Source organism: Ixodes scapularis, unplaced genomic scaffold (genome assembly GCF_016920785.2).
Source record: "Ixodes scapularis isolate PalLabHiFi unplaced genomic scaffold, ASM1692078v2 PGA_scaffold0__279_contigs__length_252992795, whole genome shotgun sequence".
Lineage (NCBI taxonomy): Eukaryota > Metazoa > Arthropoda > Arachnida > Ixodida > Ixodidae > Ixodes > Ixodes scapularis.
Genome location: NW_024609835.1, coordinates 124178444 through 124322622, shown reverse-complemented (window position 1 = coordinate 124322622; position 144179 = coordinate 124178444). Strand labels below are relative to the sequence as shown.

The 144179-nt window shown below is 45.1% G+C and overlaps 1 protein-coding gene and 1 pseudogene across 1 annotated transcript; one reads left to right on the top strand and one right to left on the bottom strand.

Annotated features, from left to right (window-relative positions):
- Nucleotides 1-30317: 30317 nt before the first annotated feature.
- LOC8039938 (atrial natriuretic peptide receptor 1) lies at nucleotides 30318-132485 on the bottom strand. The gene is made up of 6 exons (XM_029970639.4): nucleotides 132285-132485; nucleotides 55335-55403; nucleotides 52584-52758; nucleotides 49441-49539; nucleotides 45789-45880; nucleotides 30318-30491 (listed from the first exon to the last, which is right to left on the bottom strand). Exons 1-6 carry the CDS (start codon nucleotides 132483-132485, stop codon nucleotides 30318-30320), a joined length of 810 nt encoding a protein of 269 aa, XP_029826499.2.
- Nucleotides 132486-141114: 8629 nt separating this feature from the next.
- Nucleotides 141115-141854, top strand: LOC120846153 (annotated as a pseudogene).
- Nucleotides 141855-144179: the final 2325 nt, after the last annotated feature.

Here is a 144179-nt window from a genome sequence, read left to right as displayed (position 1 = left end):
GGGTGCATGCTACGACTGTAGTTGCACGCGTCGCACGTGCTGGCGTCTGCAGTAGTAACCGTTCTAAAGCAAAAAGTATAAAACAAATTTTGCCTTGCACGTGCGTTCGTTAAAGCCTTATTATGAATTTTTACTTCAAATCTTTTATAAGAGGAAGGCCAGCGCGCGAGGACCGTAGAATAACACTTCCAGCGTTCTCCTCTCGATGCTTGGATAATTTAGAAAAAAGTCTGTCAAGACGCTGTCTGCTTTTGTGTGCTATCAACAATCCGTTTTCCAAAGACGTTGCCATGCCGACAATTATCGCGTTCATTTAGGCTTAGGAATGCCAAGAATCGAAAGACTATCTAAAAAAAATGTGAAAGCCGTTTACAACTCCCTGTAACGCCGAATTGGAGCGCAGCTCTTGAGGAGGAGGAGGGAAGGGTACTGAGGGGAGGGTATATTCCTCCTCCTCCCTCGTGATCATGCCTGCTAGTCCTCCTCCCCTCCTCCATCTCCTCCACCCCCTCCCTCTCCTTCACCGCCTAAAACAACAAATTAAGCATTACGTGACTACCCCCTCCCCTCCCCCCCAGATCACGTGACCCCGGGGGGTGACTCCCCTCCCCCCGCCGAAGTCACGTGACGCCCCGCCCAAGGTCATGTGACCCCCTCCCCCCGAGGCCACGTGACCCCCCGGACCTCTGCCCTCCTTTTCCTCCTCGCCCCCCCCCCCCAAGGTCATGTGACCCCCTCCCCCCGAGGTCACGTGACCCCCCCGCACCATACTAGACAATGAGGGGAGGAGGAGGAGAAGGAGGCGGGAGGAGGAGGAGGGGGAAGAGGAGGAGGGGAGGAAGAGGAGGGGGAAGAGGAGGAGGGGCAGGAGGAGGAGGGGAGGGGCGCGGTTACGCCGACGCCGACGGCGACGCCGACGCCAACGGCGACGCCGACGCCGACGCCGCTCAGGCTGGAAACGGGCCCCTAAGAGCTGCGCTCTAAAATGCGGCAATGTCATTGCCCATGCTTTGCGGTTTAACTGAGGTAAGGCAAGGCGAAAGCCTCCTGCACCGTTCATTGCTGACTAACGCGCCCGATATTGCAGCTACAACGGCATATTAGTTCCAAAGCGAGCGGCGCTCACTCACTGGGGCACCGCCATGTTTCCCCGCATCCCTACCGAGCCCGTCACGTGATCTCAAATCCCCCTCCTAGGTACTGCGGCTAACTTTAGCCGCGGTTAGCGCTTCGAGCAAACGGGCCCAGAGTCACCACCTAAATGTATTTCTTCCACCGTGGTGGAGGGCGAGCTGGAGAGCGATATCTGCGGTCTTGGACATTGGAAGCGCGTGGTGGGAGCACTTTTCCCCGTAAGAGCCCGACGCCTTACAGATGAGAGGCAGCTGGAGCTGGATGCCGACGCACAGGCAAGAATTTCGAGTGACATCGATCAGCAGCTGCAGGTCATTGCCTTCACCATAACTGCTTTCATGACCGACAGCCTGCCCGTGATCAGTCGAGAACGGTGGAGTTTCCAGAGGAACGAACGGTGATTCGAAGACAACTTGCCCCGTTCGGGCGAGTTCCATTTCAAGCAAGCCTTTCGCGTCTCTCCTGCCGGCTTCAAATTCCTGGTGGAGTCTTGAAAATGCCTCTTGGCCGACGCTGGCCGTCGCGAAGGGGCCAAGGCTGGAATCTAGGTCAGCCGCTTGTTTTTCTAAAATGCACTACTTTCTTGCCAACAGAAAACAAGTGCGCAACTAATATTACTCCTATCGGAATAATACTAATTTTACGCAGCGTATAGTTTCTTCTATTGTTTTTACTCCTTGACTACTGCTATCGAGATAACACACTCGGTCTACCGGAGCGAGCGTAGTGTGCTCCCCGAACTCACTTCATCGGAAGTGTGGTCTACGGGCAGGGCTGGGGATTGAGCTCAGGACCACTGGGTTCTGTAGCGCGAGCTTTCTCTCCACGTACTCTGATCTGATATGCGCTAGCCCACTCGGCCACCGATACCCCTTAATAAAGACACATTAAACAAATTAGACGTTTACAATTCTCTGTAATGCCAAATTGGAGCGCAGCTCTTGAGGACGAGGACGGGAGGGTACGACGGGGAGGATATGCAGTTGCTCCCCCTCCGTACCCTCCCATCTTCCTTTCCTGCCCCCATCCCACTTAACGGAAAAAGTTCGCTAAATATCCCGCTGAATTTAGCGGGGAAATTTTCCCGCTGAATTGACGTGGGACGTCACATGACACGTCACGTAAAATTTTAAGTGTGACGTCACCTGACGTCACGCGAATAAAATTTTCCCGCTAAATTAAGCGGAAATATTTCAATCCAACTTAGAGTAACATTTTACCGCCAAATTTGAGTGGGAAAATATTACCCTCGTGACGTCACACGTGACGACAGACGTGACAAAAACGAGTGACGTCATTTTGGTAAGCATCTCATAGTGCAACGCGCGGGTACGTCGACGCCGACGCCGCTCAACCCGGAAACGGGTGCCTAGGAGCTGCGCTAAAAGCAACGTAACATGATTCTGATCGATCAATGCAAGCCAAGATAAAGAATGAAGCATATCCAACTTTGGCGTTCCGCTTCGTCCCATGGAAGTCTACGAGGAGACCCTGAAACTGCATGATTAGATCATAATTATTGTGTTGTCTCAAATAGTTACATGCTGAAACAAAAGTAGGGTCTATCCTTCTCTGCTAACCAAGATGGCCTTGGAATGACTGACTTTGTCGTCGTCTTTTATCAATTCACCGCGGCGCTATTCTTGGTTCAGATCAGCCAAATAAACGTCGATCCAGTATGTTTTTTTTTTTTTTGCGATGTCACTCTTCTACATGTACTCTCTTTCAAGAATTTATTATTTTTATAAAATAAAACTTACGCCACATTTTTGGTTTCTGTGTTATGTTTTACTGTTCAAACACTCCTATCGATGCCACGCACTTGATCGAGTGAAGTGAGTTCGTCAAACTCACTCACTCGATCGAGTGCGTGAGTTTGACGCACTCGATCAGTGCACTTTAAGTGAACTTAAAGTGTACTTTAAGTGCACATTAGTGCTCTTAAAGTGCACTAAATTAGCCCGTCTGACAGTAAAATAAGACGTGTCTCCATCAAAAACACTGAAGAATTCTACCTTGTTTTCGCTTTTCCTTTTGTGGGTTACCAAATATGCCGAAACCGTTGTCGTGTCACGCCAGATCACTCTTGAGGTTTGCCCTTTTGATGTCATAGATCGCGCAATGTCATCAATATGCGACTTATTGTTTTTATCACAAGCACAGCCTGAATACGCCGAAGTTCAGACCTGGGTATATGATGACATCCAACATCAGTATGACTGCTTGAGACCCTGCGTGGAAGGTCACGAATTTGGAGGTCGGAAAAAAATGGATGGGTACAACACATAAAGCGGCGAGTTAAGATGGAAGTTAAAATGGGAGTCGTGCCGCCTCTTTTTCCTTGCATGATGGCGTGACGATTGAATAAATAAGCGATGTGGCTTCGTCAAAGTGGGATTGCCATAGCTTGGTCTATATATAATGTAAGGGTCGACTTCGCACCTGCATCTGTTGCCTGATTGCCAGGATAATGATAGTAACTTGGTATTCGCAAAGAATTCATAGTTTCACCGAAATCTGATAACTTTTTAAAAGTATATAAATTTTAAGAAATGACAGAAACATACCAATCGAACGAAAAAAAGAATGGTGAGACAGTTAGAGTCTTCATAATATAATTTGAAAAAAAAAAAAAAAATAACGAAAATCTACACCATACCTCTTTGAGTATATGCATACATATTACTTTCATCCCAATTGATTCAAAGCATGACATCCACCCTCCCGCATAATGAGAGGGGAACCCGTCAGGTCCCTGAAAGATTACGTCTGTGTGAAGTATTTCCAAGGCAGACAGCCTCGGTGAATTACTCTTCCCGGCGTGGAAGGATACTTATTTTCTTGTTGTTTTGCTCTCGATGCAACTGACAAACGATATCCCTTCTGAGCCAGAGTCACAGGGAAGGCATCGTCTATTTACATCACACCCTTGCAGCGCGTGATCTTGTCAACACTGGCACGAAAACAACACCGTAATAGAAAGATATCTTCATTCTGGAGGTAAGCAGAATGGCTTTCTGTAATTGAATCACAGCGGGCCTGTTTCTGCTTCCTCCTCACCGGATAAGGCGGGCCGTCAATGATTGTTAGGTGCCCCCCTTTTTTCTTCCACACGTAAGAACCAGATTTTTTTTTTTTTTTACCGTTTACCAATTTAGCATGCTTTGGGTGGGGGAATGTTGCAGAAGACTTTCTATAGTATGTAAAACAGTACTTTATTTAGCGATGAGCGGTCCTGCTCTATCATGTCAGTCTCATATATTATATCATAGGCTATAGCCTGTTTCGCATTCGGTTGGTTTACGACCAATCGTGCTTTGTTATACTAGTCTCGTGAATTTTGGTGATCTCTTATCCTCGTCTTATCATAGTTTAGGTAACGAACGATTTTCTACGTCATGTTTGTCTCACTGACAATCCTGGACTGTGGTGCTAGAGATATCTGGATAGTTACAGGCGCTTCGTTTTATATTGCTAGCCATATCATGCTGTTCGGTCTTGATAGTTTCAGTTAGGGTGGCAGTACGGTATTTGGACTGTTTGCTCTCCAGTACACTAAACGTAGCACTAAATGTACGTACTACACCGCTAGGTATTGGCCGTACCAACAAGGTCGTACAAAATCTATGATAGTGTGAGAATTCGAGCGAATCAACAACACCAGTACAATGCAATTCGAGCGAATCATCAATACACCAGTACGATGCTCATCCAGATCTAAACGGGCAGGGGTGTGGATCGAACCCAGGATCACTGAGTTCGAAACAATCGCTCGACAAACGGTGCACGCAACTTCGTTGTCGTCTGCTTCAACCGCCCGAGAAGCGGAGAAAAAAAACGCACTCGGGTGTACCCACGTGACTTCCGGCCATGAGCTTCCGTGCTCGTGTTTCGGTTTCAGTTTCAAGCAGTTGAGTTCCTTTTTTTTTTTTTTTTTTTTACTGCGTTAAAAATATACGTGACACTGCAGCAAATTATGGGTTTTGTAGTCTCTTGACTTCGTATTAGATTGTATGGCAAAATATTAAAAAAACACATTTGTGGGGAGAAAAGGGAGAAAAGGGAGAAAAGAGAAAAAGTCTGTGTTCCTTTAAGTTACAGTCACAACACAGTATAGAAAAAACCGTTTTCGCTGGAAACATGATGCCGAAATTATCTGTCGACCCACCTCAATTATGTTCGAAGAATGTGTGCTTGAATGCGTGTGCTTCGAACATGTTTAAAGCGAGTTTTTTTTTTGCATTACCAATGTTAGAGGGCCGTCATACAAGGAAGGAGTCCACCTCTGTCAAAGTCTGGAGACTGCCTTTGTATACAGCATTAGCAGTCTGACCGCACCTTTAATGCGTTGTCAAGGGGGGAAATAAGCAGGCTTTTTCAGTATCATGGTGGAAGAAATACATTTAGGTGATGACTCTGTCCGATGCGGCGACCCCATTATGTTCGGCGAACCGAGCGCGCTTCACTCGCACGGGGATAGATGGCGCTCAAGAATAAAGGGGCTTGTGAAGGCTTGTATAGAGAGCTTGTGAAGGGAATCATGCATTCTTTACTCGCTCCCTCTGTACTGTGTGATGAAATGGTGGATTTATGTTGGCGCATTGGCACTGATTGCCTTTTCCCCCGTGCGGTTGCTGTTTTTTAAACGAGAACATTCCGATGATGACTCAACGTAACAAAAATACTGGAATACATATCAAGCTTCCCCACACAATCTGATGGGATTTTCAATATTTCAGAGTAATTTAAAATAATTAAGTTTAACAGCGGGGTCGTGCTCGCATGTTTTGTCCGACAGTTCCGTAAATTGTATACACACATTGCGTGGCTTTATCGGGGTAGGGGAATTTTTTTTCATCCTGCTCCTGCCTTCATATTGAAAAAATAAATTCTAATAATGCTACATAGTGGGGCATGAATGATTCTTTACATGCGCAGAAAGGTATTAGCATTACAAATGGTTTATACATACGATGTCAACTGGTACTGTGATATACATACAAACTATGATACTTATATTGATACTTACCCTGTATATACCCCTCATGTAATGTCCTTAATTAGGCCTTTGGGTACCATGAATAAATAAATAAGTAAATGTGCGTAGACACCATTTTTATTTATGATGACATAATGACTGAAATGATGACACAGTGACTGAAAATTAAACAGTAGTAGCGTTTATAGGACATAAATTAGTTTTCATCTATACACTCACAATATGGTGTTACCCCGTCTTACAGGTTAAGGAAATACCTGACAAAGATGTTTGCTTTAAAATGTACACAAAAGCTGAATTCACTGCATACTACCAAAGAACGCCATTTCCTACATGAAGTGTTTCTCACCCACGCTCTTAAACTAAGACGAGCACTGCTTTGCTGATTTCTTCTTTTCTTGAACCTGTTTGTTCCTATTCATGGTAATATTCTTACAGTGTTGTCGAATTCGCATGCTGAAGTAGTAGTGGAGCAACCGGCAAGTGTTTCTTTTTGTTCAGCGCATGGAAACGTTATTAGGCATATGTCAAGAACACTGTCGATTGTGTCCCAGTAGACAGTCTAGTGGCTTTTATTTTCCACGAATAACGGTTCCGCTTTCTTTTTTGTAGCTGGAAAAGCTTCCTGTTGGGGTGTATAAGGCCTTCTCTATTCTCCACGTTTGTCAGTGCTGCTTCAGCAGAAGTGTTCTCGTCGATGCTGAAAGTGAATCGGTGTGCAGGAAAGCGTGTAGCGTTTTTTTTTTTTCATTTTAAAACTCAAAAACCCAGTTGGATATTATAGTATGCAGTCCAGAGCCTTGGTTTCTTCAGCCTTTTCTGTCCAGCCATCTTCGGATGCCCAGTCTTCGACAAAAATTAGACTGTCAAGCTTGGTTCTCATAACGGGCTTTTATCGTCCGTTCTGATCAGGGCTCTGAGATCTGACACGTCAAGGAATGACCTCTCCCCTTCAACTACTCCACAGTTGCCGAACTTCGGAGGCTTGAGGATAGAGTAAATGCACAAGGTGGAAGAAATACCCCGAATTGTAGTTGGGAACGAAGCACATCTTTCCCATTCTTATAGCATAACTTCTTCTCCGGGTTAAGGCTCACCTTCGTGCACAATGGTGGCGCCTGTGATCGACACATCACCAAAGCAAAACACGAGGCCAACCACTGGCCGCGCACCACCACCACATCACCACACTGCGAAAAAGTCGAGCACGCTACGCCGCGGACACCGTGGCCGCCGAAGAGGGACCTCATACCTCAGTACCCTCCGCGGCGGCACGGAACTAACTACTCCTGGTTCGAGGTTAGCTTCGAACACGATCTGGCCGCTCGCTCCCCGCGGCAAGAGCGGCCAGAGTCATCACCTAAATGTATTTCTTCCACCGTGGTCAGTATCTAGGTGGTATTGGTTAAAGGGACACTAATAGGGTATTTTTTCTCGCCGAGAATTTTAGTTGTACATGACATATGAGAGCCCAACTACCCAGAACACAATTTGTGGCTCGAAATTAGGTTTCTTTCTGCTCGAATACCGCCGATAAAAAACTGGCCGGTTTGAGTCGCGCTCACTCTCTTCTCCGTGGTCGAAGGCCGTTTTCTGAGGTTCAGACACAACCAGTAAATTTAATCTAAGTCGTGGGTCGTTGAAGGCACACACTGAAAATTAAAAATTAAAAAAAAATGAAACCCACTTTTGTGGTTTTTAAAAAGCTGTAAATACTTTGACTAAGAAAAAAGTGGCACAGAGGACCGGAAGCGTTATGTACGTTCATTGAGTGATTCCCAACATGGCGTCGTATCGGATATTGTGGGACTCGGGGGCTTGAAGGCGATGGCGGCGTACGACAGGCGTGGGACCTCTACTTCAGAACTTTCGTTCGCGATACCGGAGAATCTCTCTTCCTTCGAAAAAGAAATTTTGGACCGATCAAAAGAATTAGGATTCATTCTGCACGACACGCTCGACCAACAAGCCGATGTGCACGAAGACGTCGCCGTGCCGTCGCCCCTTCTTTTGGCTGAAGAAATTGCTTGTCTTACGAACACAAATTGGTAGAGCTTAAAAAACTTGTAAACGTCAAGCACGAAGTGCGTGACTCGAATTGGATATGCATGCGTACGATTTCTTTACTAGGTGCGAATGTGGCCAATGATGCCCAACTTCGAGCCTAGGGAGTGCCTTTGCTGCAGGGAAATCGGTAGCAAACTTTCCGACTTACAGTCGACCGGCTGCATTACAACGAACGAAAAGTAGCACCTCGTCTGCCTGAACATTACGATGTTAAACCTATGGTACCTCGAGCTCCACGATAGGAAGCGGCCCCAGGGACATTCACAAGTTTATTATTTGGTAGTCAAAACGACTATTTAAAGCTGTAGAGTAGCTAGCACAGTGGAAAGATGTCCGCTTCACATGCAGTGGGCCCAGGTCCGATCCAGAGAATGGGCATACTGTTTTTGTTTTTTCGTCACAAATTTTGCGATATTTACACATTTATATTTTAACATTATACCCGAAGAAAACAAATGTTGTGGACGAAACATCGCTGAACTAAATGGTATGGGACTCCCCTTTTGACACCTGCGAACTCAATATAGTCACTTTTCACAAAATGCAAGCAGCATATAAATCGGGTAGTGTCCGCTTTCCCAGGTGCCCGTAACTGTTCCGCAAAAGTTGCAGCCAGCCATTGGTCCCTATCCCGTGTATCTTTCGGAAACTTCTGCAGACTCTTCTGCACAATGCCACTTTCGGATTCATAACCAGTGAGGCAGGTCTTACGCAACATCTTGGGGTCATTCTTTTCAGAGATGATCAGGGGCATTCGCCACGGGCACTCACTTCACATTTCCAACTCTTCAATGTAAAAAAACAACTCATCTTGAAGTGCAGAACAGCGAGCGGACCAAACATAACTGCATGGCAATCGCACGGCAAACGGTTTCCTTAACGCCTGTCGTCTGCTGCGCGCTGCCAAAAAAAAGAAAAACAAAAAAGAAAAATTAAAAAAAAAAAAAAAAAAACGCACGGTTGGGTGTAGTTACGTGACTTCGGGCACTCACTCCCTCGTCTGTATTTTTCCGACCTCCGTGCGCAGGTCTCGGCTCCGAGCAGTTGCGTTTCTTGGCTTTATTAAAAATACATGTGACTCTGTTGCAAAATATTGATTGGGTAGTTTTCTGACACCATATTAAATCGCCGAGCCAAAACTTAAAACAAAAAAAAATCTTTTGGAGTGTGGTAGTGTTCCTAAGGGATACTTCAACGAAATCTGAAATATACCCGTCGTGTTCAGAAATAGGCTGAATACCGTCAACAACATTCGTAAATGAAAATCGCACATTTGCACTTTGAGCCTGATGGCTGTATTTTTCGTTGTAAACGGCCCACTCGGGCGAGCGCTTGGAGAGCAGCCAGCGGAGAGCACGTCATATCCGGCGCAATCGTGACGTAGTTCCTTTCGGGATGAGCAAAGCTGCGGCGAGGCTGACGTCGTCAGGATGCTCTAGCCTTTCCAGCCACCGAAGCGGTCAAAGCCCGCCAGCTATCGGGCCACCGCAACTAACCGCAAAGCTGCTTCTGTGTGAATTTTAGTGACGGGTTAATGTTCTCTAATTTTTTAGAGAGAGAATTGCGACGACTGGGACACCCAGAAGAGGAATCCCGTTGAGTGGGGAGTTCCTCTCTCCCCTCTTCCATTGTAGAGCTGTCGGGATGACGTCAGGCTCAAAGCATGTATAGTTCTAGGCGAGACAGTATCGTCACTCCCTGTCAAGGTTCCTAGACGGGCATTACAAACGAGGCTTTAGCGACATCCACCAGGTGCTCTTTGCTAATCGTTTGTTTTAAAATTCCTTTCCGTATCTCTTTTAACAATATATCTGCGTATCCTATGTGATACTGCTCTTTTGAACACGTTTAGACCAAAAAATAAGCGCCGAAATTTTGTTGTAGTATTCCTTTAAGGGCGGAAGGGGTATTTCACCCTTGTCTCATCATTCATTTTCAGTTGGCCATGCTATTCACATTTGGTTCGTGACTGATGGGGCTTCTCGCGCTAGTCTGATTGATAATCCTCGTGGTAATGTTATATATATTTATAAAAAAACAAAACGATGAAGTATATTTTCTGAATAAAAAGAGCAGGAAAAAGTGGGTCGCACGTTAAAGGAAAAAGAAAGCAGCTTTAGGGCGCAGAATGTACCAGCGAAAAGGACATGGGACGGTGCCACCACATCTTTCAGGAAGAGACACTCGTGGAGACTGTTTCTAGTTAATTTCTTCTTTCCACGTACCCTGGACGCAACCAATACTCTCTTCAGTTTATTCGTTCATTTAAAGGATGAAAAATGATGTGGCAAATGGCTCGGTGCAAGAAGGGTCACGTGGCAGGAGAGAAAAGAAAAAGGGAAAGTCTCTGGACCGGGTGGGCGCCAGTCTTTTTCGCGTCATACGACTCCAAAGGTGAATTGATCACTAGAATCCTGTTTTCTTACTATAGTAATGCCTGCCATGGTTAGTTGTGAGCGGTACCACTTTGTCGTGAGATTCTAGGTTGGTTACAAACGGTTTTGCTCTTTCTTAATAATCTCACCAATCGTGTTTGTTTGCTATTCTTACCTCAACTGATTCGTTGTCTCTTCCATGCCAGTTTCTTCGATCATTGAACTATGGTTAAAAGCGCTAAAAAAAAATACCCCTGTGACGCATTCGGTGTACGGCCTGGCGTGCCTCGTGCCACATCCTCGCTCGTTCCTGCTTTCTTCAGCAATTCACAGGGGTCGTGTATGAAATCCCCCTAACGTGTGGAAAATCTTACGTTGGACAAACGGGAAGATGCACAAATGACCGTTTAAGAGAGCACGCTCAAATTTTAATGACAACTGACGGTGCACATTTGTCCGCGCACTGTAGGGCCTGCAAATGCGACCACGTTTCGGCGATACCAGGATTCTCGGTAGAAGCAGAATTCAAAGGGCACGCGAACTGCAAGAGGCATATTTTATCAAGAAGAGGGGACCCCAGTGCGTAGCGACACGTCAATAGCATTGCATAATGGTGAGATTCGTTTTTTCGATAAATATATGTAAACGGGTCTATGCTCTTGTATCTCGAGCATGAGTAGCCTGGGTGACGATAAGTGTATCATATATATACTTCCATCTTCCTTTCCCAATACAGTTCTGAGTAGCGACCGTGTTTGTCTTCTATCTTGTGTACGTCTTTTCTTAGAGCTTTTAACCATGGTTCAATACAGTCAACACCAACAAGCCCAACATCAAGTTCTTCGATCATGTTATTCTATCACACCAGTTATATCCAGAGTGATATTCGTTCTGGCTTGGGAGAGCCCCGCCGCCGCAGAAAGGCAAGTCGTCCATATCATGGTGCCTTCGGCGCCGCAACTAATGATGACGCGATGACGAAGTACAGATAAAAGAAAATGGGCGGCCATGGTTCAAACCGAGCTTATGGTCGGAGTCGAGGGGATGGGGATGACTTTTTGTGGGAATACGACCCAGTGTTCATGAGTCAATCTCAGATGGCTGGTAATGACTGCTCGGGCTGTGTTCTTTGTGATTTGTCAATCCCAGCGCGTGGCTTAGGCGACATGGCTGCTTGTTATGGCTGCAAGTAGGAGTAGTGAACGCTGCAAGTTTTTTTTTCTTCTTTTTTCTTCTGCGACTGCCCTTGAGTGGAGGCAAAAACTAACGAGTGTTTCATAGGTTATGAATGCAAAGTAATAATTCTATGCGGTATCTACTAAAAGTACAAGAAATCTTGCTTCGTCCCATTAAGCTTTGTTTTCGTGGAAGAGGGCCTCCCGGCGGCGTAAACTCTTTTGCAGTGTTTACAGCGAACAGTGAAGTCATATATGCGAAAGCTCGCGCTGCCGAACCCAGGAATCCTGGATTTATTCCCCACCCCTGCCCGTTTCAATCTGGATGAACATCGTACCGGCGTGCGGTCGTGTGCCACTACTGCGTGGTGTACGTTAAAGACCCTCTGGCTAGGGGTTGTACTGCACTGGCTAAATTTCTCATCTACAGCAAGTGACTCGTCATAACTTTGAAATGGCTGACCAACTACACGCTGTATAAGTATACATGCAACCCCTATTATTATTATTGAAGTTATCTCCACAATATACAAGGTCAAAGTGTAGTTCATAGCCGGGTCTCGGTTCAAGACTGCCAGAAGGTAGCAAACGGAAATAGTAATTGAACAGGGTGGTTACACGTCACACTTAAATAATGAGTAAGTTTTCCACCAATATTCTTTTCACTTTGGATCTGAACAGGTTGAGCCTCGGTTGAGACGTTGGTGGATAAGATAATAAACGTTTTGTTACAAAAATATAAGTAAGAAAGAAATAAAAACATCAGGACACTCCTAAAACAATACTATTAGAACGGCAGTCAAGCCAGGGCATTGTAGACGCACGTTTGCCGTGCGTACCTTTATTGGAGTAAAATGGTAAGCTGGGGCGAGTTGGTAAACGTTGAATTTGATGAACAATTGCTCACAAAGAGACAAAGACAAAAAAGGAAAGAACACAGAACACCAACAGGGACGTTACGCGCCGGTCTGCATTGTTCCTTCTTTTTTTGTTTTTTGTCTCTTGTGTTGGCGATTTTTCGTCACGTTCAACCTTTCTTGGTGCCGTTCAAAAACGCACAGAGCAAGGGCGAGCAGTGGTGTACCCTAGTGTTCTCCAGATAGACGTCCGCGGAGGCCATGGCCCGCGAAAGGAACATAACTAAGCTCCACTCACAAGTCGCACTCCCTTCTCAAGCCCGGAATCTCTAGCCGACGTCAACTACCATATTTTTTAATGGGCTAGCTTTAGAACTCTGCTTTTGACGAAAACCCGGCAGTGTCTCCCGTCTGTCAGCGCCGAGGAGAGAAGAAGGAGAGGGAAAGGAAGACACCTGGAACGCTCGCATTGGTCTGAAGTTCTGACGTCAGCACGCGTCAACCCTTCCCTCTCTCTCCGGCGCTGACAAACTTACAGACACCGCCGGGTTTTCGTCAAAATGAGCCTTTTCGTTTTCGTCGAAGGAACGTCGCAGAGCTGGCGCAAAGCCAGAGGGAAGGAGGCGCCGCGGCGCGGTGGAATACGGGCTCGCTCAGTTGCCACTCTGCCGTCGCCGGTTGCTCATCGCTCTGGGTTCCCGTAAGAGCGGTGCGTGGGCTGTGATATGTGAGTGTAGTAAAAACGATGAACGCAGTTCCCTCTAAGAGTGATATTGATGACGTTCCTTCCACGAGTGATATGGATCTGGTTCTTCCCACGAGTGGTATGGATGACCGTATCCAAGGGCGTCGACGTACTCTGACAAGCAGAATACAAAAAAGGAGCGAAAAAAAAAAAAGATCCAATGGTGGATTTTTAGGGGTTTCGTTAGCATGGCCCTTCGGAAGTGCCACACACGTACCCCTTTGGGAAACGCTATCGCTGGCCCCGTAACGAGGCCAAAAAGAGGCAGCAAAAGAGAAAGCCCGAGCAGAAAAGTGAAGGGGTCAGCATTAGCATTTCCCAAAAGGGTACATGTGTGGCGTTTACCTAGGAATCCACCAATGGATCTTCCACTAATTCTTTATTAGTAAAAAGGTGTCTGTGTCAAGATGTGTACTGCTGGGGTAAAAACAACAGGAAAAAAGACAATTACCATTTTTGAAGCATTTGCAAAAAGTTGACGGATAAAAAGGTCGACAAAGACGCAGATAACCTGGCTTGAATTCACGATTGAAGTGGACCAGCCCTAGAAGTCGGACTACAAAAAAGTAAGTAACTTTTAAAACTTGTTGAAATAAGGTGAAAAGAAGGAAAAAATACATCCCGGTGTTCTAAGATATACAAAGTGCTCCAATACATTTTGTGCAGCAAAGAACGAGCACACTCCTGGCTATAATAACCCAGTGTAAATAAAACAAGAACTCACAAGGGCGTCGCCATCTTGAAATATTGTCACTTCCAGTATGGGCGAAGCCATTGTTTTGCGTCGCCTCGCCGATAGAATACATTTAGGATATAAGCGTAACCGTAACCCATCCTCATTTTGTCACCCCTTTATTTTTCATTATCTGCAGGTTGAAATGTTTTATTATTTTTTGTCACCCATACAGGATATGCCTACCAGGTGGCTGGGAGCGAGAGTAAGCGAAAAAGGTCTATAACACCTTCACGTATCACATCGCTTTTAGTGGCTTTTAGGGTGGACGGAGCATCCTCTCCATCTGTAGGTAATATCATGAAAATGGTCGTAGTCACTATAACCGAGAGAGACATTGTTAACTCTTGTCTGCGCACTTAGCTGCCTCGAGCTTCTTGAAGGGGTACACAATCACTCGGCATCCTCTCCATGACTTCGACCGCAAAAAAAAAAAAAAGAAAGGGACAAAAAAATAAAGCAAATACAGCTTGCTTGCACTTTTTTTTTAGAAATACCTCTTTGGATTTTTGGCGTCGTTGTTAACGTCTGCATAAGAAAAACGAAAGAATCAAGGGTTTGACGTTGTGGAGAAACATTAAAATGCAATTAAATACAAACGTGCAAGCGAGCTGGACAAGATTGACGAAAATAATTCCTAGAGTAGGGGAAACAAGAGGGACAAGGGACAAACACAAATCTCCAAACATAGCAAGTGACTGGTGCGTGACCGAAAAAATCCGCCTGGTCCGGGTAACGGACCCAGGACCTCTCCATTTCCAGTGGAGCGCTCTACCAAGTGAGCTAACCAGGGGTCAGGTGACAGCAGAGCAAACAGGTTTTATCAGCTGCCAACAGTCTAACACCAACAAGGGCGAAAGGCTTTCATCCTAAGGTTATGATTATAATGCAATTAAATGCAAGAGTGCAAGCGAGCTGGACAAGAATGACGAAAATAATTCCTGGAGGAGGGGAGAGCTCCGCTAGAAATGGAGGCGTCCTGGGTTTGATACCCGCACCAGGCGGATTTTTTTGGTCGCGCAACAGTCACCTAGTTGTTTTTGATTTGTGTTTGTCCTTTGTCCCTCTTGTTTACCCCTCATCAAGGATTATTTTCGTCATTCTTGTCCAGCTCGCTTGCACCTTTCCATTTGATTGCCTTGTAATCATAACCTTAAAACGCAAGCCTTTCACCCTTGTTGGTGTTAGACTGGTGGCAGCTGACAAAACTTGTTTGCTACTGACATCTAAACCTTGGTTAGCTCACCAATAAAGAAAAAAAAAAAAAACCTTGGTTAGCTCACTTGGTAGAGCGCTTCAGTGGAAATGGAGATGTCCCGGGTTCGATACCTGGACAAGGCGTATTTTTGTTGTTTTTTTTTTTTGGTCGCTCACCAGTTACCTAGCTGTGTTTGGAGATTTGTGTTTGTCATTTGTCCCTCTTTTCCTTTTCTCCAGTGAAGGAAGGCTTTGTGTAACTAAAGAGAGGCAAACCTACTTTTGCGCAGGACATTATTCATGACAGATTGACTGCGGTCGAGTTTACTGAACTTCTTTTTTTGTCGAGGTGGAGGGGTTGTGAATAAAATTAAAATGTAAAGATTTACAACAAAGCTGTTACGTAATTATGGCAGGAAATCACACTTACTCTAGCAAATTTGTAAATATAAAGTTACCAAATTACTGATAAATACAAAAAATTACAAGTAACTTCGTTACTTATAACAAATTACGTACAAGTCTGCATAGCATTAACGAAAGTTAGGGACACAATACCGGCCAGCTCAGTCGGGTAAATGCAAGCACCCGCCGTTTTCCTTCTGGTGCCCCTCGGGAAGCCTGCAGCAAGCGCAGAGTGGCCTGGCTGTGCCACTCAACCCTCGCGTGCACGTACATCCTAGAGTGGAGGGTGAAAGAAAGGCGGGAGAGGGGGGGGGGGGGGGGGGGGGGAGAGGGGGGAAAGGGGAGACGCAGCCGAGCCAAGAAAGCGCGAAAAATTCGCGTTACTTCCGAGCCATTGATTTATTTATCAGCTGCCAAGAAACGCGGCGAGATGGTGAATAATGGAGAAAAAAGAAAAAAAGGAGGGCGGGTTGCATGCTTGATGCGGCACCGTTTCCATCGACGCAAGAAGTGAGAAAGAAGAAGCATACCGGGACCCTGATCCTTCCACTAGGTCTCACGCACACATTCAGAAGCACACACACTCGCACAAATAAATATACGCACACACACGCAGGAGCGCGGTCACAGCGCACATTCCGCTATTTTTGCCTAATATAATCACCTTGTCGCCCTCCTTCTTTCAAAGCTCCCTTGGCCTGGGAGACTAGCCTCGTTCGATATACGAGCTAGTTACGCGTGACGTTTTAACAGCCACAGCTCCTTGGTTCTTGCGGGTAAACTTGGCTGGACGAGCTGCCGTGTTTCGTTTGCAGGAAGAACATAAAAAACGAGGGGCGAGAAGACGCACATTTAATATTTGTGCTCTTACGGTATGTGATGTGACGTCGATAGTTAGCTCTTGGAACTAAATATGTGCGGCTGGTCACGCGATGGTTAAGTGCGGGCCGCTTAGTTATGAGGCCATGTCGATGCTCACAGGGTAGCCATGGTATCGTGTTCAGTACCTACGTAATAAGTGTTCTTGATTTACGTTACACAGATCTGCGTCGACCGTTCCTTCGGGACGAAATGAGATGATAGAGGCTCACCGATGTGAGAGCTTGGTTTACAGAGGATATAGAGTCTTACGATAGGGGCCCCGACGCTTTGGTTTCCCCAAAAAGTCTCGGGTCGTAACACTTTGCAGGTAACACGTTACTATAACTTCGTCACATTTTTCGTAGCTTCAAGCCGTAACGCGTTTTTTTTTTAGAGATGTTACTCGTAAGTGCACAGTTCTATCACTTTTTTGAAGTAGCGCGATAGTCACACTATTTTGCTAAAAAAAACACTTTTTCTTATGGTATCCGCGATCTTCCGCTTGCACATAGATCATATCTAGAATATCACTCTCAGTTTGTGGTAATTAATGAGCAAAGATCTACCCTTTCCCATATATCGTCACGAGTCCCACAAGCAGACTTGTACCGTACGCATTACAAGTAATCAAATTACTTATAATCGATTACTTTTAGAGGCGAAGCTTCTTAGGCGCTAGCCATGTCCGTATGTCCGCCCGCCATCGGGTGCATGTGCTCCTGCCTGTCAGCTCACGTGCTCAAGAGCACGTGAGCACGTGCTCCTGTGATCGTGTAGGGCAAAAAAAAACAAAAAAACCGCATCTCCACGTGGTGAATAGACCCTTTCCGAAATTCAGTCTGGCCACTTTGATCACTATCATCATCATCTGAAAATTGGATATGCGCCATACCAATGGCGGCTTTCTATTTACTGATGAAGGAACATGTTGAAGATACTCCTAAGCTGAGGATTTGAGGCCTGTACATTCTAGACGTTAGCACGTTGCGAAACCGGAATTGAATGCAAGCGTTGCGTAAGTGTTCATTTCTCTAATTCGAGCCCAGTGAACCTGTTAGTGGCACGAAATCGACTTCGAATCCCCTTGACTTATAGAACTTGATCAAGGCGTCTGTCTGGGTTGGCGCTTCGTTCTGACTGGTTGCATCGTTGTAAGAATCTACACTGGAAGAGATTATCCAGAAAAACCTGTATAGCGAAAAGTTTATTTTAGCCTGCCGTTGACATGCAAAAGTGACGGTGCCCGATAAAATATTGCAGCTACGGGTTAATTGCCGCCATTCGTATGGCAAAAGTTAAACCGCCATTTCAGCCACCAGATGGCACTGAATTTCGGAAAGGGTCTATTATGTTGATTGGGGCGAAGCTCTGGTGGTGCTTGTCTGCGTAGACGGTGAGCCGCAGCATGCCGAGCCTTTCGTTCGTTTTCATCTATGTCAGAAAGAGAATGTGTGGTATGGAACGTGGTTATATACGCATTTGAGCATTTGACCGCAGCGTGACATGGAGGAAAACGAACGAAAGGCTGGGGATGCTGCGGCTCAGCGTCTACGCAGACAAGCACCACCAGAGCTTCGCCCCAATCAACATCATTCACCACGTGGAGATGCGGTTGTTTTTGGAGTAAGTTTGTAATCAGTTGATACTTTTATTAGGCAGTAATCACAAGAGTAATCTTATTCCTTTGTGAAGTAATAAAAATTACTTCTAACCGTTACTATTTTTCGACGGAACACTCCCCCCCCCCCCCCCCCCCCCCGCACACCTTTCTTTTCTGAAATGACAAAAATAAAATTTGCGTTCTTTTTCCAACGGGAAAAATAATGATTTTTGCGGAGCTGTAGGAAACGAGGTCACCCCTTTTGTATGTACAGTTTCTGTGGAATGTACGTGTTTTTTTTTTTTTTTTTTCGAGTTGGGACTGGGAGTGGGAAGCCCCACGGGAGCCCCACGGAAGCCCCAGTGCGTGACAAAGGCCATTCATTGTGAAGTTTGAGGGAGCACAATGTAGCTTTCTAAATCCTTCGTTCAAAGTACACCCCCCCCCCCCCCCCCCCCACGCACACACACAAACAAAAAAGATCCTGCTTACGGAACCTACTCGCAGCCCGTAGCAGAACCAGAACCGAAGAATGTCTAACGCGGATGTCGAATAATATAAAGCCAGTTCAAATACACGTCAAGATCCCGTATTCCCCCTCCGTGGTCTTTGTGACAAGCAAGGTTTCGAGTTGAGAAGTGGTCGGTGCGATCTCTTCCGCTAATGGATACTACACATGATCCTTTCCAAATCCTGGAGCTGCTGCTCTTTTGTATAACATGCGAGCTCATCGACACGTGAATAATATCTGGAGAAGCGCATGTGTGAGCGAGAGAGAGTAATTGTCTCTTGGTTGCCAGTACAAGACATTATAAAGAGCAAGAAAAAAAAAACCTTTTATTTGAAACCAGAGATCCCAAGAAAACGTGGGAAAATGTGCAACGCAAACTTTGAGCGAGTTAACAAATCTAGAACCCCCCCGCCCCTCCTTGGCGTTCGCCAGTTTGGGGGGGGGGGGGGGGGGGCAACTGGCGAACGCCCAAATCATTAAAATTCTTCAAACGAATTCTATGCTTGTGTCCGCATTTTGAAGCTGCAACGACATCGAGGAGGGAACCCGTTTTTCCTTCAATCCTAGTGAAAATGTGAAATATAGGTTGGAACTTGGAAGTAGTTCATTGTTATGAGCGCTAAAGATGCAGACAATTAATTAATCGGAAAAGTAACGGTTACTTCTTAAAGTAATGTTCAGTTACTTTTGCTGTCGAGTAATCAAGTAATCTAATCAAATACTTTTAGCCAAGAGTAATAGTAATTGTAATCGATTACTTTTTTAGTAACGTGTACAAGACTGATTATGAGTAAACATAGCCACGTTCTTCCCACGAGTGTAAAAAGGGTGCTATGCAATTTGTTATTCTGTACCCATTTGTGCTATTGTAACTTGGTCTGGGGAAATACATTCATATCAAATTAAATTCAATACATTTATTCCAGAAAAATAATAATTTCAAATCTTTTTTACATACATGCAACACAACCATTGTTAAAATTCTACAAAATTCTTAGCATACGCCAAATCCATGATTATCGATTAACAATCACGTATAAGTATGCGGCATATGGACGTACCGATATATTCTTTGAAGTTGCTGATTTAAAAAGAAAAAGTTACTATTACTCATCCAGACATCACCATCCTTGGCAGATTCTGAACTGCAGAACCAATAGACACTTTCCAGAATTCAGTGCCATCTGGTGACTCAAGTGGCAGCTTAACTTTTACCGTACTAATGGCGGCAACGAACCTGTGGTCTGCAGTATTTTATGCGGCACTGGGACTTTTGCAAGTCAACGGTGAACGAGATTGTGCGCTTCAGTGTACAGTTCTTTTTCAATCTCAGCGTCGATGGCCAAACAAATGCATCCAGTAAGAGCGAAGCGCCAACCCTCATAGACGCCTTAATGAAGTTATATACACTATGGGGCCTTGAAGGCGAGTGTGAGCTACTAACATATTGACTGGCCCGAGTTAGAAATGAACGCATACGCAGCTCTTGCATCCAATTCCTGCTTCACGTCGCGCTGACGTCTAGAATATATAGGCCTCGAACCATAAGCTTAGGAGGATCTTTAACTTCTTGCTTCATCAGTAGACAGAGGGCCGCCCTTTGTATAGCCGTAGCTTCTTCCATACTAACAAAGCCTGGCAGATCGCCACGAGACGCAGCCGCCGAAAGTGAAAAGGGAGAGCGGCAGACAACCGATGAGAGGAGAGGAATTTAACGGGCACCTCGCTGCGGCGAGACGCCGAAACACACTTCTCCCGAGCGATGTAATGTCCGCTCGTGCTCCTCGCGTTCCTCGCACTACCGCTTCTTTTCTCGTCGGGTTGTGGTCTAGTGCACACCAGCTCGGAGCACGAAGAGCGAAAGCTCGCGCTGCAGAACCCAGGGATCCTGGGTTCGAGCCCCACCCCTGCCCGTTTCGATCTGGATGAGCATCGTACCGGCGTGCGGTCGTGTATCACTGCTGCGTGATGCACGTTAGACCCCAGGCTAGCGGCTGTACCGCACTGGCTAAATTTCTCATCTACAGCTGGGAGACTCGTCGCCCCTGTGAGGCAGACCAAGTTCTAGGCTGTATAAACACACACACAACCCCCCAATTTTGAAAACCATGTTTCGGGTCCTCGCAGCTTCTAAAGCTGTGCTCTGAATGCCAAAAATGTTCTCTGCTACCAGATCCTCGCGCTCCAAATCTGCGACTGAGCAGCCTATGGCTCCGTCGTCAAACTGCCAGGCACCGCCATAACTGACCTTCAGTTTTTCTTTTCCCTTATTACGTTTACTTCACTTCATTATTACCATAGCAGGCCAGGTTATAGCCACCTTAGATTTTATTCTGTCTTTCTCCCCACCATTGGCTTCTGTGGAGGCTCTTCCACACCAATTTCAGTGGGTGGGTATCTCGGTAAAACAAGAGAAGGTCAGCAATGGCGGCTGTATTCTGGCACGTGTGTAAAACGTCTATAGAAAAGCCTATGGTATAGTATAGTGCCACTGTATAGCACATATGCCATTTTTCAGATGATGATAGTGATTGAAGTGGCCAGACTGAATTCCGGAAAGGGTTTATTATAGTAAGCAGAAATTAAGCTACACGCTACCAGTTTTATTAAAGGATTATTTGATTTGAAATATAGATGTTATGCAGCTTTCGAAGAATATTATCCTCGATTTTTTTTTTTATTTTGGTCTGGCATACGTATTTTTATGCTCCTATACAAATGAAAAAAAAATGAAATGTTCACTGTAAATACATATCATGTGTTGTGTCGTAGCTGCTGAATGGTTGGTCCGGAGCTTCGTCCAGCTGCGTTCCTGCGACTTTTTCTCTGGCCTCCCATTCACCACAGGTATCCGTGGTGAAGAATAACTTTATATTATTATTATTATTATTATTATTATTATTATTATTATTATTATTATTATTATTATTATTATTATTACTATTATTATTATATTTATTATTATTATTACAATGGAACTTGGTAATTCTTCTCTCATGAATAAATATTATTATAATATTTATTCATTGGCAACAGCCAACGAGCAAACTGGCAAAGGTCTCCAGGACGAACTGTCGCAACTAAAGTCAACTGTGCAGATACAAGCAGCCGAAATCCAGGAGATCCGGGGCGCGCTCAACGACAACGAGCAGCACAGTCGTCTCTCCAACCTCGAAGTGCACGGACTTCCTGTCTCGCCTAAAGAAGACCTATTATCCTTTATTGAGTCTCTCGCGGAAAAGCTGAACATCTCTCACTTCCATAAAACCGATATACTCGCTATACATCGCTTGCCTGCCAAACGTGAAAAGGCCCCGCCGATTCTAATTCGATTTGCTTCGGTCAGCATGAAGGAATCGTGGATGGAAGCGCGGGGAAAGCTTCCCTCACTCAGTCAGGTTGGTCCTTTCCCCAAATTGTACTTAAACGACAACCTGACTCGTGCGAACAAGGAGCTGTTTTGGCAGGCTAGACAGAGAGGCAAGGAGCGAGGCTACAAATTCGTGTGGGTGACAAGGGCTAAGATATACGCCAGAAAGATGGAGGGTTCTCTCCCTGTGAGGATCAACCATAAGTTAGACCTTGAAAAGATTATCTAGTTGCATGACAAACTTCGCTCAGGTTTCAGATTTTTCGTCTTTAAGAAAGTTTCTTGGAGTCTCTCATGACCACTCTTTTTCTGTTTTACATGTTAATATAAGGAGCATACGAAAGCATTGGAATGAATTCGAGATAATTTCAAGGGATATTAGTTCGCTGGTAGATGTCTTTGTTTTAACAGAAATAAGCATTTCCTCTGTTGCTACAGATCAATTTTCTTTACCAGGATATATAGGTAAATTCTACACGCGGTGTTCCGGTCATGGAGGTGGCATCGCGGTTTTCGTGAATGAGAAGTGGTCCATTACTAATATTTCTTTGTACTTCAATCACGCAGAGTGTGTCGCCCTTTCTCTAGGAAACGCGGCAACCTCGGTATGTTTTTTGGCAGTCTACAGACCGCCTTCCACGAACGTTGGATCTTTTCTGGAAGAACTTGAATCTTACATAAGTAGTCTCACCATGCATGACCAGTTATGCCTTGTAGGAGATTTTAATATTGACATTTTAAGCACGACCAAATCTACGGTGTGCAAATACTTAACCATCTTGTCAACGCATGGGATAGAGTGCACTATTAATGCTCCAACTCGTGAAGAGTTTCTATTAGACAGACTAGTTTGCTCCTGCATTGACCATATCAACATCAGAACATCTGCGTCCATCGTTAAATCGGCCATTATTACAGAAAAACTCGCTGACCACTACTTTGTGGCCTGTCATTGTTCTTTTGGTAACTTGGCATCGCGCCAACTACCGGGCCGTATTAAAATAACCAGCATAGACAATCGTGCCTTTGATAAGCTAGTCTCGTCATATGACTGGATCGGATTTCTGGAGTCCGTCCACCACAGTGACGTATATAAAAGCTTCGTTCTTTTGTTTGATAAATTCTATAATACCTGTCGGAAAGAGGTGTACATAAAGAAACGTAACCCTGACCTTTTATGGCTAAATACAAATATTTTGACAGCAATTAGCGATAAAAATGCTTTATGGGCTAGATGCCGTCGTTCACCTAACAACGTGCAATTGAAGTCAGACTTTAAATTCCTTCGCAACAAAGTCAACGCAATGATTAGATCTGCCAAACGAAACTACTACCAGAAAAAATTCGCAGAATTTCGTTCAGATGCACGAAAAACTTGGTCCCTGATTAATGAGTTCCGTGGAACTAGCACGCGCCACTCTATCGACGATACGATGAAGCAAAATTTTGGCGGTAATTTATGTCATGTTGTAGAAAATTTCAACGCTTTCTTTGCTACTTTTTCTGGAAAGGCGAGAGATCCACCAACGCCTATTGGTAACACTGTCAGCTCCTCTGCGTTGCTTTTCCCACTCCAAGAGACGGATCTGCACTCGATCTTGTTTAGCTTTAAGCCAAGCAAGTCGCCTGGAATTGACAACATTCGTCTCTCCGATCTTCGCAGGAATTATGTCAGCCTCAAAGCGGTCCTTCTTTTTATGTTAAACGGCTTTATTGAGGCTAAATCGATTCCCGACGACCTTAAAACATCAATAGTGCGTCCTCTATACAAAGGTGGTGCCAAAAATAACATCGAGAATTATCGACCGATTTCTATTCTACCGATAATCGTGCAGATACTCGAAAAACATGTGTTTCAGGTAATGACGTCTTTCTTAGATAAATTTAATATATTGTCACCTACTCAGTTTGGATTCGTGCATGGGAAGGGCACACAGCCCCTTCTGGAAGATTTTTCTGATTATCTTTACTCTGGTTTTGATAACAACGTTGTCACGTCAACACTATTCTTGGACGTATCTAAAGCGTTCGACACCGTTAGTCACTCGTTACTTTTACGTAAACTTCACAGCATTGGCTTCCGTGGCACTTTTTTTTCTTTTTTTGAGAGCTATCTTGACAATCGCTCCCAGCTGGTATCTGCTGGAGGTTTTCAAAGCTCACGAACCAAACTAAAAGCAGGTGTACCACAAGGTTCAATTTTGTCACCACTTTTGTTTAACATCTTTGTCAATGACATCGCCAGCTATGTACCAGGATGCAAGATCTATCAGTATGCAGATGACACGGTAATCATGTCCCAACATATTAATTACGTAGACTCGATTCGCCAGTTACAGCACCATGCGACTGCGGTCATGGACTGGTTTGAGAAAAACCTAATCGCTATCAATGTAAAGAAAACAAAACTAATGTGTTTCTACAATCCACATAAAACAATCAATCTCAGCATTCCTTTTATTTTACACTCATCTGCTTGTAATCAGTGCGCCTGTGTCCCCTTAGAGTACGCTAGTAGTGTTAAGTACCTTGGCATTTTTTTCGATAGTGGCCTAAAATGGCATGCCCATTTCGCATATATTTGCAAAAAATTAAGGAGCGCCAGCTGCATCTTATATAGATCCAAATGTCTCATGCCTCTTTCTGTTCGTAAGGTTATTGCTCATACTCTAGGGTACAGTATCCTTCGGTATGGCATAACAGTTTTTGGTAATTGTTCCGCTTTCTGGAGAGCTAGAATTGACAGCATCCTTAAAGCAATCCTAAAGAGTGTCTCCTATAACATGCAAATACCCGAGGACACCACTCTTTTCGACCTTCTTCAACTGCCTGACTTTCACACCCTCTATGTTCACACAGTTATTTTGAGACATTTCTGGAGCTCTGAATTCAAAACTTTAAGCTCATCATCTCGTGCCCTCCGACACGTGCAGCCTTTCCAAATACCTCTTGTGCATACCCGATATGGTGAAAGTACGCGAGCATATTACGTTCCAAAGCTTTTCTCACAGCTGCCGCCCGAGCTTCTAGGCCTTACTTCGCTCCGTAAACTTAAGAAATCACTTAGAAGTATGAGTTTTTGATGATCTCTGTTTTACTCTGTTTAGTGTTTTCCAGTGTGGGTTTCACTTGTTTAGCCTGGACGTCCTGGACAATCGCTCGTTGGACGCCGTGTACTGCAATTTCGTTTTTCGCCTGACTATTTTTTCTTTTTCTTTTACACATCAGGCGCGACACTTTGGTCTTCGTGATTATCGTTATTTTTTTTTATATTAAGTCTTTTAAACCTTATCTATGTACTTGAATCAGTATTTGGAGGCGTGATTTTGTGTGTTGCATGCACCCAACTGCTGACTTTGACTTTGGGACATTCTAAGGACGTGTGTATGTCAATCTGTCTTATTTCCTTTTGTATACCGGGTAGCAATGTTTAAAGTGTTAACTTTAGGGTAGCATCACACAAGCCTTGTTTTGGCTTTGATGCGCCCGTCATGCAAACAGTGTTGTGCTCCATACAATAAATGTATTATTATTATTATTATTATTATTATTATTATTATTATTATTAAGTATTGACCTTATGTTTGTCATCATATTTCACACTTTCTGGAAGATTATGATTGAGCCCTTCCTCGGACTTTCCAAATCACGTGTTGTGACATTTTGAGTATCATGTTCGCATTGCGCCAACTTGGGCATACCTGAGTCACAACCCGGCGATAGCCAGGTGCGAATGTGACGGGAAATACCTGGTTATCTTTACGCAAATAACAAGGGAAGGTAACTAAGAAAGAACGCCTAGGGTGCCTCAATGTCCTTCTGTTTAGAATGATGCCACACTTTGTAGTACCCGATGTAGACCGCATGCGTTCACGGGTAAAATAGAAAGAAATCTACGAAAACAAAATGTCGCCATAGCACAGTCAGCGCCACAAACGTGTGCAGGGACACGCTCTTTCACGAGCTTTTGAACAAAAAAGATAAATAAAAGTGTGAAACAAAATGACCAGATGTCTCCACCCTCAGCCAAGCACACATGAAGGCACCTTAAGAACTCCCATACCTTTTCCAAAGTAACAGTCTCGAGTTACTTTTTTTTCAATATGGTAGCATTGAAAAAAGTAACTCGTAAAAGATACAGTAACTGTATCTGGTAGCTGTAACGGTAACTTCGCTACTACTTTTTGTTACGAATTACACTTTTTAAGCTAACTTACCGAAGACCGCTCCCAACCAGGTTGGGGAGGCATAGGGCGCATGCGCGGGAGCACTGCGCTTGGGCAGCGACACCCAAGCCGCTCGGAAGACCCAAAGCATTGTGGGCCCCCTATTCTAAAACTCTCTAGCTTCTTACAAGCACTGGCGTTGGATGGCATCGTGTTTTCCGAGAATAAGATATTTGATTCAGATTTCCTTCGTGAACAATGACCTGTTAATAGGAACGAAGCAGTAATGCATCGAAGAGCTTTTGGCGTAAAATCCTTCCATACTTGTTCGCATTTGAATTTATTTCTTTTTTTCAGAATACCAGTTGAGGTTCGTTTAGTGTGCATATTTGAACCTGTTTATTATAATCGTCTGCTTAACACTACACCCACTCAAGAGCTAAATCTATACTTTATAAAATTAAAATGCGATTTCTTGCTCGTAAAAGTAAATAAAGACGATCATATTTTTAACGTTATTGAAACGGCGTCCTTCAAAATGGAACGAGGTGGCAATACCAGCTTCCTTAATGGTTTCTGCTTTCTTTCCCGCTTTTTTCTCTTTTTTTTGGTGAAATTGAAAGCTTGGAATGCGTTCGGGAGTGAACTCGAAACCTTCACTTTCTAAAGTTTTCTATTATTGTCATAGTAATTACACTGTCTTCAGAGGCCCAATAGTTGCATACATGCGGATTGCTGTTTCTGTTCTCGACACCTTGTTGCGGCTCCAGTGACTTTAAACGAATAGCTACTTGACTGAATAATTAACCAATGTTATTGTGCGCTTCAACATCGCATTTTTGTTTTTTGTGGAGCAAGAACTATGAAGCGGCGTTACTTCCTGTCTTATACGGCTCATTTGTGCATAAAAATTGCCATTTCAAATTTTGATATGACGTCAAACGTTCGAGTTATGTGATAAGCTCAATCCACTTGCGCCAGCCCATAAAGGGGAGGGGGGGATTATTTCAAGCCATGTGCCGAGAAGTGATATAAGTTCATTTTGGCTTCGCACATCCAATTCCATTACACACAAAAAAATATTCTTATCTCAACTTATCGAGAGCGTATAACAGCGTAATATCGCAACACCCTAGTAAACTACGTGCTAAAAAAATCACTATATAGGTGTGCTGTTATCAATTTGATGATAACGAGTAGGCCTAAATATATTACGGCGATTTCCGATGCTCGTTTTGGAGCACCCCAGTGCGCTCTCTATACAGTACGCGGGATTATGTGCTTGCTTGCGTTTGGTTAGACCCCCACGAAGACTTTCGTATTGAGTGGGTCGCACACGATCAATCGATCAACGCCGCGACTAGGATCATGGACAGTTTAAGGAACACAGGTGTTTTTTTACGCTTCTTGCTTCGTGGTTCGATCTTCGGCGTTCTTTTCGACGAATTAAGCATTCCCGTCGGCTTCGGAGCAACGATAAGAAACGCTCGGCGCACGCCACGTCCTACGTTTCTGAAGCTGTCAGCCGACCATAGTGACTCTCTTTGGTCTCACAAAAGCCTGCTCACATGGAAATCTTATATCTGGGGCATATCTGGCCATCTAAAAGATTATATGATTATATACGGCCTATATACAGCCTTATCTTGAGTATATTCATCCTAATCTGGCGTATATACAGCTCTATCTGGCGAATATAGAGCCTTATCTGGAATATATACAGCTAATTTGGTGTATGTAACACTTATCTGGCATATGTACAGCCTTATTTAAGGTATATACTTCGTTATCTGGCGTATATGCAGCTTAATCTGGCGGCCGGTTTTCAATATATAAAAAAGTAAAAGAAAAAAGTTTAAAAAAGTGCTTTGTTAGCAAACTGTTAATGAATCATTGTTCGCGAGCTAAATATTAGCATAAATAATCCCAAACTTCAGCTTGGGTAAGCTTAAGTCTAAGATTATTTGTGCTCATTTTCACGAGAATTTTAATGTAGCTTAATTATTTCGAAGTGTTAACATTACGCCGGAATACACAATTTGCTAAATCCCCCAAGCGCCTCGGCCCGTACTCGAGGAATCATGGGGACGGTGTTCCTTCAGCTCCCTGGTGATCGGAAATTTCGACCAGTTCCATGATTACACAGTTCTGAGTGTAATTCGGAGTCACCCTGAACAAGTGTCGTATAGAACCCAAGTACCTGTCATATCACTTTTAAAATTTGTCGCCAATGTCAGCACTGTGCATTCCGTCCAACCTTCAACCTGGATGAGTACGGACATATCTCTTACATTTTTATCCTTCTCATACAGCTTCAAAGATGCTACTATTGAGTTAGAAACGCTAAAAATGCTACGAACAGCTCCGCTGAATCCGAGCTAAATCCCGGTTTTGGTTGTTTTGATTTCTCGGCTTTTAAGTAATTCTTGCTAAAACAACAATCACGAGAATGATAATATTGTAAGAGATTTCTGCGGCTCAGCCAGAATGAAAGGTGGATCGCATGCACAGTATCATAAACGCTGCCATTACGAGAAATTTTAAGAGAGATATGACAGGTCCTTGAGCTCTGTGGAACACTTGTTCAGGGTAACTACGAATTACACTCGAAACTGTGTAACCATGAAATTTGTCGAAATTGCCGTTCACTAGGGAGCAATCGTTCCCATGATTCCTCGAGTGCCTGCCGGGGAACTTGCGAGAATTGTAGACAATCAAAATATATAAAGTGCTGATTTCAGTCTCGTGTCCTTTTGATATGCCTGGCCAGATCTGTGATTTCCATAGCTGGCCAGGAATATCAGACTGTATCTCGCATTATGAGGCTATATCTGGCAGATATTCCATATCAGGTTATGTGTGGCCAATTTTTATATGTGCCATATTTGAAATCTTTACATCTGGCCAGATATAATTACTTTGCTCACAAACCTTTGACGGAGGCTCGGACAGGGGTGGCGGGCTGGGAAAGATGCATACACTTGAGCTTAGCGATCGCTGTTGCATCTCACCTGTAGCGGCACACGAAATGCTACCGGTCATCATGAGACGAGCCCAAATCTAAGTGGAAGAATTTATTTTGAATAAATTCAAGTAGACCTCGAAACGCTACGCCCACTTCGCAAAAGAAAAAAAAAAAAAAAAAACGATTGAATAGGAATCGTTTTGATTTCCACCCAGATGCATGCAACAGGCGACATAACGGGCCCTTTGGTAGCAGCACTTCAAGGTATCCTCAGCTGTACTTCGTTTCAGCTTAACTCCAGACGCAGCCGACGCTACGAGGTAAGGGGACCAATCAAGCAGAGTCAAAAGCGCAAGTCACTGAGCCTTTTCTGCTTAGGATTGCTTCAGCAACGATAGAATATACATACATATAAACATGACGAACACCACGATGGTGCGTTTTTGACGTTCTCTGATTTGTCCAAACAACTCGTAGTGTCGGCTGCGTCTGGACTCAAGCTGAAACGAAGGATATAGCCAGTGACAGGTTAAGAATTCAGTAGATGCTCCGCCTTAAGTGCGAGCTTTCTGCCTTCGATAACACTTCGTCTCAGGCGTAGCCAAGACTCAGTGGAAAGCATCGGGCATGTGCTAAAGGTTGAGCTTATAATCTTGTTTGGTCTGTCACCGACTATAATTCTTTTCTGTTAACCAAGACATACATCAATATATACTTTCTTTTTTCTTCTTACAACAGGGTAAATTTTTTCCTCGAAGCCCGCACACTTCGAGAGTTTTCCAGGTTCCGGGGTACACACCTAAAACGGAACAAACCAGCCTCCCGAGGCACAACCTGAATCTTCTTAGTGGAGGACCTACAAAGCGGCGAGTGTCGGTGGAAGTACCTGCTGCATGCGTCACACATCATCACGAGGTGCTGCTGCTGCTGCTGCCGCTGTTGTTTTCGTCGGGGGAGGAACTTGACCGGACATATTAGATGAAGAAAACGCGGCTGACTATGGCGCACGGCAGACGTGGTTGTCGGGTAAATGCAACAGCTACCGTGCTCGATATACACAACGGGGTGATGGTCGTCGTCATCGCGGACACAGGCGACGATCGAAGACGGCTGCTTTCTCAGTCCAGTGCACGCGTCTCGGCGAGCAGCGAGCTCTACTACAGCTTGACTTCGTGCCTGGTGACGCGATCGACGGCGGTGCCCGGGTCCGCTGGAGGCGGGAGGAACTCGGCGTTCTTGGAAGCAGGCAGCGGCGTGACCGCGGCGGATGGTGGGCAGGGCGCTTCGTCGCCTTCACCCAGGAGGAAGTAGGTGGTCACGCGGCCTTTGCCCTGCGAGTGAAAGCAAAAGATAAAGCTAACCGCAATTAAAAAAAAATCTGAATTAAAGAACTAAAGTAGACTTTCTTGAAAGGTCAATCAAGCAACATTGGTGGTCGTTATTTCTTGGGAACGAAGCGTATGATTGGCTCTTTTTGTCGTCAGCGTACGCTGAAGCAGCGCTCGTTTTCGATGCGAATTGAGCCCAGTTTACGCCGGACGCTGACGGAACCATCGTATCTAATTTATGCTCGGACATTACCTCCTATATACAGACAAAGCCTGGCAGATCGCCACGAGAAGCGGCCGCCGAAATGGAAAAGGTGGAGCGTCAGACAACGGATGAGAGGACAGCCACGTGACTGGCGTCCCGCTGTAGTGAGACGCCGAAACACACTTCTCCCGAGCGAACAAGCGTGTTTCGGGTCCTCGCCGCCTCAAAAGGCGTGCGCTGACGTCCAGGTTCCTCGAGAAATGGCGCTTTGATGCTTCGTGCAATCAGATCCTCGCGCTCCAAATCTGCGACCGGGCACCCTATGGCTCTGTCGTCGAACTGCCAGGTTTTGTCAGTATAGAGGAGGCCATGACTCAGAGTATTCGCGACTTTAGTGACCTTCAGGGGACGCCAACTACCGGGCAGGTGTGGCGGTCGAAATCAGGTCGCGCCCAGCCACGTGCCAGCTCAACGCACAACGCTGGGGCATGACGCAAGCAAGCAATGAACTCAACATGGTTTGCCCCAAATTTTATCTGCCGAGCTTTCGAGCCTGCGGCGATGTGGTGGCGTAAGCGAGCTTCCCGGTGCTTGACTTTCTTCGAGGAAGCAACGAAAGGACTCCCTACCGTCCTTCCACGATGTTGATGAACGTTGATAAACTCTAAATGTCTGGTTCACGCGCGGATAAAAGTAGGTTGCGTTCAGAGCAGTATGGGTAACAAGCTGATACTACAGTTACGATAGAGTCAGAGACACAACTGTCCCATCACGAAAACCACCGACAACATGTAATCACGGACGCCACAAGAGGCGAGCAGAGATCGCGAGAGGACCCTGTTCCGGCAGTTTAGTGTTTTCCCGTTAAGTTTCTTTTTAGCGTACTTTTCCCGTTAAGCCTTTCTTTTAGCGTACTTATGGCCTCTGAAACGTGATATACTCCTGATTCAAATAACTTCGTCTTGCCTAATTACAAGCATTTTTCTATGCGAAGAAATGCTAGAAGAGGGGGAGGTGCTTTAATGCTTGTGGAATCATCTTTGAATTGTTCTGTAGCAGCCGAGGGGCACGAGAGGAGAGCACGAGACACGAGCTTTGCGATTCGGTGACCGAGCGGACCGGCGGCTAGATCGGACGATGTTTTCTACTGTTTCGGTTTTTTGTAAATATTGTATATAAACATATGTTGAGTGCCAACTGACTGGTTACCACAGTTGCGTTATTCCCGATTTTACGGAACTGAATGACTCTTTAGAATATTGTCAGTACTCCCTGATAACTACGTTTTCAGTGTGCTATATCAACCTCCCTCTGCAAATGTTAACATCCCGCTTTCTGTACTTGATAAACTATTCAGCTATGTTAATGACAATAATTATACCCTTTTCTTGGGAGGTGATCTTAACATTGATCTCTTAAAAACATCAGCTATGCATGATGATCTATTTTCTGTAGTCGAATCAAATGGTTTTGAATCTGTTACTACGGATGCAACGAGAGTAACAGAAAATGGCTGTACCTTACTTGATTACTTCATTACAAACTGCAACAAGGAATATATTTATGCATCAGGTTTAATTAGCTGCAGCATTAGTGATCCTTTACCCATATTTCTTCTTGTTAACACGCACTTGGCTGCTCGCCAACACAAATCAGAAGGATTTAGAATTCGAAACATTACGTCGCCAAGACTGCAGTCATTTAGGAACTCGATTGGGACCGCTAATTGGGCCCCGTTTATTCCAATAATTCACCTGATGCAGCATATGAAGCATTCTTGGAAACGTTCGAAGACATTTATAACAAATGCTTTCCTTATAAGTACATAAAGCCTAGCAAGAGAACAAAGAAACCATGGGTTTCCCATGATTTATAAAAAATAGCCTATATTATATAGTTAGAGATTCTAAATACAATGATGATTTAGTGAAATTTAGAAAATATAGAAACAAATTTATTACGTTGATGAAAAAAGCCAAGCAAGAATATTATTGCAATCTATTTGGTGATATTAGAAAAAATGAGCCAGATAAACTTTGGAAAAATATTAACCGGGTATTAAAGCCTCATGATCATAAAGACGCGTTAACAGAAATTGTTCACTGTGGGCAAAAGCTATCTGGCACGTCACTCGCAAACACTTTCAATGATTACTTGGTAAACTTAGCCACCAGCACTCCTAATATAACAAATAGTGAAGACCCATGCGGCTATATTAAGGAACATGCGCATTCTTTTTTTTTTTTAAGTCCAACTGATGAAAATGAGGTAATGTTGGCATTTAGAAGTATACAAAATAGCAACGGAGATGATGTAAATGACTTGAATATTAAACCAATTAAATTTGTTATTGACCTTTTGGCTACACCACTCAGATTTATATTTAATCTTTCAATGTCTTTAGGCGCGCTCCCTAAACTTATTAAAATTGCTAAGGTTGTTTTGTTATTTAAGGGTGGCGATATTAACTTGTTGGAAAATTATAGGCCAATATCAATACTTTCCAATTTTTCTAAGAGATTCGAAAAAATACTGCGTAGTAAACTGTCGGCCTATTTAAAGCGTTTCTCCTTGTTAACGAACAGTCAACATGGCTTCAGAAAGGGAAGGCCTACTGAATCCGGCCTAGTTGCTGAAAAAGAAGTAATAATAAATAGCATAGAAGATAAACTACTGACATTAGCCATATATATCGACTTTTTTAAGGCATTTGACTTAGTTAACCACAGTATACTTCTACAAAAGTTACTATGCTATGGTATTCGGGGTCATGTACTCAATTTATTCAAGTCATATCTGGCTGAACGGAGACAATTCGTTAAAATCAATAACTCAGTTTCAACTATAAAAACAGTACATACAGGAGTACTTCAAGGAAGAGTTTTAGGTCCTCTATTATCTGTTTTATTTTCAAATGACATTGAGCACAGTGTTTCAAACAGCACAGTAATAGCTTACTCCGATGGCACTACATTATTTTTGAAAGGCACTACTTGTGACGGTATCAAAAAAAGGGCGAAACATGCTCTCGCAGCTGCATAGTTGGACAGAAATGAATAGATTACGCATTAACATAAACAAAACTAAGTGCCCCCCCCCCCCCCCCCCCCCCATGCTGTTTCGAGTCAAAAACGTGACTGTTCATTCTAAACCAAATATCACCTTAACCAGGGAGGCAATCGAGATAGTAAAGTCATTCAAGATATTAGGTGTAATCTCTTCAGATAAGTTATTATGGAATGAGCACATAGAATAGATACATAAAAAAGCCACAAAAGCTGTTGGTACTCTACACCGATCCCGTACAGTGTTCACCTCATTTGTTAAATTAATAATTTTTCACGGCCTCGTGCAGTCATATTTTCAATATTGTCACCTGGTATGGGGTTCCACTACCATTCGAAATATAAACAAACTTCTAACTCTGCAAAAAAAAAAATCTAAGAGTGGTTCCAAATGTGTCCTATTTTTACCATGCAGATGTCCTTTTTGCCCGTTTTAATGTTGTAAAAATAACACATCTACATTACTACAGCCTTCTAGTATCTTATAAAACAGCACAGAAAATAGACATAGTTTTTTTACAAATAGCAAATTTAAATAAAAATACGAACGTTTATAACACACGGCGAAGTGAAGAGTGGAGTTTACCCATCCCCCGGACAAACTATCGACTGACATCGGTTTTATACATACTTCCATCTTTCTTGAACAAGCTGAATGTCGAAACAAATTTTAGTCACAGCTTACCATTTGAAGCTCTAATGTTGATACTGTCGAGGTTGTGAACTTGGGGCTTCGTGTTGTATGTGTGCTGTGGCGAAGTGAAGAGTGGAGTTTACCCATCCCCCGGGCAAACTATCGACTGACATCGGTTTTATACATACTTCCATCTTTCTTGAACAAGCTGAATGTCAAAACAAATTTTAGTCACAGCTTACCATTTGAAGCTCTAATGTTGATACTGTCGAGGTTGTGAACTTGGGGCTTCGTGTTGTATGTGTGCTGTGTCAATTGATATCATATGTTACATTGTAATCTTGTTATGTATTTTTCTGTGTGTGTGTTTTTCTGAACTTGAAGAATGTTTTCATTTTAGATTTGATTTTTTGAACAAAGCCCTGTACGCGCGCTGCTGTCTTGGAGCTGGGGCCTTGTCAAGCTGTACGTGTTGCAGCTTTTTGTCCCAGCTACCATCTTTCCTGGTGAAATAAAAATAAATTGATTGATTGATTGATTGATCGATTGATTGATTGATTGAAGTGCCCTCCGTTTTGCAGGAGTCGCGAACATCTTCTAAGACCATTCCGGGCTCGGATAATTGGCACATCAGGTACTAAATGGCGCCTGCCTTTGCAAAAGACTTATTGAGTGCTCCCTCTTTTTCTAAACATTGAAAACAGTGGTGACATTCTGTGGTATAGAAGGTTCGAACGCGACAAAAATAATTTTGAAGAAATGCTCGTTTGCACGAACACTTTCTCGAAGACAAAACTTCGTCTTGCACTACCTCGTACGATACTATGCCAAGCGACAACTTCCTGTGCATAGAGAGGCGTGCGTGCCAACGCGCATGTACAGCACCGAATAAGCTACACCACAGCCTCCTCTATACCCCAATCAACTCTATACTTACGACCACTGCATCTGAGCGCTCTCTATGGAAGAGCCTGCTCCCGGCCGAGGGCCGAGTTTTAGCGCCGCCTAGTGAGAGGCGTTCTCACTAGGCGGCACAAGAGCTCGGTCCTCCTACCTCGTCGGGTTCTTCGTTATGCGTGGGTGCGTGCCAGCTGATCGCGCTTTCTGGTTTGAAGCGCGTTCACGTTGTAAAATGTTTTTCTCTACGTAAAGGATACTGAAGGAATCCAATTGGTTAATTAGTTTGCTTTTTTTTTTTAGTTTGCGCAGCCAACATCAGATGGTATTGGCTGCGACCGCGCGCCGCCAACACCATAGAGGCCAAAACAACATGGTGCACCGCGGAAAAAGACGGAAAAATATTCAGAATTCCAGGCCCCGCCACAAGGCGCTGCTGAAACTCGGCCCTCCGGCAGGTGCGTGTTAGAGTGTTTCCAGAAGGAGGGGTCGTAAGTATAGAGTTGGACGTGCTCTATACTCACAATGCCTGAAAGTTCGACGACGGAGCCATAGGGTGAACGGTCGCAGATTTGGAGCGCGAGGATCTGATAGCACAGAACATTTCTCGGGGAACCTAAAGCCCCTCTATCCTGGGAAAAGTGGCGCCATTCATTGTTGTAGAAATGCTCGAGGCACGTGCCGCGCGCAACTTCTGGGAAATTCATGGCGTCTGAAATCCAGCTCAGTGCTGCGCTGTGCCCACTGATCAGTGGCTGTGCCGCCATGATCTTCCCAAGGGCTGTACGTTGCACGTGCCTCATGCATCGACGAACATTGCGCTAGTTTTGAAACATGAAGGGGCTTGAGGGGAACCTGGTGATCAGCGCACAGGTTTCAGCGGCGAGGACCCGAAACATGGTTTTCATACCCGGCGAGAAAAGAAGCGGTAGCGCGTGGAACGCGAGGAGCACGAGCAAACATTCTATCCCTCAGGAGATGTGTGTTTCGGCGTCTCGCCGCAGCGGGGCGCCCGTCCCCTGGCTCTCCTCTCATCCGTTGTCTGCCGCTCTACCTATTCAATTTCGGTGGCCGCGTCTCGTGGTGATCTTCCAGGTCTGTCAGTACAGGGGAGGCTATGGCTGCACACAAGTGCTTCGCCTTTCTTCATAAATGTCCTCGAATGCGTTTGTATTATATTCCGTTCACACTTAAAAAGCCACTGACACGCCAAAAAAATGTTTACCTTAGAGTTGCGTATTTTCTTTAAAAAAAATAGAAATACGAAGCCCAATACAAAGTGCCCGCCAGTGCCCTGTGACGTAACAATGTACCGCAAGATGTCGGGGCGGTCAGAAAGGAGGCATCCCCGGAAGTCACGTGAGTTGTATCACTCTTCGTGCTTACCGTGACCACGGGTAATATTTTTCTTATATTTTTGTTATTCTTTACACTTTCGCGAACAATCCAAGCCGACAAGGTTTCTTTCATTTGCTTTTCATCGCCTAATGTTGCTGTAAAGGTAGAAGAGGAGGGGTCAGAGAACCTAGTAAACAAGTTCTACACATGTTCTAGACAAAACGTGTACTTTATGCTCGACATTTACTTGTACTTGGTACACTCACCAGTTCGTAATCTCTAGACGGCAAGCATCTTCAGCCTGAAGCGTATCCGATGATTCGGCGATCTCGTTGTCTGAATCTTCAGCAATGCGATCGGGCGTGTCGTATGGTAGCAATCCTAATTTCTGCGAGCGTTCTAAATTTTCTTTTCAGAACTCGATAGCTTGTTGTTTTTTTTTTTTTTTTTGCCAGTATAGTTCTGTACCATCGGAGTGATGGCATGCATTCGTACACTGGCTTGTACTCGCAACACTTTCATCATTGACCTCCATCACGTTACTTCACTGACTCTTCGTCCTCAACTTTTACAGCACGCAAACTAACCAACGGTGCAGCGTTAAAACGCTAATGGAACTCAAACATCTTTTTCTACGATCACTCATGGTGAAGAGCAGAATAACAAATAATAATAAAAATAATATCTTAGGCGCGGTCATGGAGAGCACGAGGAGGGAAACTCATGTGACTTCTGACGAACCCACTTTTAGTGACGTAGGTCGATGCCTTTCTCCTGACCGCCCCGACACCTTGCGGTACATTGTTACGTCACAGGGCATTGGCGGGAACTTTGAATTTTTTTGGCGTGTCACAGGCCCTTTAAATGGGCTGTGCAACGACATTGGGTAGGAATATTTCTTACTTTACACCAGCTTCCTGGCACTAGTAGGACCCAAGAATACTCGAACGCAACACCACTGACCAAGAAGTAGAGTACCTTCATACACACGCGCGCTTTTGCTTGAGTGGTGACATCTCATACATTTTTACGCCCAATCGATTCTTATGCATTTTGAAGTGCGCGCAATCTGGTGTCATTCAGCTCGAGCGCGTAGCTTTGGCTAATGCATAGACGCCATTTTACCGCCCAAGTCACACACCGAGTGGGCGAGAGCGTCACGCGCTGGCACATTCAGGGCAACAATGGATGTCTTCACCCTGATGCAGACAGACATGTAGGCACCCTACCAAGAAGCGTCTTCGTCGCGGCGGAATTCAAAGGATGAAAGCGGAGCTTTTTTTTCAGTCTCTCCTTAGTAGTAGTTAGTGATGAGGGTAGCGGAAAGCCGGAACAATCAGTCTCTCCTTCACAAAGCCGCCTTTTGCTTCCTCGCGAAATTTGATGGCGAAGCTGTGGGGACAGTGGCAACAGTGTTGCAACAGTACGATCCCCGGAAATGCGTCATCGAGCTTTGCGGTGATGATATTCAAATGCTGCTCACACAGTGGACGCGAAGACTGCGTACGCATTCGATCTGGACTCGTGACAATCGATGCCTCGACATGCATTCGGGTAGTGGCCCGTGTCCAATCGCTGCAACAACGACAGTAGCCGAGCCATAACAATGTCTGGGACTCAGCTCGTGTCCTGTGCTTTGCCAACCCCAGCGCGTGGCTATATGATCAACATTGGCGGCATATAATCGGCTCCAGATAACGTGGCCGCTTCTTCTGGCTGCGAGTTGAGGAAGTGAACGGTGCTCGTTTTTCTTTAATTTTTTTTTTGGAACTTCTATTGCGTGGGGTGAAAAACAAACGCGTGTTTCATAGGTCATTAACGTCGGGGATCCGTTTTAAGCGGTATTTGCGCAAAGTACGAAAAATGTTGCATCGCCCCTTTAAGCTGAGAAAGCTCGCGCTGAAGGCGGAACTTCTAGTCTCAGCTTCAGTGGCCGTAGAATAGACCTTTCCAAAAAAAAAAAAAACGTGCGGCCAGTGCCATTTTAAGTGTTGGTACGTATGGCGCGTGCTTTGCTCGCTTTCCGAAGCGAAGAGCAGCCACGTGCTGGGCTGTGAAGATCGCACGCTGGACTGTGATTTTGTAAACTTTGGAAAGGCCTATAGACAATTGCAAGCATGGCGCCACAAGTGGTGCCCCATGCGTGCAAGTGCGTGCAACGCGCGGGTGAACGTAGCTTTGGCAAGCTCGTAATCGCACGGGCGTGCCTGCTCGAGCAGAGACATGGCGGCGGCCAGTCGCCCAGCTTGCAATCGTCTATAGAAAGGGTGAACGGAGTAGAGAAATGAACGTCCCAAAGTCAGGAGCGCGGGCTAGATAGCGCTTGTAGCTTTGGCTGTAGTCTCAGCTTATGATGAAGCAAAGTATATGTGGCGATTTCCAGTCGTCGTTTTGGTGCACTCCGGAATCAACTTTTCTTGAGCGCGCGTCTGCCAATGGGCGATCGGGAACCACGTATCATTTCCGTTCGTCGTATTGGAGCAGCGTCTCACTTTCTCTTTCTTCTGTCCCTCTTCTTTCCCCCAACCCTTTTCCCCTGGACTGGCAGTGACAAGCATGCACACTAAGCTGCTGTAAACTTAATCCATTTTCCCTTTTCTTCACTACAGAATAACTCACTTTTTTGAAGCAGCACCACCCCTACGTCTGTATTGGATCCCGAGAAAACTCGCTCTGCCCAAAATGGGCGGATTCGGCCGCAACCGAGCTTGTAGCGGCCACGTTAGTTCCTGTCTCGACGAGCATGACGGGACGCACACTGCGGGAATAATCCGCCATGTTTATTCCCAATATAAATTCTTCTACCGCCTCTACGAAGTGCTTGTGTGCAGCGCAGTTCAAGGATCACCGCGGGACGGCATTCACCAGTGACATCAACTGTCAGACAACAAAAGAAGTATTTTTCTGCAGGTTCTCGTTTCATCAGGTTGCTCATCGCTCGCTGGTAGAGTGGAGTCTAGTGGTCTCAAACTCTTTTTGAGTGTGAAGGCCAGATAGCCCACACCGGAAAGGTTGAGGGCCAACGTGAGCCGGGGGGGGGGGGGGTAAATATTTTAAAAAGAAGAGACCTCGTGCTCCATGCTCTTTGGGAACCCTCAATGTTGCCAGTGAAATCTTTAGTTTTGGTTTGACAAAAATTAAAATGATACCAACCCGCAAACGTGCTGTCATTTTTAAAAGAACAAGTGTGCAAGTACGCTGCCGTTCCCGTTGCTCAGTTCACTCAGGAATTTACCAAGCTCAATACGTCTCTAGAAAAATAATCAGTTAGTTTGGCAGTTCTTGCTTTCCTGAAGTATTTTATTACAACACTCTGAACAAATACCTCTCGTTTAATGGTGATCCTTTTTTTTAAAGGCTAGAATTTTGAGTCCATAGCTTTATCTTTGGCAGCTGCTCCTGCAGCCCTGCTGATCGAGAGTTCACGCAGCCGATATTAATTTTTCAGCGAACAGCTCGCGCTTGCAAACTAGTAGCGAAATTGTTGTTCTATACAAAAAGCTGGGAAGCAAAATTTATAGCGAAACAAAGGGCGAATTAACAAACGTAAGTATGAACTATATGAATGCGTTAAAAGATCAGAGCTACTTTTCAACTGAAAATGTATCGGCGAGTTGAGATCACTATGACGCATGCCATTCTAGCGCTCGAGACATGGGAACCGGGAGTCGTAGCCGGTTGCCTGCTGGCCGCGTCCTAGCGAGGCTGCGGGCCGCATGCGGCCCGCGTGCAGCGTGTTTTGAGACCCCTGGTCTAGGCCTATCTGTTAAAAAAGAAGTCGCTCATGTTTTCGTTGTTTTCGCGGTTTTCAACAGCGTATGGAGCGCTTCGTATTTTAAGAACACAGAATTGTGTTGTAAAAGTCCTCAAGCGGTTTGTGCAGCATAGTGCATGGCCGAGCCGAGATAGTCTAAAAATACAACCAATCGGTCTGCCTTTTGGTTTGCACGGGGTAATAGTCTAAATATTATGTAACGCTGTCAATTTACCTTCTTTTACCGCCTTTGGGATAGCTTCATTTTCCGAACACTTGTGATGCTTTAATATACGTTTCAATATCTGGCAGCATTAGTTGTATCGCCTCAATTTAAACAAAAAAAAAAAAAAGGAACCGTCAGCATTTGTCTTGACATTCCGATCGCAAAACGACGTCTTAAATCGCTCATTAGGAAAAAAAAATTGACTGCACGTTTGAATTGCAAGAGGTGTGTTCAAGTGTCCTTGACGCGAAAATGTACACCGCCGTGTTTTACATACTTTATTAATGCCGAACCACCTGTCTCTCTTAATCAATCTCAATATCTTGGTACTTTGATCACTTCTAATTTGACCTAAATCGCTCATGCGACCTTCGTCGCCCAGAAAGCTCTGCATAAACTTGGTGTTTGAAACGCAGCCTTTACCACTCACTGTACTACGGAGACAGTGTTATCGGCTTATAGAACTATAATTAGACCTACTTTGGAATATGCATATATTGCATGGGATCCTCACGCAGAATTGTTTTCAAAAGTTGTCGAGGTAGTGAAAAAAAAAAAAAAAAAAGCATTGCGGTCGGCGTACAGTCGCTAAAGTTCTATATCCTCAATTTCTGAACTTTATGTCCTGTCAAGACTGCGTGATTTAGCAACACGACGACAAATAGATCATTTTAAGTTTCTTAGTATATTTAGTGGTAATTTGCGACTGTATTTGAACCATTATTTGACAATTAAGAAAGGTAGGTTCACAAGAAACCTACAGAATCTAACTTCATTGAATCGTGGTGCAGAAATTTGTTTCAAGCATCCCTCATTCCTAACACAATAAGCGCGAATGGAACAAACTGCCTAAAAGTGTTGTCAGTTCAGTATCACTAACTTTTTTTTTTCGACGCGCTATAATTAAGCACTTCCTTGTCGAGTAGTTGCCTGCATTGCATTGCTATGATTTTTTTAAAGCAAGAAATACTTTGTAATGGGACCCCCAATTCCAAATTTTGTCCGTCCGTCCGTCCACTCGTGCGCTAAACTTAGCGGGGAAAATGAATTGGTGTTTAGGTCATCTGACGTCAGTTGATGTCACGTGAACTGGCGTCATGTGGCCTAAACACCAATTCAGTTTTCCCGCAAGATTTAGAGGTAAAATTGACGTAACGTGTCATGACGTCATGAAACCTATATGCCACATCACTTTCCCCGCTAAATTTAGCGGGACATTCGATGTCACGTGAACTGTCACGAAACCTATACACCAATATAGTTTAGCGGAAATATTGAGGTCACGTGACTTGCTTTCACATAACCTATGTACCAACTCAGTTTCCTCGCTAAGTTTTACGGGAAAATCGATGTCACGACACCAACACACTTTCAGTTTGCCCGCTAAATGTAGCACGAAAATAGACCTCACGTGTCCTGAAATCACGTGACGTACACATCGATACACTTTCCCACTACATCCAGAAGGGACATTGATGTAACGTGACTTATACACCAATTAAGCTTTTGCATTCAATTTAACGGGGAAATTGACGTCACGTGACCTAGGCACCGAGCTTCCCTGTTCAATGTAGCGGGTAAACTCCACAGAGAAAGGGGTTCTTCAGTACCCGAAAGCGCAGTTTGATTTCTTTTCAACAATTTTAAACTATCAGACCTTAGACACCGCATTTCACGCTTCATAGGACTTTGGAGATAATGGTCGCGGCCAATATTTGTCGCGTGTGTTTGCCGCCTTGGTTTATATAAGACGCTGGCCCCGCAGACATATCAAGAAATAAATATGCTGACAGCGGTTCACAGGAGCCTTCAGTGGACATACCCCTTTCACGTTTATTCAGCTACACTCTTAGAAATGCCTGCGCGTCTACTTACCCTCAAAAGCTTCGAAGAGCCAATCTCTGCGATCAACGAAATCAGCTCAGCGAATGGTGAGGCAGAACGTCCGTTCATACCTAAAAATAAAGTCTGCGATGCGGCATTACGCAATGCAAGCACGACGTTCTGCATTGCGTAATGACACAGCGCAGACTTCATTTTTAGGTCCAAACGGATGTTCCGCCTCATCATTCGCTGAGCTGATTTCGTAGATCGCAGAGATTGGCTCTTTGAGTGTTTTGCGGGTCTGTAGACGAACAGGCATTTCTTAGAGTATACGTTCTTTAATTTATGTGGAAATTTTAAGTACAATGATTTACCAAACTTTTTCTTCATACAGCTCTGGCGGCCAGTGTGCTTTTAGTTGAAAACCAATAGCGTGTATTTCGCTTTAACGATTCGTACATCAATTTTTGAAAGGTGTACATTATATAAAATACATATGATAATATGAAACAGAAACTAAATATCGATTGCCGTCTTCCTTCAAACGGGCCAACGGCCGCTTCCAGTCAACCTCCTATGTTCGTTTTTTTTTTTTTTTTCACATTCTTTTTTACTTTTACCCTTTTTCTATACAACCACTCGATTTTCCACCCTTCGAACGAGAAAGCTGGCGGGGTCGTGGTCTTCTTCTTATTAGTTTTCGAGAAGAGGTAACTAATTTGATTTTTTCTTTAGTAACCGAAAAGAGATTGTTATAGTTCGCTTGTAAGCTTCTTCAGGAATTGCAGACCACGAGAAAATCTTCTGAACGCCGACGCTGCAAAAAAAAAAAAGGACTTTTCGGGGTTCATTAATATACTTGATCCGAGCCAAAGATTCTTGACTCCTGCAGAAATATATTTCATTTAAAGGAATTCCTACGAAAACAGTGCGTCGCGCAGGCGAGGGATGACAGACGAGATTAAGAAACTTTTTGAATCGTAAGGTTTGTACATATACATTGATGTTAAATGTCCTCATGACCACTAGGCCAGAAACTTATAAGCTAATTAATCAAGAGTGAGATTTTAAAAAAAATAAAATACTACGAAAGCTTTTTTTTTTTTAATGTCTTTATAACGCGTGGGTGGACAGCGCTCGACACATTTGTTTCGCGACCTTTGATGTAGGTGCGGTGCACAACATTGTCGAAAAAAACTTAATAGAGTTATTGTAGGTTTAAAACTATTGACTTAGTGTGGTAAGAGCGGGAAAAGAAAATAGAAATGTTACTTAACCAAGGCGGCCTGCCTCGGTTGGCTATTATGAGTTGGGGAAGGGGGTCGGGGAGATTAAAAATGGAGAAGCGACCGAGCTGTATAAAAGTCAAAAAGAAAACAGGAAACAGCAAAAACACCAAAAGCAACAAAAAAGCCTTTAGGCCAAGCAACGTCGTAAACAACACAAGGTGGCGACGAGCTTATTAGCTGCGCAAACGTGACTCTAATAGCGTTGCAAATATGGTCATCAGATAACGCGCTAAACATCATTGCGAGGAAAACGAAGGCAATCATCTTTTGGGCCTAAAGAATGTTTCTACAACCAAGACACTTGTTTTAAATGCAAAGTATATAGATATTTTAGATAAATTTAAGAGCTTAGGTGTAGTTTTCAATGAGTACTTATCTTGGGATAATCATGTAAATGATTTACGCACTAGATTGTCAAAGGTCATTGGACTAGTCTCTCGTAACCGTTTTATTCTACCAAGAAATGTTAGGTTTCTTTTATACCAAACTATTTTTTTCTCACCTGAACAATTGTTTTCTAGTTTGGGGCACAACCACCCACACAAATTTGCAAAAAATACTCCTATTGCACAAAAAAAAATTGTACGTCTTGTTGAGAATGCTTCTTACGACTCTAGCACCCAGGGACAGTTCATAAAAAAATAGTATACTTCCTGTTTACAAAATGAACAAATACAGACTCGCGATCAGTTTTAAGTTAGAAAATAAAAGAAATGAGGATAGTTTAGTAAACCTTGCGGAGCTAAAAGAACATGCAACTTCCTACCCAACTCGGCCGGCGGAACATTGGACTGTGCAATTGTGTCATAACAACTATTCAATGCAATCACTCAAATACACAATTCCTACTATATTGAACACCCTAATAAAAAATAACATTTTTTTCATAATTTCTATTGCAATTCAGGAATTACGAACTAAACTAATGTGGGGCGAAAAGAAATGAATCAATTTATGAGACCTGTTTGATTTTTGTATTTTACTGTCTACTGTCGGTTTTCCCAGTGTTGTTCGCTGCTGCTTTGTTTTGACTTCTGTATATGCCACTAGAAGGGAGCAAGGGGCTCCGTCAAGCTGTTCTCGCAGCTTTATTTTCTTGTTTTTCTTTATTTATGTATCGAAATGAAAAATAAAGTTCTTTAATAATAATTAATAACAATAAAAAAAGAATATGCCGAAATTGACGCAAAAAAGCAGAAAGCTATAAAATAGGTTGCCATTTTAGGCTACCGACAGTCGGCCAACGGTATTTCTTCGATCATTTTCGATGTGTTTATACCACATTTCTACCTTTTTCATCTTTTTTACAGCTTCCAGGTTTGTTTTTACTGCAAAGTGGTGCTTAGCAGAACGTTTTCTAGACATTTCATACTGTTCCTCGTTTAGCCTTTGCCTCAAAATTTTCTAGTGCTGTGGCCAAGCAGCTAAAGCGGTTTTCAAAGGGATAGCGCATCTCCACCCAACGGTGGAGAGGGTGCGCTAGGTCTTATAAAGCGCCCTATGTATTCCATTAATTTAGCAAGCGCCAACGTGGCATATGGTAAAATGATCTTGAGGAAAAGGTGGCAGAGCAACCCGAGAAATCCGGCGAGTCGCCGGCACCCATTTCACACCAATAGGAGCGCTCACGCGTAGCGTAAGCATAATCATATGCATAAGCACAAGCATTAACGAACATCGTACGCCTGTTCAACCGATTCATAACTCCTCCACTTCAGAAAAAAAATGTTTAACGTGTGCTCGAAACAGTTCTGGAGTTCGAGCTCGTCAGATCGGCAAGCGAAGAGAACGCGTCAAATGTCAAATCGAATAATCCATCAACACATCTAATATGACAACTACCAAACCATATTTTGAAATTTTTCAGCACACATCACAACACTAAATTCCAGCAATCACCCTAAAAATCATCCCTAAGATTTAAATAAAATTGACAAGGAATGCTTAACAAATCAATTTGACGCAAAAATCTAGTAAAAGAAACCATCAGGCTCTACCCTCGTGCACCACATATAAACCCAAGAGGTGTTGTCAACGCATCCGTTTACTACGATGAATCTGTGCTCGCCTTAAGTTCAACTTCTCCTCGAAGCTCGAGGTGAAAAGTCTTGAAAGTGTCCAGGACTTGCTTGGTCGCAGAGCTGACGTGAATCTTCAATGCTAGTGGATAAGAGAAAAGAGAGAGAGAGAGAAGAAAAAGAAACAATCAGCTATGAGTTTGAGCACACGTTAGTTCACTGCAAGTGTCTGCCAGAGTAAAGAGGCATTCCAACATTTTAACTAATAATTGGGGTCACTGAAAGGGCGAGAACGGCACGGAGGTCTTTCAGTTGATTCGCCCCAAGCGCAAGCTTCCCACTTTAGATAATGCTTCGGCGCATCGTGACTTTCGAGCATCCACTCACAGCCAAAGCACGACAGAAAACAACCGGAGCGTGTTGGAGGCTGGTTAGCTAAAAGAGAAGACCTGCCCTTCTCATTCTCTTAGTGACTAAGGGGAAACATTATAATAAATCGTTCGCAAAAAAAAAAAGACACACTCACACACACATTGGAAATTAGTTTTATACAATTTTCAGTTAAGTAGGCGGTGCAACGATATTCAGTTGGAATGTTTTTAATCGTACATAATCTTACTGGTACTAGTGGCACCCAAGGGTACTCGTACGCAATGCCACTGACCAAGACACTTCTTTGTTGGGGTGTAAAGTTAAAAAATAAAAACAAAGGTTTTTTTTTTTTTTTTTTTTGTCAATCTCTCTTTTGAAAAACTTGATGACGTAGTCCGAGATCTTGGGGTTGCTATAGACCCCGAGTGACGATTTTTGAATGCGGCTCATAGACTGAACCCGAGCATTGCGTGAGCACTCATTTTTTTTGCTCGTGATAATTAGTTGCTCCAGAAGCATTCGGGTAGTAAGCTCGTGTCCAGACGTTCAATGACGACAACGGCCGAACACCGACAATGTCTAGAACTCAGCTCGTGCCCCGTGCTTTGCAAACCCAAGTGTGTGGATGTGGTAAACATGGGCGAAACTATGATATCGCTTACACCAAGGTGGAGAATGGAAATGATGAGGATTTAAATCGTAATTTCATTCATAAGTTAAATCATTATTTAAATCAAACCAGTCGTACATACATAACGACCCATTGCCACAAAATACGAACGATAAATAAAGGAACAAAACTAGAAAAGTAATGTCCTATTGCAATCAGGTCAGAAGCTGAAAAAAAAAATAATTAAAAACAGTCTAACTACGAACAAGCAAAAAAAAAAAGAAAAAAGAAAGAAATCAAGCTGTTTTTGTTTAGTTGGGCGGGGACTAGAGCGATGAAACTGTGTTAATTAACTTGTACTTTATATTTACATTAATGCTTTCTTCCGCATTGTAATCAGTGATCGAACGAATTCATCAATCGAACTACCATGTTAAAAGACACCTCTATTGGTAAATAATCGCTATTTTCTAACTTGAGTGATTTAAATCAAATTAATATGAATTAAATAAAATAAATATGATTTATTTTATATTTAAAAAGATCGTTATTTTTTTCCGCCCTGGTTTACATGGATGGTACAGTAGCCTATCAAATCAAGATTTGACTATTTTGATTGGTAGATGGGTCGTAGACAAAGAGGTATGGTGACAGGGTGCTTGCGATTGGTCCCTGCTCGATTCGACGCACTACAGCCACATTCATTTAAACCCACCCATAATCGGCTCCAGATAACGTGGCCACATTTTATCTGGCTGCGAGTTGAGGAAGCGAACGCCACTCGTTTTTTTTCGAATTTTTTTTTAGACTGAAGTTCCGTGGGGAGGAAAACTAACGCGTATTCTATAAGTTATAAGCGTAAGGGATTCATTAAAAGCTGTATTCGGGTGAACTACAAAGCAACGTTGCACTACCCATTTTAACGCGGAGCGCAACGGCGGTATTGCATGCTATCATCCTGCACAGCAGAGTCAATTATTCAACTCGCCGTAATTCCTGTCATACAGCGGTAATCATAAGTTAATCCACTGCAACCGACCGCAGCGAACGCCACGAGCCATTGCAGCCAATCCAGCAGATCTGAACGTACACCACGCGACCCCGCGCTTCGCTGCGTCCATCCCGAAGGTACCGTAAGGTGAAACGGACTCAGCATCGGCAACTTCGTTCTTTTGACGGAAAAGATTGGGCGAGAACCTCTGAAAAACATTGTGCACCGCAACTGATGTGCACAACCGTGCCTTTGTTTTCACTGCAGACATTTGTGAGATGGGGCACACGCTTTGATGCAGCTGTGCATGGGCGCCGCCATAACCCACCTTCCGTTTTTTTTCCTTCTCTCTTCTATTCCGTTTACTTCATTTCATCATTACCACAGCAAGAGAGGTTACTGCTATTTTAGATTATAGATTTTCCTTTTACCTTATTCAAGGTGTCAAAAAAAAATTACAGGGTTTTTTCACCAAAAAAATAAACTAGGCGTCGCCGAATACTCATTCTCCGCCCAAAGGTAGCGCTAGAGGTCACAACCAGATGCCAAAGTTTCAGCATGATCCGATACCTTATTCAAAAGTTATGCGTGATTTTCTGAAACTTTCAATGGGAAAATAGAGCCCATTTTTGCCAGTTTTCGGTTTCTGCTGCCATAGAGCCCCATGTAATCGAAAACTTCGTCGGCCACCATTTTCCCATTCAAGTTTTCAGAAAATCACTTATAACTTTTGAATAAGGTATCGGACCGGGCTGAAACTTTGGCATCTGGTTGTGACCTCCAGCGCTACCTTTGAGCAGAGAATGAGCATTCGGCGATGCCTAGTTTATTTTTCTGGCAAAAAAAAAAAAAAACCCTGTAATTTTTTGTGACACCTTGTATAAGGTAGAAGGAAAATCTATAATCTATAATCTAATCTATAATCTTGGGCTACCTTTGAGCGGAGAATGAGCGTTAGACGATGCCTAGTTTATTTTTGCGGCAAAAAAGACCTTGCATTTTTTTTTGTGACAGCCTGTATATGCCTTTGTAGAGTCTCGTCAACGCCTGATTCAGTGGCACTGCATCTCGGTAAGACGAGGGAAGGTCAGCAATGGCGGCTGTGACCTGGCGCGTGCGCAAAGCGTCTATTATACTTCATCTCACAAGTGTGTGCAGCAAAGTCAAAAGTACAGGCGCGTGAGCGTAGCTGACCAGAATGTTTTTGGTCTAACGAGAACTCTTGCATAGGAGGCACTTTACAATGTGCCTCCTATAGCATTCCAGGCAAGTGGCTGCCGCAAGTCCATCCTCACTTTGATTATCCAAATCCGATTTTCCGCGCGGAAAGAGGTTGAACAGGCTTGAAACCTAAATAAAACGAAGTGCATTCGTGTACCTTCGGAGCGGCATGTAAGGTTTGCTATGGAAAAGATTGTCGTAAGCAAAAATTTACGAAAACAACATTCAAGGCTTACGTCTGCCGAGCGAGCGGAATTGGGTGAGATATTACGCACGTACTTTCTCCCCACGGAGCTGGTTACGTGACTTCGAAATTCCTCTTGCGGCTTTGTTAACCTCCCAAAAGAGATACCCGCATTCTCCAAAAAACTGGCCCAGGTGTTTTTTTATGTTCTTCGGCATTGTGGTCGTCAAGAAGGGCTTGCCAAGATTCCACGCCTTATATGATGCAAATAAGGCTGGTGAAGGCAATTAACATAAAATTGGTAGAACAATATGGTATACTTGCCCATGCCGGTAGATTCCATTCTAGATGCCGTATTGACCGTGTCCCCAAAAAGGCAATACCGAGGCATCTTGAGACCGACCACACCGGCGACGCAGGGACCTGGAAGAATTCAGAGACTTGGTTACATTTTCTGGACAGCAGCAATTTGAAGCTGGCGGAATTAGATGCTGAGCTTGATGAACCGACCATACTTTAGAGACACAACTTAGGGCTTAGAGATCAATGCCATTAAATTGTGTATCTTGTAAAAAATAATGCTAATCTGTTGAGTATTTAGTCAAGAGCTCTGTCACATTCGTGACACCAGCACGCTTTGTGAAATGGGTGTTGGCAACGTGACGTCCAAGGAGAGAGGTAAACCCTTTTGCGTGGTTGTGCATTCTCCCAAGCGCTACGGGACATTTAGTGCACAATCATTGCGTTGTATTAACGTAAGCACATAGGGATAAAGAAAAGTACGTGCAGGAGGGCTTACATTGACCAGTAAAAATAAAACAAATGTATAAAGAATTTCTAAAGAAACCAAAAAGACGTTAAGAGGGTTCAGAAGAGCTGCCGCGCTTAACGGGAAGGTTACTGTCATAAAACGCGCTGATTTCTAACTGAGCTTGTATCGCCAGCAGCGTAAAAATGTTTGGCAGAAAAAGAACAGACTTCGTATGAGATACAACATTTAAATATTGTAATACAAGAGGGTCCTGACCAATCATTACGTCTAATAATTAGCCACACTTTTACAAAGGATTGCCGATGGAACACCCTTAAGCGCGAGGCACATGGACGACAGAATCGTCCGATCCGACGTCCGATCCGACAGTCCGAACGCAGCTCCGAATTGCCGCACGCAACAATTTGAGACACACGCTTCCGACCTTGCTTGCGACACGACGATCCGTTCGGCTCTTGCCAGGAGATCCAAGCACTCCAGCGCAGGTTCGCGTTCACAGATCTCTGGTCCCAGATTGACGGTTTAGCTCACACGAGCGAAATTAGAAGCTCGTTCTCGTTAGCACGTGCATTCTTTGCCGGGGCCATCTTTCTCGAATGGGTCAGCGGGATCCACGCGTCCGGCTTCCCGGCGCCCGTCCCGTTTTCTTGTTCGTCCCGCCAGACTTAGTGCGTCATCATGACGTTCGCGCTAGCTGTGCTCTCATTGGCTGGACGCATCCGACAGTCCGTCCGCCGCGCAAAACTATCTGGCGCGTTGGACGCACGCCGGATCGCCGATCTGACGCCTGAAGCGACCAAATATTTCGGATCATGCAGTCATATTGCCGGATCGGACGTCGGATAGGATGGATTTTTTCGCGCATGTGTCTCGCGCTTTACTGATATCGTCCGACTTATTCAACGTTAGATTTCAAGTTCCCTTCAAAGTGATGCCCTGTTTACTGCCAATGCAATTTCTATTAAGAAGACAAATAAATAATGTAGGCATCTAAATTTTCAAATTTATTCGATAATTACGTCTCGTAGGTCTCGTAGTATTTTTTTTTTACGACTGGTGGTTGTTTTATGGCAACGAAGAAAACGTGTGTGCTGAGATTTCACGTCATTTATGATGCAAATAACGCCAATGAATGTACTGTTGCCGTCATTATCATTTTTTGTTACGGTATGTACAGCCTTCACGACACTGGGCTGGTCCGCTCGTGTCCGATTGTTCGGGGGCATACAGTAACAATCGCAGTATTGTCCTCCATTGCCACGAGTGGCGGTGATAAGGAAGACATAAATTATCCGCATAGAGCGGCCTCTTTTGTCTTTCTTTACGGGTTGCGACCAGCAAGGCAATGTATGTGACATCAGCATTGTGCAGGCCTAGAAGAGAATAGCAGTCTAGCGTTAAACCATCCGAAGTGTCAAAAGCTGTTATTTTGACCAGAACTAGGTCGAGAGACGTGTTTTTACGCGTCCGCACAGCATTGATTTTCGATATTCGTAAGAATAACAAAATGGGGTTTGTCTAGGAGCTTTTACTAAGGGACGCAAACTCTGTATAGTTATACTGCTGGTTTCTCATAGGCTGCGTTTATATACATGGATGGGACCGTAGATGTATCGAATCGAGATTAGACTATTTTGATTGGTACTAGACGAATAGAAGAGGAAGAAGTAGAAAAGAAACAGGCTGGATCCGATTGGTCGATACTCATTACGATGAGCTACGATGGCATTCGTATAAACACAGCAGTGGACAGTAATAAAAGCAGTGAAGGCCTTAGGACGAGGAACAATACACGCCCTGGAGCAGCTGTGCATAGGCTCCGCCATTACCGACCTCCCGTTTCTGATTCCTCTGATAGCGTTCACTTCACTTCGCCATTACAATAGCAGGGCAGGTTATTGCCATACTTTTTCCCATTGTGTCCTTCTCACCAGCATAGGCATTTGTGGAGGTTCGTCAACGCCAACTTCGGTGGCTCGGCATCTTGGTAAGACAACAGAAGGAGAGCGATGGCGTCTGTAAACTAGGGCGTGTGCAAAGCGTCTGTATCGTCATACTGCATTTCACTTTAAGGCCGACCGCGGCACGAACTGGTGAAACCAATCAAGCAGTGTCAAAGGCGTATCGTCATGGCGGCTCGTCGTCATTGTGCGTATGCTATATCACCATCTAAACCGGACTTGGACGGTGCACGAGTGCGGCGTGACCCTGCGCGTTTTCCTGACGGAGCTCAACACCCCGAATTAATTACCGTGATTCCTAGCAGGCGGCATCTTGGCCTTATCAAGCGGAGTACGCGCCGAAACAGACTATACTCGGGTGTAAAAATGTCCGTTTCATTTCCGGCAAGATCAAAGAGCGCGTATCCGCACACTTTCAGTCGGCGCTTAGGCCAGCATCATCTATACAGAAAACCGCAGTGATGAATTCATTTTCTACGTCAAATAAAGAACCCAGTGCGAGCTGTGGATTGAACGCGAGTGCTCCGTCAGCGTTCAGCAGGTAATCGTGTCCAATGCGTTAGAACACGAGCTCCAGCTGAGCGCTGTGGCAGCACTCGTGCTCGTCTCTTGTATAGGTGGCGTGGAGAATACTTGGGCCTTAGGTCCAGGGGGTCTTGCTCAAGCACGTGCTCCCATACCATCGGACAGCATATCAATGAAAGTCGCCCTCCGAGTACATGGAGGGTGCATACCGGTGTGCAGTCCAATACGCAGGCGCAGCTGCTCCTCCGGCCTGTGGTGGATGATGAAGGACCGCACGTTGGCCAGCAGGGCGAGGGACATGCGGGCGATCTCGCGCGCGTGTCGAGAGCCGTTGGGCACCGGCAGACCGGACACCACCATGTACGCGTCGCCCACGGTCTCCACCTGTCCGAAGAAATACCCGTGCTGAAAAACACTGTTTGTACGAAAAGAAAAAAAGTAGAGGGAGAGAAAAGAGAAGTGCCCCGAAATACCGGTTGTTTGAAAATAACGTTTAATGTCGGTTCACACATAGAGCGCAACGTCGAATCGGCGCTGGAAAAATGCGCTGAAGCAGCTCTGACTTGCACGTGACTCTTCGCCGATCTGGTTCCGCAGTGGTGCACGTTACTTATCGCAGACGTGCTGTTCGACAGTGGCGAGCGGCGATACAGCGCCGACGCATCGAGGCTAAACTAGGCTAAACCGTCAATTCGGCACAGAATCAGCGCCGCGTCGGCGTCTTTTTCAGCGCCCATTCGGCGCTTCGCTGAATGTCTGAACATGCTTTTACACATCAAAGTCGGCGACCTTCGCAAAACAACATTGGTTTACAGTTTTTTTTTTCCTGTTGATTCCGGTTATTTTGAGGTCTTTAGATATATCCACCTTCTTCACACACACTCCCTGGAGCCGAGTGCATTTGTACTCCGTGTGGCAGACTTTCATTCCCTGCCTAACAAACTTCTTGCAGAGCAACGCGCCCAAGCCTCAACAGCGGCTCGCAGCTTATCAGTGACTGTGACATGGCATTCTCGGAGCTTGCCATTTCTAACAGGTGATAACCACGGGATGCCAGACCCGACCACATATCCTATAAGGTCGTATGATGTTTCAGAAAGACGCTGGCACCTGATCAGGCATCGGTCAATCACGGCCTCACATGAATCACATGGGTGATTGACCAGCACCTGGTTGGGTTCCGCCAGGTTTTTGACGCGTTGGATGACCTGTCGGATATTTGATCATGAAAGTTTACGGTCCGATCCGACCAGAAGTGGCTATTACCTCCTTGGGGCCCTAAGAAAACCATGCAAGGAGGCCATTTCGCGGTCACTGATGGGCTAGAAAGCTGGAAGCCGCCGTTCAGGAGTGGAAGACGGCACGAAACGCTTTGCAGGCATCGCCTGGTACTGCTGGGCAATTCTCTACGACAGCACGCAGAGGCTGCTCCGGATCTCCACCGAAGCAAGCACGCAGGCACACGCAAATTCACACACGCGCACACGCGATAGCACGCACATACACAAGTGCACTTACAAATTCACACAAGCTCGAACTCTCGCCTATTCACAGACATGCGCATACACATACCCATTTAAAACACACTCAAACTCACTTACATACACATGCATTTACGCACACACACACTCACCAGCACACATGCACACTCACACTCCATCACACTCACACCCACACTCTCACAACAACGCACTCATACACACACTTCCTTTAACAGACAGCATAAACAGAATAACACTCTTTCTCATATTCTCTCTTTCTCACACACGGAACGGCCCTCATTTGATTGCGTGTTTGTGATTCAATTTAGTCAATCAGACTGAACTTGAAATAATAGTTTCATGACATTCCGGGCTTCTAGAACTTCTTCAAAGGCCTTTGCGAGCGTTTTTCACTCGGTCTGCTCAAAAGTAGGTATGCGTATGGCCGATGAGCTTTTCTCTCTAACCACTACACAAAACGGTACCAGTAAAGCAAAAATTAAAATGTTGCTAATGCTGTAACGAAATAAAAGATAATAAGAGTATGTGTCTGCACGCGTTTAGGCGTTCAGACACATTCTGTTCTGAACGCCTAATCATTGTGTTCTGGCATATATTGTTAGTAAATTTCAGTTGGAAATCAGCAAAAAAGTATTAAGGTCGTATTTAGCGCTGGGAACAGTATTTAAGGTGTGCGAGTGTATGGGCTATCACAACTTTGGCTACACTGCCACGTAAAATTGTCTCCGAGTTTTTTTGTTTTCTTTTTGCAAATAAATACAAATATTTTTAAAGTATCTGTGGTGAAGCACTCAAGGCTTCACGAGTGAAAGTGTGGAACACAACACGTAATTGTGAACACTTGTATTATACTTACTTAACGAAATAAACAAATTAAAATGTCACATTAATTATCAAAATCTGCGATCGTTGCGTGATGATAAGCAGAAGTTTGGAAATGGATTTCTAATCTTGCATAAAGTTTCTACAATTCCCATTCACGTATTCTAGTGCCGGTAATAAACTAAGAAAGTTAGTTGATTAAGCGGCACATATACAAGACCCCAGTCCACGCTGTGACGAAGTACAACCTTTAAATCAGTCCACCACTAAGAATGTATTCAAACGTAATCAAAGCTCTAAATTTTAAAAGAGTATTACTCTATTTAGAGAAACAAATATTGTTAATCAATAAAGCTGTCAACGTAAGTCGAGCAGCAGGAGCGGCGTTATTGAGTAATGTTTTGGGAATAGACTCTCGGAAACCGCGGTTGGTCGCCGTCACAATGCTTAATATAAAAAGTTTATCTTTCATGTGCAATTAAAAATAATGAAGAAAACAAAATTGACAGCTGGCACAATTTCAAGTGCGTCTGAGTAGTTAGTTCCTATACAAACGCCGAATGTTTCCAGAATCTAAGGATGCACTACTTAAAGTAAATATTCTCAAACAAGCAATTTCGTAATGAAAGGTCGTACCTTGTAAACGTCGAATTCCTCAATCACAGAGTCGAAGCAGGTGTACAAATCGTTCAGCAGGTTCACTACCTGAAACGAAAGCATAATGATTATTCCGATACGCTTGACTCATTTCTGTGACATCGCGTCAAAAAAGCGTTCTCTGAAAGTACGGTAAACACCACACAATGTAGTTCAGGTCTTCAATGCACTTGTGATACTGCGAAAGTTAAAAATGTTCCACAGACTTCCATCGAAGCACCAGAATTTTTAAGGGAATCATCTTTTTCAAGGCCTGCGAATCTCTTCAGCAAAGGTGATTACGTTTTTTTTTGTTTTTTTTTTCAAGAGCACGCGCTTTTTTTTGTACCTTTTTTGTTTGTGTGTAACATGGCGTAGCCTGGTGGCGTATACAAAAGGTACATTGAAATGTGACCCATTGACGCTTTTTGGCTTGGCGTGGAGTGCAAGGATTCTACAAAAAGCCCGTGCCCAGTGTTTGTCTGAACATCGATTGACCGCGCTCTCAAAGTCAGTACTGTGTTCATGAAACGTCCCAGTGCTCAGCAATAGCATTGTGCTCAAGGTCACTATTACGCACGTGGTTTTCTGCTGGCAAATACCTTCTCGGTTTCTCCCCATACATCGGCGAAACAAAGAACCTCCGAGAACGAACACGCTCCTTGGGTATGCGCCAACACCCCAAGGACGACAAGAATGACGACGTAGTCGCTCCTAATTAAGACACCAAGTTGGCCGCGAAGCGTCGGTTTTCGCAGATTAGGGCGTGGTTGGTCGCCTCTCTTTGGTTTAATATATTGAACAATGTTTCACTGTCGACTCCTCAGATTGAGTTTAAAGCATAAGTGCATGGTCTCACATTCGGGAACTTAAAACGCATTTCTTTTCCCCGGAAGTAGAGGCGGGTTGGCGGTCAGACTGAAATATGGTGCGCGAGTGTTTCGGACAGATTCAGAAGCGTCACGAGCGAGTGAGTATATTTCGCTTACAGAGTCGTTTAATACAGCCACTCGAGTATACAGGCAATTTTCGCATTTTTTCATTTTGATTTTCGACTACAGAAACGGAAAATTACTTCTCGCTAATCTAAAACAGGCGGGGTATAATTTAAAAATCCGATTTGTTAATAGAACGCGGAAGTTCACCGGAAAAATAAAATTTGAAGAAGAATAAAATAGAAAACAACTACCAATGGGAGTTTAATGTTATTTAATGTTGATTTCATTCAACCGGACTCGAGATTAATGGCAGGCCCTATTGCACTGTCTGCCGTTTCGAAATAATCTCGCCGCAGCACAGATTGGTAATTCCGAGATCTCCTCCAGATAGCCTCATAATTTTGTCCGTCAAAAACTATTTTGGGAATACATGTGATGACTGGACATGAATATAGCTCATAACCCTGTTTAACGGACATGCCGATGGCCTTCAGAGCATAGGTAAACTTGCCAAATCAAGCTCCCTATCCCGACTTTGGACGAATCCCCCGGCAATTCATTTTACTTCAATTAGTTAATTTTTTATACACTTAATGGCGCAATATAATTTTTAAAGGGACACTGAAATTAATCAATTGAACACGTATTTTTTCTTAATAAAAAAATTGCGCAATGTTTACGCCGCTATACTCGGCAACCACCTCTCTTGGCAATGCAGTGGAGGGTACAGGCACGCGTTCCCTATCCCATTTTGGGTGCTGGATAAGGCTGTGCGCGGGCTCTTTTCAACTTCCACTGCATTGCCAAGAAACGTTGTCGCTTAGCATAGGCGTAATTTAGGTGAAGTTCACCAATCGCTCTATGCCTCGCCCACAAAACGGTGGCCCCGCTCATTACTACTGGATTGGCTTAACTGCTCGGCTGAATACGTTCATAAGCCCAATGTCTCCCTGTCTCCAACGTCCGGTACGTCTAGTTTGCCGTATGACACCATCTGACACCGTTTGGTAGTTGCGCGGGCAGGGGCGAGGCAGCGCACGGCGTCGTCTGCTAAGAACAGGCTCTGCTACCACCAGTGGAACGCACGCGGCCGTGCAAGCTGCGCGTCGGCGTCCACCGTTGCTTGCACCCGTTTGCTATTCCGCCCCCAGCAAAATACGCCTGCCTCTAACGCGAGATACGACCATAAAACGGCGTTCTAGCGTTCCATCATGCACGATTCACGGTCTTGTACAAGAGTGTGTCAGCGTGTTTCAAAAGCGAAAAACAAAATTCAACAAAATAAACATCCGGTTTTCCCAGCTTTTCTTTTTTTTCTTGCATAGCTTCCGCGAGCAAGGTGGGCGAGCATCATGACGAACAAGTAAAACGCGACTGAAAAATATTTGCTTGAGCAAGCCAGGTGTGTACTGCTCGAAACAGTACAGCTAAGGGCCTTCCGAAGCGAAATGACGGACCAAACCTGATGCGAGGCGAACACCCGATTGCTTCCAAGTAAATGGTTTGCAAGTTCGTACCCGTGTTCGCTACCACTCAGTACCGAAACCATGGTCGCAATAACGATGGTTGCACGACTTTCAGTGCAGCGGGGCCTCTTTTACGGGAACTGACTCTTTTATTCAGCATCAAAAGCGCTGTGCGGAGAAGAGGCGCAAGAAATGACGCCAAGTCTCGGCGCGAGAGCTCAACTTCAAAATGTATTTTTCTCTTAAGAACAAAATTATTTTAATTAAAATTTCGAGAACAAAAGACAATAAACTCTCATGTAAAACTCACCATGTTTCGTATTTTTCTTTCGGCCACCTCAAAGCAGAAGTGACGGCTCTTTGAACGGCCAAAAACAAGTTTGCACAAATTTCGTGTTTTTTTTTTTTTCAAGACATTCAGTTGTACAGTCTGAAACATATTTCTTTGTGTACAGTATACCTGCAGGCTGTCAATGAGAATTTTTACAGTGCAGCAAAGAGATAGTTTGTAACAAAACTAAAATATGCTAAAATGCTCATATGTTCCCTTTTTTAATTGCTTTCAACATATTAAATACCATGATCCTCATTGTGTAGCAATCTAAATACCGTATGGTTTTTAGGCAAAAATATTTCAGTGTTCCGTAACAAAAATCTTACTTGTCTTCAATTATTAAATGAGTCCTAGTTTTACTCCCTTTTTACGAGTTCAAACCGCCATCAGCCCATTAAATTTGTTTTTCGTCAAACATATTTTGGAGAGGCACCACAAACATTACGGTGAAGAGCCATTTATTTTATTTTAGGAATCGGAGGAGGTCGTGGGATTCTTGGCATGGCATGGAGAAGTCCACGTCGCCTGATGCTTCCCGTCGTTTAGGCATCGCGTTTCACGCAGCCCTCGGGTACGAAGGGCACAGCGGGCCAGCTATTGCTACGCGCTGGCGGCACCTCTGATTATTACACGATATTCGCCGTTTCTTCCCTTGCAGTCGGAAAGACGGACAAGGGGAAGCGGCAGCAAACTCCGTTCTTTCTTTGGGTCTAATCGTGTCAGCTATCATCGCAGGTGGCGTGGTGTGCGGCGAAGAGGCGTTAAGAAGCGACGCCGGGTTGTGGTGCAAGAGTTCAAATTGAGAAATTGTTTTCTCGCTTTAAACAAAAATTACTTTTATCAGACTTTCAGAACAAAATACAATCGATTGTTCTTCCAAACCCACCATATTTTGTATTTTTACTTGAACCACCTCAGGGTGAAATAAACTGCTGTTTATGCGTCAAAATGCACTTTTTGGCAACTTCAAGATTTTTTTTTACTGCCAGATAATTAATTGAGCAGTTTTAAATTTTTTTTTTATAAATTATATACCTGCAGGGAAGCCGGCAAAAGGTTCTATCAAGTCACAGGAGCAAACAAATATTGTTATATTAAAACAAGAAAAATGTTAAAATTTTCACAAAAAAGTGTGGTTAAAAGTTTTTTTATTAAACAAAACTGTAAAAGCCCAAACACATGGTAAGTCAAAAGCCATGCAAATTTAAGAAAAATATAGTGTTGGGTGTTTTGTAAAAAAGCGGATTTTTCATCAATTATTGAGTGATGCCTAGTTTCAGGCTATTTTTAAAAGTTGAAACCACGGTCACGTCATCAAAGCATTTTTTTTCGTCAAAACTAGTTCAGGGCATAGCTACAAACATTGTGGCAAAAAAACATGAATTTTTTTTTTTTTTTTTTAGAAATTGGAGGTGGTCGAGCTCAACGTCTGGGACGTTTGACATGGAATGAGCCATTAACACGATAATTATATACAAACAAAACTAATACTTTAATAGAAGTGACAGATGGTATTGGTTGATTAATCAGGCCTTGTAAATGGTCTTGAAACAGATTTATTAGTGGAATTACGAATAAATTTGACTATTATTTGATTCAAACTCACATACCAGAAACTGTGCAGAAACAGTACCTCACAAGAGGAAATACTTTTTTTGTTTGTATTATATGTACAGGTAAACCAAAAGTAGATTTATTTAAAAAAGAATTAATAGTACGTGAAACGCGCTTACAAATAAAGAAGGAAAAAGTGCGTCAAATCTAATACAATAAAAATATTTTAGATTTATAGGGAAACTTACTTCAAAATGAAAATGTTTTTTTGTTTTTTGTTTGTTTTTTTTTGTTACCAAGGTGACGAAATTAGAGCAAGGCATGTTACAGCGAGCTCCCCGCTCTAGAAATAAGACGTTGCTGCGAAGAATTCCCGTTTCGACGTTTCAGATTACGACGGACGAAAAACATTAGGCGACCGGCTGACTCCAAACTGATGTAAATATGTCATCTATTTTGTCTTACTTTTTGTCTCGCGAGTGAGCGTGACTTGCCCGGTGTTATTTCTGTCACCCGGGAAACGCCGTCGTCGTTTCTCGGTGGGCGTGTACGCCGTTTGCTACATTGGAAGTAACAACATGACCGTAATCTAGTATCTTTAATAGTCCTAAATGGCTCCGATACTATACTTCGTTTCACTTTGAAAGGGCCGTGCATCGATACTGGGTAGGAATGTTTCTCCACTAGTGGAACACAAGAATACTCGAAACCTTCTCTGACCAAGAAGCGTCTTCCTCGAGGTGGAATTCCAAGGATGAAAGCGGACAATTATTTTTAGATTCTCCTTCGCACAACTTGATGACGGAGCCAATGGCGGAGCTATGAGGACAATGCCAACAATACGATCCCCAGGAGTGCGTCATGGAGCTTTGCGATTCCCGCTGTTACGATGTTTAAATACTGCTCATTCACTCGACACGAAGAGTGCGTAGGCATTCAATTTTGGCTCGTGACAATTAATGCCCGGACACGCGTTCGGGTAGTGGCTCCTGCCTAATCGCTGGGATGACGAAACTAGCCGAGCAATAACAATCCGTAAAACACAGCGCGCGCCCTGTGCTCTGCCAACTGCAACGCGTGGCTAGGTTAAAACATTGGTGACATATAATCGACTCCAGAGCATGTGGCCGTTTTTTTCTGGCTGCGAGTAGAGGAGTTAAACGGTGTTTGTTTTTCTCGGATATTTTCTGCGACTGACATTGCGTAGAGAAGATCAGCAATGTATATTTCATAAGTCATAAGTGTCAAGGAATAATTCTAAGCTGTATTTATTAGAAGTAGAAAAATTGTTGCATCGTTCCTTAAGTGTGAGCGTAACAGAAGCTAAAAGAGCGAGCTCCGAGCTTTCAGCGTCCCTGCTAAGCACGCGTGCTCGTGCAATGCAAGCACTGTTCTGGGTCACATGCTCTCTCTTGTAGCATCGACTGCGTCTGTACTTCAGGTAAAACGAAGTATTTTTATAGACTATAGCTAAATCAGTTGAAACCAGATGGAAATAAAATTAAATGTATTTTTTTACACAAGATGTGATTCATAAAAAAAAAGCCAGAAAAAAATGTAAGCAAAAATGTAACATGTAATTTCTCTGTTAAAGTTAACGAGAAATACTAAATTGGCAAAACAGTGTATCCAACAATTCGGTTTGTCTGCTAAGTAATAGAGGGAAACGCTCCCGGCTAAGCTTTGGGCTCAAATAATAAAATTACACAAGTAAGGAAAGTGTTCCTTCAGTCTCCCTCCATGGTATGGTAGAATAGCCAAATACCACCTAGAAGAGTAGGCAGGCGCGGAGAAGTCGCGGGCTTATCGTAAGCACACACGATGAAAGAGTAAGAAGCATACAAAAATTTCACCTGAGATTTTATGCACCACCGCTTCATCATAAATGCGAAGCACCCTCGTTTGTTCTTTCTCTTTTAATAAGCCTTTTACATGAACTACTTCCTCTGTCACATTGTTGTTTACGCGTGGCATGTCTCCCTCAATTTCATGATGGTAGAGTTTCCTTCTGAATGTTTTGATACGTTTGCCACACGCAGCAAGACATGGGCCTCCAACTTTAATAAGGGGAAGATTTTCTGGCGGCGTTTGAGAACAGTGATTGAAGAGCCTGCAGGCGCGGTCATAAGTGCATTTGCCGACTCTTCCCAGAAGCCAAAGTGTATGACCGGAGGGCAAAGCACACATCTCTTAGAAGGGTAATGTCGCAATCGTTGTCGATTTACGCGCTGCACTACCTCTACCTGCATCCATAGGTGCTCTTGGCGAACCGTGTGCAGGAACCAGATTCGCGTAAGACGAAGGGTCTGCGCATGCGCAATTCCGAAAGCAGCGTCACCGTTGCTACGCGTGACGGCAGAAGGGCAAGCTGCTTTTGTCTCTGCTCACACTTGGAACGCGTTCGATTGTCGAACGACTCCGTCCAGCGTTCCCGTTCACACGCGCTCGAAGAATGAGTAGAAACAAAGGTCTAGGTCTAGCCTCTAATCACACCAGTCAGAACTCGGCGTTATGACGTCTCTGCGCGCACTCGTCCCCTCCTCTCCCTCAGTTTCTCGACGCATAGTGCCATTATGTATTATCTAAGCCAGACATGTACGTAAAGAGTTATTATTAAAGAGATACTTCTACCTAGTTACTTTTTTCCCTCGTAAGGAGTAACGTATTTATTTATTTATTTATTGCAATACCCTAGGCCCTGACGGCATCACAGAGAGGGTGGGCGCATAATCACACACACACAAAAAAAAAAAAAACATAACGAAAGCAAAAACCAAAAGCAATAAGAAACATTGAAGTCACGAGACATTTTCAAAGACATAATTAGTCATAGTAGTTTTAACCAAATTAAGTGATCGTATTGATGAGAAAACTGTCGGTAAGTGGTTCCGCTCTGTTGATGTTCTGGGAATAAAGGAATCGAGATCGGCAGAGGTATGGCACTGAGGGACTCAAACTTTAAACTGTGAGATCGGTTTAACAGTATAGTCTTTCCCTTAGGCTAGGATTAGAGTGATTGATTTTGTAAACGAGGTATAGTCTAGAACATTAACGGCGCAACAAAAAAGATGCTGAATTTCATGAATGTTGCACAGGCTGCACGATGATAATTGCGAAGAATGAAGCGAACGTTGTGATTTTTAACTTACTCGAGCTTAGAAATGATCGTTGATTGATTATGATCCCAAATAGCAGCTGCATAATCTAGTTTAGAGCGGACCAGAGATATATATAGAAGTAACTTAAGTAATACGGGAACTAAGGGAAAGTTACGTTTTAGGTATCCTAGAATGTAAGAGGCTTTAGCAACTATATGATTTCTGTGGAATTGTCAGAATAAGTTATAAGTGATCTGTGGCCCAAGGTATTTATAGGAAGCAACAGATTGTAAGGAACCGCTACTAAGGAAGTAGGTGGAAGGCAGTGTGTTATGACGAGAAACTCTCATTGATTTACACCTAGCTATGTTGAGGGTCATGTGCCATTGTTTATACCATTCTGAAACAGAATCGATATATCATTTTAAAGAAGAAATGTGTAAGAGACATTAATAATTTCGCGACAAATTATACAGTGCTCGGCAAATAGGCTGATAGATGATGAAACACACAAGGGTAAGTCATTGATGTAAATTAGAAGTAGTAAGGGTCCTAGGACGAAACCCTGAGGCGCACCGGATGTAATAGAACTTAGAGGGAAATTATAAATATTTACAGATAAAAATTAAACGCGGTTTGTTAAAAAAGTTACTTTTTTTTTTCTAAGGAACGAGTAACGTATTTAGTTTAACACCAAGTAAAAAGTAATGGCATTTCGTTACTTTTGAGTAGTAATGTGTACAGCGCCGTTTAAACAGTCTCGTTTTGATTCCAATTTATGAGGCCATTGCTACATAGGCGGATGGGCAATGCCCAAAACAACGCAACAGCGTGACAGTCTAGCAACGTTCAACGCTGAACATGTCAGTCGAACTCTACAGCTGGGAATGCCCTTCACCCAGAGAACACAATAAGGTTCGTTGGTTGAATCTTCAAGAATCATGTAGAACAGACCGAATGTAATCCCGGAGGTGGCCAACGTGGGAAGGCACAGAGCCCATTGTGAACTTGGAGCTTTAGAAGCAGAAAGAACGAAAGAGAGAGGTGAACTCTAGATTTATTAGCTCTGCCTAAAGCACAACACTGTCGTTCGTTTGAGCGTGTCAGTAGACGACTCTTCATAGTCGCCGGAGATGTAGAGACCTTTTCACCCCAGTAGTTACCTGACCGGTGGGCAAAGAGCGCTGACACACGCGGCGCCATTAATTGGCTTCGATTTGGTCGGTCTTAGCGGGCTCGCGACTGTGTTGGTGAGTTCTGTCGCTTTCGCTTAGTTTTGTGATATAAATGTATACCTCGTGGTTCAGAACCAATGGTACAGTAGTAATGAGTCACCTTGAGAACAGCGACGCAGTTACGAGCCTAAATGCTGGACGCTTTTACGAATACCTCATCTGATCATGTTTTTCGTTCGGCCAGGTTCGGCGGCGAAAGGACTAAAATGATGCCGGAGGAAGATAACGGTTGTCTACGGCCGTACTGGACATGCCCGCTGATACTAGCTTTAATAAAAATAAACCAATGAAGAGACTAATGCTTGGAGGCATAGTGAAAAAGCGCGTCGACTTATAACGTGTTGGATCGCCGAGAATAGATGAACACGCAAGTTTAGTCCTCAGTGTTTGGTATTTGAAGACACCAACGTTTTGTAAAAATTGACGACCGGGAAACCCCCGCATAATAACGCATAAAATGCAAAAAAAAAAAACGAAATTGTTTTTGTTGTTTTTTATAAGAAATTAAGTACTGACGAGCAGCAAGTTCTTTCAACTATCAGCCCTGCTAAAGTATTCATTAGCAGCATTTAAGAATGTTGACCCTAGGAAACTATTTGTTATACGGACACTCCCTTACAAAGTACTGAGAATATGAGAGAAGGGACAAACGCATTAATTAAAATCTGACGTCTGTCTTCCGTATTATTTGCTAAAAAAAATTAAATGGAGCAAGAGAATTGACCTCCAGAAAACTTGGCTAAAATCAAATGCCAGGCACCACATCGTGGATTGGTGTAGACAGATAGACAGATACGTTTTCATTCGTTTGAACAGATACGATTTTTACTTTTAACGGCGCCGAGAGTAAATCCGGCAACGACAATGCTCCACTCGAGTGACTTACATGCGGACAGCGTCTTTTCGGCAACGCATATTGCGTGCCTCAGGCGCTTTTGTCACGCATTCACAGGCTGTCTTTGACATGTTTTTCACCCGGGAAGCCAACTCTGTGTGTCTAAATAAATTATTTGATTGTATATCTGAAGAAAAATTAATGACTGCTCACATGATAACGAGCTCATAGTATATTATCTTTAAATTCATAAATAAACAGATCAAGCGAATGTTTTTGCGCAAAAATGATTCCTCATATAATCAAAAGCAACTGTTTTGGATTTGTTACGAAGGAAGAGCAAGATGCTTTCAAGAAACGCAAACAGTGACTATGCTTGCGTTGACTTATTTGCATTCTTGCTTAAGGGCATAAATGCGCGATCATAAATATACCTCGCACTTCTTATTTTGCTACTAATACTTAGGCACTATCACTTAAGCAAATTTCCGCTGCATAAATGAATGGCCTCTCAACTTTCGTGCGTCCTAGAGTCATCTACATACTCAATGTGCGCCAGTGCTAATGCTGATTCCTTTTATCCCACGTATTCGCTACGCCGACAGTGCAAATAGTCAGAGCCTGGAATAAAATAAAGGGCAGAATTTTGGCACATAATGATGGCACGCAGTTGGGTAGTGAAAATAAGTATCAGACTAAGAACGAAACACAAAAAAATCCCAATAAAACGCGAAAAAAAAAACAGCAACACACGAATACAACGCTTTTGGTAATGCGCAGAGGGAAGAGGGGAGCGACGATTTCGAACTACCTTATAGCGGTCGCGACACGTGATTCCAAGATGGCAGCGCCCGCGCGACGCATGGTGAAAAGGTCTGGTCTCGATAAAGCGGGGAACCATAACTCATGCATGGCAACTCCGAAAGGCAGCCACTGCTTAAGTGCAACGACTACTGAAAAGAAAACAATAAGCCGTAGAACGAAAGCAGTTGTGTATTTGGTTCTCGAAGTAACGGGAATAGTAACTCGCTACTTTTGAGGTAAAGTAACGCCTTCCTTTTGAGAATCGGCAACGAGTAACACATTCAGTTACTTTTTGCACGAGAAACGAATAACGGTATTTTTGGGGTAACTCTTACCAAGATTTTAAAACGGACGTTGCAGGGGCTCTAGAGATACTTTCAGAAATCTTGAGAGTACCGTGCTCAGTGTCACAACATACGAGTAGTTTGTTTTACCGTTCATTCACACTGAAAGCGGATCCGCGTTCGCAAAGCGGTTGCGAACACGGTTGTATAAAGATCTAGTATAATTGCACGCGCACTTGATGTCATCGAGTGCGCGTGCAATTGTACTGGATCTTTATACAATCGCGTTCGCAACCGCTTTGCGAACGCGGATCCGCTTTCAGTGTGAATGAGCGGTTAGAGCGCAGCTCTTAGGCGCGGCGTTTCCGGCTTGAGTGGCGACGGCGTCGCCGTTGGCGTAACCATGAGGTCACGTGACACCCGTGAGGTCACGTGACCCCGTGAGGTCACGTGACCCCGTGAGGTCACGTGACCCCCGCGAGGTCACGTGACCCCCGTGAGGTCACGAGGGTCACCTGACCTCACGGCTGCGCCGCGCCGCTCGGAGGGAGGAGTAGCAGGCAGGATGAGGAAGTAAGGAGGAGGGGGGAGGGGGGTATACGCTCCTCTCAGTACCCTTCCCTCCTCCTCCTCAAGAGCGGCAATTCGGCGTTACAGGGAATTGTAAACGGCTTTCATTTTTTTTTTTTTTTTTTAGATTTAAACATATATTTAGCGTCGTTATTGCCCAAGGTCCCTCTGCCGATCACAGCGATTAGCTCTACCAAGTGCTTTGTGGGAAAGTAGAACCTCCAGATTCCTTAGAGTGTATAAATGAAATAAATGAACGAATAGAAAATAAATAGCGGCGCAGCTATACAACGAAAGGGCGACCCTTTTTTTCCCGCGTGCATTAACCGAAAGCAGTAGTAAACCCCCGCGGGGCGACTCCTGGATAGCGAATCGCGTCGTCTGGCTGCCGACGGAAGTACTTAGAGGAAGTGAGAAGCAGGCGAGAGAGGAGAGATTACGACTTCCGGTCGGCGTCGGTGAGCTCTGTCTTGACTGCTTGGTCACGACCGCAGGAAGCGTCTCTATATAGAGCTTCGCAAAGCTCCTATCTTGGCGGTAATATGACCACTGAGTGGAAGTGCACGAAGCAGACGGTGCCGCATATGTCTTAGACACCATGACCTTAGCAGTTACCTGTTGTTGTTGTTGTTTTGTTTTTTTTTTACACAGGGTGCAAGACAAATATAGGGTTTCGCTTTATTATGTTCTCACACTTCACTTTGTCGATTAGTTTCTCGTTATCGAAAGTTATCGAAAAGTTAATAAATCTTGCACGACGACGAGACAAAGTCACACAACACAGTTTAGTCTGAAACATCAAAAATACAAACTCCCGATCATCTCTATCATAGAGGGTTTAAAACAATGAACACGTGAATTTTGAAACGATTCGTGATTCTTAGGATGCTCGCTGGCTGCTAAAACACACTGTGTAGCAAGTCCCCAGCATTCTATTATTGCTCTGAAGTTAATGAGACTACGCCATCCGCCGACCAGAACGCCGAAGAGCGAATCGTTACGCAGAAAGTGAAAAAATAATCGGCCTTTTTTAGAGCGCAGCTCATAGGCGCTCAATCGTTCCCGTGTTCTGCGACATTGGCGTCGCTGTCGCCGCCGGCGTAACCGGAGGAGGAGGGAAAGGTACGAGAAGGAGAGGTTTGCACGGAGTGGGGAGGGTACAGAAGAGGAGGGGAGGGTATGGAAGAGGAGTAGAGGAGGGAACGCAGGAGGAGTAGGGGAGGATAGGGAGGAAGGCACGAAGGAGGAGGAGAAGGTAGGGAGAGGAGAAGGGGATGGTACAGAGAAAGAGAAGTGGGTAAGGAGGAGCAGGAGGGGAGGATATGGAGGAGGAGGGCACGGAAGAGGAGGAGTGGAGTGTACATAGGTGGAGGAGGACACTGAAGAGGAGGAGGTCAGGACACGGAGGAGAAGGAGCGGAATATACGGAGGAGGAGGAGTACACAGAAGAGGAGCAAGAGAGGATACGGAGGAAGAAGGAGGGAAGGGTACGCAGGAGGAGGAGGGAAAGGTACGGAGGAGGTGGAAAGATTATGGAGTACCTCCCCTCCTCCAACTCTGTATCCTTCCCTCTTCGTCCCTCGTATCCTCCTCTCCGCTACCTCACCCTTTACTCCTCAATAGCTGCGCTCTAATTTCGCATTACAGAGATTAGTGAACATCTTTCATTTTTTTTTTCTCTCAGTAACCTTCTGCGCACGCGTGCATCCCCTCCGCCATCAAAATTTTCGGAGGGCACCGATCCGCACGACCAACATCGTCCGTGTCTATTTTTGGGCGTAGTTCGTCTTCTTTGACGATTCATTTTTGAGTCTGACCCACAGAATCCTCTTCTGTCGGGCAGAAAACCGGTTCCCTGTTTCTTTCTCTCCATTTTGGCTGTTCGTCCGCCTTTAAGTTGTCGTGACTACTTATAGAGGGCCTTTATTATTAGGCGGTTGCAATTACCCCCGGCTGTCCTATGTTAGACGCTTGTTGCCTTCCGTCGTCCTTTGGCTGCGCGTGCGCCTAAGTGTCATCCAGGTTAGAAAGCTCCCGTTGGAGGCAGAGCTTGTAGAGCAGGTCTCGTGTTGCAATAGGCCAAGGGTGAGCCTAGTCAATGACTGCTTAAGAAAAGGGCGCTTTGCGCTTTTCGCTTCGTAAACCGCAACTCGCTTGTTGGCATTCTTTTTTTTTTCTTTTTTTAGTGGCAGGTACGTAGTTTTATTGGATTCACAACAACCATAGCGTGCTCGGGAGTTTCTTAAGCTCTTGTGAGTAAATAGATCTACTGAATTTTACACGAGTACAGCCTTCAATAGCCTCAATGTGTAAACTGGAAAATCGGGATGCCAGTCATTTTGAATCGAAAAAAAAAAGACAAATAAAAACGTATCCAGAACATGTACACACGGGTGCTCTGAGTGATTGGTTATAACTGGGGTTCCGCGTTTTCTATAAATACCGATAAATTCCGGAATTGAATCCCTGGGCTGGTATGTATTAAAATCGTGGGAAACCGAAAAAAAAAAAAAAAAAAAAAAACGGAATTGGAGCTGCCCCTGAACAAGAAACATCCAAGCCTCACGGGAAGAAACTCTTTAATTTGCTCTTTCTTTTGCGTTGACCTGGAACACAGCCACTAAAGTAAACCGTCTGCCGAAGCTGCTTCTTTCTTTCCCAAATGCCGCATCTTAACTCGTTTCCTTCTCTAATCGTAGGTACGGTGAGCATTCTTCGAGTACTAGCGTCAAACATATATGTATATATCTTCCCTAGAGGTTTGCGAAATCGCTTGCCGTGTAGCATTTTCTTCCATCATTATCCCCCATAAACCCCAATTTTCGTTCCAAACACTAACACCAAAAACGCCGAGCCTGTGGCGAAAAAAGCCATAAAGGAGACGACGCCGAAAACACGGAACTCCATAGTCATGAATTGCCAGAAGGCGATGGGCCCACTGGTTTTGACTATGCAGCAGCTGTCACGCTATTCCTACGTCGTTCGAAATACACGGTGTTGGCTGCAGATACGATAGAATTGTCTGCGGACCCACCTTAAGCGTGTTCGAATTAAGCGGGTTCGCTTTATTCGTACGTATGCTTAATTCGAACGTGTCTGCAGGCAGTTTTTGTTCCAACAATGTGACAGTCATGCAAGGAAGAAACATGCCTCGGGCAGTGTCTGCACAGACTGCCCTTTCTGTGTAACGTATATTGTCGCAACACACTGCACACTCTTTATACGAAAGACAGTCTGCATCCGAAGAGTGTATTTTTCCCCCTATTACGATATCCTCACGTTTGTCATGCGAAGACCGTCTCCAGACATGTTTTGAAGCGTACGTATGTATTAAAAAATTCGTGCTTCAAAGGTGCCGCGTTCGCAGCTAATTCTATCATCCTGTCCGCAGCGAACGTCGCGGTCTTTGGTACAGCCTAGACGCAAAGTCTGAATGAAGATATTATTATTATTATTAATATGTGGAAGCAGTGTGACTCCGGCCGTTGGTTAGCGAGCTTTCTAATTCTATAGACCGTACCAGTAATCACTTTCGGCGCTCCACCATCGTTGCCCACTGGAATAGACCATATGCAAAAAGAAGCTCCATCTAGTGTATTCATGATCAATTATCAGATTTCCCCCATATTGGGGAGTTCCCGTACCGACGGTTTCGCCCGTTTCCCAATAGTCCCGGCAAAATGGAAGTTGTAGAACTAAGATACAATCACCTGATGCAAGTCCAGTACGAACCCTTCACAGACGTCTTCGAGAAATACCGTTCATTGACCTGGATGGCCCAGTTCACTGCTTGAGTGACGACTGTTGCGACCTCGTTGCTGACAATTCCTTTTTTAGAATTTCGCAGCCGTCTTTCTTTTCTTCTTTGAACCGAAACTAACCAGCAACCGGTTGAGTGTGCAAATAAACTGCCCTAATATCATGAAAACCGAGATTAATGTTGATGCGCCTCGTCCACAACTGGAAGATGTGATAAACCCCCCAATATGGCGCCTCCTAATGGCATGATGATGATAGCTGGCAAGGATGCTCAGACGCCGCACATATGTCTCAAGCCCAATGACTAGGCATTTTTCTATTCTGGCGCGGGGGGGGGGGGGGGGGGGGGGGCACGCTGTAAAAGTGCGTAACCCATAATCCAGTCCACTAAACCGAACTTCCGGCGCGTATCCCCGCTCGCAAGCATCCATGGCTTTGCCAGGTTTTTGGCCGCTGTTCGATTTCGGTCGCTGCGGAAGACTGTGATTTCGTTCTCATCGATTTTAGCACCCAGACAGGGTTTGGAAGCGGGTGCTTGTGAGGTGTTTCGGTACACCGGCGGCATTCGAGGTCTCTAACAGCACCGTAAGGCCCGCGTTTGTTCCAGACAGTTTAATATGACGCAAAGACCGTAATCGTGCGGAATTGGCCAGTGAACTGTCCGTCTTTCCGTGACGCATCTGCGGGAATGGATTGACCTACGGGCAATGTCATGTTTTTTTCTTCCTATTTTTGGCGCATAACCATGGAACGAATTATGTGATGAATAACTGGCGAACGCCGCCCGACGGCACGCTCGCTTTGCGCGCGAAGTAGCAGCTACTGTGTTCATTCCACGCGCAGAGCAAAAGCCGCCTGGCAAGATTCGTCGGTTATTCGTAGCATATTCGTCCCATGGAGTTCAGCCTTCACTTCCGGCTGTATAAACATACACACAACAATTTGCTTTTGCCACAGAACCTTTAGGTACGAGAGCTCCGTCACAGTTCGGCATTTCACTCAATCGTTCGAGTTTTTTATCGGGTCCCATGATTGCCGCCGCGGGTCGCCTCGAAGTTGCGAAAATTCTACATAGATGACGCAACCCGTTAAAATAAACTTCACTGGCTGGTCGGTACATGTCTTTTTCACGAAACGCCGTTCCACTTCTGCAGAAACCTTTCCGTGACTTTTTACGCTATTTTTCTTGTTCGCTTGAAAGTAAACAGTTTTTCATTAGCGTCGCTCTGGGCGTTGGCAGCTTTCCGCGGAGCATAAAAAGCGGCTCTGCCAAAACGGCTCTGCCAAACTCAAGAAGCGCGCGAACTGCGGAGGCTATGGCCCCCGCGACCCAATAAGAGGGTCGAAGCGAGGCGCGTGACACTACGTCACGGGCGCGTTCGTGTTACTACGCAAAATGCAAGACCCAGAGGAAGCGGCTGTCGTCTGCTGGTCAAGAGTCGTCTGTTCCAAAACGAACCAACTTCGGATTTGTAACGTCTACCGCCTCAACATTGCTGTTCGCTAGAGTAGCGAGCTCTTCGGGAACAGTTCATGAGACAACCATGCGCCCAATTTACTTCCGAATCTGTGGCGCGTTCCAATGCCAGAGCGATGTTTTGAGCGGAAGCGGTCGATTACAAGGCCGCGATCGTCCAAACATCATTCAAAAGCCAAGCTGTTTTCGGAAAACTGATGGTCCTCATTAAGTATCGTTGAAGAGTAACATGTCTTCGTCTTTCTTCAGTGTCGAGTCATGTTGTCGTCAGAGGAGTCTGACCATAACACTACTAAAAGAAAAAGAAGCCTAGAACTATTTTTTGTCGCGGACGGCGCTTTTGCTGTGGCGCTAACGAGGTCTCTGTGGCCTCCACCATGGGGTGTTGTCACGTGCGTTGCTCCGGCGTTCTTTTTGGGTCGGGGGGCCGCAGCGTCCACAATTCGCCAAGTTATCGTGAAACGAAGCATAGAACATATCTGGATTTTACGCACCCCGACCTTTAGGTTATAGATCGGTTAGATGTTTTCGTGAAATTCCGATAGATAATCCTCAAAAATTAACCCCCCAGCCAGTTTCATGGCCCGATTCACTTCCCCTCTGGCATTAGTCATCTCCGGGGGTCGGGTTTGGGCTCGGCACGCAGGCGCGGTGGCACGCCTCGCAGCCACGAAAACATATGGGCGCATAAGGGCGGCTCTTTGAGCTTCTGTCATACTACGCCATCTTATGGGGTCAGTTCATAGAATGATGGTCCGGGTCATAATTTTGATATTTTTGTTAAAAATATATATGAAAACCATGTTTTGGGGAGGAACATGCAGCTATATATGAAGACCGTAACAATTGTTTTTTCGCTGAGATATAATATAGAGAAGCTCGAGGCGTTGAAATTGAGAACATTTCACGATGCTACTTTGCACAGTCTCCATTTTCCCATCGAAACTTTCACGTCACCTAGCTTGTCTAAAACATTTACCAAAAGGTTTACGACACATACAAAAAAAAGACAAATAAAGATCACTAGAACATTGCTATGCAAACGAGTAAAAAATTAAAACATGTCATAAAACGCGTTTTAAAAGCATATTCAAATTTTTTTTTTGAAAAAGCTGTATTTTGTAATACTTAACAAGACATATCAAAATGCGTGTCTTTAAATTATCTTTACGAAAATATAAATATAATAAACATACCCTTAATTGTCTCCTTTGTTATTAAGGCGGAAATACTGCTGATTTCTCAAAAACTGGCAAGATTGAATGTCGATAATTTAAAAAAAAACGTCATCGTTTCTTGTTTTTTTTTTTTTTTAATTATCGGCATTGCAGGATGACTACGGGGATTTTACTGACATCTTATTCACCTTTAACGAAGTCACCAAGCACTATCAAATGGGCAGGTGAACTTTTCTGCCCCCCCCCCCCCCCCCCCCACGGTAAACTCTCCAGGTCTCAGGCAATCACACTCAGAATTTTGCAGACTAGATCGTATCCAAGTTTAGCTTTCTTCAGCATTATGGCTCTGGATACCTTCAAATCTACCTGCCCGGACTGCGGGTCGGTTAGCAGCTTTGATCACATGCTCTGGCGGTGCCCCCCGTTTCGGGGGCCCAATGAAGTGACCGAGGAGGAGTGAAGCTCTGCCATCACAAGTTCCGAGCTTCTCCCACAACTCCGGGCTGTCCAGAGAGCCCACGATGCGGCGGTGAGGCTAGGCCTCCTTGTCCACCTGCACGTGGGAGCGGCCCGCGGTCTTGCTGCAAGGGCGGCGCTTCACAGGACCCCAATAAAGTTCTCTATCTGTCTCTCTGTCCCCTCGCCAGTTTGCAGCGACTTGAAGAAACTTGTGATGGCAAAACATTGAGTAACATAGGACCTCCAAACGAGAAAAGCTACGACAAATCTTCACTCGGAGCGCGCCGACGTCTTCGTGATAGCGGCTTTGCCGCATAACGCCGCCGTCATGGAAGCGTTAAAAGCTGGAAGGCGGGACTCTGTCGTAGGGAATGGAAAGTTCTGCTGTTCCGAGCATTGCTTATCGTTGTGTGACCATACCCCCCCCCCCCCCTTCCCCAATTCTTTCCCACCTCTTCATCACGAACAAGAAACGTCTGCGAACGTCACTGCTGGCGGCAGTTACGAATCGTTAGCACGTTACACTACCTTGAAACCCAAAGCTAAATACCAGAAGATTGAGTTACGGGAAAATAAAGCGAGAGTAGTTTTAAGAAAAGAAAGTATGCAGGTCAGTTGGTCAGGAAACACTGTAATCTAGACACTGAGACGGGGAGCAACAAAAGTAACGGACAGCGCGAAACGAAATCTCAAACGCAGCTGAGCTTATTCACAAGAAGAACGAAAATAAATATATGTCCACACAGAAAGAAAACATAAGGAAGAGAGAGACGCGCGACCGTAAAGACTTGACCGAACCTGGCCAGACAAGCTAGATCCTTCCAAGTTTAAGGACAGCAGCGGGAACGGGCACCTGTCCCAAGGACCTAAGCACAGGAGTTTCGCCACGCTATGTGGACCGACCGAGACAGAACCCCTAATCGCCCTCTCCCATTTTCCTGCCGTAACCCCCCTTCACCAGCAAACACACACACAAACTGCACTCCAACACCGAAAACGCCAAAAACATAACAATAAAGGAAACTTTCACAGGGTGGTTCAAAACAAACAGGAGACTCGGTGTCTTTGGTGCTCAATAAGTGGAACTACAAACAAACAACACCAGCTTGACTGTGCTCGACGCACCGATTATACCTACAAGGGAAGACAGAAGTTGATAACCACAAGGACACTTTATTTCGGAACTCTGACCGGAAATTTGGAGCGGGAGAGAGTAATTACGAACCTCTCAAATAGGCGTTTGCGAGGACGTTTTAAGTTTTGTCATTTTTGAAGCGATTAAGAGTTTAGTAGTGCCAGACTGAACAGCCATGGCCCAACGATTCAGCACCGTGCGATTGTTCTGTGTGGACTAACTACGGAGCGGCGGCGCATTTCAAGATTCGCCTCGTACCTCGTACCGGTAGGGAGACTCAACTAAGTGCGGTTGGAAAAGCTACTGGCTCCACGTACAGTGAATGAATCTGACCTTTTATGGGCCAACACTGCTACAAATACCTCCGGAATGAGATTGATCCTCCTTACAACGTGAGTACATCAAACTCTTCTTTCCGGGACTTTGATGAAATTCTGGCTGAAGTGAGTAAAGATTTCTGTGCTGCTAGTCCGTCGGTAACTCCATTGAAATAAAACCATAATAAAGGCGCGAAGCGTAATGTAAGAAAAAAATTGCTTAAGTGAGTTCTTCGATTAGAAGAAAGCTGTCATGCGTTTATGGCGTGAAAACCGGCGAAGACAGTTGTGAGCACTGCGCGGAGTAGTTTGACGCGTTCCGTGAAGCGCTGAAGGCATGCAGTTCCCACCTGGAACGCAAGCGAATGTACAGACTTCTGCCACCAAGTATCTTGAAGAAAGAAATATTGCGTCCGCTACCAGAAGCGACTGCCTACATGATTGCTCACACAAGGAAATTGAAGCGTAAAGGTGGTGTATGGAGAACCTTTGATGCCCACATGTGGAAAAAGGCGAATGCCTAAGACTTGAGGGTTGCACTTGAGTACTACACACGCGACGACCTCGCATGCTCTGTTTAAAGCCCCAACAAAAAGGACGTCGTCAAGGCCATGATCAACGACAACAAGACCAAAGTCGTAAAAAGGTTCCATCCCCATCAAGAACTAGGCATCTGCAAGTTTTATTCTGTACGACCAAAATGGGTAAAAGAAGAGTCCCGAGAACGAGGTGTGCATATGCATATATTGCGTCAATTTTCAGTTTCTCTTAACGGCAATAACAGATGCCTCGAAAAAGACAATTACTGAAGATGACCTCAAGCGCATTTACTTCTGCAGTGCTCCAAAGAACGATTGCTTCCTGCGCCGTTGCGAAAAGTGCTAAAAAATGCAGACCATCTCGCTGCAGTCGTTTCATCTCGACGAAAATGAAGAGATTTGTTTCGCGTTATGGGACGCCGGCAAACTCGTCAAAAAGGTTAGGGACACTTCTGCCTTCCTGCGGGAACTAAAGTCATGGAGCGAAAAGTATATGAGGCATTCTTACATTCGTGACCTTCAACGAAGCTTGATACGTGGCACAAGAACCGCCTTACCAACAAAGGCAGTGATGTTTCACTTAGATTTTGCGGAAACTTGGACACTAATCTTCCCATCCGAAGTGCAGAGTTTTCATTGTATAAAAACTGAAGTGTGTGTGTGTGGGGGGGGGGGGGGGGGTCCCTCTTCACATGTGTGGTTATGTCCACGCAAGGCACGCAAAGCTTTGCCGTTGTCAGCGATGAGACGACATATGACAGAGCTCACGCTCTTCTAGACACGGAGGCCATAGGAGAGTACGTTGACGAACATTACCCAGTCTTTTCTGAAATATTATTTTTTTTTTGTATCAGACGGGGCGGCGGCGCATTTCAGGAATCGCTTTAAATTGCACGGATTGTCTCGGAAGCCATATACTCTTCGGCAATGTGGATCTTTTTGGCCACTGGACACAGAAAAAGGGCTTTTGATGGAGTAGGTGATGTTCTTGAACACCATGCAACGCTCACCAACTTCGGATCTCCGCTTAGCACAACCCTTATCACCATTAAAGGCTTTTTGGAAGCGCTGCGTAAAAAAGTAACAAATGTCCGCATGTTCCACCTGTCTCCGGAACGAGTTCGAGACTTTCGTGCGGTGAAGCAAGCGGAGTGGACCACCGTAAAGCCTGAGAGAGGAATTCAGGCATCTCATCCGTGGATGAGCTCACCAAGCTTATGTATGCATAGTTCTTGGTGAGCCGGTCTAAATTCGCTGGAGACAGGTAGCTTTATGGATACATTTCTCGTATACCGAAATTTAGCTATCCACACACCGGCGAAACAAGCGTACATCCTCATACAACCACCTTATGCTGTGTCGGTGATTGGAGGCACTGAAGATTGAGTTGGTTGTCTTAAAATACGCAAGAAAACAGTGTAATTATAAAAACGATTCATGGATATGGGCATCATTGACAAGTTGATTGCATATACAGTTCCAAAGGCGCTTATATTAGCGAAGAACGCTTGCAGTACGATGATTGCCCATGGTGATCATGGTGCGACTGGTTTAGAACGACCCTCTGGAAGCTTCGAAGATAAGAATGAACCGAGATGGCGATTTCTATGGCAATTGAGCAGAATAGCCAATCGGCTTGCAAGGTTTTTGTCGTCTGTATGTTAGTATCTGTCTGTGTGCGGCTAGCAGGTAGGAAGGCAAAGGCGCTACTTTGCCAGGATAAAGTGACTTTAGAGCATACTAGCTCTGAGCACGTGGAGCGAAAGCTCGTGCTGTGAACTTGCCCGTTTCGATCTGAATTGGCATCGTACCGGCGTGCGATCGGGTATAAACCCGTTGCTGTCGGGCAGGGGGCGCGAGCGCGTCCGCAGGACCAGAGCCATATATTGGGAGAGTTTGGCCATTCATTGGTATCAATGGGGAAAAAATCTATTGGTCGAATAGTTGATTGACAGGCCGCTCGTGGCCAATCACAAGCCGCAAAACCTTCCCTAGCGGTGGTCGTGAGCCTCAAAAGTAAAGCAGGGTTCGGTAATTTCATTTTAGCGTCGCTAGAGTTAAAAAAGTTAACGCTCGGTGACTGAAAACTTGGTGCATGTGAGCTTTTCGTCATAGCCTTCTTTAATGGTAGAATAAACGAATGCGCACGCGGACACGTGCGTTGAAATAACATAAACAAAAGTTTGTGTAGCCGCGGGAGTTCCGCCGTTCCAATCTTGTTTGAAAAATGGGTCGTTGTTGTGCTCTGAAGTGCCGGAACAGAGCTTCCAGGGGAATTCGCTTGTTCAAGCTGCCGAAATCCCCGAGGAGACGGAAACTGTGGCTTTCAGGAATCACGCGTGGCGCGGGGTGGAAACCTCCCGACAGAACGTACCTTTGCGAGGTGAGGTATTGTTCATTGTTAATATTGTGACGAGAGCACGGTGGACGCGAGTGCACTGTGACAAAACCGTGTATTTTGTGATCTATTCTCTACTGCCGTGGAAGCGCCCTGTGCGCTTTCGCTTCACCGCAGAAAGACGAGTGGTTCAGGCAGTTCAGGCCTGTGGCGGTGGTGCGATGATGGGTTTGTAAGATCGCGTATTTTGAAAGCGTGAGCCTCTCGTCAGCGGAATAACTGTACTGTGACGCGAGCGGCTGAATACACAGTTTTGACGTCTACCAAAACGTTATTCGCTGCAGGACCACTTCGAGCCCTCCCAGTTCCTGACGAGGTGCTCTGACGGCTGGAGGAGGCTAAAAGCCACAGCTGTTCCGAGCTTGTTTCTGCATTCTGAAAGTCAAGTGAGTGTGTGTAACGAGGATAAGTGAGATTTTTGTTCTTTTGGTATTTACCTAGACTATGAGAGGGAATTAAAAGCAATAATTTATCTTGTGTTAAGGTGTTTTTACTGATATGATTTGAAAGAGGCACAGGTGACCTATAATAATGTGGACTTGGTAGGCTGTTGACATCTCTGTTCCATGTCAGAGACCTTTTTTTTTTTAAATCGGAGTGGTCTTTGTGCAAGAGTGCATGAGACACCATCATTCAGTGTTGCAGCCTGACACAGCACAAAACACCGCCTCATGGAAATGTAAGTCAAAACCCAATAACTCATATTCTGTTGCTTCTATTAAGTTAATGCATGAGGCATTCATCACTCTCAGCTGCCTTGTAATGTTATGAAAGCCTCACCAGCTAAGTATCTGTCATGGTTCTTGCATGGCTTGGAGTGATCTCGTGAGGTGGGCAACACCCAATGGGCCATTTGCAGAATGAGTGGTTCGAGAGTGCATGGCTAAAATACGAGAGTTCCCTGGCCGCAGGCACGTCCACTGCGTCCCGTTGGCTTATTGCGTCGCAGTGACTTAGATAGAGCTCCCCCAAAACCACTTTTGTCCCCCTTGAGGATTATCTTTCACCCCGAGGTAAATACAAAGAAGCCTTCGTCCCTCTCCGCTCGGCCAGCATGAAGAGAGAAAGGGCGACAAATCCATTTATTTTCGAACCCATATTTCTGCAAAACGAGGATTCTCGTACCGTGTTTGCAGCAACCAGCGGCCAGGACCTCCGGAGCGACCCTGCAGGTCGGCCTGCTGACGCAGCCGCTCCCCACCACCAGCGGGGCGTGCTTCGTAAGCATCTTCCAGGGTCCTGCGTACCCCCGTGTCGCAATACCACCACGCTCTTCGCCGCAGGTGACCAGTGACAACCAACGCGGCCAGGCCAGCTCAGCTGCCCGCGGCACCTTGGTGTCAGCAGACTCCAACAGCTGGATATGTGGTTCTTGCACGGCTTGGAGTGATCTTGTGAGGTGGGAATCACCCGATTCTCATACCGTGTTTGCAGCAACCAGCAGCCAGGACCTCTGGAGCGGCCCTGCAGGGCGGCCTGCTAACGCAGCCGCTCCCCACCACCAGCGGGGCGTGCTTCGTAAGCATCTTCCAGGGTCATGCGCACCCCCGTGTAGCAATACCACCACGCTCTTCGCCGCAGGTGACCAGTGACAACCAGCGCGGCCAGGCCAGCTCAGCTGCCCGCGGCACCTTGGTGTCGGCAGACTCCACCAGCTGGGTATGTGGTTCTTGCACGGCTTGGAGTGATCTTGTGAGGTGGGAATCACCCTATTCTCATACCGTGTTTGGAGCAACCAGCAGCCAGGACCTCTGGAGCGGCCCTGCAGGGCGGCCTGCTAACGCAGCCGCTCCCCACCACCAGCGGGGCGTGCTTCGTAAGCATCTTCCAGGGTCTTGCGTACCCCCGTGTAGCAATACCACCGCACCCTTCGCTGCAGGTGACCAGTGACAACCAGCGCGGCCAGGCCAGCGCAGCTGCCCTCGGCACCTTGGTGTCGGCGGCCTCCACCAGCTGGGTATGTGTCATGGTTCTTGCACTGCTTGGAGTGATCTCATGAGGTGGGCAACACCCAATTCTTGTACCGTGTTTGTGGCAACCAGCGGCCAAGACCTCTGAGCAAACCCTACAGCCTCTTTCTCCATCACCCGTTTCACCTATGCTCACTGAAGATGTCTTTCTTCAGATGAGCCGGAAGATCAAGCAGCTGGAGAACGAGAATCATCGCTTGGTGAGGCAGGCTGCCTTACAAAAGACAAGGGAAGCGACATTCCGGTCTCACTTGCACAAGTTCTTCACTGCGGACCAACCTGCAGCTCTATCAAGATCCAGCAACAGGGTGTCCAAGTGGTCTAATGAGACGGTGAAGAAGTCGCTGCAGATGCGATTTGCATGTGGCAGCTTGGGCTACGACTTGCTACTGGAGGGGAGCTTCCCATTGCCGTCGTCTAGAACTCTGGGGCGGCGGCTTGAAGGCAAGTTTGTTGTCAGGCTACTCAAATGCTTCAAAGCTCCCTGTTGATTATTTGCAGATATAATATCCTTGTTAGTAACTGTGGTGTTTTTGTATTTTACACAATTTATTTTTAAATGTTAAGTTGGTGTCATGGTTCCTTTTTCACTTAGTTGCAGTGTGGTATGAAGGGGTAGATTATTGATATTGTGTTGGAATGATTCTCTCATCGCAGGCATACAGCACTAGTTTGACCTCAGTATCTTGCACGCGTCGAGATGTGAATTCAAGTTTAGAGGGGGAGTGTTTCCTTCACTCCCAATTTTTGTAACCTTGCTGATGCGACCATGGAGGTAATTATGCTGACGGTGTCTAGGAGAGCGCCCTGTGGTGATGATGGTCGAATGAGGCTTATGGATTCCATACGAGCACTGCATGAACACTTGACTTGGGTTCGTGACAATAAGTGCCTCGGCAAACATTTGGGCAGCTCATGACTAATCTCTGCACACGAATGGCCAAAATTAAACATTGTTTACAGCTCAGCACATGCTGCACATGTTGCCATCCCCAGCCTATGGCTATACACAGTTCTCACGTGACGTCATTCTAGTCACCATTCCCAGGTACTAAGCGTCCCATTAATGTAGTGGAAGGTAGGTCTAATCTGCACTCCGTGATTGGCGCGGCCCTACTACAATAAAACGTCATCATCTCACCTACCAATCGTGTGTGTCCTGTGTCCTGTGATGTCGAGATCGCTCTAGCGCCCTTATCAGTTGCCCTTGGGACTCGCGATGAGTTGGCCGCGTGCCGTTCGTTCGGTGATGTGCACAGTTTCTAAGTGCTGGCAAAGTCGCGATTGCAGCGAGTTAGCGCAGTTGAGTGCGCTTCTTAACGAGCACCGGTGTGCTGTGCAGAAGCGACACTTACAGAGAAAACACCGTGATCGTGCGTATTTCGCAGGCACTGCAATTGTGCATTGAGTGGAAGGCACACCTCCAGAGCAGAAGAGGTCACGCGCGTGTGCGACGAATTCAGGAAAACATTGTAATGTAGCGTAATGATTGTTCATATTCCTGGTCAATATGAGTGCTTACCTCAAGGCCAAAGAAAAACAAAAAAACTGGCTTTTACCATGAATATGTGTTACTCTACAATTGAGGTCCCGTCAAACAGTGTGCATCATTGCTCATCATTTCTTTAGTCTAAGATTTAAAACGAATATTTGGGTATAGCAAGAGGACTGACAAATCTCTCATCTACTTACAATCTCTATGAAGGGCTTGATTTATTTGAAGCGAGAGTCATTCAGTAATTTAGATCAGAATTAACTGAGCCTTGGCAGTGGGTAGGCAGATACTTGTGAATAACCTAAATGAAACCAGCTAGATTTTCCTTTACAAAGTATAATCATTGCTCACATGCTGAGTTTGTGCACTAGAAAGCTATCTCTACAGGAAAAATGCTGTTGACAAGGAGAACTAAATGACAAGCTTCATTTGTTGCTTCGATTAACAACTGCAGAATTTACGCACATCCTTGAGAACGGGAACAAAACATACTCAAAATTACTCTTGTCTAACCTCATTTCAGTGGATTACTGTGTGCCCCTTGATATTAGGTGTTTTAGGTATGATAGTCTTTATATCATATCTAAAATGACTTTTTATTCATACTCGTTCACACTCATCCATCACTCAAATACTATAATGTTTTGAAAAATGTGTACTAAGGTAAGAGTGCTAAGCTAAGTTAGCATGTAGCTTAGCTTGTTTGTAGCTAGCTAAGCTAGTTACACACGACTTGAAGCTAACTTAGGTTAGCTTCCATTAAGCTGAGCTACCTTCCGCCATCTTGACATCAACACTGTCAAGATGGCGGAAGCTGAGTGCAATGGCAGTATCGGAAAGTCACAGCAAGTATTCAATATGCGATTCGAAATTATTCAATCCAAGTCACTATTAGCTTCTTATTCGCTTGAAACATAAAATTCGTTATTCGCACGTGCCTGCTTAAGGGGAAACTAAAGCGGTTTTGTACCTTTAAAAAACACTTGCATCATCTTCATATGGCCTCCAGTATCACGAATATTAAAATTATTTGTCAATTTGAGGCCCGGAGTAGCCATCAAAGCATTTTCACCATAGCGCTGAAGCTCGCCCTCCCGAGGTGTAAGAAGCTAGGAGGAAATTTCTGAGAGACAGCAGCGTCGCAACAAGGATCCTCGGAATCTCTGCAGCTATTGCAAGCTTATTTGAGTGGTCGACAAATTGTGTGCGATTCACCTCATGCTCGCGATTCTCGCTCGCCTGTTTGTTTTGACGTAACTTTAGTACACCTATAAACTTTCATAAAAGATTTAGCGGATGTTGGTCAGGCGTGAAAGATTGTAGCGGGAACTAGGCGTCTGTAGCAGATGACGCACCTTTTCACGAGAATAAAAAAAGCGCTGCATTGGGCAAGGCTGGTCACATGTGCCGGAACACTGCACGAGAGATGGTCCTTGAGCTTCGGTGGCCAGGTGAAAGTTCTTGACGTGACATCATGCCGAGTGAATTTTTTAAATATTTCTTTGCGTTGGGTGATACTTCTTGAGCAAATAGTGCATATTCAAATTTGCAGGATACAAATATGGAAGAATTTACCTCTAACTCATTTTTTTGGAGAACCTCTTTAGCTTCCCTTAAAGTGTTTTCAACAAAATCAGTCAGTGGTTCACAAATCGGAGTCGGTGACACTTTTAGCAACGCACAGCTACCAAAGTAACCATGGAGTGTACTTTACTTCAGTGCTGGCATTCATCACCTTTGCTCATGAAGTGGAACTGCCAACTTTAAGAGAGTGGCAAAAACTCGTAAAATACCGGCAAAAACCGTTCGTATGGACAACAGGAATGGAAGTTAGCAGCCTTTTCTTCGTTTAGTGCTTATGCTGCTCTTTTATTGACTGAGGGGGAAGTTTCAAATCATTGATTTCTTCAGTCGAGTTTACCAAACATTGCATACACTTGATGATCTAAAGCAGTTCTGTGTTTGTAGGTGAGCTCTGCCCTGTGGGTCCTCAGTCACTCCACGGCCACTGCCCTGCGCTTCCTGGTGGAGAATCATGGCTGGAGCACCAACTTCCTCACCACGGCTTGGTTCTTGGAACAGGTCAACAAATGGTTTGATCTTATGAGCAGCAGGCACCCAGTTCTTGCGATCAGCAGGCAAAATGAGGCCTGCTACAAGAACACCCTTGACTTTCTGGTCAAATTTAAGGATATTTTTCTCCACCTCACTATTGGGGATGGGGCGTTCAAGCCGGTGCAGGCGGGGGTAATCCTCTCTACCAAGTCCATTCTGGACCTGCAGCAAAGTCTCATTGAGAGACATTCTTTTTCATTTGTGCTCACATCCAGATTCACGCAGGACTGCCATGAAAACTTGTTTTCGGTAGTGCGACAGGGCAACCCTATCCCAACTTCTTGGAGTTTAAGATGACCTTGAAAATCATCACACACTCGCAGTACCCGAAGGCGTCAAAGGCAGGGTCCTACGAACTGGACGATGCCTCCTTTTACCTGGCTGACTTCGCAGACTTGGATGTACAACCTGCTGTGCCCACCTACATTTTTCTTGAGGAGGTAGAACTCACCATGTCACAACCTGAGGAGAATAGCTTTGACTATTACGCGGGTATGTGGTACGAAGAGTTGTAAAAAATAATGCTACATGTGACACGTGTGCTGCAGCTATTCAAGTCCCCATGGCACCTGCAAATAGCCTCCTCAGGCTAAAGAGTTATGTCCCTAACGCTCTGACCTGCCCCTCTGAAGCTGCACGCGCCCTCTTCACAATTTGTGAAAGTGTCTTCCGCAGCCTCATTGCGGATTTGAAGCATGCACGGGGCATCCTGGACGGCCTATCGGCGAGGATGGCTGCAGAGAGCCAATGTGTTCAGCTGCCCTACTGCCATGAAATCAAAATGAAGCTGATCAGGCGATTCTGCCATGCACGGCTGCAACTGTTCCTGCGGGAAAAAAGTCGCGAGTTGGCGGCTGGGGCAGCTGAACGCAGAGACTTCGGCAGTCGATGGCAGGACCTCGGAGAACCAATTAGTGTTTTAGATTGCCTTAGTTGATGAAACTGTTGTCTCGTTCTCATTTTTTTTTTTTTTACTTTGCTTTCTTCTTTGTGTTAAGGGCAGCTTTCATTTTTTGCGTTCCTTGTTTACCGAGGCACTTCTGAATTTTTTTTACTCTTGCAACGGTTGTTTGTGCGAGGCCCTTTTTCTTGTGATCTCCATGTAAGCCTACGTGAAGCCTCTGCATTTTTTTTATGCTTGCTACACATGTTTGTGGGAAGTTTCTTGCGCTGTGCTTGTAAGCATCTGTAATTTTTTTATGCTTGCTACGGGTCTGTGAGAAGCCCATTTTCTTGTGCTCTGCCTGAGGCCTCTGAATTTTTTTACGCTTGCTATGGGTCTTTGTGGAACGCTTTTTTTCTTAGGCTCTGCCTGTAAACCTGTGTGAGGCCTCTGAATTTTTTTTACGCTTACTAGAGATGTTTGTGGGAAGCTCTTTTTCTTATGCTCTTCGTGCAAGCCTGCATGAAGCCTCTGGATTTTTTTCATGCTTGCTTCAGATGTTTGTGGGAATCCTTTCTTTTTTCTTGTGCTTTGCGTGTAAGTTTGCATGAGGCATCTAAATGTTTTTCACACTTTCTTCAGCTCTTTGTGGGAAGCTTGCTTTTTCTTATGATCTGCATGTAAGCCTGAGTGAAGTCCCAGAATATTCTTTTACTTTTACGCTTGCTTCAGATGTTTGTGGAAAGCTTTTCTTTTTATTGTGCTCTGTGCGTATGGCTGCATGAAGCCTCTGAATTTTTTTACGCTTGCTACGGTTCTTTGTAGGGAGCACTTTTTCTTCTGCTCTGCGTGTAGGCCTATGTGAAGCTTTCGCTGTCATGCAAACTTGCTCTTCTGTATCATGTTTTTTTTTTCTTGTCCTCCTTCTTGTGCTGTGCACTGCTTATGTTTCACTCATCCCTTTTTGCTTCATGTGGATGTTTGTAGCCTACACTTTCCTTCCTGGTGTCTTGCATGAAAGCCTATGCAGAGACTTCCTGCCCATGTTAGCTTGTCTTTTCCCTGTCATTCTTCTGTTCACTTTCCTCGTGTCATTCTCACACCTCGAAATATGCACTCTCTCTGTATCCTCAAGTTTTTCACTTCTGCACCTGCTTAAGACATTTGCAAGCCATCCCTTTACTTCATGAGCTTTCCATGTGAGCCTCCACCGTGCAGCACCTTTACGCTTCTGGGAGCCTATGCTTTGCCTCCGACCCTTTTGGTTTATCCACTTGCCTATTTTAATTTTGCAGTTGCTGTGTTTTTTCTTGCAGAGGCACGAGACCCATATCCCCTCCATGGTCATCGGTTGCAGCTTTTGGGTCTGTCTCATTCTATTTCAGTGTAGTTGCAGACTTAATTATTGTCAGGTATCTGTGTGTTAGTTTGTTTGCAGTAGACCTAACTGCCGCCATTTCCTTTCCGTGAGTTAGTTTTTGTCAGACGCTCATACTCAGTGTAACAGGTGCAAGGGCTGGGTTTTGTTGCTGTGTCCAGGATGTTGCAAGGAGACTGCTGGCCAATGGACTTCTTCCAAAACCGACGCGCCCCATTGCGGCGAAATACCATGCAGTGCATTCTGGGAACTAGTTGGCCACTCAGTTTCGGTTTCGACTGAGCAGATTCATCTCGTGCTATCACGCCGCGACCGAACGCACTGCTTGCAATTTCGAGTATCTGACTTTTTTACGAATGTACAATATACTCATTCTCGAGCGATACAAAACGAAGACCGGGGCACTTTTTTTGGTTCCCGAAACACCGGATATTTAAGTGCATATGCAAACGTAGTAGGACGTGGCTTAGTCACATCATCTTTGAGTTCAATTTCAATAATCCCGTCTAGTACCATTGAACCACAAGTGAAATTCGGTCACCTGGAGCATTACACGTATTTTGTTTGCCAAATGTCCGCTTCTTGTTACTTCATTGGGCGAAAAGCAAGCCGCATCCTCACAGGAGTATCAAAGTTGAGCCCAGCGTTGACGCGTAAACTTTTAAGGAAACGCAATAAATTCGACATCACTACTGCACCAAAGTTACTATGATGTCTTCCTCGTGTCATCATATATCTCCCACTCAAATTTTATGCTGATAGACGATTAAGTTTTCGCAAACGCGGAGATGGGCTAGCTACGACGGAGGCCCTAACAAGCGTCCCCTACTCCTCGCTAAGCCTTTTTGGACGAGCTTTTACTGACGCCCAAGATCTGTGCCTGAACGGTGTGTCCGAAATTATCGCGGCATACTCAGGCAGGAAGAAAGCTAACACATGACAAATATTATGGCCATTAATTAGCAACCGTCAAATGCACTTTGAATAATTTCGTTCGTTTGGCGCACCGCATAGGGGTTCATACCCGTCCGGCGTACTTCTGGCGAATGGTGCAACATTTTTCACACAAGTGCTCGACTTTTGCTTTCTTAAAACGGTTTGTATGCGCGAATGTGCCTATACGATTGCAGGATAACTTTACGTGCATACGCCATGTTGAATATTAGTAAAATGCAAGTGGGTGGGGACTTCGCTTCGTGCAGCGCTGCGGGTCAGTACAGATAAGAGATAAGAAGTGTGTTATAATTGAGCTTTTCAATGGCACCTCCGAGTTTTACTTCGCGTACACAGGCGTATTAAAAAAACAGTAATTGCAAAAAGTAATATTTCTTCTATGGACGCACGAAACGAACAAACTTCCTGATCAACAACATATAATGTAAAGGCGCGAGCTTGATGCATGCATACTTATTGGTTGCTACAGCCTGTTGATTCGTACATAAGCAAGATCCCCGAGCTTCGCAGCGTCGAGATTCCCAGCACTGGCTCGTCCAGATACCTCGAAACGCTAACAAAAAGGCTCAAGTACAAGAATAGAACAAGCATGTGTTAAGAGAAGCTATATACGTCTCGGGCTTGTGCTAAAGCTTCGAGGTCTGGCCATTTAGGTTAGTTTATAGACCACAAATGACGCTCTCGGGACCAGAAAACATGAGATAATGGCCGTTTATAGTCCACGCTCTGTGTGTAATCTCTGGTCGACGTGTCGATCGAAACCGAAACCATGCCACTCTCCTCCCTGGCCAACTAGTTCCCAGAGTGCAACGCGCGCCGTGTTGCATGCAGGGCTTTATGGAAGTAGTCTATTGTGTGCATGCATCAAGAATAGTTATGTGTCAGAAGTTCCTTTATTTCCTTGTTTTTTGACTCCATACAGACCAATGTTGAAATTGTTGGTGGCTGCTTCATCCATGAAGTGCAAGGATCATACCTATTTGTTTATTAGGGAATAATTGACATGGCCGTGTCATACATGTTTGTTACATGGTCACTGGAAAGTGTGGGAAAAGAGAGAAAGCCCATGGCCGTTGCACAGGGAAGCCCCCAGAAACACTGACCCCTGGTGGTGGCCTGATCCAACACTTTGCCGCACAAGCTAAAGGTTCATCTTGGTTGGTGTCGCCCGTGCCTGAGTGGGGCATCCTTGCACTGCTTAAAATGCCTGCTCAGTTCCTGGTCCATAGCCTGGTTTTTTCACTTGTTAACTGCGAATCAATTTAGTGCCCAGTGGTAATTTCATCATCTGACTAAAAATAAGTTGAGTTAAAGCGTCTGGGGCACAACTGGCCCAGGTGTTGCTTCATTGTGCCATGGTGGATTTTACCAAAGTCATGCAGTTTTCGACAACCTGGAAGATGATCTTGGTCCCCATTGTTCTACAGCTCCCATGTTTCTTTCGAAAACAGGGCTGCTTTCTTTAAGGTTGCTAGGTCTTTCCAGGTCTACCTTTGGCTCCTGGGTCTCAGTTATGAGGTCCATGCAGCAAACTCTAGGACAAAAGTTGAACACGAGCTCTGTTGGAGATTGTCCTCCTGTGGTAGGCGGTGTGCGACGGTACACAAGGAGCCATCTTGGCAAGTATGCGGCCAAAGAACCACCCGAGAGTTTCTTTAGACTGTCCTTGATCGTTCTGACAGCTCTCTCGGGAAGTCTGTTTGACTGTGGATAGTTAGGTGCAGTCCTTAGGTGGCCAATTCTATTCTGAGTAATGAAGTCGGTAAACAGCGTGTCGGGGAATGGTGTTCCATTATTGGACACCAAGCAAACAGGAAGTCCTAACCAGGTGACCGTGTTCCTCAGATATTCGACTGTTGCAGTGGAGTTGGCTGGCTTCTGATGCCAGTGGTTTCTTTCAATCTTGGTAACTGTTTACCACAATTAGCACCGTTTTACCTTCGATAGGTGCAGTGCAGGCCATGTAAATTCTTGTCCATAAAGCCGTAGGTTCTGGCCAAGCTTGTGGCTCTGCTTCTGGTGGCATTAATGCAGCCTGTAGGCATATTGTTCAAGGTTGTACGGCATCAACCCTTGCCTTACCTCATTGCATTGATACCCATGCGTGTGTCATGGAATTCTTGGAAGAAGGTTAACCTCCTATGGGCCTTTTGACTCCGTGGATGTTGAGTGACGACAGTGGTCCAACTGACTCTGGAGGTGTGGCACATTCAGGATCAGTTCCTCAGTGTGGTTGCCATACACCAGGAGCCTGACGCAGCAGTGTCTGCTTTGCCTTGTTAAAGCCGTCGTCTTCCTTTCATACACACCTCTATTTCACATTTTTCCGGAGCAGGTGGTTGAATGGAGCCAATAGCTGAAACATTTGAAGCAGGCAGCTTGCATGCTATAGATGATGAATCCTGAGAAGTAACAAAGTGCATGGCAATTCCATGGAGCAGGAACCTTCAGGTTGACTTTCAGCTTGTTGAGATAGGTAGGTAAGTCTATCTACCTAGTGATCGAGCTGAACGACTGACCTGCTTGCATCCAAGCTCGCAGGAAAGTCCTCAGTTCGTGCCCTCTGGTAGCCGGACCCATCAGTGACATTGCCTTTATCTTTCGTAATTAGGTGAAAGCTTGGTAACTCACTCGGGTGGACGAATATCAGATTTCGGTCATTTCACATCATTCATGCTATTTGATTAATTAATTTGAAGTTTTTTTGAGTGTCCAAATTGCGAAAATATTTTGAACTTTTCCATGGTATATACTGGTAGTTTAGTGGCTGGATATTAAAACTGAATGTGTGACAAATGTTAGAAAGAAGGTCCTGTCGGTGCCCATGCAAACGACCAGGGGCGGATCCAGACCTCCATTTTAGGGAGGGGGGCGGTTCCTCGATGTAAAACGGCGGGGAGGGAGTGTTTATATTGTTTGTAGAGTTATCGTTTTTACTAAACTCTGATAACATAATATAGATCTTGAGAGCTTTTGTATCGGTTTACCTGTCGGGGATGAACTCTTTGAATTAAAACCTTTCGGATGACCACGCTAGAGGCAAGTATCTCGAAAATTGTGATGGCACTATCCTTTCTGAAACTTGGGTTTCAGACCGACACTACGTGAGCAGTTGATTTAGGGAAGCTTAAAGAGATTGCCTTGGCAGACATTCTGGTTGCAGCTAGTGCCTAACTGCTGCGGCAACGGGAAGAGCGGCTTAAATCAATGGAGCGAGTACGTTGCAAACAAGCGACAAAAATGGCCCGGCGGCTTCGACGCTGCTCGCGACGTCAAAACACTGTTGACGCAGCGATCGAAACGAAAGCTGTCAGGCAAGTTCGTCTGTTGTTCGCCGTATATTTAGAATGTCTAGAGCGCAGCACATGCGGCATTGCCAACCCAAACTCGTGTTTTCACGTGTTCTGGATGCAACTCGAGAGAACGAAAGCGAATAATTGTTGAATATTTATGAAAGCATGTTGCAGTTCTGCAACTATAACTTTTAAACTTAGATAAGACCTTAAACCAGCAATGGATCCTTCCAAATTATATTCAATTGCAATTCGTCTGAATATTTTCTGTGTGAAAAGAACACTTGTTTCTGGGTAGTTAGCTCGTTCGTCAAGGTCGAGAGGACAGGTGCAGAGATATGATGGGGCAGAGCGGTTGTCCGGTCGGCGAATCTCAACTGGGCTAAAGGCCGATCACGACTGCAGCATGGATGTTTGGGAGTCGGTGTTCACTCGAAGGGGCACAGGCACTCTCTATTTAATTTATGTATAGTCGGATCTTTGAAAAGGCTCGTTTTCCCCAAGTCCCTTAGGTAGGGAATTCGAAGCCGCAGTCGGAAACCAGCAAGCCCCGCCTCTGTTCCATTAGACACACACGTATTCGCTCCTGCAAAGCCGCGCGAAAGCTCTGCCATAAATCCACAGAAGCCGCGTTTAACTCGAAAAGTAAAGACGGCGCCAAGGGGAGACAAGGGGTAGCGGGCGCCTTTCCTAAAAGATGTCCCGCCACCCTAAGTTGAAACGGCATTGTATACAAATAAATGCCTACGGCGTCGGCTTGAGGACCCCGTGTAAGCTAGGGTGCCTTCATGAGCGCACATGAAGGCTCCCTAGCGTAAGCAGCCTCCAGCCTTTAGAGTGCTCGTACCGTTTATCTTTCTTTTATTAGCTTCCCGCCACGAGAAGTCGTACCGCAGGCAGTATGAAGCCCATTAGAGAAAACATCTCCCCCTTCTGGCGCTCGTCGGCTTCTTTCTGTATTCCGCGCTGCGGTGCTGATTCTCAGTGAGGAATGGAGGCGAAAACGAAAGCGGGCTTATGTTTAAGCCAAGGTCGTGGGGAAGTCCGGAGCGTCTTCAGGAGAAGCTCAGACCCAGACTACACTGTACCCAGAGCATTTGCTTCCTCTCTCAGTTGAGAAGAAAAGCAATTGGTCACCTGGTTGTACAAGCTGCATCCTGCGTCGATTGCTTACGTTTTTTCTTCGAGCTGACGAAGAACCCCGGGGGGGGCCTGGCGAGGCGTTTGGGGGGCGATCGCCCCCCCCGCCCCCCCCCCCCCCCCCTTGGATCCGCCACTGCAAACGACACCGCTATTTTAGAACCCCATAAATTGCCGGAGCAGTATAGAAAGAGAGAACAGTGCAATTTATTAGAAACGAAAGAAGGGGTCCACCGTGCACATCGGTACTGGTTTGGTGATTGGATGAGTCAATTCAGGGACGTTCAGTGCTTGTATGAAGGCTTCCTAGAGGCCGTTTCATTCACATAATGTGATCCTTCCAAGAAAAAAACGAGTAAACTGATCTTGTAGTATTTTTCTTCGTTGTTGAATTCATTCATTCCAGATCTCAGTTTAGTTGGTTAAATTATTCGTATCCTTTTCATTAAAAGTCTCTATATAGCAGCACGTGTCGGTATCATTCTATAAAGTCTGTTCGTAGACGATAGCGTGGCACCTCAACAGGACCCCGTTGAGCGAAATGACTGATCTTATTGAGGTGAATGAAGTGCCTCATGAACGAAGGCAACAGTGAGAGTGAGAGACGCACTCACTCACGAATGTTTAAGTCCTCACAAAGGAAAATGTGTCTAACGAATTTAGCAACGTTTCTATTAGAGCCCCGTCTGTCTTCACTGACGTACTCAGCAACTCTAGGCATTTCCGTGCCCAGCGCCAGTGCTCACCATTAATAAAACGCAGTCTTAAAATGTTTGAGTCGTGTATACGCTCTGTGCAGGATTATCTCTCTAGAAATTATTAACTATACGAGAAGGGCGCGAACTTCTGTCGCAATGAACAAAGAAGGTAGTGCTCCTCGGCCAGACTAGTAACTCTAGCGCAACTAACATCCCCGACATAAAAAAACTAGCTTTTTAGCAACCTAGTTTTTTCAAAAAGGTTGTTTACGTTAAAACGTAGAAAACACAATCAGCAGGCCGTGTTTGGCTCGCCTCCGAGCAGCGGTTGCTGTTGTTAGCTTGGAGAGACTATGCTGAGCTGTCGATGAGAAAGCTGTCGTAAAATTTCCAAAAAATATATATTTATTATTGGCGCAGTTGGTTCTGTAATTGTTTACTCAGACTTCTTTTCGAGCGTGTTCTACGAGCCATGTTAACAGGTAAAAAGAAAACTAAAAAGTTATACTTCTCTTATTTGTTTGCAGCACAGTCAACAAGCTGCAAAGAGCAGCATGAACAAAATGAACCGGAAAAGATGTCCAGCGACCAGCAAGCTGACGACTGCGCCACTCCACCATGCTGTGCCACGACGCCAAATTGTGTGCCAACGCCAAGCTGTGCCACGACGCCAAGCCACATCACTGATGCACCAGATGAGCCTCCGAGATTTTGCTCAACGCTTTCCACCAACCAGAACCAAATGTCTGACGACGACCCGTCGCTGCCAATGCCGACTAACGACCTGGACAAGCAAGCCAGGCAAGCACGGGGTCCTTTTCAGCCTCATCTGGGCAGCTATGCCCAAACAGAAACGAATAATCGAAAGCGCAGCTTTTGTGAACACTGGTTTGCAAAGTTCAGCTGGCTTGAATACAGACCAGCAAAAGATGCAGCCTTTTGCTTTTGTTGTCGGGCGTTTCCGCCGGGCAGTGGTATATCCAAAGCACATTTAGACCCATCCTTTGTTTCAACTGGGTTTCGAACTTGGAAGAAAGCGATAGAAAGGTTTAATCAGCATGAAAGGTCTGAGGGCCATCTTAACAGTGTTGTGTCATGGAATTGCTCCAAAGCAAACATATCGATTGCTTCAATGCTGGATGAAAGCTTTGAACGACGAGCGTCTCAAGTTGAAGAAAAACGAAAACAAAATCGTGAGGTGCTAAAGCGCCTTACTGACATCGTTGTTCTTCTCTCAAAGGGAGGAAGGCCATTCAGAGAGCACAGTGAAAATAAGGAAAGCGCAGAGCAAGGTCTATATTTAGAGATAGTTAATATCTTAAAGAAGTACGACCCCGTTTTGCGGGGCCACTTAGAGTCAGGCCCAAAAAACGCCTCCTACATCAGCAACAGAATACAAAATGACATCCTAGAGTCACTGCATGCAGTCATTTTTTCTTCGATTGTCCGCCGCATAGAAGGTAAAACAGTCTCGCTCATGTGCGACGAAACAAGGGACTGCAGTTATCATGAACAACTCTCCGTTGTTATTAGGTACTTCTGCGAAATTAAGAAAAGGCCAGTGGAGGTCTTTCTTACTCTCGACAGGCTTAAAAATTTAGACAGCGACTCTGTGTATTCCACATTGCAAGCAGTTCTCAACACCATCAATGTTTCCTGGAATTCTGTGAGTTCCGTCTGCTTTGACGGGGCTTCTACTATGTCAGGGCACGTTGCTGGCGTTCAAGCAAAGTGCAAAGAGCAGAACAACAAGCTCGTCTACGTTCACTGCTATGAACACAGCTTAAACCTGGTGCTTGTCGATGCATGCTTGTCTTGAGCAGAAAACAGAATGATGTTTGATTTCTTTGGCGTTGTGCAACTTGCGTACAACTTTATTGAAAACAGTGTTGTGCGCCATGCTGTTTTTGAGCGAATTTTCCAAACTGTCGGCACACAGCTGAAAACTTTGAAGTCTTTGTCTACAACCAGATGGGCATGTCATGCTGAAGCAGTAAAGGCCAGTTCGCTGTGAGAGCTACAGCGATCTGTCGAGTGCCGTAAGAACGATTGTGGACTCCACAAAGGACCCGGAGACGAAAGCAAAAGGCAAGGGACTCCTTTCCCAGGTGATGAGCTTTGACTTTGTCTGCAGCATGGAAATAGCTCACCCTATTCTACAGCTTATTTTGAAGGTTAGCCGAGCTCTTCGGGACCCTAAAATTAACCTTACCACTGCACTCAATGAAGTCAGGCATTTGCAAAAAGCGCTGCGAGAGATGAGGCAAGATGGGACAGTCTTTAAAAAGATGTTTGCGGAAGCTTCTTCGATCTGCGAGATGAATGAAGTCGAGATTCCCGAAGTTTGAAGAAGAAAGGTATCGAAGCGATTTGACCAAAACTGGGCGAATAGATGTTTCTATGCGACAAAAGAGGAGGAATTTCGTGTCGGTGTTTTCTTTCCGATGCTTGACTCCTGTGTTCGAGGGATCGAGGAAAGGTTCACAGAAGAAACTTTTGAGCTTGTGTGTGCTCTCCAGAACCTTTTGGGCCTCTCTGTGAGCGACGAACAAATATCTCTTATTTGTAGCTTTTTGAGGTAGATCCCGACAGCTTGGGTGCTGAAATGCAACTCCTGAAGTCCCGAACCAGCGACGAAAAAACAAACAGCATGACCGCCTATGACTGGCTGGATTCACTCAAAGAAAATGGGTTGGACAAGTCAGTATTCAAGGACTTTTCTCGCGCTCTTCAACTTTTTTCTACGATTCCTGTAACCAGTTGCTCGTGCGAAAGGACATTTTCGAAGCTCGCACATGTAAAGACCAAGTTAAGATCCATGATGTCGCAGGAACAGCTTCGTTGGCTGATGCTGCCCTTTGTGGAGCAGGACCTAGCAACATCCATCAGTTTTGATAATATCTTAAAGCATTTTACGACCAAAACGCGCAAACTTTTGTTATGAATGTGTTTTAATTTCGCAGGATATGCTGTCGCATTAACCTACAATGTCACATAATTCTACTTTATCCTCAATTGGTTGACAGCCGGCGGAAGAGGGTGCTTTACAGCCGATTACGTCCGAACTAAGGTTCGCCTCTCACACCAATAGTATTTTTGCACAGCTCAGCTTGAACAGTACTTTCGTATAGTGTAGTTAATTTTACTGTGTGTCACTGTTTTCATTTGCACCAGCCCTGTTGTTGTGTTGTGTTAAATTTTTTTTTTAGAGTACCGTTTGTGAATTGAAATTGTGTATCGTCTGAGCCTCGTGCGATTCATTTTCTTTCTGTGTTTTGTGATGGCGCTTGTGCCCTACGAGTGCAAGCTGTGGTTTCTTTATCGTGGGGGTCTCCACTTTTGTTTGGCAATTAATCGTTTTTCTTGTTAGAAAAGTTATCTCATCTTCTTATTTCTCCCACACTTCAAAGCGCATGTAAGTCCACTTTCACGCAGAGCACTCGCAAATCCAATTACTGCGGTCTACGAGGATATGGATACGATGACACGTAACAGTGGCAAGTATGACGTTTTGTGGCATTACGTCATGTTCGGTGTCACAGCTCAGATTTAATTTTTAGGTTCAAACATATTTCAAGCCTTATCATTCTCCGGGCTCCATTCGTAAACCGCAATAATTAGACTTCCAAGTAATCTGCGGGAAAGTAAACTGAAAGGTAGTTTTATAGTGACACTGAAGTAAACTTGGAAGTCATATTTTGCGGTTAAAATATCGTGTTTTAGTGCACTCCTACTAGGGTACCTTACCCCCAGAGCCTTACCCCTACGGCGTAAGGGTCTCGGTGAGACGGGGGTGAGGGGGGGGGGGGGGGGCGCCGCAGTGAATCTGGCCCCCCCTATAGGAGGACCCTGTGCACGCCTATGATCTTGCAGTATGCTTTGCATGTTATATTTCTCAATTTAGAAATGATTGTCTGGATATATTGATTGGAACATGTCATAGCATCAGTAAACCTAAGATGCAAGGGGACAGAGAGGAGATAAAAAAAAGAGGCACAACACACACGCCATCCCGTTCAGTGTTGTCACTCTTTTTTTGTGTCTTCTCCTTTTGGTCTTCCTGCGCCTAAGATTTAGTAATGTTTGAAATTCACGGTCTTGCCTGTGCCGTGATATGTTACAATGTCTGCTATGTTACAAGTCAAGAGAGATGCCTAAATAGTTGCCATAGCACCCTATTTATAATGGCATGCAATAGCGTTTTAAATGTGTGGGATGTGTATGGGGGGGGGTATGTTGCCATGACGAAAATTGTATAAATTATAGGAGGCATGTTGTCTCTAAAATGTTGTGTTTTATAAACTTTACTATAACTTACCTGATGCAGCGTAAAATGCCCCAAGTTAACTTCTTTGCCTCACTTTCTGCACTTCCTTCTTCCTTCTAATGCAGCAGTAGTCACTACTAACCATTCATGTTTTTAACTTTCCGTGACGCATAACACATCATTTCGATGCATTTCTACTACCCGCCATTGTGATAGGCAAAATATTTGCCTTACTTTTTTATCTCTGCCATTCCATGTGCCATAAAATGATGAGCATGTGCTCATATCGCAATAGGTGTCCACCCCCACAAGGTGCTCCTCCGCATCAACCACATTTCCCAGCGCGCTGGTGCAGAGCGGTGAAGCTTTCCATGCTCACTCCGGTAAGAAGCAATGAAGCTTCACATGAGAGTGCCAGCACAAAGCTGGCTGGATGCAAGCGGTGCAACTGCTTTAAGAAAATAGGGGTCCCACCAGACTACAACACTGCTCCTGCACCGTTCTGACTTTCAGCGCTGGAACCTGCAAAGCGCCCGTCCCATATTTTTTACAATTATCTCCAACCATTTGATGAGCGCTTTCTCAATATTTTACGGCACATAGCTTCTGGTAGGAATGCCAGTTTTTTTGTCTTAAACACCAGCTGGTGGAGTACCTGCGAAACTCTTGAAAACCCATTGACAAACTTGGGGATTATGATCCTAACCCATTGTTCATAAAGCGATTGTGGTAAGATTTGTTTGTTATACCAAGAGCACAATAACACTGATCTTGGGAAGCTGTTTTTCACCACATTTTGATATCATACATGCATAACATGCCATTTACTGCAAAATTAACAGGACACCTGAGCATGGTAAGTTATCTTGAGTATTTATCATTCTTCTGTTCTTTTTGGGATGAGTTTTGAGTGGAATCCCCTTGCTTGAATGGGAACAATATAAGGCTTAAAATTTCACTGTTAATTATTTTTCAGTAATTTTTAATACATTTTAAATAAACTTTTTATTACTAGTGAAAGACACAGGACTTGTTTATACTAACACTTCTTTTTACTGTAGGCTGCAAGTCTGCGAGCAAATATCAAAACTTGCCAATTTTAAATTAAGGAGGGCACAAATCATTCTTCTCTAAGAAGCTTAAAGGCTTTACTGAAGATTGGTACTCGGATAACTGACACTGCCTCACACTCCTTATAATAAAATGTCATGCTTTTGCTTTAACATTTGTGGTACACTGTTTCCCCTCTAATGTGTGGTACATGCCTTAATGCTTTCTGTAACTCTAATGGGATGTCTGGATCACCAAGTGGAGAAAGGTAATGTACTCCAAAATTTATGAAGGGGCAATAGGCTCTCAGAATTTATTGTTACAGGTTTGCCGTTTGTCACCAGATTTTAAAAAAAAAGTGTGCACAAGAAGTTGCGCCTATAATGGTAGAAGAGTGGCGTAGTAATTCCGGAAACACAATAATTAGGAGGTGCATCCACCAAGGACACGCTGTCGATATAATTGAGCATCCAAAACAACAATGTTATTCTTCTATGTATCATCATTGGTGCAATTTCCTGCACTCTTTCCAGTGTGCCATTTGACCGTTAACCAACAAAGTTGCTCTGCTCTCTCTGAAAGCATATTTTATACCTTTTGTGAGTGACTCTCGAAATAAATTTGCATACTGGTAGCTGTGTGTTTCTTTTTATGTACCACCACATTATAATTCGTTGGGAGTAGTTTATAATAGACTCCGTGACTAATGAAAGAGAAGTTTAGGCATACTAAGATGTGATTCTCGGTATAGTGGGCATACCTCTGTAATGCAGATTTTTTTTTTTTGTTAAAGCCAAAAGTGCAAGTTTTATGGAGGTGCTAATAAAACATTTGGCACGATGCATGTGTTGCTGAAAAATTATTGGCCCATTCATTTCGTTTGGACAGAAGGTAAATAAAAAATAATCACAATGACGCACTGCCAGCACATCGAAGCAAAAGTTTTGCAGCAGGTGAGTAAGGCACAGGCACGAAAAAGGTACGTGGACACAAAACTTTGTGCACATGCCTGTCTGCCCAAACATAACTTTACATTTTAGCTCTGATGTGGAAGGATTTATGCTCCGCTCATGTAAAAAGGTACTTCGCCAATTGTCTTTTTACTTGATTGCAAACAATGAGCTGCAACAGCCTTTTTTTAGAAAAAATCTTGAGGGTGCAGGCGAGCTGGTGAATATTAACCATGTTGAATTAACCCGAGACTGGGGTAGAGAAGAACCATCAATACGTAGAAGGGACAGAAAATAGACAGGACGACGTCTCAAACTCGGCTAACTCGTTTATTTAGTCCACGTCCTAATATAGTCTCAATCTCAAGGTCATCTCCACCAACACGAAAGGACGAAGTCTCTACAGATCAAGCGCCACAGCCTTCATCACACAGTGCAAGAACGTTGACAACGTTTACAGGTCGACGCGATAAGGCAACATCCATCCACCCTCAAACTTGAACAGAAGTATGAACTGTGTATAGAATAGTAGTAGTGGAAGAGATCCTTTTGTTCAAGTTTGAGGGTGGATGGATGTTGCCTTATCGCGTTGACCTGTAAACGTTGTCAACGTTCTTGCATTGTGCGATGAAGGCTGTGGCGCTTGATCTGTATAGATTTCATCCTTTTGTGTTGGTGGAGATGACCTTGAGATTGAGACTATATAAGGAGGTGGACTAAATAAATAAGTTACGTGAGTTTGAGACGTCGTCCTGTCTATTTTCTGTCCCTTCTACGTCTTGATGTTTCTTCTCTACCCGTCTCAGGTTAATTAACCATAGCCTTTTTTTGCTTCTTTGCCACATATCTTCCTGTTTTTGAAGTTATGGTTAAGAGTAGGACTGGAATACGAAGTTTCAGTCCCAAACTCTCTACTCTGGAGATCGCTTGTGAAAATCGCAACAGTACCAAAAAGCCAGATTGAGTGGTGTAACTCGTAGAGCCTGGGATGGTACTCATTTGACCGCATACGCAGCTGCAGACAAGAAATACATTTAACTAAATGTGATGGGACTGTTTTTATTACAGCAACAAAGTGAGATACATTTTCCAGTGCTCGCTTCACCTATAAGTATCTCTTGCTGTTATTAAACTTGTAACCAATCCAGTGCAAACACACTATGACAGCCACCTGGTTCGGGCCTTCGGCCTACATGCTCTACCCCCGTCTCTCGTGAGCAAAAGAAATGACATTTCAAATTAACTGATGTCGCCCAGATGAAATAGTGGTTCGAAAATATTTACTGACACTCAGCTTCCTCTATGCACTGGTCCAAATGAGAGTTGTCTTTGTCCTAAACGATCGAGTGACTTTATATGACGCGAATTTGGTGTAAAAGGCAACCTCCACTGGACAAAACCGCAACACCCGGGGAGCTTCATCTCAATCTAGCTTCTTTACTCCCGGTGTGGTAGCGGAGTCTGCTAAGCATACTTCCGGGGCAGAAATTATTAAAGTGGTAGAGAAATTTCAATCAAACAAGCCGCTTGTGCGGCTCAGAGGTGTAGCTTTTCCGGCGCCGCTCATCGGGGCTCTGATCGATGCATCAACCACTTCGGTCCACGACGAACACTCTAGCAGCGCAGGTGGGTACAAAAGCGAGGTGCTCGCCCTTGCAGGATAGCATAATACCGCTAGCTTCCGCCGGTTGCGAGTTGCTTTTCACTACGCACTCCGACACCGGGCGGGATGTACTACAGTCCACTCTGGTGCAGAATATAAATTCTGGTACATGCAGCTTGTAAGGAAGGCGCTGCACAGAGCCGTTAGGTGTCAGCGGAAATCCCGATGCCTTCTCTCATCGATTAGGTTGGCGCTCACTCACCTGTTATTGACAAAAAAGGAAGTCTAATTTCCACGGAAGAGAGACTACCGTCTCGATTATGGGAACGTTTCTATCAGTTTGTTCGTAGCCTCAGTCACGCCGCACTCAATCGGCGACCACCGTTGCTCTGTCGCCGGTTGTGTCACCGACCGCTACCGGCTACACCGACTGAACCCAGACTGAACGCTTCACTTACACGCCTTCAATGTCGTTTTCAATGTTCTGACGTAACGGTTTGCTGATTGGTGCAAATGGCTTACTTAAAGTTCAAGCTATAACCGCTTGGGGAATAATTGGCACTGGCGGCGGCCCTTGCGCCTCCCAATGGCCCAACTCTCCCAATATACGGCTCTGTGCAGGACGCGACCATGTTATGCTGGCTGGACCATCCAGACGGCTCGGTAATATTTGACTTTGCACGTGACATGTTCGAATGCAAGCATCCGTAAGCACCTGTAAACTCGCAATAACAAAACGTAAAAAAAAAAAAATTAAAAAAATTATGCAGCTCGTGGCCTTAGCGTCTCATTAAGCATACCTTTCAGCTTTATTATTTCATTGCTTTCTTTCATAGCTTCCGTGAGCCCGTATGTTTCACTTTACCTGATAGCAAAACCGAAGCTACATGCCAAAGCATGTTCCCCTGAACGAGGCTCTCACTGCATGAGCGCGCGTGCTTGGAAGGGACACTGCAAGCTCGGAGCTCGCTCTTGTAGCCTCTGCTACGCTGGCACTTAGAATGGAAGGAGTAGAAATAACTATAGACGCTTTGCAGCAGCTGTACATGGACGCCGCCATAACTGACCTTCAGTTTTTTGTTTCCTTTTATTTCGTTTATTTCACTTTATCATTACCATAGCAGGCCAGGTTATTGCCGTATTAGATTCAACTGTGTCCTTTTCTAAAGCATCGGCCTTTGTAGAGGATCGTCAACTACGGTTTCAGTTGCTCGGCATCTCGGTAAGACAAGAGAAGGTCAGCAATGGCGGCTATAATTTGGCGCGTGTGTAAAGCGTCTATATTGCGAAAGCCTAATGACGCATGTTCAAAACACGAGCCAAATATTCAATTTTGCTCGCCTGGAGCGCTGCTCAAAACTTGAGTTAGAGACCTATAACTACTGCATGATGCACGCTAAAGACCCCAGGCTAGCTGTTCTTCCTTACAGGCTAAATTTATCATCTACAGTTAAGAGGCAAGTCGCCCGTTGAAACAGATTAGGTTCAGGCTGTATAAACATACCCACACCCCAATTTTCATCCGGATTTGTGGGCACGCTGTAAGAGCCATCGCGTTCTTAAACCAACATTGTCGAAGTTTATTGTCTGCTAATGCTCTTCTGCCTGTCGTTTGGCCAATCGTAGAAAGCAGACCACAGCTGCACTTTTGGTTGCCCACATCGCTAATACGGATAGCTAATACTCATATTCGCCGCCTGCACCCGCTGGCCCAGTCAACAACAACGCAAAAGGACTCAAGTGAGCTGGAAAACACGGCTTCCCGTGCGTAGGAGAATATAAGCTGATGATTCACCAACTATGGATCCTCGCGAGAACTAGAATCGAATGCACGTCACGTGGTACCGGCCTATAGCAACGTCAGCGCGTCGTAGCGCGCACCGTATGCATCGCACGAAACGCGCCTGCTCGGGGTTGGGCGTACTCGCCGGGTAAAATAATGAATGGCTCCGGCCAGCGACGCAACATGTCGCGGGACGCAATACTAGCTTGACAAATGAGCCGTTGCCGGACCGTGTATACAGCCGACGTGAAAGACGATGGGTGAGTTGTGTCTCCTTCGTTTTCATTGATCGTTCTTGCTCTCATAATCGAGAATAAAACGGGGACTAAAAAAAAGTGTTAACTGGGTTGAGGATGTAAGCGGAACGAGTGCGTAATCATAATGAAATCTTAAAAGCGCAGCAAAATTGGTTGTTGGGCTAGTTGGTTCACGGTGCTTAGTAATCTTGTACGCGAAAACACAGAAGACGAACACGAAGGAGTGGAGGTGCGCTTTTCCTTGTTAATTCCTTCGTGTTTGTCCTATGTGTAAAAGGTTGTAGACCTAAACACGAGTAGAAGTGCGCAGGTAATGTTCTTTATTTTTTGGCCAGATCTTTCGAAATACTTGAGTAAAGACGGGAACACATGGGCAAAAGATCGTGTGAAATAGCACTAGTTTTGAAATATAAAACCATACTTAATCATCACTTCTTTTTTTAAGTGCCAGGGACTGGTGTTTATTGCGCAAAATGTCGAATGCAATTTTGACGAAGCCATGCCACATATTTACGTGCACTAATTAAATAACTTGGTTTCGCAATAATGTCATAAAAGGTTCTTCGCGTGATTCGAATTCTGTGCGATTTTCGGTTGACCTTGCCTTGTACGTATTTTTCAGCCTTATGGGCCATGGCACTCTTCGAGGGTCGTAACGATGAATCACAAATATGGCACCTGAGTTTATGCTCGCTTGAATTCCTACGTTACAAATGATATGGACCGAGGTATATTTGTGGCATAGAATACAGATAGCGTTTTGTTTTTTTCCCTAAATACGGATAAACCCCGAAAATTAACCACCGATACCGTTTTTTCGAAATCTGTTAAAACCGAAAAACACCAAAATGGAGCTGTCTTTGAATAAAGAAAACCGAAGTTCCACAAAAAGCAATATTAAGCTACAGCCACCGGAAGCACAGATTGCACTGAGCTGTAAGCAGGGATGTTCATCTCTTCGGGAGTCACACCCCTGACCTCGTGTCCTTTACTTACGGGTACAGGGGGCAATGCCCAAGTATTTAAATCACGCGCACTTTCCCTGGGAGATGGGAAATCCTACATATGTGTCTTGCTTTTTTTAAGTAAAGCCGTGATAAACCCTGTTTGTTTGTTTTTTGGCTTACTAGTAAAAGTGAGACCCGGGTGTTCGTAACGCATAAATAAACCACGCATCGCAGAAAGGTGAAACTCCGTGAGAATTCTAGGTTGTGATAAATTGCGAAAGTTTAAGTACATGACGTTATCTGGATCAAAAGATACAAACAAATGTTTTCGATATGAGCCGTCCACTTAATCAAACCGATATTTTGCATTATGGGCGCCTGTAACATTTATTTCAGTTAGAAAACCTGTCCGTTAGAAAGACGATATTGTTTCCTTTCTTGCTGACAGGCTTTCTCACTGACATAACTGTTACAGTTGCCCACTACTTCAAATTTCAGCTTTATGAATATTGGGCTTTTGGGTGGACGTCGGCTCATAAAAAATATTGTTTTTCTTTCGTATCTTTTGATCCAGGTAACTTTGTGTGCTCAAACTTTATGCGGGCCGAAAAATAGGGTTTAGTGTCCTCAATCTATCACGATAGATAATCAACAGCTAGAGCATGGTATGTGATGTTAGTTGTGTTACAGCTATAGACGATGAATTCGTATACTCCAACGCACCGAAGACAAAATCAAACCAGGAGGAAACTGCACATACACGTGAAACTGCACATAAATGTGAACCAGTTTTTTAAAAAGTTCTCATGGCTAACCAGTTTGTTCTTCGGTTTCGTCTCAAAACGAACAATGTTTGATGATATTATTACTGAACTCGGATTAAATTATTGCGATAAGCCTGGCCCCCGCCCGGAACAAAACGGCATTTGAGTAATTGAAAACAAATTTTGTGTTTTGAGCTGCGAGGTTCGGCTGCACAACACTGGTTTCCAAAGAGTTAATTGGTAACCATTTCGCAACGGCGTTCTCGTTCATGAGTCTGATTAATGTTCACAATTTGGAGCGCGCATTAGTTTATCCTCTTTCACGGCGGTTTGGATGAAGATGTTTCGAGCCCCGATAGTTCTTGAACGGCTGTTGTAACTTCGTTTTCGTCCGTTTAATTATTTTTTTTTACCCCCCGTTTATTTAGAATTTCTATCGCCGATATAATTTATCATTGAGTCGTAATTTGCTTCACTTTCTTTTCAGGAGGTTAGGATTTGTATCGATTTTCCGCGGGCAGTCTGGGTTGTAAGTAGTGACGTAGGAAGAAACAAGTGGTGACGTAGTGATGCGTAACCCTACTCCAGTAAAACAGTCTTCTAAACGTTCTCTTCACGATTTTAATAAAGGCGCTGGCATTAGCACTTCCGAATTTACTTTAATGTTTTACACGATGGGCAATTTAAATGAGCTATACATCTGCCGTATATAATGCCCGATTTATATAGTTATTCCAATTTAACTCCTTTTAGATTTATATTGTAGGTCCGCACTCACCAGTTATGCGAACTAAATGACGCTGTAGTGAGCAACATATTCCAATTTGCAGGTAAAATTAACCCTGGACATACATACTTCGTATCATATGTATCTGGTACACCGTTACATATCACAAACTCATAAAAGATACTATGTTGGAAAAAATGGTGTTTATAAGTCTAAAACGAGTGGAACCGAAAGTGCTTGAATCAGTAAACACGCGGATTATTATGCTTACTCAACAGATTTATCATTTTGTCTCCATGCACTCCATGTACTGTCGTCCACTTTGGAGTTATAAGTCACCGATGTTCTCAAAAGAGCAGCGTAACGAAAGTTTGTCGTATATCGCCTTCTGCTTAGAGGGATTTATAAAGAGCCTATTGATTACTACAGCCATGCTAGCTCCGGGCAAAATTGTGGCGATTAGCCAACCAGCCTGCAAAAGGAGGTGAATGGCGCCGTTAAAGCCGCAGAATTTGTAGAGCCGAAACTCGCGTTGCAGAACCCAGGAGTGAAAACAAGTACCACAGTTCATTGGGCTAAAGTTTGTTTTGTATTTGAGAGCGCAGCTCTTAGGCACCAGTTTCCGGCATGAGCGGCGTTGCCGTCGGCGTCACCGCGCGTGGCATTGGGACGTTACCGTAATGACGTCACAAGTGGCGTCACGTGTGACGTCACGAGGGTCACGTGTGACGTCACCCCCTTGACGTCACACGGTGCCTAAATATAGCGGGAATATTTTGCCGCTAAATATGGCAGGGAAAGTTTCTCGCTAAATTTAGCGGGAAGCTTTTCCCGCTAATTTTAGCAAAGACAATTCCCCGCTAAATTTATCAGAAGAATTTCCCCGCTAAATTTAGCGAAAACATTTCCTCGCTAAATTTAGCAGAAAAGTTTCACCGCTAAATTTAGGGGAAAAGTTTGAGCGCTAAATTTAGCGGGAAATTGCGAGAAAATTTCTTGCTAAATGGGAGGGGTAGAAGAGAAGGAGGGGCATACCAGACTTGGACGTAGTTCAACTACTCTACTCAAACTACTGTAGCTTAACTACTTTTCCGAGTAACTTGGTAGCTTTCAATTACAACTTTATTTGGGTAATTAGTAGTTTACTTTAACTACGTTTTTCAGGTAACTTCTACTCAAATTACTAACTACTTTCGAAACCTAATCCCTTTTTTTTTTCTCATCGCAAAAGTTTGAGCGCACAAATAAATAAGACGCTGGCAGCTTCAGTGGTATTCACGAACAAGGGGCCCCTCACATTCCGTTCCCGCGTTCAGCAGCCGTATAAAACTGCATCACAGGCGTCCTTGGGCCAAGGTGGCGACGAGCAGCCAAAACATAACGCCGGCGCGCACGAACGCAGAGAGCCTTTGTCGGGTATTGAGGAATCCGGTAATGCCCTCAGGCGCCGCGCCTCTAGCTGCAACCGTGAAAGACGGGGACACTCCGAGGGTTGTTGTTCTTTTCATGTTGTGTGCCCTTAGTGAGTTCTGACTCAAGTGGTAAGTTCCACGGTAGACGCCACTGGCATGACCTCGCAGCTGGGTGCCTGTTCCCATGGTCGCCTCGTCGTCAGTGCACACTCCCTTGCAAAGCCGGACTCCTCCGCGCGAAAACGTAGACACGGATAATCCGTTCATGGGAGCACGTTCCCGCTTTCAGCTGCAACTGTACGAGCGCCGATGCTTGTTCACGTAATCCTTCGCGTCCTTCCGACCATCCACGCCAGGGAGACCTCCTCCTTGCTAAAAACGTTTTCTTGTCAGGCGTGTCATGCGCGTCAGGATACCGTAGTCGCCGGGGAGGATTTCGAGTCACTTTTGGGAGATCCTTTTGTTGGACCCAACGTCAAGGGCAAAAAGCAATATTTTTTTTTTTCAGTGGCGTAGCTATAACACTACAACGAGACGTGCAGTCGTCCGGATGATCTCATCGTCATGGCGCGAGACTTAATTCCTTGACGGTCAGGTGCACTCGCTCGGCGAAATCTTCGAACGTCGTGAGAATAAAGAGGGGCCAGTCATAACACTCTCAACTTACCGAAGAAAAAGAAAAAAAAAGGAGAGTTTGTTATAAAAGACCCTCAGCTGAGGCAAGCCTGACATGTTTCGCCATGGACACCAAAGATGCCGACACTCGCCTACCCGACCCTGCACAGCCTGCTTCTGAAATTGAACGCTGCCTTTGCATCCAGCGCCACGGTGGAACGTCTTTTTAGCTTGACTGAGAACGTCATTAGAAGGAAAAGGGGACAACTTTCCGATAACAACTTTGAAAGGCAATTGCTTCTGCGAGCGAATAAACGATTGTGGAAGTCATAAAATGACTGCATTTTATGCAGTCATTTTATGACTTCATAAAATGGCTCGCAGGGTTTTTCACTGATGAAAACTGCTGTTCATTTTGCTGCCACAAAATATATAAAAAGTAACTTCGAAAGTAACTTCAAAGTAACTCGCTACTTTTTTACAGTAGTTAGTAGTCTACTCAATTACTATTACAAATGCGTAATTTCTACTCTACTCCAACTACTTTTAACGTCGATACTCAGTAACTTAACTACCTTTTTTGAGTAATTTGTACATGTCTGGGGCATACTCTCCCCTCCTCCTCCTCAAGAGCTGCGCTCTAGTTCGGCATTAAAGAGTTGAAAACGTTTCATTCTTTTCCTCGGGAAGTTAGGGATGGGAAAGACCCCAAAAGATCAAGATATAGCCAAATTTGGTATTCTTTGACCAGAATTTGGGTATATTGGCCCTAAATTGCTAAATGAGCACTGCAGAATTAGACTTCACCGCCCCGTAGTTCGGTTGTCTCCTGGCTTCTTTGGACCTCGGTTCCCGATAAAAGAGTTAGGCTGGATTGCTGGTTGGTCGGTTAATACGTACGCGGGATATTTGACTCGTTTCTGGAATTTTCGGAAATACGTGGCGAACCAAAACAAAAGCCGCAGAAAAGCCAATGAGAGTACTTCGGTACCAACTAACGCCATAGCAAAGACCTAAGTTCGCCAAACTTGGACCAAGTTCGGCGCTTCTCTGGAATGCTGCCTGGGAAGGCAATCTCCGCACTGGCAGTTGCAGTACTGACTGACGTTGAGTTCAAGTTATTCGGTGCAATCACAACAGCGTGATGCAAGTTAGTGGCCTCGCTGTCAGAGAGAGAAGTGACATTCCTGAGACCGGTGTTGACGACCTTGGCGGGCCGGACGAGTGGTCCTTGCTCCTGAGAGGGAAATCGGGATGCCTCCCTCCCTTCCTCTCCTTCCCGCTGTCCCTGCGGTTTACTTTTCCCCAATTTTTCTCCCGGGGTGTTGTCTTGCCCCCCTCCTTCCCCTTCCCTCTCATTTTAAATTTCCCTCTCCTATGGTGGAGTTCCGAAGCCGAAGCGTCCGGAAATAAATCATTTGTTTCTTGAAAGTTGAAAGATGTGTTGTCCCGTCCCCTGTCTTTACGTATATAACTCTTTCTAAACTTACATCATTACCAACGCGCTCGCTAACAAGTAAAGAAAGTTAGTGGTTATTAGCCACAAAGCACTATTTTAATTGCACCCCCTCTAGTGGAGAGAAAAATACGTCTAATTTCAAAGTGCGCTCATTTCACGCTGCCTATTGTGCGCGGCCAAAAGCGTCGCTGTGGTTAGCTTTCCACGATTGGCCAAACCATGGGCATATGAGCACTGTCAGATTGTCAACTTTGACGGTGTTAGTTTCGGATTGCGATGGCTCCTAGCTTCTACTGTGCTTTTTAAACACACCATTGAACTCGTAGTCGTACCCGATGGTAAGTAGCCAAAACAACAACTGGTGACGTCACGGCGAGGCAAACGTTGGGCAAATCCCAGCAGTGACGTCACGGTGGGAAACTATAAGAGGGCGCCACCGAAACATCTCGGCGCTAATATCGTACGTCAGAGCGCAACCGACACTATACGAGCCTGCGGGGTCAATCCAGCAGCTCCAAGAGCGCGCTCGTTCGTCATATCTCTGTGCATGTACTATAGCCGGACACACGAATCAAGCGGAATTATTGTGCTGGGATTTCGCGCTTTTAGTCTTTTTTTATATAAAATTGTATGTCTTCTAACCTTTAATTGCGTTTTCACTTACGGTGGACCGAGCTGAAAAAAAAAATCCACGCGATAATTTTGCTTTGACTGAAATTCACAGCCCTTTCTCTCACACCGAGTTACACCGAAACCACGAAATGCTTTATTAAGAACGATTCAGTAATTTCGTTTTTCGCCACGTCGAGCGACGAGGTTGAGATGCAGAAGTCTCAAGACGGCATGATGCAGCGAAACCGAGAAACGAAATTAACTTGGCAGTCAGCCAACTATGTCGCAGCTTCCGCTTTCACGGCGCTTTTTCCAACTTTGGCTATAGTTGCTCCAGACTTCGTGAAGCAGCATTTTGTGCAGCCGCATTTCTTGAAGCCTTGGCCTGTCACGTCACATGACTTCAGTTTCCCCGCTAGATTTAGCGTAAAAATTTGCTTCACATGACCTCCACCAATTCAGTTTGCCCGCTAAATTTATCGGAAAAAATGACGTCGCATGTCTTTGTGACCCGTGACTTACGCACAAATTCAGTTTCCCCGCTTAAGTTAGCGGCAAAATTGGCGTCAGGGGACCTCAACGCCACTTCAGATTCCCCGCTAAATTAAAGGGATGGTGAACCGAAATTTGGCTTTCAGAAAACAATGCAGGAGCTGTAGGCGGGACGCAACAATCCTTACAACACTACTCGTAAGGCGATATCTCGAATGGACGGCCGTATTTTGGGAAAAGTGGTCGAGATTGAACGAGACGGACGAGGCGCATGACCGTCAAGTTATCAAGTTTCCTCCCCTCTTCACTTCGCCCCCTCAAGGCGGCGAGGCGGAGAAGACACGAGGCCGTTCCCTCTCCTACTCGGGAAAACAAGACGTAAAGATATCCTCTAGAGGCGTCTCCTTTTTCTTGAAAAATACGGTCATCCGTTCAATATAACGTTGTATGAGTGATGTATTGGTGTTTGTAGCATCCCGGTTGCACGCTTTTGCCGCCGTGCTTTGTGGAATTCAGATTTCGGGTCAGCATCCCTTTAAGCGGGGAAAATGATATCACGACTTCATATACACAAATTCTGTTTCCCCGCTATATTTAGCGAAAATATTTGCGTCACGTGCCCTACACGGCGGAAGGCACGGAGGGCGTACTGAAGGCTGGGCATTTGAAAGAAACGCCCTGCCATTCTCGATCTGGCAGTGACTATAGCGCTTTCTTGACGCCGAAGGCTAAGGCGACTTCAGTGAGAAAACATTTTATAGCGGTGCTTCATCGGATACCCATAGGCACTGTACCATTGCTGCAGTGTGAAATACGCGGACATGCACGTAACGCGTTACTAGTAACAAGTTTCCTCTACCTTACCGGAAAACACTAACTATAGTTAGTGTTTTCGGTAACGAGTAAGGTATTTAGTCACCTTTTAAGATAAATAACGAGTAACGTAGCTAGTTACTTTTAAGGCCAACTAACCAGTAACGGTATTTCCTTACTTTTGAGGAGTAATTTGTACAACACCGCTTACAAAAGTTTCATTTTAATTCCAAGCCCAGTACGCCTCTATTACGACAAAGGCAGATGGGAAGGTATAAGGTTTAAAAGCGCAAACAGACAGGGACAATAGAAAATAACACAAACGACAGGGACAGCGCTTTGTCGCTGTGGTTTGTGTTATCTTCTGTTGTCCCTGTCTTTTTCCGCTTTTAAACCTTATACCTACCATGGACCAACTAGCCCAAACCAAAGTTTTAATGAAGCAGATGGGCAGCCCAAAAAACACCAACAATTGGGACAGTATAGCAACGTTTATCACTGAACACGCCAGTCGAACTCTACAGCTGGGAATACCCTTCACCCAGCGAACAGAATACGGTTCGTAGGTTGAACCTACTAGAATCGTGCACAGACCGAATGTAGACTGGGGGTTGACAACACGGGAAGGTACATAAGGCATTGTCAACTTCAAAATTTAGAAGCAGGGAGAGCGAAAGAGAGAGGGGAATTCTAGATTCATTAGCTCTTCCTAAAGCACGACACTTTCAAGTTCGTCAATAGAATGACACCTTCGAGCACGTCAGTTGGACGGCTCTTCAGCGTCGCCGGTGATGTTTTTCTGAGGGAAGCGGTGATACACAAAATGATGAAAATGCAGAGAGAAAGCTACTGCTTAAGTGTAATGGTATTTAGTTACTTTTTTTTTTGTGGTGGGGGGGGGGGGGGGGTAACGTGTACATGTCTGCAAAATGTGAATATCAGTTGTGGCTTCATTTAGTTACAGTTGCATAAAAGCATGCATAGCAGAAATCTAGAAGCATAAAGGGCCGAACCAACGATTTTTGTATTTTGGGCAAATACCGCTTAGAACGAATCCCTGGCGTTAATGACCTGTAAAACAACCGTTCGTTTTTCACCTCACGCAATCGAAGTCACAGAAAAATTAAAGAAGAACTATAATGCTTCAACCCCTCAACTCGCATCCAGAACAAGCGGCCAGGTGATTTGGAGCCAATCATATGGCGACAATGTTGATCATATGAAGCCACGCGCTGGGATTGGCAAAGCACAGGACGGACGCGCGATGAATTCCAGACATTGTTATGGTTCGAATCAGAGGTGGCCATATTACTCATTTGTTGTAATTAAATTACATTACTAATTACTTTCACAAAAACGACTGAAACGTAATTAAATTACATTACAAATTACCACTACACGAAAGTAATGAATTAAAATTACAAATTACCGCATAAAAGTAATGAAATTATTTTCAAATTACTGTTTCATATATTTTGAAGGAGGAGGGAGCTCAACAAAAAGAAGGAACGCACTCTGCTCTGTATTTGCAAAGTAACAACCGTCAGCCCCACACCAACAAGCCAGTGGTCTAAACCAAAGACATAAGGCGAACCAACGTGCCCTCCCAAACTGAACCGACTGACCTTGGGTCTGTCTGTGTTGTGGGCTCACGTTTTTTTCCGAAATACCTACTGAGCACGCTGTCGATCCCCGGAGGTTTCAGGGTTCGGATTGCCTTGCTATTGAGTATTCCCGTTGGGCTGTGACTTCTTTGTGCAAACTTCGGGGCAGATAATCTTCAAGGGGGACAAAAACCATGCTTGAGGAAGCCTATTCTTGGTCACAGCAAGACAAACCCAGCAGGATTTAGGTGGCACGACCCTCTAGTCCGCCCTAGAGAGCCTTTAAGCAACGCGCACGTAAAGGCACCCAGTCCGGCCATCACAGGAGCCAGCGGCCATAAACGAAAACCACATTTGCCGTTTCGTTTTCGTTATTCTTTCAAATAAGTTTTATTTTTTTGCAAATTCAAGAACTGCTTCTTTTTTTTTATTTCCGGGAAAATAAAAACACATGCCTGAAATATCTAAAAAGTAATTACGATTTTAGTTACAATTACCACCACTAGGGTAATTCATCACATTACTAAATTACTTTCAAAAGCGATTTAACTACTGTAATTTAAGTACAGTAATTTTATTACTGCCAGCTCTGGTTCGGATAGTGTCGTCATTACAGCGACTGGACGCGGGCCACTACCCGGATGCTTGTCGAGCTATTGATTATCACGAGCCCAAATCGAGTGCTCACGCAATGCTCGGGTCCAATCAATGAACCGCATTCAAATATCGGTACTGCAAGGTGCTTCTAACCCCCCAGCTACGTCCTCAAGTTTTGCGAAAGAATGAGTGAAAGAAAACGCTCGTTTATGCCCTTAAAATTACACAGCAACAAAGGAGTTTCTTTGGCCAGCGGCGTTACTTGCGAGTATCCTTGAGTCCCACAAGTGCCAGTAAACCTGTGTAAACTGAAAAAAAAAAAAAAAAAAACGTTCCAAAGTACCCTATTTCAATTCCCAGGTTCAAAGTCAAAACCCCGTATATATAGTTTTTTTTTTTTTTACATATTGTTTCGAGAAGACTAGGGAGAAGAGGAGAGAATGTGTTTCATAGAAGATCATTAAAAAATCGTCAAAAGCAATGAAGCGCGGGCTAACAGGAAAATACTACCGGGCCAACATAAATAACCAAGGGCGGATAGTCATTGACAGCAAGACGAACATCCTGTTTACAATCTGTAGCACTTGTGCTATAGAACTTTCTGTCTGCACATCGCTTCCACCGGATATGCCCATAAATTTCTGGACCCGAAACTTACCCAAACTCCGCGTTCGCCAAACATCAGCGCCGCGCGTGAATATAGCACAATGGTTTCGAGTCGGTACATTCGGCGCCGCCAACGTCGCCCCACCGTTGAAAGGCGGAAGCGGATATACGCGGCTGCTGCCTTGTCGTGGCGACAACAACCACAGCCGGCGACGTGGTGCACTGTCGCACTGACGCAGAGTCAGCGATGATTGCTGCGAGCCGGAAATCGGATCTATACGACGTGGGTACGCCGCTAATGTGAACGGGGAGCGATCCCGAAACTCGTCCCACCGCCCCGGCGTTTTTATTGCGTTATTTCTCTCGTCTTTTTTTTTTTTTTTTTTTTCTAGTTGTTTTTGCGAAGAGGTCTGCCAGACCCTGACAGCTTCTCTTTCTCGCAGGACGGATGCAACGATCCGAGTTTCGGCACTAACATGCATGCGCAGACGGACGTTCGATGAGGGAGCAAGTGCAGAATCAAAATCATCTGCTGGTCGTTGCATGAGTTTGAAGGCTCTGTGTGTGGAATCCGCAGTTCTTTACCGGAAGGTTCAGGTTAGGCGTCACGCGCCTAAGCTAAACTCTAAGAACATCAGTTCTTGAAAGGTTCTTCGACGCCCGAAGAATTTTCTTAGCTCGTAAAACACGGTTTCGACTCAAGCACTACCGCCCTCTGCACTTGAAAGGGGGAGACGAAGAGCTCTGTTGCGTAAAAAAGGAGCCTAAAAGAACCCCTAACAGGTTTGTCACGAAGAACCCCTCTTAGGAGCAGCCAGAAATTACTTTCTAGGACGCAAAATATAGAAAAGACAAAGAGTCCCTAATGGCGTATTCATGGCGCGTTCACACTGGAAGCGGATCCGCAAACGCGAAGCGGATCCGCGCGTTCTCAACCGCAAAGCGGCTAGGATCGAGCGGATGGAGCGTGTTTTTGCCTACCGCTTCGGGACCGATTTCTCCCAACCGCTTTCACAAACCGCAAAGCGGCAACCAATCACAACGCCACGCTGACGTGACGTCAGTGACTTTTGAAACAAGATGGCACCTGTCGCTGGTGAGGCGTCCAAGGCGCTGTAGTTCTAGCGTTACTGCAGACAAATCAACGGAGAAACGTGATGTTCACGTCCGTCACTTGTATACGGCGCGAAAAGAATTGACTCGTAATTTTAACGGGCTTCGCACCGGTGATTTCGTTCGGGTAAGAGTTTGTTTATTATTCCGGGTGCCACAGCCCGAAGCTCGCTGAATTGTTACTCTCTGCCCGTAGAACATCGGAGCCCGCCCCCGATCGACGAAAACGTCAGCTTTTCTATCCACGATAGTCGCGTGAACTATTGAAAGCTTTCGACACCGTGCATGAATAAAACGAAGGCCGATAGAGACGTAGTGAGCCTGACTGTGTAGCCAACGCACTACCACGGAGCGGGCAGGGTACCTGCGCTAGCTCGACCTGTAATTTTTACTACTAACAAAAGAAAACTAAATGAAACATACTCAAGGAATAAAGTGTACGTACCCGACGATGCAGAGATAATCCATACGGCGTTTATTTGAGCTTAATGTCAAACAAACAGTAGACTTGATCGACGTGCGAGTGACGAGAGGAGAGTCCGCCACCAACGAAGCCACGACCGGCTAGCACCGAACACATTCCCCCGCACCACGGTTTACCCCACCGCTCACAACTTCCAAAAAATGATATAAGCGAACGAGGGGGGAAAACTGGCCCTCTATCCCGAAAACCAAGGTCAGCTATTCACGCGGGAAAGGTCCACTCCGAAAAAAAAGGTCGGGGGCATCCTGTTCTGAGTCAGCAAGGTGCGCCTAGCTGGGCTTTGCTTGTGGGCGAAGTCAAGGAAATCACAGCGAGTTTGGCAGGTCCGTGCTTCCTTTTTCGCTGCCTGAACTCGTGATGCGTGCGAACATCCCGGAGAAAAATCTTCAGTGCCAAATTGGCAAAATTTTGGCTTTGGATCGTCGATTAAAGTGGATTTTGGATTGTAAAACAGGGTTGCCAAACGCTAGTCTCAAAAGATCACGCGTGATCGCCGAGAAACCGCCAACCGCCTCTCGATGTGTCTGAACGGGGTCGCCGGCGAACCGCATCCGCCACCGCCTCGCGAAAGCGGATCGGCTTCCAGTGTGAATGCGCCATCACACTGGAAGTGGATCCGCGTTCGCAAAGCGGTTGCCCGAACGCGGTTGTATACATATCCAGTAAAATTACACGCGCATTTGATGGCATCAAATGCGCGTGCAATTGTACTGGATCTTTATACAACCGCGTTCGCAACCGCTTTGCGAACGCGGATCCAGTTCCAGTGTGAATGCGCCATAAGAGTTCTTTAACCACCAGATTTTTTGAAAGTGTAGTTCTGGTCTAGGGTATAAAATTCGGATGCCACGAAGGTCTTCCCAACAACGAGTGGGGAATGAACGGATCTCTGACCGAGTGTGTTAAGGCTTGTTCATACATCTGTGTTGGTTACTTTCGCATCGCATGCAACCGAAAGGACCGTAACGACGAAGTCACCGGGACAAGCGTCCGCCGCACACAGCACGGCAAGCGATGCAAGGGGTAGCCTCGCGAAGCAATTCATGTGTCACGGTTGTTGCGGTGTTTTAGCCGTTACGGTCCTTTCAATCGCAAGCGAACGCAACCATTGCAAATATGTGAACCACCCTTTAGTTTACCGCTGCTTGAAACAGATGGAGCGAAAGCTCGCGCTCAGAACCCCGGTATCCTGGGTTCAGCAGCCTCATCTTCCCGTTTCGATATGAATGAGCGTTGTATACCACCGTCTATCACTACTGCGTGATGCCCTTTAAAGACTCTGTCTAGAAGCAGTCGTACTGCTCTGGGCGAAACTTCTCATCTACAGCGTGCAACAGTTTACTTCATTTATTATTTTGTTTTATTTATTTGGCTTTTCGTGCATCAAAACGACCGAAGTACTTGTACGAGACACTTAAGTACAAGGTATAGCACGCTCAGAAATAGCTTTACAATCATACATCATGCATACATTCATGCCTACAATCATGTTGGAAAGGTTTAGAAACGATATAGTAGCAATATGTACAAGAGTGACTCAACTTGACGCTTAAAATATTCGTTATTAACAAAATATCAACAGAGTTCGTGGACATGTCATTAAAAGTAAGTTACGTTCGGTAATGGGGCATAGCATCTTCTGACGAAAATAATCAAATGGACAGGAAGTCTACTAATACGAATAGGTGCACGGAAATTCACGAAACATAACATAGCACAAACAAGTTGACCATGAATCATTCTATTGTAAAACAATACGTCTCGCACGAATCTTCTGCTTGATAAAGATTGTAAGTTGAGGTTTCTAAGAATGTATGCATAATCATAAAACACTTCTTATAGAATCACTGATCGTAAATCATACGAAGGAGCCTTTTCTGACAACGTACAATTTGTTCTGATTCGGATAATGTAAGCTAGTTCCAAACAACGCTGGCGAACTCAATCCCGGAAAAAAATAATGCTAAAACAAAGACGTATAATACAAAAGGATTTGTAAACTCCTTCGTCAAACGATAAAGTATGTCGGGTCCGGAGTTTTTGGTTTAGACCGATAAAAACCGATAAAAGTACGCCGAATTCATTTTTGGAAATTCGGTTTTAACCGAATATTGTGAGTTTTTTGGTTTGGCATTTTCCATTTAAACCGATAAAAACCGATAAAAGTACGTCGAATCCATCTTTTTAAATTTAGTTTTAACCGGAAAATGGCATTTCAACCTTCCATTCGTACCGCAGAGCCGTGGCGAAAAAGTGGAACGACAGTGTCTATCGAAACGTGTCCGAATCTATGGGATACACGGATGCCATCAAGACGTTTTGGTTTAATGTGCGCATCATCTATGGGAACGTGAAGTCCGAGATGCCCCATGACTTCGCCATGTACGAGCGTGTTTTCAAACTCGTTGTAAGGAAGAGTGACTTGATGCAAGCTCTGCATGTGGTGTTGTGTTTCAAAACGTCGCACCGTGTCTCTTTTGGGGGTCACAATTGGTTGATTGGCCGATTTTGGCTCAGGCAGCGCTTCATCTCCTCAGCCTGCCAGTGTCCGGTGTTAGCGCTGAGAGGGCATTCTCAAAGCTCAGGGTCATATTACCAGGAAAGGAAGAGTGCGGATCAACGAGGAAAAGCTGGGAAAATACATGTGTTTGTACTATAATAAGATCACGTAATCCCGATATACAGAACGTGAGGTTTCGTGTTTTTTGGGCATAGGGCAAAAGTTTATCGGCTTTTTTCGGTGAATATCAAATAAACACGAACGGACACCGGATCAGATGATCCTTATAGCTCTGATATTTGTGGTCACTCAAAAAATAACGGCACAGATATATTGAAAAAGAAATGGACACTTTATTTGGAAATTGACTTGACTTGTTTGTACTTCTTTGTTTTTGCTTCTTGGTTATTTTTCAGTTGCACACATTTGCCAACGAAAATATAATTTTAAAAGAAACACCGAAAAAAGTACGCCGAATTTTGAAAAAAAAGTAGAAACCAAAAACGCGGAACCCTAATCATGTCCAACAGTTTAAAAGCAGTGCTTACAACCTGGGCCACATGAAAAGAAAAAAAAAATATGGCGATGCTATCAAAATAAATGCCACGGTCACGAGCTGTTGTGACACGTACAGGAATGGTACCGAGAACGTATTCGTTAGAAATCGGTTGCCGTGTTCTATACATTGATAACACCTTGGTTTTATTAGGACTAATCGTTGAAGGACTGATTAAGCACCACTCATGCACACGTAATACATCGCCCTATACATATGCACAGTCAGCGAGTGACCCGACGTGTAACTGTAGAAGACAATCATCGCCAATAACACTGGAAGGCTAACCTCAAAATGAGTAAACACCTAACGACGAATGTTGCTATCAACTTGAGGTGAGTGAATAGGGAAATTCACACTCGAATCTGATTCTCATCGAATACGGTCAAATAGTAGCCCAAAAACTATAATGTCAAATTGAGTGCAAATACTAAAATTTAGTCCCAATGTTCGCGAGACTAAAAATGGGCTTGTGTTTACACGGTGTTTCAGTGACGACTCCTTCGTAAAGCGATATAATCGCTCGTCTTCTATGAAAGCTATATTCCGCTGATTAATATTCTACCAACCGGAAAGCTAAACATCAAATGTTCGTAGTTTCTATATTTAATGAAGATGGTCATAGTGAGCACGTGACCGCTTCTCGTTTAGCTGTCTATCCTTCAGTCCGCTTCTTCTTGCAAAGCATTGACAGCGGCACATTAAGTGAGCCCCTAGCTTTCAGACCCGCGCATGGGCGCGATAAAGAGACAAAAGTGGCCCATGATAAACTGTCGCTTTACAAGTCTCTCTCTTGGAACACCGTCTGAACGTCGGGCTCATTATCTTGAGGGCTTGTTCTAAATTTACTTGGGGGAACGTTCGGAATTTCGTCCTTTCTTCTCAATTTAGTCACTTACGCGCATTCGTTTTGTGTTGTGGATCGAAATTTTTCGGGAAAAACAAAAAGAAAGAAAATCATGTTCAAAACATAGCACAGATAGAAGAAAAAACACGTTTTTCGTGTTTGTTATTTTGCAAGGCACTCAAAGCGACGGGAAGCTAGCACGAATAAAAACGGTGTTAATGGTCACATTTAAGCGCCCTTCACTATCTTGCAACCGACTAAGACCAAGAGAGACAATAGCGGTTTTTAAGCCTCTTGTGACGGCTTAGGACCTGCTGCGCTGCAGCGCATCTGGTCTTACGCCGTCGCAAGAGGCTCAAAGGGGCCCTGCAACGACTTTTTGACTTCATTTTTTTTTTTTAATTTGCACCAAACCTGAGCGCACTGAACGTAGTAGTTTAATTAAACTTTTTTTTTCTCGAATTTCGCTTATTTTAAAAGTCATAGGCAAATTAAAATTACAAAAACAAGAAAATAATAACCTTCTTCATGACGTCCTTGGTTCTGGTTTGAGTGGCCTTGAACCTAGGGGAGGGGTAGTGAGCTCAGCGAGCGCTCACGGCTGCCGCACTTCGTGTCGACGGCTCGAGAGGGCGCCATTAAAGCATGTTCTGGATAAGCTGGATGAAGCGGGCGGCCAGGGCGGCTCGCATTGCATTTGCTGCGCAATTAAACACTAATTCGGCATGACACTTCATTGGCCACAAACGACAGCAAACACGGGGTAAATATCAGTTCAGAACGGGAGCCACTTCGTGCTGCCCTACCGCCAAACGTCCATACCACAAGCCCAACCCGCTCGACGAAGGCTTTCGGAACGCTCGGACCCGGTCGAATACTCGAGTCCATACGACCCTAGCGCTGCCGTGTACATTCGGGACCTTTCTACGCCCACCGCTTGTCGGTGCCTGATCCCATTACCCCTATAGTATGCGTCGCCTTTTCCACCGATTGGTAACGGGTGTGTCGAAGGTCTTTTCTTGTTTTTGTTCTTTTTTGATCTAAAATACTGAACAAAAACTACTTTCATAATTAATTTAAACGGTTCGCGCTACTTATATTTTGTATTTCGACTTAAAAAATGCTTTTACGGCTCTGACCAGTAGTCAGGCCAGGACCAAAAACGTCACGATGTCGTTACATATCGCGCGCTTTTGGCACCACGGGTCGCCCCCATAGGGGGAAGAATGTTTCCGTGTCGTTCAGTTAAAATATGACGCACTGCTATTTACTTACTCTCTCCGTCCCCGCTGGCTTGCCCGAACCCCAAGAGACGTGGAAACCGCAAAAAAAGGTGGACGCCTAGTTATGATTGCAAGGCCCATTTAAAAACCAGTCTTGCCTCTCTCGATCGTACTCGGTTGCATGTGTGTGAACGGGCTTTTACAGGACAAACTCAAGACACAGCTGACGGATGTGCTCACCCATCCATCTTTAGATACGCAACGGGCAGGATAAATGGACTGATATGACTGAACCGTTTGCATCGGGCGACGTCCAGCCCGCAGCGAACGCTACGAGCAATCCCAGCCAATGCAGCCGTTCTGTGAACGTAACACGGGACTGCGCTTTCTGCGCGACACGGTGCTTTTTTCTGGAAGGTCGCGGGAAATTCAAACGACCCTGGATTGGCTCTGATGGCTCGTAGCATACGCTGCGGCCGGACGCGAACGGTGAAATGAGGTGAAGCACCTCGCCCAACGCCGCAGTGAGCGACGGATTAGCAGAAGAGGCCGGTTCAGTGCTCCTTGTATTTTGACAATAGTTTGTGATAAGAAGGAAAGTTACAACCGAGAGTAGTTTTATGGTGCCCAGAGCTGGCTGCAGGTGAAGCAAGACTCTTGAAATCGAATTGGCGACGCGCGTGACTACGGGTTTTTGGCGAGCGCATCCAAGAAGTTGTACCAAAGCATGACTGCTCCGTTCGAGGAACACAAGAAACGAACTACGTTCTGCGGCAGTGGCTTGTTTGTCAAGGCATCTGATTGCCGGCTCGATTTAAAAACCCACACAGGCCTCTGATGACTCGTTTATACTATCAACAGCATGAAAGAGCAGAGAGTTTTCGCCAGCGGCACTGATAGTCGATGAATCGATTTATTCGGAAACTCGAATACTATGGGAATTTGAAGGTCGAATAATATTATTCGATATATTGTCACGAACGACAAGTGGTGAGGCGACGAAAACTGAAGTAAACTAAGCGTTTAGTGCGGCGAACTTGTGCCAAAAACAAAAGGGAAAGAGAAGATAACAGCGGGATCGAGCGCTGGGGCGAGACTGACTCCGGCTCGCCAAGCGGAGCCCCTTTTGTACACGCGTGCGCTTCGATCTGTTCGGCGCGTAGAACATTCTGACCTAGAACAAGCAACATGGTTCTCGAATTTATCAGAACATCACATTACAGAGTCAAGAACAGCGGGTAGCCATGGTGAGAAATCGATCCCTGGCTTTTTGCGTGGAAGGAAAGCGCGATAACCGCTAGGCCACGAACGCGCTGCTGCTTGGTCAGGTGCAGGTGCGGCAATGTCACTGTTTCATTCTAATTAGGGACTAGAATATTCGCACACCGGCATATTTTTGAAACCACCCGGAGGGGAAGAACGTCGAGCCACCCTATTTACATCTACGCGGTTCACCTTAGCAAACTTTCCATTGTAAAATCTCGACGCGAGAAAACCAAATCATTACATTCGAAACATCGTTTCAGAATAGTTCGACCAATACGGAGCTCCTGTGTGGTACCTTAACCACAAGGCTTGCACGCCATGTACGCTATCCACAGCATTAGTCATATCCTATATTAAGTAAAAAAATAATAAAAAATAACAATTTTGTTTTCTTTCTTTCTGTACTAAGATCGATCGCTACCTTTATCGGGCGATTTGTTTTAGATTTCTTTTTTAACGGTAAACGCTTCTTACTTGTTTGCGTGCGCCCCCGAAATGGAATAAGAGCTCGACTAACAGACCGCTTCATGTACTTTGTTTTTTAGATTTGATGCCACTTCGATAGGGTTTGATAAATATGCTCGTTATGCCTCAGACAAAGCCGATTGCTCAATCGTTCTCAGACGTTTACCTTGAAAAAAAAAGGGGGAAAAAAAAGACATTACGGGAACGTGGAGGCGTTTTCCGTTCGATGACGGCTAGCCTGCTCTGAGCAATCGATCTCAGGACTGGGATATCTTGAGCGCCGTAATGAGGTTCTAGAACTGTGTCAACTAGAAATAAGAAAAAAGGTTTTGCTCGTTTTTTGTTTTATTGGGTTTATGGTATCCAAAAAAAGGTGGCTTCAGTGATCCTTTCTGCGTTGGAACGAGGAATGTGACTCTGAGAAATTGAAGAAAAGGGAACCTGCGGGTCCATCAAACCAAATGTTGCTGCAACGTCGGTTGAAATACTTTTTTTTTTTTTTCCGTGCATGTGCCTTTTTTTTATTTCGACAGCTCGGTGGTGAACTATTTTAGTGTAAACATTAATATTGTATATTGTGCCTATCAAGAAGAAATAAACGCGATTTTTTGTGTTAGCTAAACCTTTCTGAGGGCGGTAACGGACACATGATGCTACAGCGGCTAAGAATCGTGCTGCTCGAGGACGTAATTAATCTTAACTCTATAGACAAGTTAATGCCACAAGCTAATAAAGACAGACGGTGTGTGTGTGTGTGTGTGTGTTTTTTTTGTGTTGTAGAATAGTCTCAGTAATACAGGGCGTTCTTTCTTTTTCTCTTTCCTTTGAGGAAAGAAGGGGGGGGGGGGGGGGTATTTAAGAATTTTCGTTATTGCTCGAAAGACTGCGCATTCGTTAAAAGCGCGACTGCATATTTTTCCGCGCCACCGTTGCAGCTTGGAGAAAGTTCACCAAAGGAAATGTTCTAACACCAAAAAAAAAAAAAACGCCGCGCCAGAAGCCGAAGTGAGAAAGTGGGAGTACATGAACCTGTAAAGGCTTGTAAAGCCATTAAATTGCCCACTTTAACGTAGTAACCTTTTTTTGGAGATATAGGCTACGCCTCCTATAGTCATCGTCTCATCAAAAAAACTTCTTTTTTATTTTTGTAATCGCCCCGATACGTGCTCTATCTATCCAGCGTTTTCCAGAAATTGGGAAGATTGAAAAGTAGAGAATCGAAACCGGGGGTCATTTATTTCTTTTCTTTACCCGTTCGTTGTCTAAACGAGCTCCCTCCCTTCGTCTGTGAGTGTACAGAGATCAATAGAGCAATTCCATTAGAGCCCACAAGCGGGGGAGGAACAAAAACTAAGCTGCACGTAGCATTTACGTAGCATTTACGATCGCAAAAAAGAGGTATACGGTCCCGGAATGATCTCCCCCCGACGATGCCGCGGCACGTAAACAACAAACAGGAATTTAGAAAGTGCTTAAGGTAGATATATGCCCTTTTGTTGAACGGTCTATATGCCACCACAGTAAGGGACACAAAAAACTGCAATCCGCGACCATATTGGCTCGCCAATCTTTTTGACGCCACAATTGACTCGTGACCGACGGCACCGTTTGAAGGCCGATTAACTTCATAAACTGACTTTATAACAAGGTTGAGAAGAAAGAACTATTTATATTGAAGTTAATGGAATAAGACATGCGAGCTAATATAGGCTCTGGGTTGATGCTTCTTTTTCGTTAGATTCCTCGGTCTCGGTAAGTCTAGCCATTAGTAGCTAGAGAAACGTAGAGCGTATGATGAGTCCCGACCATCTGATTATTGTTGCTTAACCAATAACATCGCGGCAGTAGGTTACAGGAACTTCTAAGAACAAATGACGAAACAACACGTGGTAAAGTAATCATTTACGTCCTGTGTTTCTTAAGCTGTCAGTGTTAAACATGAAGATCCCGAAGCATCTGATTTATGTTAATGTTCTACGTTGAAAATATTACTCTAGATAAAAGGGCTCTCCATAAAAAAATATAGGATATGAAAATATATAAGAGCAGCTTAAAAATAATAGCTTCATTCTGCGTTTATCTTCTCGTCTGCCTTTGCGATGCACAAAAGTGTTTAGGCTCTTCGAAAGGTTGAGAGAAACACATTAAAGTGGTTAATAATATGTGCATCTACTATCAATCAGTGTTCCGGAGTTGCCACTCCGGAGTTGGAATGATTCCGGAATCATTCCGCATTTCACGACCCCGGAATGAAATGGGAATGGAATTAGGTGCCCTTTGCCCGGAATAGAATGAGAATAAAATAAACACGGTTCTTTTTTTTTTTTTTTGTGCGTGTTTACGGTTAGCTAAACCGAGCCAGTCAGCGAGTCAGTTGCTCAGAAATAAAATGAGCGGGAAACTGCTAGCCCGCGAGGAGCCCTAACAGACTTATACGCCAACAGAATGCAATACAAAAAGCAAGCGTCAAAGCAAAGAGCAAAGGGGGAAAGGGGGTTACGTGGCGCCTTTCACGGACGCGCAGGCGTCGGGCTTCGATGGCGTTAACCGAGAGCGAAACAAGAAACCAAGCACCAAGCAAAAGGAAAGAGAGCGGAAAAGAAAGCAACCGCCATGCACAACTCCTCATCGTACTTCTTGTCATGCTTTTTTTGTTGCTGTTGCGAAGGTTTGTAAAATGCACGCGCGCGCACAGACTGAGATCTGGGAGCGGAAATGACTCATAAGTCGCAGAGCTTTGATAACTCGTTGATTGGGCGCCATCGAAAGATGATCATTTATTGTTTTCTTATAGTTCGAGGCGTGTTGTTTAGCAGGCAGCCAACCCTGCTGCCTTCCACGTTCATTCGTGCGCACTCCTTTGAAGTGCGAAATGTGGGTTTGCTTCGGCATTAAAACCCAAAGCGAGATTCACTTCCCTCTTCTCCTCTTGCGCTTTGCTCCGAGGCTGGTTTTTTTTTTGTACTGCATTTGTATTGTATGTCCGCCTATTACTTGGTCTTTGTTCCGATGCTTGTTTTCTGTGTTTTATGTTTTAGTGGGTTGGGGTTTCAAGCAAGCTAGCGGATTCCCGCTCATTTCCCTTGACTTTAGTTTTTGCATACTTTGTTTCACCTTGCGATGGACCGCTGCGGACGCAACGAGTCACCCTAGGCAATCCAGTACCGTGAGCGGGGCTGCAGGGTGACGCAGCACTCAGAAAGCACTGGATTGATTTCGATGGCTCTCGTGCTGTCTGTTGAGGTCCATCGTAAGGTGAAGTAGACTATCATCGCCGCTCTTGGTATGTCCGAACTGACTAGACCTGCAGGAAGACCGTCCCGCGCCAAATGAGGTGCGACCGCTGCTGTGAGGGCAACTGAGAAGGAGAGCTGGGTGCTAGCTGCCACTGAGGTTTTGGCTTCCGCGCGTCTCGGTTGTCCGGTCTGCATTCGTGCTCCTTGTCCTGGACCCTATTTGAGGCGGCGAGAAGTCAGTTGGACGGTGTTAATGAGGAAACACGGGGAATGTCAATTCGAACGGTGCGGTATTACCCCGTTAATTGTATCTTGATGTGAAGAGGTTTGTCAACGCTGACTTCCCGACCCGTCGCCACTACGCGAACAACCGACACCGAGGTAGAAGAATGATTCGGTTGGTACCGTCTGCTGCCTGAACCCGCCACTCGAACAGCGCGAAGAGGAACATCACAATTCGGACGAGAAGAGAAGATAAATACAGATTGAGTCATGGCATCGTAGAAGACATTTTTCTACATTAGTCGCGAAGAAAATAAACAAGCTGCATGCTGAAAGTTGTGCAACGAAACTATACACGGTGCAGTCGGCGTATATCATTGAACTTTATTCGCCGTCTGAAGAGGAAACACGAGAATGAGTGTGCGAAGGGTGCAAAAGGGCAGGCGAACCAGCCAAAAAATTAATTGAATATGATAAGGAATATCGAGATTCGTAAAGCAAGCGTGAACTTATGCTTTTTAAAACACGTTTCGTGACATGATCTATACGGTTCCCCGTGCTGCGCCGCAAAGGTTGTATTTTGTCAGAGGATGTGTTCCGCCGCTGTGCATGGAGTCGCTTCCAGCAGTGTGCTAGCCGTGTTGCTGTATTCGAAGAATACAGTAATATAGCTTATTCCTGCGCCACGCACGAACTGGATATTTTTTATGGTCTTATCAAACAAACACGCTGGCCGCCTATGTCTTAAAAGTCAAATGCAAAAAAACTTAAAAAAGAAAAGAAAATTAGTGGATTTAAGTTTTGCTGTTTGTTGCGAGCGACGTGGTCGCGAGACCGATATGTCTTAAACAAGCATTGACATATCAAGGGGCTTTCTCGAGGTTTGCAGTACATTGTAAATAAACACTTTCTGCCACCAGCGGTCCGCTTAGTAAAAATCAGTGCTTTTTTTAGGAATTTAGCTTTTTTTTCTTTTTTTACAATTGTCTCTGTATTTGATAATGTCAGCTTTATGCTGCTTATGCCGGCAACAAAATGTAGCTGTCAAGTGCCAATTTTGAAGTTTAGGAATTAAAGGAATGGAATTGAACGAATCAGCCATTCCAGGAGTGGGAATGGGCTCCGTGTCTCCTAGGAATTGGAAGGAATTGAATTATCGAAAACTCTTATTCCCCGGAATGGAATTGGAATGGAATGGGGGTGCCCATTCCGCAACACTGCTCTCAATCTGTATGACTTTTCTGTCGACTGTTTCTTTGGAAAATAATGGAGAACTTGCACTTTCAAAATTTCCGTCTAAAATAGCTGGAATATTTCTTGGATCACCCCCCCCCCCCCCCTTTTCCGTGTCCGTTTTTTTTTCTTTCCTTTTATATTGATCATTGTTTCTTCCCGGGACATAAGATTTGTTCTGTTTTTGTGTGTGCATTCCACGTGGACTTCATGACTTTGAAAAGTGCAGCGGCGGCGATCAGGTTTCGCAGGTGGCATGAATTAAAGTTCTTTGATTTTTGTCTGACAAAAACGTTTGGCGAGAATACACTTTACAAAGCTTTTCTGCCAATAACTTGCGGATCCCTGCATATGATATCTTATTCAATGGCTCACATTTGACCCTCAATGTCGTCTCAATAAAGTAGTCACATTGTTCTTGAACCGGGTCGCAGTATTTCAACGACGTAAAGCAATAATATTATTTGATCTTTCTATTTAAAAAAAAAGGTAATAATCATTTTATAATTCAGCACAAACCATCAATATGAAATATTTCCCGCTTCCTTCATGTGTCTCTTGTTTTGTGCGCCATTTTGTCATATTTATTCTGAGGGAGATCTCGCTCCTTGCGCATGATGGAAATAGGAGGCGGGTGTACACATAGCGATGTCATCAGGCTTGGCATCTAGGAAACAGTGCCTTGGGTGCTATTGTCACTTCGCCCTTTGTCTGCTGAAATAACCGAGTCTCATCCAATATACGCCACGTTATCGAATCCAATGTACGATACTCCGTCCGTTTTGTGTTTCCCTGCATATACTATCAATAGTTTGGTCTTTGATCGCGTCTCTTCTTGTCCACTTGACAATGCAGCGCATAAGATAAAGGGCTTTTATTTATCACCCGTTTTTTTTTTTCTTCTTCTGGGTCAAATAGTGATAACATTTACCATGAATACTGACAACGTCTTCAATTTATACGCAGATGTGCTTTCTACTTAAAGGAGCGGTGCAACGATATTCAATTGGAATGTTTTTCACTTGACACGAGCTTTCTGGCACACCTGGGACTCAAGGATACTCACACGCAACGCCACTGGCCAAGAAACTCCTTTGTTGCGGTGTAATTTCAAGGACAAAAGCGATCATTTTCATTCAATCTCTCCTTTGCAAAATTTGATGACGTAGCGTGGGGATCGCAGTACACCAAAGTGACGATATTTGAATGCGGTTCATAGATTGGACCCGAGCATTGCGTGGGAACTCGACTTGGGCTCGTGATAATTGCTAGCTGGAGAAGCATTCGGGTAGTGACCCGTGTCCAATGGGCCCGTTCAGTAGCGCCTCCCTTGCCCCCGAACGGAGTGACTGGAGTCGGAGTCATCCGAGCGCCTACTGAACGGCGAAAAAAACCGCTCCAAACCTGCTTCTACGCAATTTCCGCTTCCTCCCCTGTGCCAGGCGGTCTCCGAATAAACTGGAAGCAGACGATGGCGAGCACGATCGCTTTTATTTGACGCCGGTATTGAAGAAGTCTTGACAAAGTCGCTGAAGATAAAGCGAGTGACTGTACACATCAGCGCTGCTGTTCGAAGCGATGCAACGCGATCGAGCCCTTCGCTTGGCGGTGCAAAGGCAGCTACTGTTATAAAAGCCGACAAAAAACGTCGTCAGCACACGCAAAATACAGAGCTCAGCGAATCTACCCCGCCGGATGCGATACTTTTATACGGCCATAAGTTTGTTCTGCCCTTCGTAACGAACTTCCTATAAAATGTATTCGTATACACACGGGAAGTTCGGCCGTGCTCGGCGATCAAGGTTTTGTCGACCGAAGCGAGCCTCAGCCAACGTGCACCCTGATTTAGCTACGCAAACAAAACAATAATCGGTATCATGCTCTGCGTGAGTGTCCAACCGGCTTCCAAAGTCGCGTTCATACCTTGTTTTGCTTTGTTGAGCGCGGACAGGACTATCGTCAATATTACCAAGCTTCCGTGCAACGGTGATCAAGACACGGCGTCAAATGAAGGTTTGCGTTGTTTATTAGCATATTCAAACCAAACAAAATAAGGTCCATTGCATTTTCCGAAAGAGCCTCAACTCAAAAAGAAATTCAAACGCGTTATTTGCCTTACCTTGAGCACTTTTCATTAACAAAAGCGAGCAAACCGGGCACCCGCGACAGAACCGAAGCAGCTTATCCCGCCATATTGTTTGTTTTTTTCCTCTTTTAGCGCCGGAAATCGTCCCCAGTCAGGAAATGACGTCATTTTAGCTCCTTTGACTCTACGTACACCGTGTCTGGACTCGGTGCTTCGGAGCTTGACTCCGAAGCCCCGGAGTTACGTGCACCGGAAGTGACTTTTGGCCGTCCAGTGGAAGGAGTCAGTGACTCCTTGACTCCGGGGCCGCTACTAAACGCGCCCAATCGCTGCAACGACGACAACAGCCGAGCCATAACAATGTCTGGAACTCAGCGCGTGTCCTGCGCTTTGCCAACCCCAGCGCGTGGCTATGATCAACACTGGCGGCATATAATCGGCTACAGATCACGTGGCCGCTTGTTCTGGCTGCGAGTTGAGGGGGTGAACGCTGCTCGTTTTTCTTTATTTTTTTCTGGGACTTCTATTGCGTGGGGTGAAAAACGAACGCTTGTTTTCTAGGTCATTAACGTTAGGGATCCGTTTTAAGCGGTATTTGTGCACAGTACAAAAATTGTTGCATCGCTTCTTTGAAGAATCATTTCCTTAAACAGTGTAGTCATTTTAGCTTGATCCCCAACCCTGCTTGCTCATCTAATCAACGCAGCAAAATAGTTCGTTGCTTTCGACAAGAAACAAGTATGCCTATCTTGAAACCAAACACGGCAACAATTTCCGTCATACCCCCCCCCCCCCCTCCAAAAAAAAAAAAAAAGGGAAATTATATCGAACACAAGAGAACCTCCTGCGAAGATTGCCAGCCGATTGTACCTCAATCAACAAAGGACTTTATATTTCCGGGTGCACTAATTCACCAAACTGTGATACCTCATCAAGTCCCAAGAGCGCATGCGTTGGGTTCGAATTGGGCCGAGTTCTTTAACAGCCTGAGGGTCGTCGAGATATCCCTGGGAGGTCCTGGCGTTCTTTTTAATACGTCAGCGTCCGTCAGCGTCCACAGACGGACGCTGACGGCGTCCGTCTGTGGACAAAGCAGTGGGAAGAGAACCGCGCCGCGTAGAGAGGAGGAGAGTAGTGAAGGACAAGGGAGAGAGGGAGACGACGTCACGGGACGGAAGCCAATGCGCGCGCTGATGCTGGGGCGAGTCTGACCTTGCAGGTGTGCGGAGCGCGTATTCTTTGATTTGTGCTACAAAATGAAATGTGAACCAAGTACTAGCGCTGATCCAAGTAGACGGCAAAAGAAGACGGATTGTGAACGAAGGAGACAGGCTGCCGAAACCGGTGAGCAGCGAAGGCAGCGTCAGGCTGCGAATGCCGCTGCAATGCCTGCAAGGCGAGCGAACGATACAGAAGAGTGGAAGCCACGCCTAGGCACGGCTGGACGAAATGCGCCCAGCCGACCTATAGCACCGGGCGTCTCGGGGCTCGAAAGGAGACCGTGGTACTCCGCTACCATAACTACCCCGTAATCGACGTGATCAACTTGTAGAGAGAGCATGTACTCCTCTTTTACCTGTTCAGGTGCGATGTAAACATTCTAGACGGCAACGAAAAATTCAAGGAAGATCCATTGGTGAGTCCTTAGGGATAGATAAATAAATAGTGGCAGAAAAAGGAAAAGAAAAGATCTCAACCTTGATAATGATGATGATCTGGAGGAAGAGGATGGGGATAAAAAGATAGACGAAAGAGAGATCAAAGGAAAAAGAGAATTGGTTGTCAATGTTTAACATCACGGTGCTGACGACGAGATCGGTGACTGCTTTCGAAACGCAAGTTTCTTTACCTGCGGAGGAAGCTGACTCCGGGAAAATAACACAGATCGCGAAAAGCTCGTGTTACGCTTTTATTTGCTGCTCCTCTCGTCCCGTACAAAAGAAGTTGCGTCCTCGTTAAGCCTTATTGAGATCGATTTGCTCGATTCGGGGCCGCCATAATGAGATGCAGGCGACGGAAGAGCTTTTCTCCCCTGCTTTCAAGATGGAAGTGTCTCCTTTTTTAAAGGACCATAGGTCACCAGAACGTTCCTCCCTCGAAGGAGGACTATAGAGACCCTTTTTTCTAAGAGTGTATATGCCTCGCTTCCTATGAAATAGGCGATTGCGTCTGTCTAGCTGATCGAAGGAATTGAGAGTGTGTCGATATATTACTCACAATTTAGGAGCTACAGTATAAGAGAATACAAGAGACTTCCTAAGCTTCGTCGTCGTATTTTTTTCAGATGCTTTGGGAATGCGTTAGCATGACTCTTGGGAAACGCCACACACGTCCTCCTTTAAAAAATGCTAACACCGACTACGTAACGAAGTTAAAAGAGGCAGAAAAATATAGAGAAAGCAAGAAGAGAAAGCCAAAACAAAAAAGTGAATAGGTGAGCGTTAGCGTTTCCCAAAGAGGGACGGACATGTGTGGCGTTTTCCAAGGGTCATGCTAACACATTCTCTAAGGATCCACCAATGAATCTTTTTAACGCGAATATCTTTCTTAGGATCCTCAGGTCACTTTGAGCTATGTTTCAGGCCGTTTATTGTGCCTGCGTTCTTTAGCGGGAAAAAAATGACGTTACATATGACTTGATGTCACGCGCCTTAAACACAAATTCAGTTTCCCCGCTAGATTTAGAAGGGAAATTGACGTCACGTGACCTAAACGCCCGTCCGGTTTCAACGCTAAAATTAAGAAAGGAAAAGTGACGTCACATGACTTCATGTCGAGTGGCCTGCACACAAATTCAGTTGCACCGCTAAATTTTGCGGGGAAAATGACGGCATATGATGTCACATGACCGGCCGCGGCTCTTCAAATTATGTCTGCAGCTAATCGCCTAATTAGACAACAACATATCGTTGGCTCTGTCTGAAGTTTTAAACGTAATCACAAATTGTGAATTGTTTACACGTTACGAGAAGTAGTTCTTTCAAAAATGGGTTTCGGGGAAAGAAGCGATGTTTTTGGCTTTTGAAACGTGCAGGTATTGATAAGATCACATATACCTAACCTAAAATGCACCTAGATATATCTTGATTCTCTACATAAAGGGAAGGAATTAGTAATGTTCCCCGAGGAGCCACACTTTTTGTTTACTACGGTTCTTGAGGTGAAAACGAGTATTTCCCGAGAATGGGCTGACTCATCGCCAGAGGGACGCTGGGAACAAACGGTGGTGACAAGGTGGACGAGCGGCCGGCACCAGTGCTTTTCTTGACCGGGCCCCCGAACGCAATGGACCTGGCTGCTGGCGCGAACACAAGGCGTTGGCACTGGGCCGCTTCCGTGGGTGCCGGCGCTGTGCCCATCGCTGGCTGTGCCTGCCGCAACCCACCCGACTATCAGGACGATGGGGAAAAGACCCTCCTGTGACATTGGACCCCCGCTGAAATACCGCGACCCGAGCCCCCGCAAGACTTTAACAGTGAGCGAATACACAGTTCCTTGAGAGCATGTCTGCAATGTAAGTTCATTCAGAGGCGATCGGTCAGTAACATGGAAACCTCGCTTTTGGAAGTAATGGTAACGATATTTTGTTACACATGCAGGATGGTAACGGCCACAACACAGCTTCCGAAACTCTGCACCCCGCAACTCCATACAGGTCGACGTCTTCGTGATCCCGCAAACGAACCCTCTGAACCGCTACTGCATTCAGCGCGGTTCTTTTGTTTTATAGTAAAACACTACAGCACAGCAGAAGACGAGTATTTAAATTTTGCAATATCCCAACTCCGCTATGTATTAGGTCCCGTTGATCAAATACAACGTACCGAAAAATTTCCTTAAACAAAATCGTTTAGGAATTGAAACTTTGTTTTAATTCCTCTAAAGAAACATATAACAGCTCAAGGTAGCGATCTCCAGTAACCAGTAGATAACAACAATCTTTCAAAGTGTAGTGAACAGAAAATATGTAAGTAAACAGGTAACACGTAGCAGGAGTCTTTAACATACGTGTTTGATTTATAAAAGTGTTTTTTTTTGTTTTTGTTTTTTTTTTTTTGCGTGTCACAAGCGTTGCGTTTTTTCACCCCGGGTACCCGCTGGAGCCAGCAGGCTAGGCAGTGCGAGTCTGTTGACTCAGTTGCGACACGTGACTTGCACGTGATGTCACCGCACCATGCTAGTTGTCGTTCTATCTTCGCTCTTGCCGAGAACAACAAATACGGTGGTGCAAGGTGTATGCTGCAGAAGGTAAGTGCTCAGCAACAAGACCCCTCCAACGGCAGGTGACGTGAAGTCAGTGGAGGCCATTGTGTATACACAGGGTGTTCCAAAGCGATATTCGAGCGTAAGAAAAAAACATAAATAAGCGAATAAACCGAGGGTAATTAAATTTTTCACGAAAATGCCTGTGGATCGTGAATTTGTCAACCTCAAATTTTATGAGTGTATGTTTCCGTAAACAAATTTAAGCCTAAAAGGTTTTCTTATTGCCATGTGCACAAGGAGGAAAGCGGCACCTCAAACGGTGGGATCTACTGGATCTGCTTTCGGGAGTTTAATTCAAAGAGGATTTCGCGTTTTTCTTTCTTATGTTGCGCCATCTGTAAGTTGCAGCATCAACCGGACGATTTATTAAGGTTAATTTCCTCTCTCTAGAAATGAGATTTTTTTTTGCTCGAATGTTTTTCTCCAAGAAGCGATAAATGCATCACCTAAAGGCACCTTTGTGAAAAGCTTAATTGCACTCTGTTATAGGCTTATTTATACGAATTCGTTTACGGTCCAATAGTGGGCGGAAGTATTGCATATGGGTCCCCAGCTGCTCACCCTGTCCACGACGGGGAAGCGTACTTGCCTGCATGGGCGTGCTCTGCGCAGAGAGGGATGTGAAGCCAACAATGTCGCTGAAGTAGATGGTGACGCTCTCGAATGACTCCGCCGTTACGGAGTCTCCCTTGATCAGCTGGCTCGCCACGGGCCTAAGGACACCGAGAAAATAAATACGAGGATGAGAACCTCGGCTTTTTGGCGCATACCTGTGACGTCGTTGTAACATCTGTTTACGTTTTGGTCACTAAGCGCTTAAAGGGATACTGACAGGGTATTCATGCTCGCCGAGGTTTTTAGTTTTACACAACATATGAGAGACAAACTACCCAGAACAGAACTTGCGGCTCGAAATTCGGTTGCTTTCCGCCCCAAAACCGCCGATCGAGAACTGGCCGGATCGAGTCTCGCTTACTCTCTTCTCCGTGGTCACGGGCCGTTTTCTAACGTTTAGACACAACCACCAAATTTAATCAACGTAGTGGGTCATTGAACGCACATACTCAATATTAAAAACAGAAAAAAATTAACTAATTTTTGTGGCTTCTAAAAAACTGTAAAACGTCGTTAAAAAAAGTTTAACCGGAAGCATTCTGTGCGTTCACTGCGTAATTCTCAACAGGGCGTCGTATCGCGTATCGTGAAACTCGCAGGCTGGACTGCGATGGCGGCAGACGACGGGCGTGGGACATCTACTTCCGAACGGTCGTTCGGAAGTAGAGGTCCCACGGCGAATCTGTCTTCTTTCAAAAGAGAAATATTGGACCGATCAAAAGAATTGGTATTCATCCAATACGACACGCCCGACCACCAAACCGATTTGTACGAAGACGTCGCCGAGCCGTCTCCCCTTCTCGTAACTGAAGACATCGCTCGCGCGAACGTCAAGTACGAAGTGCGTACTTCGAGTTGAATACGCACACGTACAATGTCTTTACTATGTGCGAATGTGGCTAACGCGTGGTGCTGCCTGACTTCAAGCCGGGAGTGCCTTTGCTGGAGGGATATCGGCAGCAAACGTTCCGACCTGCAGTCGACCGGCTGCATTACTAAGAACTAAGAGTTCCCCCAGTAGATCAGCTTTTATTTTGGTCGAACATTTTGCAATATTTATAATTTATATTAAATTGTTTTTTCTGTTATTAATGAAAAAAACAAGAAATGTTGTGGACGAAACAAGGTGTACTAAATAGTATGGAATTCCCTTTTTGACACCTGCGAAGTGCCAAGTAACTTCTACAAAATGCAAGGAGCATATGAATTGGGTAGCGTCCGCTTTCCGATTGGCCCGTAACTCTTCTGCAGCAATTGCAGTCAGCTATTGGTCCCGATACCGCTGATCTTTCGGAAACTTGTGTAGACTCTGCCGCACAATGCTACTTTCGAATGGAGGACCTGCGAGACAGCCCTTGACGCAACATCTTGGGTCATTTTTTTCGGAGCTGATCAGAGGCATTCACCACGGGCTCTCACTACTCATTTTTAAGTCTTGGGTGTACAAAACAACTCATTTTGAAGTGCAGAACAGCGAGCGGAACAAACATAACTGCAAAACAATCGCACGGCAAAAGGTTCCCGCAACGCACGTCGTTTGCTGCGCGCCGCCAAAAAAAAAAAAAAAACAAATAAAAAAAGGGCGGTAGTGCGCACGGAGGTTTCAAAACCGAAACCGACGTGCACAGGTTTCGGTCTCGGTTTCGAGCAGTTGCGTTTTTTTTTTTTGCTTTATTGAAAATATACGAGACTCTGTAGCAAAATATCATTTGGGTAGTCTTCTGACACCATAATAAATCGCCTGGCAAAAAAAAAAAAAAGAAAAAGATAAAACAAACTTTTAGGGGGTGTTAGTGTCCTTTTAAGAGACGAAGGGTATGGCGCGAGCATAAGACGATGAGAGTACACCGTCTGCAGAGTAGGAAGTCGAAGCGCGAATCACGAAGCGAGACACATGAACATAATCACCACGCCCTGTGCCTCTTAAAGTAACTACACAGCAGCACCAAAAAAAAAAAATTAAAAAAAATGCGGGCAGAAAATAAGAGACACGAAGAGACGAGAGCGCGCGAGGACGTCACAACATCGAGCTCTGCATGGTTGGAATGATTAGTGGTCTTATAAATTGGAAGCTCGCTGCCTTTGTCTCAATTGCACTGTTTGAACGCGTTAGAATGCGGAACGCCGGCGTATGGAGCTCGCGTTTCACGAGTGCAGTGGAGACAAAGTTAGATTTGTGTCTACCCATTAACCATTCCAACTAAAGCACGGCGTCATAACGCCCCCCGCGCTTCCGTCTCCTGCTCTTTCTCAGCTTTTTCCCGCATACACTCTTAATAGTGTATGTAACCTCTATAGCTACCTGTAAACGGATATGTCCCCTAATTTAGAGGTGAGGGGCTTCGTTTTTAAAGGTTTCTTTATTGTAACTGTGTTGTAGGGATTAAAACAGTCAATCTTGTCGTTCGCGCTCAAATTTAGTGGTTACCCTGCGGCTCGGACATTCCAACTTCTAACGTGTAACCGTTAGGAGCAACTCGTAACCTTTACGATGGCGCTTACGAAAACAGCCCCCGCGAAGTAGGGAGGAGAGTAAGAGACACAAAGAGAAACAGGCCCAAGAACAAAAGCATAAAAGGAGGGAGAGGGAGTTACTTCATCTTTTTAGTGTAACGGTTTCCGAAACTTTAGGCATGTAATCTCACGTGACCAAACTTTTTGGCGCCTTGCTCGCAGGCGCGGGGCGCGCCTGCTTCGTTGAGCTTGAAGTCGTATTGGTGCGTGGCGGTGGCGGTCAAACAACTTTCATATATCAACGTTTTTTTCGTTTTTTTTCTGTGATCGATTTTTGTTAGTTTTCGGATACTGCAGGAAGCTTGATAAGGTGTGCTTGACTCTTGACTTATACAAAATAATTTATATTGGGTACATATCGGGGTATTATGGCTGCATCATCTTTGCTTATTTATGTCGCCATACCGGCTCTGACGAACAAAGACGTGTTTCGGATTGTGGGAGGACGCTGCCAAGAAGAGGACTGTTATAGCTACCTCGTGGAAGCTGTGTCTCTCTGTGCCAGGAGCCCACAAGGGAAGTGTGGATATTGCCACCAAATGCACCTCCGGGACATAGTAACCGGGGCACCCTGTGCAAGTGTATGTTCGATATCCTTCTAAGGGGTGATTGGAGGAAGCTATATTTAAACGGTGTCTAACGCCAATCTCAGACTGAGGAGACAGCCATATATGACACAGCTTCAGATGTCTGCTCGATTCGAGAGAATATAAAATATTTAACACTAACCCCGTTTGCGGTCGGTCGCGTCCCCTCATTTTCTCTCGCGTGCGTAAAATCCTGTTTCCCAGCCTTTCACCGTGATTGAGAAATTTATGATTAACCGTAGATGAGGCTTCCACATTTATGTCAAGCAATTTGGGCAGAAAAGTATAATATGCATTTCAGTTAAGAAAGAAAAGTTTGAATTTTATATTAAGTGCAGGTTGGCAGTCTGACCCTGTAATACTCTCGAAGTCAACAAACTACTAATTGTGTCAGGCAAAATTTGTAAGAGTTAAGTATACTTGCGTAATGGAAAGGTGAATTCATTTTCCCTGTTTGTTCATACTGCAAGTAGAAGAGCCAGACAAACTCCTTTTGTACGTTTCCCACATATCCAAAGGCAGCCGAGAAGATTGTTATTTACGGTGGAAATCCGGAAGATCTTGGGCCATTTAGTGAATCATGCACACTAGATAAAGACCTTGTGATGTGACTTGTGGTCGATCTATTACAACAAGAAGCTCCACAACCTCCTCGCACTTGCTCAGCCTTTGATTCTATTTCAGAAGACCCAAACACAGCGTCTCGATAGAATTAATGAACGGAAGAACTGAGAACCCTTCTGACAAGGGTGAAGCCACAAAGACGGATGTGTGTTGTATGAAACCCATTAACCACACTAACTTATTAGAAACAGTTAATTCCATTTGGCCGAACATATTCAAGGCTCAATTTTGTTATTCTATTGTTGAGCTCAACCGCTTCTCATTCAAACATCGTCGTGGACGTGTCAAATTTATGGGTAAACATTTGACCAAACGTTACGCATTTCTTGTTCGCGCAGTTGTGAATATTTAACCAGTAGTCACGTCACTAGTCAAGTACGACACTCACACGTTCGAAGTGCGTGTCGTAAATCACAATTTGTTTACTTCCGTAAATTTATTAATTTTTTTCTTTGTGGAGCCCACATATACCTTTTTGTCTTGCAAATGTTTAGAGTGTACAATTAAAAAACGTTCAAGTTGTGACAACAAAAAATCAACATGGCCAAACATTTGTGACAGGAGCTTTTATTCACTAATCTGGCCCCACGTAAAGTTTTCACCTTTAACTTTTATGCCGTGTATAAATACCCGCCAAAGAGGGATGTTTGCCGAGTGAAACAACGACAACAAAAGAAACAGTAACTTCAAAGATAAAAAAATATGATATAATGAGTGTCAGGCGGTTGCAATATGCTGATAACTTTGTCATTGTCCCTTACCATTTCTCGGCGATACTGCGATCAAAGTAAGAACATCGGAGGAGGATTCCTGCGGAGCAGTCGAAGGGGGCGGACGTTCGTCGGCGCGCTCTGCCAGTCGGTTATTGTACGAAGCCTAACGGATCACGAGGCGACACTGGAGGCACCGGGGACCCCCGATTTTCGGGGGAATACCACCGGGACCATTGCGGACGAAGAGGAGTGGAGAACCCAGGGAAGAAAACGTCGAAGGCGAGTTTTCTCCGAATCGAGTAAAGACGTTTCTACGGAGAGCCCGGCTTGGAAGGCTCAGCCCAAGCCCAGAGTCATGGCGGCGCAGGGCACCCAGTTCAAGTTCACGCTGAGGCCCGAGCAAGGGATCAAACTGGACAAGTATGGGACGCACGTCTACGGGCGGGCCATCGTAGACGCAGTCGGCAAGAAGCACATCTACACGGTGAGCGACTTTTGTTTTCAAGTCATGGGTGGATCGAACTCGATTTTTCTCATGACGGAACGGGAAGATACCGCGAAGGAAATTAATGAAATTCAGGCGCTAAAGCTAGAAGAGAGAAGAACGGTTAAGTTCAACATTCACCAAGTACTGCAGAACGTGACGAGAGGTGTAATCCACAACGTGGGCGTAGAATGCAAAGAACAAGAAATTCTGGAAAATACGAGAACAAAGACCGGCGTAGAACTCATAGCGGCACGGCGCCTAGGAGAGTCGAAGGTCGTATTATTGACATTCAGCGGAAATGTCAAGCCGAGGTACGTGTACTTCTACGGTGGCGCATACAGAGTGTACGAGTACACACCCAGACGACAGGTGTGCTATAGGTGCATGCGAGCGGGGCATCGCGCCGACGTATGTCCGTACGAGGCAGCTTGCAGAGACTGCGGAAAGACGCACCCGAAGGAGGAAGGGTGCGTCATCAAGTGCGTACTGTGCGGGAAGGGTCATCGCACCGGAGACAGAGAATGCGAAAAGAAGTACAAGGCGCCGCCTGATGGGCGGTTCAGAAACTTACCAAACGCGAGTACTTGGGCCGGTAACAGAACAGAACAAGCGGCAAACATAGGGCACAATGTGCGGACGACAGAGACAAGCAAGATGCATGAAATATTACAACAAATAGAGAACCTAATGAACGGAGGAACGACGGCTTTACTAGAAGTGGTCAGGAAAAGTGAGGAGCTTCCGGCAGAAGGGCGCAAGCAGCATGCAATAGAGGAAAAAAAGCGCGCAGAGGCGAAAAGAGTGAAAGAACTGCGGGAGGCGGAACAGAGGAAAGCCGAGAAAGCGGAAAGAGAGAAGCTGCAGGCAAAAAGGAGAGCTAAGAGGGAGAAGCAGGCAAGAGCCGGGCAGGGGGACAGAAGGTCGGTCATACTGGAGGGGAGAACGAATTGTGAGACAAATATGGAAACAAGGTGTGCTACAGGGGGAGAGCCGAGCAATACTGGAAACATGCACGAGCGCCTCGATAGAATGGAGCAGAAAATAAATGTGTTTATGGAACAATGTCAGAATGCGATTGAACAGAGACTAAGCCTACTTATGGAGCAAATCCTGGAAGCAATGGAAATTAAGGCCGGTAAACATGGCCAAGTCTAAGCACAGGGAAATCAAAATATGGCAATGGAATTGTAGAGGCTTAGGACCCAAAGCTAAGAATCTTCAGTTCTTCATAAACGGTGACGTGCCAGCAGTGATGGCGCTGCACGAAGTCAAGACAATAGCGAAGGTAACAGGGTATGACGCGTACGTCAATAGCATGGAGAAACCGGCGGTAGCGACGCTCGTCAGTAACAAATATACGGCGATCGTGCACGATACGGAACAAGACATCGAGAACGTTCTTATAGAACTGGTGCCTAAAAGAAGAGGAAGAAACGAGAGCGTTTTCATTTTGAATGTATACTCGAGGAAACAAAAGGACGTTTTCGAGGAACTCTTCAAAGAAGCGATTAAGGCCGCGGGAGACAACGCACTGCTTATTCTCGGGGACTTCAACGCCGCACACGAAAGCTGGGGTTACAAATACAGCAATGGCAAGGGGAAGAAACTCTTGGAAACAATTGAGGAGGAGGGGCTTTCGATAGAGAACGAAGTATGGAACCCGACGAGAACGGGCGGCGGGCGAACCAGCGACACGAGTCCGGACTTGACGATCTGCAAGAACGTAAAAGTAAAATGGTCAAACACATGCGAAAATTTGGGAAGCGATCACTATATCATAGAGATAGAGATGGAAACGGACCTCAGGGGAAGGAGCATAGGCAAGACCAGACACACAAACTGGGAAGACTTTAGAAAGGACGCGGAGCTCGACGGCGTTACGGACCCGGTTGTCTGGGCGAAAAAGATCAAGGAAGTGATGAAGAAGAACACCAGCGAGGTAAAGCTGACGCCCAAGTACCCCGCGGCGGATAATAAGCTCATGGCGATGTGGGACGAACGTCGGAAGCTCACGAGGAGATGGAAGCGGCAGCGATACAACCGCAAGATCGGAAAGAGAGTGGCGGAAATGGACCGACAAATAGAAGAGTACGCGCAGCAACTTGCTCGGCACAACTGGGAACAGCGGTGTGAAGATATGAAGAAAGGCAAGGGACTCGGGAACAAGGATACATGGGCTTTGCTCAACTACCTCATGGATCCGTCCAAGATGAGGAGCGAAGGAAGCAAGACGATGCAAAGAATCATTCACCAATTTAAAGGAAGCGATCACGAACTCATGGAGTACGTGCGACAAAGATACATCCCGGACGGGACGAGAGGCAAAGAGCTGCCGGAGTATTCAGGCAGACCAAGCCAGGAATTGGACGAGGAGATTAGAATTGGGGAAGTCAAGGCTGCGGCGAGGGAAGCGAGAAACAGCACGCCGGGCAGAGATGGAGTCACCAACGGAGCATCAAGAAACCTACCAGAGAAGGAGTACAGGAGACTCACCGATATGTTCAACGAAGTCTGGAAGCAAGGAAAGCTGCCGGATGAGTGGAACCAGTCCGACATAAAGTTTATTTCGAAACCGGGGAAGAAGATCGGACTCGAAAACCTGAGGCCGATCTCTCTGACTTCGGCGGTTGGGAAGCTAATGGAAAGAGTCGTCAAGAACGGGCTGCAACCGTACATCGAGGAGAACGGCTTCTTCCACAACGCAACGTTTGGGTTCCGGCCTTACCTTAGTACGCAGGACATTTTTGCGCTTTTAAAAGAAGACGTACTGGATGAATTTCCTAAGGGCAGGAACACCGAGCGAGTGGTCATGGCGATAGACCTGAAGGCGGCGTTTGATACGTCGATCACGAATACGTGATGGAAAGGCTGGCGGCGATGAATTGTGGCGAGCGTACTTACAACTACGTGAGGGACTTCCTGAGAGACCGGAAAGGAAGAATACACGTTGGAGATTTGCATCCCAAACTGGTGGGACTCACAAATAAGGGAACGCCACAGGGAGCGGTAATATCGCCGCTACTGTTCAACATCGCCGTGATGGAACTACCGAAAAAGCTCGACGACATAGACGGCCTCGGCTTCGCGTTCTACGCGGATGACGTCACGCTGTGGGTCGGAAGCAAAGAACTGAAGCTAGGAAGGAAAGTGGAAATTCTCCGGCAAGCGGTGAAGCGAGTCGAAGAACACGTAAAGAAGTGCGGGTTTCAAATTTCGGTGGAGAAATCGAAAATACTTCAGTTACACGGTGCAGGATACGACAAGAGTGTCCCGATCGAAATCATGGTCGGCGGGAAAATGGTACCGGAGAAGGACTGCATCCGAATATTCGGTATGTGGCTGCAATCCAACGGAAAGCCGAGCACGATGATCGATAAGATCAAGACGTCGGCGAAACAGATCTGCGGTATGATCAAGCGGATCGCAAACAGGAAAAAGGGATTTAAGGAAGCCGAGACGCTGCGGATAGTAGACGCGCTAATCGTAAGCAAAATGAGATACTGCCTTCCATACTACAACATGACGAAGGCAGATGAGAACAGGGTGGACTGCATACTACGGGAATCTTACAAAACTGCGCTGCATCTACCGGCGTGCACGCCGACAGAGAAGCTCGAAAAGATGGGAATCACGAACACTTTCCGGGAATTGAGAGACGCGGTCATATTGGGACAAAAGGAGCGATGGAGGTTCAGCAAGGTCGGAAGGGAGACCGGAGTCCGGCTCGGCTAAGGCGATATAAGGACGAGAAACCTGAAAGAAAGGCAGCTGACCCAAACTTTGGTGAAACGATACAGAGTCAGCCCCATACCGCGGCACATGCACCCAAAAATACACAAGGAACGGAGAAAGGCAAGAGCTGACTACTACAGAGTAAAGATGGAAGGAAGAGAGAACGTCATGTACACCGATGCTGCGGCGTATGGTAGCAAAAAAGTCGCGGTTTGCGTCGGGCATGACGGAAAAAAGCTGGACAGTTTGTCACTGAAAGACGCGACAATAACGGAACCAGAGGAGGCGGCGATCGCAATGGCGATCAAAGCGGGAAAGGGGCACACGTACATTCTGAAAGACTCGCAGAATGCGTGCAGGAATTATATGAGAGGCAGAGTGTGCGCTACTGCCGCGAAAATCCTAGAGAGAGCCGTAAACGGTTCGTCAACTTTCAAAATTATCTGGGTCCCGGGCACGAGGGTATTCCAGGTAACCAGGCTGCAGACCTTCGGGCCCGTGGATATGTCGACCGGGAAGAAGCGAGGCAGTGGGTGTACTCGGACATGCTGGACCACTTCAAGGCCCAGAGGAGACAGTAGGGGCTCCCGTGCCGGGAGCTAAGCAAAGCCGAGAGTACTGCCTGGCGAAGCATCCAGGCGGGCAACTAGACTAACCCGGTGCTCCTGAAACACATGGGGCGCAGAGACGACGACGCCTGCAAACACTGCGGGCAAAGAGCCACTTTCTCGCACATGATGCGGGCATGCCCGGACACTCCAGGGCTTGGCGACACTATTGACGACCGGCGGTGGGAAGAGATGCTGCGCAGCGAGGTCTACAAGATCCAGGTACATCTGAACAACCGGACCAAGCTAGCAGCAAGCTCCCAAGGGATCCCGGACTAGAGGATTCCACTCACCGAACCGAAGACCCCGTTCCCTTCACCTTTTGCTTGAGCAATAACTGTTTTACCACCACCACCACCACCAAGAACATCGGAACCGTTCTAAAGAATTTCGCAGAAATCATCCCGCACATTTCTATAGGTCTTATAGTTAGTTCTCATTGACTTGGAGTGCGGTGTACTTAGGTACCTTAAAATAGGACAGTGTTGTCAGTGAGTGTAAGCATAAAGCATATGCTGTAATTAGTGGTTGATTCCGTAGAAGACGTATCTGAAGGATGGAGTGTCAGCTCCTGTATTCCAGTCACATAATTTTTTACCCGTTCCCCTATATCCACTTTCCGCCTGGCGCAATGTTGCCGCCAATAAAACAAGATGAATTTGGAACGAAAGATAACGTTTAATGAGATGAACTTGCATTTACAGTCTTAAAGGGTAACTGAAAAGAAAAAAAGTTTTTTTTTTAAGCAGCCTAATTGGGTCAAGCATGTCAAAAAACAATTTTTCCGTGAAAAAAAAATGTTTACAGCAATATTTATTGCGTGAGACCGATTTTAGTTTGCGGCTATTCCGTCCGTTTTGAATCGCGCGCCACGAAGTTGGTATTCCGTGACGTTGATATCCCAATCGGCTGCTATACTTCTCATTGGCTAAGAGTTTGATTGACAGCTTAGATCTTGGTTGTTAAAGCTTTGTTATATGTTGCTATTTTCTTTGGAAAGGCATATTTTTCCGTTTAAAGAATAACCCATGTGATGAGAGTTATTAATCGTTACAAAATATTGACAAGACGGGCCCTTCCGTTTGGATTCATACCATAACAAACAAAAGCTTCGCCATTCTTTCATGGCCGCCGAAGTCTCTGCTCCCGCCTGTCTCGCCTACCTCGACTAATCGTTTCGCCGAAATAAGTGTTTCGTGCTGACCCAGGTGCTTAAGTGAGACTTCTTGAAGTGAAGTAATGTGTGTTTAGCAGCTGTCGCAGGTGTTAGTGATGGGAAGCGACGCGGGGTTTTGACTTTCATAGCGCGGTTCTTTCGTTTTCCTTTTTGCTGGCTTAGCGTGCTTTTTTCTTTGTTTGTTTGTTGGCTTGCGCGTGCAAATACCGACTTTTCGGAGATGTCAGATGAGTAATCCCGACAGCGATCCTTCCAGCAGCCATTTCGCCCCGAAAGGAATGCTATTGGCTGGAGGCAATCGGGCGTTCGCGTAGCGACAAACGTGTCCAGTTACGTTCTCGTCATATCTCTCCGGAGGCCGTCGAGATTCGCCCCGTGTGCACCTAACGTCCGTGACTAGACACAAAATAAAAAAGCACTCTGTTCACTACGCAAAAAGTGGTCTCAGTTCATGCATCTGTAGGCAGGTACTAAATCGTGCCCAAATTTATTCACACCGCACGATGCAACACGTCGCTGTGCAAACGCAGTCCAACATGAAGCATAAAAACGGCAGATTTAGGACAACGATTCGGAGTCCATTGTTGCATTAAAACGACGTAATTTTGTTGAAAACGCCCGCAGCTTTTTACTCACGGTATACGTCGGGAAACTTCCACATTTTGAAACAGAACGAGGCAGATTTACTTTTAAAAACGCTCGCTGCGTCCTCCCGGACCAGTTTGACTGGATCAGCTGACGACGACGGGACTGAACTGGTTGAACGTCAACCCCACAACAACCAATTTGCGCTCCGTTTTAGCACCGCATTACACACACCACGAACGTTTCATCTCTTTGTCACATCACCGTGTTGCACCAAACATAACGAGATCGCCGAAACCAACGCAGCGCTGTCGTGAACCTTGGCTTGTGGTTGCGCACTCGTGGATTTTGTGACTCCCTTCGCCTTCAAAGCACGCACGACGATTACGAATGATACTTTCCATCTTCCGCGAACATCACAGGGGCACTTCTCCGATCACGTCTTTGCTAGATGTCCTCGCAAACCGCGTCAAATCAAAACAATACCGCCGCCGTGCGTTGTTGCCAGATCTTACCGGAAGTCGAGGTTCAACTCCGCAACGCAAGGAGAGTGAGGGGCGGGGTGTACTCCTCTTCCGCGGGGGTCGAAAGAGCGGGAGTTTCAAATGTGGAGAGGTTCTGACTCCGACTAAATTACGTCCTGTGACGTAAATATTGCTAAAAAAATATTTTTTTTCTCGGAACATTTGCTTTGTGACATGCTTGTCCCAATTAGGCTGTTTAAAAAATACTTTTTTTTTTTCTTTGCAGTTACCCTTTAAAGAGGAAGGTGCCACGCATCTTGCGTCGGCGACGGAAGGCGACTACCCTAGGCAGCCCGTTACTGCTACTTTCATACACGC

Excerpts from the sequence above, each read along its gene's own strand:
- LOC8039938 (XM_029970639.4), bottom strand. The coding sequence starts at position 132,485 with ATGTTACAACGACGTCACAGGTATGCGCCAAAAAGCCGAGGTTCTCAT. Across the intron at positions 55,404-132,284 it reads CGCAGAGCACGCCCATGCAG|GTAGTGAACCTGCTGAACGA; the intron begins GCAAGTACGCTT and ends CTTTCGTTTCAG. Across the intron at positions 45,881-49,440 it reads AATGGAATCTACCGGCATGG|CATTGAAGATTCACGTCAGC; the intron begins GCAAGTATACCA and ends CTTATCCACTAG.